At 35.4% G+C, this 119065-nt stretch overlaps 4 protein-coding genes across 7 annotated transcripts; 1 reads left to right on the forward strand and 3 right to left on the reverse strand.

Moving 5' to 3' along the window:
- The first annotated feature begins 1769 nt into the window (after nucleotides 1–1769).
- LOC132298865 (endoribonuclease Dicer homolog 1) lies at nucleotides 1770–24903 on the forward strand. 2 transcript variants are annotated; one of them, XM_059795195.1, is made up of 20 exons: nucleotides 1770–3598; nucleotides 3696–3809; nucleotides 10307–10517; nucleotides 10705–11099; nucleotides 11187–11403; nucleotides 15128–15300; nucleotides 15403–15525; nucleotides 15610–15770; nucleotides 15867–16100; nucleotides 16229–16379; nucleotides 16462–16644; nucleotides 18333–18494; nucleotides 18571–18666; nucleotides 18799–19427; nucleotides 21067–21167; nucleotides 21264–21463; nucleotides 21544–22464; nucleotides 22651–22815; nucleotides 22980–23353; nucleotides 24330–24903. In XM_059795195.1, the coding sequence occupies exons 1-20, from the start codon at nucleotides 2417–2419 to the stop codon at nucleotides 24505–24507; spliced, it is 5970 nt and encodes a 1989-aa protein (XP_059651178.1). In that variant the 5' UTR covers nucleotides 1770–2416; the 3' UTR covers nucleotides 24508–24903. The 2 variants fall into 2 exon arrangements, with proteins under 2 accessions (XP_059651178.1, XP_059651179.1); XM_059795196.1 differs by having other exon boundaries at nucleotides 21273–21463.
- Nucleotides 24904–44820: 19917 nt separating this feature from the next.
- On the reverse strand, nucleotides 44821–47078 carry LOC132298867 (3-ketoacyl-CoA synthase 1). Its single transcript, XM_059795197.1, has one exon. The coding sequence runs from the start codon at nucleotides 46614–46616 to the stop codon at nucleotides 45006–45008; it is 1611 nt and encodes a 536-aa protein (XP_059651180.1). The 5' UTR covers nucleotides 46617–47078; the 3' UTR covers nucleotides 44821–45005.
- Nucleotides 47079–51940: 4862 nt separating this feature from the next.
- LOC132298868 (CBL-interacting serine/threonine-protein kinase 9) lies at nucleotides 51941–65645 on the reverse strand. 3 transcript variants are annotated; one of them, XM_059795198.1, is made up of 15 exons: nucleotides 65087–65644; nucleotides 62391–62453; nucleotides 61444–61515; nucleotides 61118–61225; nucleotides 60921–61001; nucleotides 60212–60265; nucleotides 60008–60133; nucleotides 59834–59923; nucleotides 59543–59665; nucleotides 59134–59241; nucleotides 58872–58988; nucleotides 58637–58693; nucleotides 52570–52668; nucleotides 52377–52447; nucleotides 51941–52279 (listed from the first exon to the last, which is right to left on the reverse strand). In XM_059795198.1, exons 1-15 carry the CDS (start codon nucleotides 65267–65269, stop codon nucleotides 52273–52275), a joined length of 1359 nt encoding a protein of 452 aa, XP_059651181.1. In that variant the 5' UTR covers nucleotides 65270–65644; the 3' UTR covers nucleotides 51941–52272. The 3 variants fall into 3 exon arrangements, with proteins under 3 accessions (XP_059651181.1, XP_059651182.1, XP_059651184.1); XM_059795199.1 differs by having other exon boundaries at nucleotides 52570–52644; nucleotides 65087–65643; XM_059795201.1 differs by lacking the exon at nucleotides 61444–61515 and having other exon boundaries at nucleotides 65087–65645.
- A 24765-nt stretch (nucleotides 65646–90410) lies between these two features.
- LOC132300910 (protein FAR1-RELATED SEQUENCE 5-like) lies at nucleotides 90411–93745 on the reverse strand. Its single transcript, XM_059798217.1, has 7 exons — nucleotides 93297–93745; nucleotides 92853–93156; nucleotides 91915–92772; nucleotides 91412–91492; nucleotides 90746–90844; nucleotides 90532–90612; nucleotides 90411–90431 (listed from the first exon to the last, which is right to left on the reverse strand). Exons 1-7 carry the CDS (start codon nucleotides 93743–93745, stop codon nucleotides 90411–90413), a joined length of 1893 nt encoding a protein of 630 aa, XP_059654200.1.
- Between the last annotated feature and the right edge of the window lie 25320 nt (nucleotides 93746–119065).

The following is a 119065-nucleotide window of genomic DNA, read 5'->3' on the forward strand; positions in this document are numbered from 1 at the left end:
TTTTCAAAAAAATCTGTTAAAAGGGCATTTTGGGGATTTCACGTCAAAAAATTAAAAATTTCTTTCGACACGATCAGTTTGGAAAAATTATTTTGAGTGGGGTTTCTTCTTTGTGTTTTTCCAAAAAACATCATTTAGCCTCAAAATGGCACACGAATTTTAGCATTTTGCATAGGTCATTATTCACTTCTATCAAATTACTGTTCATTGCTGTTAAAACACTATTCACGGCCTTGGCGACGCCAAAACTTTATTTTAACTTTTCTCTTCCATCCGAACTCCGAATCAAGTGATTCTTGAGTCTAACTTCATTATTTTTTTGCTGTCTTTCCAATGGTGTGCTCGGTAGCACCCAGATCTTGCTGAAAGTTACTATTTTGCCCTTGGGGCTAGACTTGTCCGGTTTTCTTTTTTTAAAAAATTGCTTCCGCTATGCTTTCTTATGAGTTCCGTGAATTCATGGGAAGTCACAGATGTGTTTTGGGAATATTGTACATTTCTAGAGACGTTGCTTCCATGTAAAAAGACTGCTTTGCCCTTGGGGGCTTCTTTTGATCTTTGTATGATCTTTTATTCCGCGTTGGTTCTGGTAGAGTTTCGTGGCCTCATGGAAGGTCACTTTGGTGTCCTAGAGATGTTGCATATCCCTAGAGACCTTATTTCTGTTTTCGCTTCCGCATTTCGGAGCCGTTATCGGGTCAAACTTCGGTTCATCACATGATGCACTGGCTTGAAAAACCAGGGCGTCACAGCGAAAGTCGTTGGAGGCAACCAACCAGTACCAAGATACTAGGGATGGCAATTTCCTCCGACCTGGCAGGTTTTCGCCCCCCCCTGCCCTGCCCTGCCCTGCCCTGCCCCGATTATATATATGCCTTGAGAATTTTTATGTATATATAAAATATATATTTAAGAACCTTTTTATTTTGCTAGAAGTGTACACATAATATATTAATATTCATTACTTAATAATTTAAAATTTGATTCAGTTTATTTATTAGCCAATTTGAGTACATTGTGCTAAAGTCGCATAACCAGCCCCACCCACCCCCGTCCCGTAATTAAACAGAATACGTTGGGCGGAGTTGGTACTTTTTTTTTATACTAAAGAATAAAAGTTGCATAATCGGTCCCACCCATATCTTGGAATTAAATGAAATACGTGCAAGGCGGAATTGATATTTGGTCTGTTAGGACGGAGATGATACATCAATTACAAATTCGTTTTGCAATAAGGATGGAAATGGGAAGCCAGTTGCCATCCTTGCAAGATGCAGTGGATAAAGATATTTAGTGTGATCTACATAATTCTTTCTTCTTTTATCTGAATGAATCGGACAGCTTTTTTTTCTTTAAAAAAATATTCTTAGAATTGTTTTTGTAGCCAATTGGAACTCATTACTTTCTACTTTACTTTCTCATATGGGCTGGATTCCACATCCATGACCATCGAATCCAGCGGGGAATGAAAGAAAGTCGCCGCTCACGTGCAATTCTGTACTTTCGCTTGGGATGCTGTTCTCTTCGGCGACGAACAATAGATGACCAACCATTCAAGGAGCACCACGTATGCAAGAGAAATGAAAAAGCACGTCGTATGAAACGTGGCATCTTTCTATTGATCATTCATAGTTTTACCACAGAACTTTGTCTCTATGTTGAAGAACTTAGATTAGAAATGGTTCGAATTTACGGAAAACACCTTAACCGCAGAATCAATCAGGAGGTCGGTGAGGACTCAACTAAAAACATACCCCATCATATTATATGTACCACTACTACCCTCGTCGAATCGAACCCAAAGCCTCCTCCTTTTCCCTTTTCTCTCTCTAAATGTATACAAGCTCCAACGAACAGTCCTGTTATTAAACTGAGCGGGGGGGAGAGAGAGAGGAGAAGCTGCATCAGTCATAGTCGCGGGTCAAAAGGAGGAGCTTTTGAGGAATTGGGGTTGGAGAGGGCGAAGAAGGCAGAATCGCGTTTGATAAACCGTGCGTGGAATCTTTGAATCACACAAATTTGGTTCCTGAGCCAACCATTTGCGTGCTTCGTACGGTCTATCCCTCGCTAATCTGCTAACAAACTCGCTCCATCCCTCACTTTTTTGATATCTCCACCACAAATATATAAATAAATAAATCAGACTCACACTGAACCGCGCGATCAAGATCCACCACCACCGCCTCAGTCGATCAAACTTGTTTCTTTTGCATCCCCAAATAACTAATCCTTAGTTATCTTCTCTTTTTATGGCTTTTGTTTTCTTTCTTTAGAAACATAACAAAACAGAAGATTTGATTTTCTTCTCTATTACAGTAGTAATTTTTTTGTTGGTAGTCACTGTTGTTATTGTTTTTGTGTAATACTATCTAGTATACTTGCTATTATAATACTCGTATAATAGTTGGCGATAATTATGGATGATGAGGCTAGGGTTTCAGGGAAAGTTGATCTTCAGCCTGATGATGAGAGGCCCTCTTACTGGCTGGATGCCTGTGAGGATATCTGCTGTGATCTTATCGGTGATTTTGTAGATTTTGATGCCGCTGAAATTCAGGAACCTGCTGCCGCTGCCGCCTCCACTCAGGACGGTGGCCTAGATCCTTGTTTCTTTGGAGGAATCGATCGGATTCTTGACTGCATCAAGAATGGGGACGGTTTGACTACTGCTGTTGGTAATGGAGTCCGTGATCCTTCCTCCATTGTACAGGATTCTTTATCCATTGGACAGGCTTCCCTTCAGAATAAAGAGGAAGCTGGTGGGAATTGCAAGCCTAAAGTTGAGGCTTCCTCTATTCAAAATGCTGCTCAATCTACTGGCTCACCACCACAGTTACACGATGGTAGTAATCAAAACTTTACCAAAAGGATGCCTGGTAATAGTAACCCCGCTGGTGATCACACTACCAACAATAATTGGAACAAATCCTTGGATGGGACTAAAGCAGAACATCTTTTTACTCCGCGAGATGGAGCTCATAGTCGCGGCCATAGTGATCTAAATTATCACGACAGTGAAGAAAGATACGGCAAAAGAGCTCGTCTTACTGATTACAAGAATGAGAGATATTTTCCTAGTAGAGGGCCATATCACCCCAGGGAGAGGCTAAATAAAAAAAGAAATCGCGACTGGGAGGAGATTGATAGGAGAGATAGGGATCAAATCAGGCGAAGAGAACGCAATGGCAGTGGTAGAAGGGATCCTAGGGAGAGGGAGAGGGAGTGGAGAGATGGAAGGGGTTATTGGGAGAGAGACCGATTGGGTTCCAATGAGATGGTTTTTCGCTTGGGTGCATGGGAAGCTGATCGAAACAGAGAGGATAAGACTTCCTGTGAAAAAAACCAGGAATGCAATGGAAGGACAGATAATAAACCCGAAGAGCCCAAGGAGAAACAACCCGAGGAGCAGGCCCGACGCTACCAGTTGGATGTTCTTGAACAGGCTAAGAATAAAAATACAATAGCTTTTCTTGAAACGGGGGCAGGGAAGACACTCATTGCTGTTCTCCTCATCAGAAGTGTTTACAGTGATTTGCAAAGAGAAAAAAGGAAAATGCTGGCTGTATTTTTGGTTCCTAAAGTTCCACTTGTTTATCAGGTCATATTATAATAAATGTTCCTCTTAACAATGCGACATTTTGTGATGTCTTTCAACTGCAAATCAATTGATACATTTGTATTCTTGTCCTATGCAGCAAGCAGAAGTTATTCGTGAGCAAACTGGTTACCAAGTAGGCCATTACTGTGGTGAAATGGGCCAAGATTTCTGGGACGCTAGGAGGTGGCAGCGTGAGTTTGAAGCAAAGCAGGTAGCATCTGAAGTCTCCACTTATAGTCACGCTTGTTTTCATGCATATATACTGGATACATGTCTTTCTTTCAAAAAATATCCTAGTTCTATTTATTTATGATGCCGGCTTACCAAGAGAGGATGAACAACTATTCTCTATAGCAAGAGAGAGATAAATGAAGAAGGAAAAGAATGCTAGAACAAGGAGAAAAGAGCAAACAGTAGTTGTTGCAGTTCTATCAAAGATAATACTGATCACCCTCTCTCCAATACCCTAGCCACCCTTTATATAGATTCCCCTACTTAATCTAGCCATAATTGGCTTTATAAGGCAGGAAATTACATAAAATCAGGAAAATTTCTAAAAATCACATAGGGGACTGCAAAATTAGGGATTCTGTTTGGCCCTCCTTGCACTCCTAGTCTTCTTTGGGTGCTCCCAACGGTTCATAAAGTCAATCTCAACAGGAGAAAAGTTAGTAGTAGGGCTCTTGGATGAATTGTAAGCAAATTCAACAAGTCGTAGAATCAAATCCCAATTTTTGTTGTTTTCACTAAATAAACACTTCAGCCAAATTTCCAAACTCCTCTTCGGTCTGTCCATCGGTTTGAGGATGGAAGGAAGTACTGAAATCAAGCTCCGTGCCAATATTCTTCCATAAAGTCCTACAAAAGTGCCTCCTTGTTGGCTAAGGACTGCACCAATGCCAACGCCCAAGGTATCGCAATTTACCTCAAATACCTCTTCAAAATCCGGTAAAGCAAGAATCGGTGCTTCCGTTAGTTTCTTCCTTTTTTTTTTTTTTTTTGATTAGTTTCTTCTTGAGCGCTTGAAAACTCTTCTCTGCCTCTTGGGTCCACTAAAAAGATTTCTTCCCTATACTATCAGTAGTTGGAGCTGTAATGGTGCTCAAATTGAGAATAAAATGCCCAATAAAATGTCACCAAACCTTTGGAACTCCTCACATCATGCACTTTGGTAGGTGTAGGCCACTGAAGAATTGCTTTCACCTTGTCATTGTCTACCATAAAGTGCTCATTCTTCAATAAAAACGCCCAATAAAGTGCTCCTTCTTCAATATCGAAAACTGAGCGGAGGTGCATCAAGTGGTCTTCAAAACTGCGACTATACACTAAAATATCTTCAATATAAACAGCTACACACAAGCCAGTAAGTGGTTTCAGCACTTCGAGTCATCATATGCATAAAAGTGTTGGGTGCATTTGATAAGCCAAACGACAGGGCCAACCACTTGTAAAACCCATCTTTTGTTTTAAAAGCTGTTTTTCACTCATCACTCGGTCTAATCTGGATTTGATGGTAGCCACTTTTCAGGTCAATCTTAAAAAAAAAAAATCGAAGATCCTGCAAACATATCTAGCACGTCATCAAGGCGAGGAATCGGAAAATGGAATTTGACGGTTGTTTTGTTGATGGCTTGACTACCCATGCACATACACCAAGAACTTTGGAGTGAGGAGGTCTGGGATGGCACATGAGCTCATGCTCTCATGAATAAATCCCTTGTTCAATCATTTCATAACCCGTCGATTCAATTCATCATGCTCCTTTGAAGTTGTCATTCGATAAGATGCTTTATTAGGAAGACTCACGCCAGTTAATACAATGTTGAATATCCCTCATCAATGGTAATATTGATCTAGGTCAACAGGAAATACATCTCTATGTTCTTTCATCAAAGGCTTCACAATAGTAGGAATAGATGGGGGTGCAACCTCTTCTTTTGCAACCAAGACATAGAGCTGCTCACTTTCCTCAACCTCTTTCATTAAGCCACTCATGGGAAGAAAATTTGTTTCCTCTCTAATTAGGTTGGGACTAAATTTATCACGCATAGGACTTAAAGTAACTTTCACGTTATCCTTCCAAAAAGTGTACGTGTTATTTCTACCATGATGTAAATTATCTATGTCAAATTGCATCCATCGGTACTACATCACACCAAGTATTGTCAAAGTAATTTATTTATTTATTTTGATAGAAAAAGAGACCAAGCTACGTTACGAAATGGTTACCTCATTTCCTTTGTGAAACCAAGAGTTTGTAAAGCCTCAAATGCTTCTCAACTTTGAGTATCAATTTCTTTATGGATTTTTAGTATACCACTTTCTCACAACTTCTGCCATAAATAATCATGTTGGACACCCTTCTGTCAGTGGTACAAGTGGTGTGAAAAATGTTAGTGCGCAACTAGTCTTCTTAATCCTCATGTTTCGGAAGTTATAGTGACTTTTGCATGACTAAAGATTCATCTACATCACCATAAATGATATCATCGTCATCTTCTTCCTCTGGGAAATCATCAAATTTTGGCTTGAACTCCAACGTTACATGATCTTCCTCATTCGAAAGTTGTTTTCCCCTATCAAAACGTTTTCTACACTCCGCCGATCAATGCCCGGGCTTTCCGCACTTATAGCATATCAGCTCAAGTTCTTAGCCACGATATTGTCTTGCTGCCCGCCCCATATTTTGGCGATTTCCGGCAGCAGCAGCCTAACCCCACCCACATGGGGTAGCTGCTGTCCCACATTTTGGGCACCATTTCCCCACCATAATAGGTGCTGATTTCCCCCCTAAAAGTAGGCTGTAACCTTGTGCAACTGCTGCTGGGGCACGAACCTGCTTGTTTTGTTGCTTCTCCATCACCAAAGCACGTTGATAAGTCTCTAAAACAGACCAAATGACTGTGAGAGTAGAATCTCTTGTATGTTAGGTCTTAGTACGCTAATATAGCTTGCCTCCATCTGTTCTCCACTCTCCGATAGGTCATTGTGTGCTATCTACTGATAAAATTCTTCTGTGTAATCTTCCACACTACGCCCTCCATGCCTCACATTAAAACGCAAAAATTGTTCCTTCAACTTTTTCATCTTTTTCCCATTCTACAATCTTTGGTTTACCTCTATGCTCTCAAGTAGTCCTTAGTTGCTCCCACCATGCCGAGGCCCTACCTTTTAAACGAAGAAAAAAAAGAATGCTAGAATAAGGAGAAAAGAGCAAACAGTAGTTTCTGCAGTTCTATTAAAGATAATACTGATCACCCTGTCTCCAAGACCCTAGCTTCCCTTTATATGGAGTCTCCTGCTTAAAATCAGGAAATTACATAAAATCAGGATAATTACAAAATATGGAAATTTTATAGAAATCACAAAGTGATGTGCAGAAAATTAGGAATTCTGTTAGGACTCCTTGCACTAATAGCCTTCCTTGGTGGAGGCTTGGAGAGGGTGTACAGTGGGGCCCCCTAACTCGCAATTATTGGAGGGTAGCACCCTTATACATTTGGTGGTGCTTATGGCTCGAAAGAAATAGGAGATCCTTTGAAGGAAAGGAGACTTCTATTGGGGCGCTGAAGTTCTCCATTATTAGCACCCTTTTTGTTCGGTCCTAGGGAGACATTGTAAATCCATGGAGGAGATTGTCGATATTTTGGCCTCCTTGAGAGTTTAAAGGCCCTACTTGGCCTTGTGTTGTTTTTGAGGGCTGCGTTCGCCCACCTTTTGAACACTATACTCCCTCCATCCCAGAATAGTTGTCCAACTTTCCTTTTTGGATTGTCCCAAAATACTTGTCCACTTACCAAATTTAAATAACATATTTCACATCTTTTCATAAAATACCCTCAAAATTCTAAAAAATTTCAAACTTGATTATATATATATTTAAACTTGAAAGGGTAACTTTGTAATTTCTAAAGGGGACAATGCAATAATTACATGTCCCCTTAAAAAGTTCTACTCCCCATAAGGGACATCTATTATGGGACGGAGGGAGTACAATTTTGCTTATAAAAAAAATATAAAGTCACAGAACAGGGTGACTGCATCGATTTATGTGTGGTTGTTTGTGGTTAATTAGTCAATAGAACGGCTTAATCATGCCATTGCTTCAACATGGTCTTACTGGCCCTGTACCAACACTTAAAGTCACTTAGTAGGAGTATGTTTAGTCATCGTAATCTGTTGAGGTATTTCGTTTTAAAGCTGGCCTTCCTGATCTGTTCATTATCATTCATCTGTTTACTTATGTCCTCCTGCATCTGACCTATTCTTCTTCGATATTTTTTATACTTTTCTTTTTCCAGAGGTAAGTGATTTTTATTTTTTGATAAGTAAGATTTCATAAAAGGCGCTCAAGAGAGGAGCGCTCCCAAAAGAATATACAAGAAGTCAAAGGCGACAACTAAAGCTTTAAGCTATCCACAAAATCCAAAAGATGCCCCAAAGATTTACAATTACACACATTAACCCCAAAAAATAAAGAATACAGTATAAACTGTATTTGAGAGACCAAATAGGAGACTCCTCTCCATCAAAGGGTCTCCTATTTCTCTCATGCCACAAACCCCACTATAAACGAAGGGGAATGGCCCTCCAAACATCCCTTGCTCCCAAATGTATACGTGATTATCCATTTATGTTTCTAGTCCTCATCATCGAATGTAGGGTTTTCAGTTGAAGCCTCCTACAACATTTGTGTAATAAAACAAATATGTGAAACAACAAACTGTTCTAACTTCATTTTTGAAGCTTAGCTCAACAGGAGGGCCTAGTCAAAACCCACTTGGTGTGATTTGATGATTGAAATTTCTGGTGCTATTTCAAAATGCATCCAATACAAAATAAGTGTCTACATATAGGTACATGAATGTTTACATCTAATGATTAGTTATACCCACCCATATATATACACAAAAAAAACATTTTACCTTTTTTTTTAGAAATTACCCTTTTCTATTGTAACATTTGAACCAACTTTTCACGTATATGGTCCGCAAACTTACTTAGTTACCGAAGCATAAAAATTGTGGTACCAATTTACATGATGTTGCATCTCATAGGCCACATTGCATTGGACTTTATGTGTATGATAAATTTCGTTCCTTGTTAGTTGCTTTAGTTTTGTGACTTTGTCTGTCATTTTTATCATTCTTTTGGTATTGAGATTTTGCACATCAGACTCTAGGACTTCTGTCTGATGAACTTAATTGATGATTTTTGAGCAGTAGAAAAGCCTTTTTGATATCACATTTAGGAATGTCAGCCTTTGAAAGGTAAACGTACTATAATGAAAAAAAAAAATGGATTTCTCCTCCCCTAACACATTTTGCCACACCAACAAAAATTGTTAAAGGGGCCATTGTTTGGTGCAATGATAAAAGCTTGGGCTGACAAGGGTAGAGGGCACAAGTTCAAGACTGAGAGTAACTACTCTGTACAAAAATAATGTCAATGGTTAGGTTTGTATTTGGTCTTCCCTTCCCAGCACCCTGCTTAGGCGGGATTAACATTGAGCAATGGCCTTTCACAGGAATTGTAAATGCCACTGACAAAACTCATTATATTCTATTTACTCATTTTTTTATTTTATTTTATTTTATTTTTATTTTTTATTTTTAATGTGGGTGGATGGGGTGATCATAGGTGTCATATGCCAAATAACTCATTCAAAACAATGAGATAGTAACATATGTAGTTCACTAATGCGATACAAAAATTTAATGTGTGCTGTTGCTGTTGCATTGGTTTAGTATTGTATACTTCAACAAAATTTGTGTTTGAAGTGTTACACAACTAAAAGGGCTAATCTAGTGCATGAGGCTCCAGTTTTCAGTTTAGTCACTGAAGGGTCTGAGAGGGTCATATGTATGCAGCCTTACTTCCGCATGCGGAGAGGCTGTTTCCAGTCTCGAACTTTGATCTCCAAGTCACAACGGAGCAGCATTTCTGTTGTGCCAAGGCCTGCTTCAAACTGTTCACAACTAGAATATAAAATAAATATTATCTTCACTTTGCCAGTACTCTTTTTGTCAAGTATACCTCAAGATTCAAGATGAGATAAAATTGTTTATATAGAACGATTTTAGTTCTTTTGATGTTTGATGCTGTGTGTTGAACTTGCTAGATTGGTGATTGATATTGTGTGAAAGAAATATTTGCCATGTCGCACATTCCTAGTGTTTGACATTCCACACAGTCAACTTTCATCATCTGTCTTGTTCATTCTCTAAGTACACATGGCTTTTTTTTCTTAAGTGAAAACAAAAATTTCATTGTGAATCCATGGCATTGAATAGGTTCTAGAATATAAAATTCAATTATGTGCAGTGATCTGTCATGCACTGTACAGTATTACACATGCGTATGTATATATTCATTGGCTATGAGTTGATCATACCATTGTCTGGGTGTTCGTGTGGTTTATGTATTAACGCGTGAATATGTATTTAAAAGTTTAGCAAAAAATATATGTATTAATTCAAATTCGTGACATTGTTCCTGATGATTTTCATCTTGAATTCAAGGCAAATTAAACTTTCACCTTATGTTAAAAAAATAAAAATAAAAAGGAACGAAGAAGCTCAAGGAAAAGAGATTACTGCATTCAATTGTAGAAGGTTGATTTGTGATTGAGCCCTTTGTTATTCTTGGTCTTGTAACTTGGGAAAGGGCTTACTCTCAGCTTACCATGGCTGGCTCCTCTCACTGCAGGTCTTGGTGATGACGGCTCAAATTCTATTGAACATTCTGAGACACAGTATAATAAAGATGGAAGCAATTAATCTCCTTATTCTGGACGAGTGTCATCATGCTGTGAAGAAACATCCATATTCTTTAGTGATGTCTGAGTTCTATCACACAACACCAAAGGAGAAAAGACCATCGGTCTTTGGAATGACCGCTTCTCCTGTTAACTTGAAGGGTATATGTTCATCTTGTTTGAATTTGCATGCACTTGTGTTCCGTTTTACGAACTTTTTTAATCAATTATTCAGTATTTCTTCTTCTAAACTTATTTTTCTCTTTCACAAGTTTGTATCAAAACTTCCAGTTGTTGGCTTGTAGCTACTTCCATGTTTTCAATATTTTGTTGATTATGGTTGATGCAGGTGTTTCTAGCCAAGTGGATTGTGCGATAAAGATTCGTAATCTTGAAAGTAAACTAGATTCTGTAGTTTGTACAATAAAAGATCGTAAGGAGCTGGAAAAACATGTACCAATGCCATCGGAAGTAGTGGTGGAGTATGACAAAGCAGCCAACTTGTGGTCCCTTCATGAACAAATAAAACAAATGGAACTGGCAGTCGAAGAAGCTGCACAATCGAATTCCAGAAGAAGTAAATGGCAATTTATGGGAGCAAGAGATGCTGGGGCCAAGGAGGAGCTGCGCCAAGTTTATGGTGTTTCTGAAAGAACAGAAAGTGATGGTGCTATTAATTTAATTCAGAAACTGAGGGCCATTAACTATGCACTCGGTGAACTTGGACAGTGGTGTGCATATAAGGTGGCCTTTTAATAGTATTGTTGATTATTTTTTATGTCTTTGACAATTGTTTTTGGAAATTATTTGCTCAGGTCATTTCTTTTGCAGGTTGCAAAATCCTTTTTGACAGCTTTACAAAATGATGAGAGGGCAAACTACCAGCTTGATGTCAAGTTTCAAGAATCCTACTTGAATAAAGTTGTCTCTCTTTTGCAATGCCAGTTATCTGAGGGAGCTGTTTCAGAAAATAATTTAAAAATTGCTGACCTAGATGATGGGAGTGACCTTGATGAGATAGAGGAAGGAGAACTTCCTGATAGTCATGGTGGGTACTTGTTTATTCCTGCTAATTGAGTAGACTGCTGATTCTAGATGCTGACTATTTGATGATGCTAGATTAGTCTTGAGAGTTTATTCAAGGCTCGGTCAAACTGGATTCATCAAAGTTGAATTCTACTCTTTTTATTATGCAACTTCCTTTTCTAATCAAAACATATATTGAGAATGTGGTTTTGAGTCTTGGGTAACTTCATTGTGCAAATGATAGCAAAGTACCGTCTGCATCTAGTCCACCACAGGCCACACTTCATAATGACTTTTGTAAATATATGCTTGAGAAACATATAAGTGGTTTTATTAGGTATGGAAATTTGTTGTTGAGAATTTTGAGGATCGTTACTCAAGGCTCTAACAAAGTACATCCCAAACGAGAGAATGGGATTGGAAGCGGAGCCTTTAAATACTCCAATATAATACTCTAGTACATCCCAAACGAGAGAATTAGATTAGAAACGGAGCCTTTAAATACTCCAATAAAATACTCCAATATAGTACCGCAGTACACGGATCACTAACACAATCTCGATTGTAGGTAACCTTCGCTATTCTGGACCATTTTCTTTCTATTGGGCTTGGCCTGAGTAAGTTAAGCTCTTTCGCTCTATCTTGTGTGGAAGAGAGACGCTTAGCGATTCATGCTTTATAACGATAAGGTGATGCAGGATCACCTTTGTGTGGCAGAGATTATTGATGAGCAGGTATTGCGTACTTATTATGAGGCCATCATGGGTGAAGAACCAACACAGTGGTCTGTTGCCGTAAATGAGGAGATTGAGTCTCTTCATAAGAATCAGAATTGGGAGCTAGTTGTGAAACCTAAGGGCTAAAAGATTGGGAGCTATAAATGGGTCCTCAAGAAGAAGGAAGGAATCTAGAAGTGGAAGACGCAAGGTTCAGGCACGCTTAGTGGCGAAGGGCTATACAAAGAGGGAAGGGGTGGACTTCAATGAAGTTTTGTCTCTTGTGGTGAAACATAGATCAATCGGGCAATTATTTTCTATGGTTGCTAAGTATGGCTTGGAGCTTGAGAAGCTGGATGTGAAGACTACATTCTTGCATGGTGAGTTGGAAGAGAAAATTTATATGCAGCAGTCTAAGGGGTATGAGATTCTGGGAAAGGAAGTCCATGTTTGCCTACTGAAGAAGTCCTTGTATGGGTTAAAGCAGTCTCCTAGACAGTTGTACAAGCGATTTGATACCTTTATGGTAGGGAGTGGCTAATATAGGAGTGAGTTCGACATTTGTGTGTATAACATGAGGTTCTCATATGATTCATTTGTGTACTTACTGTTCAATGTTGATGACATGTTTATAGTTTGCAGGAACATGCTTGAAATTAACATGTTGAAGGTTGAGCTTACTGGCGAATTTGATATGAAGGATCTTAATGCCGCGAAGAGGATTTTGGGTATGAAAATTCACAGGGATTGAGGAGCGGGTAGATTGTATTGGTCACAGAGGAAATACAAGCATTAAAGCCCATGAGTACTCTACTGGCAGCCCACTTTAGACTTTTGGCAAGATTGTCACCACATATCGAGGAGGTGGTGGAGCACATTGTCTCGTGTTCCTTATGGTAGTGCAGTTCATAACATTATGAATGTCATGGTGTGCGTAAGGCCAGACATTTCACATGTGGTTAATGTAATGAGCAGATACATGGATAGACCCAGGTCCATTGGCATATTGTGAGATGGATATTGCGGTACTTGCGAGGCATTGCAGATGTTGGCTTAATCTATTATAAAGGCAACGACACGTGTGGGAGTGTTCCTGGGTATGTTGATTAGGATTATGCTGGAGATCTTGATAAGAGGAGGTCATAGACAGGGTATGTCGTCACTCTTTATGAGAGTGTAATCAGTTCGGAGGCGACTTTGTAGTCCACGTTGCATTGTCTACTTCCGAGGCTAAGTAAATTGCAGCCGCCGAGGCAATGAATGAAGCTATTGGCTGAGAAGCTTGGTTGGTGATTTGGGCATGCAACAAGATGATTTGACTGTGTTTTGCGACAACCCGAGTGCCATACATTTGACTAAAAATCAAATGTTCCATGAGAGGACCAATCACATTGATGTCATTATCAGGTCACACTTCATCAGAGATGTGATTGAATATGGTGCTATGGAGAATCTGGCGGATATAATGACTAAGGTCATTCCTACTATCAAGTTTAAATATTGTTTGGACTTGATTGGTGTTAGGCCCTTAGGGCCATGTGGAGGAGGCGAAGAGAGTAGCTGGTATTGTGGAGCTGGGCAGAATTCGAGCAAAGGTGGAAATTTGTGTTGTGGACCGGGTCACGTGTCCGACCCAGTTTTGACCCAAAAAATGGGCTCTGTGTGGGCCCAATCCCCTATTTTGACCCGATTTTAGCTTACGGATCGTGGATCATGTTTAGTACTCTCTTGTATCCCGGTATATAAAGGCGTTTTGGGTTTGGAGTGGGTAATGAGAGAATACTAAAAATCGTGGGAAAGATAGAGAGAGGGCTAGGGTTTTGGGGCTGAAACTTGTAATCTCTTGTTTTTCACATGGTGAAATCTTTCGTTGGTTCTTCACCCTAGATGTAAGCTTCACCAAACCACATAAGTCTTTGTGTTCTTTGTGTGTGGTGTGTTTACTTTTTTTGTCGCGATTCTTGGTTTGTTCTTGATTTGCCATGTTTATCATAACAATAACAAACGTTGAGCTTTAGCGGGGTCTAAACTGTTCGGGAATCCGTGAGATGAGATTTGCGAATAACATCTGCTACAAACTTGGACTATATAGTCTTTGGGAGAAGATGCTACTTCAATACCAAGAAAATAGAAGAGAAGACCAAGATCCTTCATATCAAATTATTGTTGAAACTCTGACTTCAAAAAAGTAATTCCGCTAGTGTCATCACCGTCAAGTCATCAACATATAAGAGGAGAATAATACTTCAAGCAGAAGTAAAACAAAGAAAAAGAGATAAATCATGGTTAGATAGACACGGAGGTTATCTAGGGTGAAACAACCTGCTTGGTGATAAGTGACATGCAGGTAGTAGTGACAAGTTGCTACATCAATGACAATGCCCAGTAGATAGTGGCTTACAAGTAGTCATCTCACTGTGGTAAGACAAGGCATATACATATATGGAACCCCAAAAATCTACTAACCAAAAACGGAAAACCGCAAAGATCTAGATCGTAGCTGTTATATGGAGTGAACAACCTACTAGGTGATATGCGTGTGACAAGCAAGGAGGTTACAAGTAGCGACCTCAATGACCAGTAGCTTACAAATAGACACCTCAATGACTAGTACCTTACAAGTAGGCCCCTCATATAGTAGTACAATAGGAGGAAAGAGAAGGGGGGGGGGGGGGGGGGGGGGGGTGCGGCGGCGGCGGCTGTTGAGAATGCTAAAGATCTTTACATCCTACATATTGGTTTCTTTCTTTCATATCATTAATACCAAGTTACGTAGATATCATGCATGATGCATGTTACTCCTTAAGGAGACATGGACAATCCTCATTATAGATTAAAAACACACTAAAATAGAATTATAAAGACAATTGAATAATGAATAGTAATGTCCAATAAAAAGAACGAATCCCAACAATACCCTAATCTACATCAATTTGCTACCTTTGCACTTAGTTTCTCAATATAGTTGATTTGATTATGATGGACTATACTTTGACATTCCTTTTATGCTGGTGTACTTATATGGTATAGTTGTCTCTGGTGGAGAGCACGTGGACGTAATTATAGGAGCTGCTGTAGCTGATGGAAAAGTGACCCCGAAAGTGCAGTCACTGATTAAAATCCTTCTCAAATATCAACACACAGAGGATTTTCGTGCAATTGTCTTTGTTGAGCGAGTTGTAGCTGCCTTAGTTCTTCCAAAGGTTTAATATGTTAAATGCATATCATTTTCTTGAAAGCTTTATTCCTTCTGTTCCACTCGATAGTTCTTCTCCATACTAGATTATCTTCTGTCGGACATGCAGGTTTTTGCAGAGCTTCCATCTCTAAGTTTTATCAAGTGTGCAAGCTTGATCGGGCAGAACAACAGTCAAGAAATGCGGACATGCCAGATGCAGGACACAATTGCCAAGTTCCGGGATGGTCGAGTATGTCTGGATACCTTGCGTGTTGATTAAATTTTATATGTTCTATAATTTCAATTTTTTTATGATTGATTTCATGAGTTGTAGGTGACGTTGTTAGTCGCCACTAGTGTTGCCGAGGAAGGACTTGATATCCGGCAATGTAATGTTGTCATTCGCTTTGACCTAGCAAAAACTGTTTTGGCATACATTCAGTCAAGGGGTCGTGCTAGAAAACCTGGGTCAGATTATATCTTGATGGTTGAGAGGTACTTATGTTGGGTCTGGCAGTGTGAGCATTAACTCGTACCTTGGCAATCTATCTATGATATTTCTGCTAATTTTTGATTGAAAATTCTCTCTAGGGGAAATTTGTCGCATGGAGCATTTTTAAGGAATGCTAGGAATAGTGAAGAGACCTTGCGGAAAGAAGCAATTGAGCGAACCGACCTTAGTCATCTTAAGGGTACTTCAAGGCTAATTTCGGTGGATCCAACACCAGGCACGGTGTATCAAGTGGAATCAACTGGTGCTATTGTGAGCTTAAATTCTGCTGTTGGACTCATTCATTTCTATTGCTCTCAACTTCCCAGTGACAGGTGCAGTTTCTGTTTCTCTATGATAGATTATACTCCTATTTGTTACCCTTGTATTCGTTTTTGTTATTACTATTAGACTTCTTAGTGGTTTTTAGCTTCTTAGTCAGTTGTCTTGCAACTATTATCAGGTATTCAATACTTCGTCCCGAGTTTATCATGGAGCGTCATGAGAAGCCAGGAGGGCCTACTGAATATTCTTGCAGGCTTCAACTCCCCTGTAATGCACCGTTTGAAGAACTGGAGGGACCAGTATGTAGTTCAATGCGTCTTGCACAACAGGCATGCCAGCTTTTTGTTGTCGGTGATACGACCTTCATCAAACATTCAAACAAGAAAATTCATTAACATCTTTCATGTGCAGGCTGTTTGTTTGGCTGCTTGCAAGAAGCTTCATGAGATGGGAGCATTTACTGACATGCTCTTGCCAGACAAGGGAAGTGGGAGTGAAGAAGAAAAACTTGACCAGAATGATGAAGGAGATCCACTCCCTGGAACTTCTAGGCATAGGGAATTCTATCCTGAGGGTGTAGCTAATGTTCTCCAGGTTAGTTCAACCCTTTTGACCCATGGATTATACTATCTGCTTGCAGTATTTGAGAATATTGTGAACCAGCATAAGATAAACAAATTTTAAAAAAAAAAGAAAGAAAAAGGAAAAGAAAACAACACCCACCCATTCACCAACAAGTTCCCCCCAATCTCGGCTGCTACCTTCCTATTTATGACAATATGAATTTCAGTGCTCTATACCTTCCATTTGCCAATGTGAATACTGCCTTTTCCTTTTCATTTGTTTTCCCCTTTTGATGAATAAAAGATTCATCAAACAAGCGAACTAGGGCTCCATTGCACACTAGGTGTACTGATTAGCTAATAAGACTAAGAACATTTTATAAATGGAAGTGAAACCATGAGCCCTTGTAATATACAAATACTTGGATATAAACTCCTTTGACTTGAAAATCAAAATTTCCCCAACTTTAAAGATCCTTCTATTCTTCATCTTCCAGATATATAACAAAATGCAATTGGACACCAACCTTAATAATGGCCTGTTTGATATGTATAAAAAAAATAATAATAATAATAGTAATGGCCTGTTTGATTAGGTGCAATGCACTGTCTTTTTCTTCATTACCAGATTGCTAGAGATCTGGAGGCTTTCTTTTCGCCACTTGAACCTTAAAAGGTGTAAAAGTAAGCATTATTTGCTTCATCTTCTTTATCCTTTTGTTAGAAAGGAAGACGAGAGAATATAAATTGAGGAGTTTATTTGGATATCAAAAAAATGTTAAAAAATTCTGCATAAAAAACAGAAGCAGAAAATTATGGATACAAAATGGTTGCATAAAAATTATAAAATACATTTATTAGTTAAACTTTTGGTTGTATATATATTCTTTTTGTTTTCATATATCATAATATCATACTGGTAATAAAAAAATATTAACAAAATGACAAAATATAGTTATTAATTATGCTGTTATATTTGCTTACACATTTATTTTGTTTCATTGAAAAATGAAAGATCTATTCTTTAGTGTATGGTAGCATGGTATAGTTGTAGTAATAAATAGGAGTAGCATGCATTCAGTCTATTACTTTTCTGTTTTTAGTTTTTATTTCCAAGAGAAATAAATAGGAAGGGTTGTTTGGAAAAGATACTTTGGGGGCTGTGGCTTTTGAAGGCAACAAAAGGTGAGGCTTGGAACTTTTTGTTCAAGACACAATAGATATAGGTAGTAGGGTTAGGGATGTAATCAGCTAGGGTTACAGTTCTTTGACTTTTGTCTCAAATTTCTAATTTAGCCATTGTTCCGTTCTTGTATAAAATGGTAGTCAAATACAATGTGCCATACGGATAAAAGCGAAAAGACGGGTTTAATAGCGCATTATTCACAATTACACGGAAAACGGAAGCATTTTTAAAAGTATATACACGTATAATATGCATATTGTACGATAACTTTTCCCTAGTTGATACTCAACCCCACCCACCGACCCCCCTCTCCTTCACTCTCTCTCTAAAGGAATTGTTTGCAACCAAGAGAAGTCGAACCTTTAAAACTAATTACAATTGCTATTTGTGTATTTGAGATTCTCTTCCCTTTTGTTATTATTATTATTATTTTTTTCCATCTAGTTGGTTGAAATCACTATGAACATTTAATGTTCATTAGTGTTACATTGGATACAATCTGCATCTTGCTTGAACTCCCCTTGGCCCTGCAGGGAGATTGGATTTTATCTGGGAGAGACGGTGGCAACAAGTTCAAATTCTTTCATCTTTACATGTATGCTGTTAAATGCATAAATGTAGGCTCTTCAAAAGATCCATTTTTAACCCAAGTTTCAGATTTTGCAGTACTTTTCGGCACTGAGCTGGATGCAGAGGTATATTTTTTTCCCCTGTTCAGTGGTATAGTAAACATAATTGTTCATCTCTAATTTTGTTTAACATTGTTACTAGGTGTTATCGATGTCGATGGATCTCTTTATCGCTAGGACCATGATAACAAAGGCATCTCTTGTCTTCCGGGGTCCAATAGATGTAACAGAATGTCAGGTATATTTATACTCTTTTAGTTAAAAGCTAGTAGTTGTTTACTTTAATAAATAAAATCATAATGAATTTCTTTTTAGATTTTGAATTTAAACTTCTATTGGAAGACAAAACCTGATTTCTGCTTTCTTGCAGTTGGCATCCCTTAAAAGCTTTCATGTAAGACTAATGAGCATTGTACTGGATGTGGATGTTGAACCATCCACCACTCCTTGGGATCCTGCAAAGGCATATTTGTTTGTTCCTGTGGTTGGCGATAAGTGTGTAGATCCTATAGAAGAAATTGACTGGGATCTAGTTGAAAAAATAATTGAGACAAGTGCATGGAGCAATCCCCTTCAGAGAGCTCGTCCTGATGTTTACCTCGGTACAAATGAGCGGACACTAGGCGGAGACCGAAGGGAGTATGGATTTGGGAAATTGCGTCATGGCATGGCTTTTGTACAAAAATTCCATCCTACCTATGGCATTAGAGGAGCTGTAGCACAGTTTGACATTGTGAAAGCATCTGGATTGGTTCCTAGTCGGGATGCTATTAAGATGCCGAATTATGTGGGCTTGACCGAAGGCAAATTGATGATGGCTGATTGTTGCACCAGTGCAGAAGATCTGGTAGGAAAAATTGTGACAGCTGCTCACTCTGGGAAGAGGTTCTATGTTCATTCTGTATGCTATGATATGACTGCAGAGAACTCGTTCCCTAGGAAAGAAGGCTACCTTGGTTCTCTTGAGTACAGCTCATATGCCGATTACTACAAGCAAAAGTACGTGTCTCATTACCATCTCGAATTGTTTGGTCCTCTTCATTTCACTAAATTTTGCTTATTATTGCCAGAAAAAATAAAAGCTCAAATAAAGTCTATACTATTTCAGCTGCTAACAATTACTTGGTTATAATGCAAGTAATGGTTAGCCCTAATGCATCTTACTTGTGACTGAAAGAAAAGAAAAAATGGGAAAAAAAAAAAAAAAAAAAAAAATCTGATCTCAATTGGTGCAAGGAGCTTTTAATTACTTTCAAGTGTGAAAGAAGGGGGATTCACTGGACCATGATGCATAGATTTCCACTATCTGTAGTTTATGAATCCTTCTAGAATGAGGAAATCTTTATTTATATTTTCTTTCTTTCTTTTTTCTCTTCTTATTCTTCTTGATCAACAAAGGTGCACTGGCTATTCAGTTTGAAAGGTAATGAACTGGCACTGCTAGGCTCTGATATGTCAAAAAAACGAAAGGTTCAAATTAGACCTAGAAGGGAAGGTTTGAATAGGCCTTATAGTTACTTTTGGTGAATAACTAATTTATCAAATTTTGGTTAATCCTTGTCCAAATTTCTGTTTGTTTTGTTGTCTATGTCTCTCAATCACAAGCAAAAGCACATAAAGCAATAAAAATAATGTAAAGCATGGACACAATTTTCACTTGGAAAACCTTAGAAAGGAAACATACAGGACCCTCAATCAACTATAGAGAAAGGTGTACAACACTAGGTTACTAGACACTAAATCCAAGAATCTCTCAGGCGCTTTTCACTGAGAATCACTTCAGACAATCCTCCCCAGACTCTGCTACTGCTAGTCAAGAACTGGATCGCCACAAGCTTGCTCTCCATGGTTGTTTAAATCCTCGTTCTTCACTAAATCACCCAATTGATTGGTTTTATGGTAGTTTCTGATAAGCTCCTTGCTTTGAATCACATAATCACATGAAGTATGGTGTTATCTAAAAACCCTAGATTGATTCTCAAAGTTCTCTCTTTCTAAAATATATAAACTTTCAATAATATGTGAAAAGGTACCGTAGACTCTGTAATTCCATAAGTATAGCTAATATAGTACTGAAATAAGATCAGTTAAAAGACATTTTTGAGAGTTTCCATAACAATTCTGTCCCGATCGATCGAGAGTAAGCTAGAGCGACCGAACTTGTTCCAGTAGCCATTGAGCAATGTGCTCGATAGGTTCAGTCAATCAATCTATCAATTGAAACTCATTGGAGTTGTTTCGAGTTCTATTTCAAGCAATTGAAGCTTCACTCCGAGCTCATTATTTTCCAACAAATTTTCTTATTCAATAATTCAATTGATGTATCAATATTCTTATAAATTTGAAAAACATGTTTAAACATGATTTTGAACCTTTTAAAGGTCAAACCTAGGTCATGGGAGGCCAATCCATCCAAAGAATCTTTCCAAACTAGATTAAGTCCACTAAGGTCTCACCTTACCTAACCTAGACATGTGATTGAGTTTGATATATTTTTGGCGTGTTCTTCATTGTTCTTCATCTTCAATCATCTTCTGTGGTTTTAGACTTGGTACATTTTGTTCAATCTTGCATTCCTTTTTTTGAATGGGAAATTGCTATCACATGACTATGTCCTAACGATCTGTATTACCAACAGGTATGGCGTTGAGTTGATCAATAAGCAGCAGCCTCTAATAAGGGGGCGTGGTGTTTCTTATTGCAAGAATCTTCTGTCCCCTCGATTTGAACATTCAGAACGTATGCAATTTTATCTTTCTTTGTGGATTTTTTTCCTTTCCTTCGTTAATTTCACATATTTGTAGCTTTTGGAACTAATGTGGGGTATTTGTTTAGCACATGAAGGTGATTCTGAAGAGACACTTGACAAAACATACTATGTTTTTCTCCCTCCTGAGTTGTGTTTTGTACATCCACTTCCTGGATCATTAGTTCGAGGTGCACAGAGATTGCCCTCAATAATGAGGAGGGTTGAAAGTATGTTGCTTGCAGTTCAGCTCAAGGATACTATTAATTATCCCGTCCCTGCTTCAAAGGTATTTTATTTTTCCACAGTGGTGGTAGTTGGTGGTTATTATCTATTTATTGATTGACTGTGAGCTGTATCTCTTTACAGATCTTGGAAGCGTTGACAGCTGCTTCATGCCAGGAGACATTTTGCTATGAAAGAGCAGAGCTTCTGGGAGATGCATATCTGAAATGGGTTGTTAGTCGATTTCTTTTTCTTAAATATCCCCAGAAACATGAAGGCCAGCTCACTCGGATGAGACAACAGATGGTGAGTAACATGGTACTATATCAGTATGCATTGAACAAAGGACTTCAGTCATATATCCAAGCAGATCGATTTGCTCCATCTAGATGGGCTGCTCCTGGGGTGCTGCCTGTCTTTGATGAGGACACCAAGGAAGCAGAATCGTCCTTATTTGATCAGGGAAAATCACTTACTGAGACTGTATCTGGAAAGGATCACCACTGTGACTGGAATGAAGATGATGAAATTGAAGATGGTGAGCTTGAGAGTGATTCAAGTTCATACCGTGTCCTCTCTAGCAAGACGTTGGCAGATGTTGTTGAAGCACTGATTGGAGTTTATTATGTTGAAGGGGGGAAGAATGCTTCAAACCACCTCATGAAATGGATCGGCATTCAGGTAGATTTTGATTCCAAAGAGATAGAATCCACAACCAGGCCTAGCAATGTTCCTGAGAGCATACTTCGGAGTGTCAACTTTGATAATTTAGAAGGTTCCTTGAACATTAAATTCAAGGACAGGGGCCTATTGGTAGAAGCTATTACTCATGCTTCACGGCCATCTTCTGGAGTGTCCTGTTATCAGCGCTTAGAGTTTGTTGGTGATGCAGTCTTGGATCATCTCATCACAAGGCATTTGTTCTTTACGTACACGGACCTGCCCCCAGGCCGCTTGACTGATTTGCGCGCTGCTGCTGTAAATAATGAAAACTTTGCACGGGTTGCAGTTAATCATAAGCTCCATGTGCACCTACGGCATGGATCGAGTGCCCTCGAAAAGCAGGTTGGCAATTCTGCACTTGTTAACTTTATATCTAGCTCGTTATGCAGTCCTGTATTGTCTCATTACAGATCATTTGTTCTCTGCTTGACCTTAATTTGTCATTATCCTTGACAAATTACCTCCCTCATAAGCAGTCCTTATTTTTATTTATTTATTTATTTTTTAAAAAAATTGCTTCATTTTCAGATTCGGGACTTTGTTAAGGAAGTTCAAGATGAATTATCAAAACCCGGGTTCAATTCCTTTGGTTTGGGGGATTGCAAAGCTCCAAAGGTTCTTGGAGACATTGTTGAATCTATTGCTGGGTCTATCTTTCTAGACAGCGGACTTGATACTGCAGTTGTTTGGAAGGTTAGTTTCAGCCAAGGGACATTCTATTATTATTGTTGTTGTTGTTGTTTCTGATGCTGCTGCTGTTATATTCTTCTTGTTGAAAAAAAAATAAAAAATAAAACCTTTTGGAGATGAATTGGAATCTTTAAGATTTAAATTCTTGGAATTTTGATATGATCCAGGTCTTTCAACCTTTGTTGCATCCAATGGTCACTCCAGAGACGCTCCCAATGCATCCAGTGCGAGAACTGCAAGAACGATGCCAGCAGCAGGCCGAAGGCTTGGAGTACAAAGCAACTCGAAGTGGCAATTTGGCTACTGTTGAAGTATTTATTGATGGGGTCCAGATTGGGGTTGCTCAGAATCCACAAAAGAAGATGGCACAGAAATTAGCTGCCAGGAATGCCCTTGTTGCTATGAAAGAGAAGGAAACAGCCAAAGCCAAGGAGAAGGGTGATGAGGATGCAAAGAAGAAGAAAAGTGGCAGCCAAACATTTACCAGACAGACTCTGAATGATATCTGCTTGCGTAGAAATTGGCCAATGCCATTGTATCGGTAAGATAAATATTGAATGAACTTTTTTTTTTGGCAATTAAGATTAAGAATATAGTAACTCAAAAAGCCTATGTACATTTGTGTGAGAAGGGCATAGCCCCCCTGTACACACAACATTTCAAGGAGTAAAACCGCAACAAAAAAATGGCCTGATAACCAGAAATAAGCTGTCAGTTTTCATCTTTACATTACACCATCCCCCACCCTATAATCACCATATAGCCCATTGTAGCCGAAGAGAAGCAGAGGCCACAGCATGAGAAGGACCATCTCTGCCCTATTGTCAAAACAGAACCTACTGATGTAGAGACCACAGGAATGGTAACCTTTGGTATGGCTTCCAAATATTTTGAAAACAGCCGTGGCAATACCCCAGCAGTTTGAAACAATCAAACCCCAACCAAAAACACTGCATTCCCCACATAATAGATTTTACAAGCTCCATTATAACAACACAGCTACTTGAAAATGGAATCAGTTAATTCCCATTCGCTCTGCAGCTTGTGTCTTTCTTGTGACTGTTTGAAGCCTCTCAAGGACCACATCCTGTATTTAACAATATCTACAACGCTTTTCTGCATGGAGAGGACATCATTGTAAGAATTTGAAAAAAGCCTCTGATTCCTCTCTCCACATGACCGATGGACGCTGCAAGGGCTAGTTTTATAATTGTAGCTTTGAGGCTCCTCCTTCTGGAATTGGCTTGAAAGTTGTTTGAGGACCACTGCAGGCAGCACTAGGCACCGATAAAGCTCTAAATTTTGCTAGCAACTGGACATTCAAAAAATAGATAATTGTGATCTTCAACTTTAAATCTACAGAACACAGCTTATATTATGAATACTGTTATTTGGCTTATAGTTAAATATAAGAACAAAGCTTATATTCTGAATATTGTTATTTTGCTTATGGTTAAATATAAGTGTTGGGTATTTATTCTGGTTCCTGTCTGGCTTTGATTCTTTGCCATCTCTAGGTGCGTGAATGAGGGAGGTCCTGCACATGCAAAAAGGTTTACATTTGCAGTTCGGGTGAACACTACTGATAAAGGATGGACGGATGAATGTGTGGGAGAGCCAATGCCAAGTGTCAAGAAAGCCAAGGACTCTGCGGCAGTTCTCCTCTTGGAACTTCTAAATAAGTGGTACACGTGATATCATCTCAAAAGGTTTGGTGGTAGCAATCTTATTCTTTACAGTTGTAATATCATGCCTGGTGCAACCTATTCATGGCTACTATATCCCGGATGTGCTGTTCGTATAACTTAATTTTGCATCCACCGGAGAGCCCATTCTGATTATTAGGAAAGGACTGCTGCAGTTTTAGTAAATGCTATACATGATAACAGTGGAAAGGATTGGTGGCAGCCCTAGTTTCTGCATTGCAATATAGCACCTCATGATGGGTTATAATACACCTGGGCAAGCTGTTCTTTTAATTTTTTGTCTCCTGTATATTTAAGCAGCTGAAGTATAATTGCAAGCTTTGCTCCAGATGCCCACAATTCTCGTATTGGTAAGATTTAATTATTCAAGCACTTTCATAGTCAATCGGAAGTCTTCTATGTTGCCAATTGCTCAAGCAAGCAACCCTAAAACCTTATGTGATGGACAATCTCTTAATTTTGTCGACTATGTGCCATTTTGACCAAAGTTGAACCAAATTACATACACAATAGTTTCGAGGTAGCTTTGCCCAGATAAACTGGATCATTGTTATTGATCAACCATAATACTCTAAATTTATAGTGTTAATTGCAATTTTTTTAGAAGTTTGGCAAGTCGTCACCACCTTCCATTATCGATCAGTATATTCCTTTTTTGATTGGAGATGGGGATTTATAGAGGTCGGAAGTGACATTTATAGAGAACCAGAGTTACCTTCAATGCACATGGAAAAAGAGAACTCAGCAAAAAAATCTGATAATATATTGATAAATGAATGGATGATCTACTTTGCAGTATACTAGTAATGATGTCGTAAGTCGGTGGGTGTGCAGGACTTCTTCTCTCTTGGAGAGAATCCTTGTCCAAATACGAAACCCCTAACAGCATAAAAAAAATAAATAAAATAAATAAAAAAAAACCTTAAAAATGTTAGAAAACTTGAAACTAAAAAACAAACTTGGCTTTGAAAATTTTGTAAAAGTAAGGAAATAAGTCTAATTACTAAAAATGAGTAAATACCAAAAAGGAAAGAAATTCGATTCCATTCAATCTTTTAATGAACATGATGTAGAGGAAGTGATCAAACTGCTTTATTATTAATCAAAAGTTAAACTAAAACATAAAATTAAAAAAAAAACTCGAATTTCAATACGGCTCACAGGGCCATCCAAAATTCTTCCCAATGCATTTCCACGTACATTGCATGTGCTTGCTTTATTGGAGGACCCGTAACCTCTCATTGTAGAGTATTTGCTACCTGGGGATAGAAAAGCTCGAGCACAAGATTCTCTGCTCGAGCATTTTCTCTTCAGGTAGACTTCTTAAGTGCGAGATTAATTTTAATTAAATCCCATTAAGTCCCAGACGGGTCCAGATAACCCAGAAGACCTAAAGCCCCTCCACCAATGGATGGAAGTCAGTTGCTTCTATAAAAAGACAGAGAAAAGAAGTTATTCTCTCTTGCAAATAATTCTAGATCTAGTGGCGGCATTTAGGGTTTTTAGGAGTTTCTCTGAAGACCTAAAGAAGAAGATCCACGGAAGAGAAGTGCAGTTCATGATGATAAGTTCTACACCAACAAAGATGATATCCTTCATCGTCATGAGTAACTAAATCCCCTCTTAGGGCATTGATATAACCCGAATCCGATTACTATGGTTTAATTGTTCTATACTTTGGGATTTTCATTATTAATGTATAATTGATTGTATGATTTTGAGCAATTGACTTAGATCTTCTAAGCAATTGGGATTTTAATTAAAGAAATTAGTTTTTGATAAATTAATACCTTGTCTTAGATTTAATTCTTCTAAAATCAAAATCAACCTATTCTTATTGTTTGAGATTGGCGGCTAAGGGCTTCTCATGACAATAAGAATAGAGATCATGCAATGGTGCGTAAACTGTTTTTGTAAATGAATGTTTTCATAATCTATGCTTAGGGAAGATAGATTATATTACAAAATTAGCTAGAAGTAGGTAGATAGATGTAATACCCCGGGGTATCACAATAGATAATCTGTGCCAACCGAAGATAGGTTATTATTAACAGAAATTCATGATTTATCTTTTTTTAAATTGAATTAAATGAATGTTATTGAGTTTAATTCCGAGTTACACATAAACATTGAAATCCCAAGGTTGAGACAATTGATCATAATATGAGGTTCGTGGTGAAGTCAAACCCTAAGATCTTCTCTCTCTGATCTTAATCATTTTACTTAGTTTAATTTTTGTTCATGCTATTGAATTACAACACAACAAACAAAACTTCCTTGTAAATTAAAATAACTATTAATTGAAAACTCAATAAACCACCATAGTCCCTGAGGTTCGACAACCTCTAAGTAGCCTTATCCTACAAAGGATTCGTACTATTACGGGTGGTAAAATAAACTACACATTATTGGCTACATAGTGACCAAACTTACCACAACTATAACAGGTTAGGTTTGTGTCCTCTTCTTGAACCTGAATTTTTTACATAGTGTTTGTGTCATCTTCTTAAACTTGAATTTTCTGAACTTCTTAGCCAAGTAAGCCATTTCATTTTCCTCAAGATCATCATCTTCAAACTTTGGTTCAACTTCTTCAACTACTTCTTTGGCCTTAAGAATAGATTCTCTTCTATGTTGAGTAGGGGCATCAATTCTCATCTCATAGTCTGTGAGTGAGGCTTGAAGATCATCAATCTTCATTAGTGACAGATCCTTGTCTTCAAGAATGGTGACTTTGGCATTGAAACTTGAGTTTAGAGACCTCGGAATCTTCCTATGAACTTCAGAATCTTTGATATCTTCACCAAGAGCCTTCATGTTGTTAACTATCTCATTGATCCAAAATAAGTGATCTGCTATAACTTCCCTATCCTCCATCTTGTAGCTTTCATATTGAACTTTTAGAAGTTGTATTGTGTTCTCTATAATTACATTATTCCCTTCATAAGCAGCCTTAAGAGTATCCTATGTTTCTTTAGCTGTCTTACAAATTTTAATCCTTGTGAACTCCTGCTGTTTAAGAGAACGGAAGAGGGCATGTTTTGCCCTTCCATCATTAGCCAAAACATCCCTGTCATCTGCAGAGGGCTTAATTGGATTGAGAACAACAATGTTAAACATAGTGGCATGGAAAACATCATAGGATTAAGACATTAGAAAGGCTTCCATCCTAGTCTTCCAAGAATCATAATTGGAACCATCAAACCCTGGTGCTTTGTTCGTAACTTAACCTTTTTCCATTGCGAGGATCAACTGTAGGCCTGTTAAAACTTTAATATGCAGACCAAAGCTCTGATACCAATTATTGGCCTCAACCAATATAAGCTTTACTAGTTATATACAAGTAGTTACACACTCAGCTATCTCACACTCTGCATACACCCTTATACAAGTTGAAACACTAGTTTTCACAGCATATACACACACACTAGCTCAACACAATGCTCACAAGCACCCCTCATGTCCGAAACACCCTTGCTTGGACCTTGTAAGCTTTCATAGCTCACCAAATACAATAAGAAGTATGAATATCAATAATATTCAAGCATACACAAAAGATAAGAGTGATTGTGTAGCTCAAAACAACAATATGCAACCTCTAGAACACCTTTTGCTGAAGTTAGGGTTTGAGGGGTAAAATTAAAAATTCGTGTCTGTAATGACCCGGTCATTTTCCTTCTTTTCCATTCTCTAAAATTTTACGGATAAATTTTTTCCGTTGATTTCTTTTTCCGAGTTTTCTTTTTCCGTCATTTTTTCACTATCTTTTCATTTTGCGTAACCTATCGGGTCGTGCTCAGATTTGATTCTGACCTTGCATGCATTCATTTTACTTAATTTTTATGTGATCCACATTTTTATTTTTGTAGAAAAGCATGCTAGATGTTTACTTTTGCCCGTAGGGGTATAAATGTAAAGATTCTTGAAAATTATTTTCTTTACTTGGGGTGTTTTCATAATTATCTTTTGATAAAATTTTGTATTTAAGGTTCTTTTAAATATATCTTTTGAATGGCACCTCATTTTTGGGTTTATGAGAAATTCACTTTTTGAGTTATCCAGTGGAGGGGCATTTGGGTAATTATGAAAAATTTTCACAAAAATTTCTCGTTTTGGGTTCAAACTTTCATGAGGGATTTATTTTCACTTTTAATGGATTCTAGAACTTCTGGAATATTTTTTGGATTTTTATATCATTTATTTTGAATTTTCGAACACCGTCAGTCGTCAATCTTGTTCGGGGCGTATCTCCTCGCTCGGGACTCAATTTTTGACCCCGTTTCTTCCGTTGACCTTAGAATTCCATTTTAAAACTTTTTTATTCATAGACCGTTGGCATTTGAGCACGTCTTCACTAATTTCACTTTTTTGACCCAGATGGGGCCCGTTCGGACTGTTCGGGACACCTTTTTGACCTATTTAGGGTTAGTGGACAAGAGAGAAAGTATCCAACTTTTTATTTCCTAAAGTAGCAGCAGCAGCCACCATTTCTAGAGCTTAGAGGTTGCACTCTTCTCTATCCTCTCTTCATCTATTTTCTCTTTGATTTTCATCTTCGCGGTTTATACTTTTTTGATCGCCTCAACGACGCGGTCATTTCTATCCGACCAGTTTCCGATTTGCAGCACTTTGACTTTTGGGCTGAGAGTTCAAGCTTGAATTTAGGTCTTCTCACTTAAGGATTTTTGCTCTCCTTGTTGTCCCCATCAAAACCCTGAAGTTTCGTCGCATTTTGTGGGGTTTGATTTTGGTGGGATTTGAGATTTTCATCTCAAGTGAGGTAGGGGGTGTTTCGTGTTTATAATCTTAGTGTTTTACATGTTTTTGAGGTTTATATAACTTATATGCATGTTTAAAGTTTAGATCTAGAAATAATTTTTCTTTTAATTAAATGATGATTTAATTTCATAGTTAAAACATGCTTAGATTTAATTAAGATTATGATTTTTGAAGAGCCCATGACTTGTAGTTTATCATATATTATTTTTGGAATTTTTGGATGACTTTTGAAATATAGAGATTTTTAATTAATTAAGTTAATTAAAAATTAATTAAGTGTTTTAGTGGCTTAATTAGACTTTTGATTTGATATTTGAGTTCTTCATGATATGTTATTTATTATATGTTAAATTCATGTCATTTGGTGATGTTTTGCAATCTAGAGGAATTTATTAATATTTATTTTATTAGCTTCCATTTAATGAAATTATGATTTATTTGCATCTTTGATGTTTTCAAGGCCTAATATGTTACATGCCATGGTAGTTGAGGACCTAGGGCATGTCTTGTGTGTTTTCACAATTTGATTGTTTATGATATTTGATTTTGTGCATTTAGTATGTGTATATGTTTATTGTGCACAATTTGTTGATTTTGGAAGCTTGGGGATGTCGTAAGTATGATTATGGCTATGACTAAGCTCTAGTACGTGGGACAGAAGGAGCCCTCTATTTATAGTGCGTAGTTAGGGGCAAGCACCCACGGGCTAGTAACCCAAATGATGCTTGGTGTCGGTTTTATTCCAGCGTGACGTCCAAGATTCCGTTTGTTTGATTTCGCGTTTTAAATTCCAAGTTGCTTACTTTGTGAATTTATATTTTGTTATTTGACATTTGATATTCAATGTTGTTTAGTTGCTTATATATTGTGGTTTATGATGTGGGTGTTCTAATGTAGTTTAAGATGATCCTTTAATTTCACCTTGGACATAGACGTTAGGTGACATGAACCACATGAATTGATTTTTATCAACTTATAAAGACTTGCAAAACTTTAGGTTATACGCATGTTCATTTCCTACGAGTAACTTGTTTACTCACCCTCGTTGTTGGGACATTTTTCAGGTAAATAACCATATTTTACGAATGTACAACATCTTTGAACTTGCTTGTGCCTTGATGAGTTGGCGTTCTCCTTTACTTGCACTTACTAGCATGATTTTGCCTTATTTTGGGTTAAATATGTCAAAACTTGTAATTTCTATTTGGGATTTGTATTAAGCGCTTAAATGCACCATTTGAGACCTATTTGACATATATGTGATGAGGCCAAGGGCCAATGAGCTTATGCTTTACTTTTATGCTATTTGATATTATGCTTAAAAATGAGAAAAAATGAAAAATGCGAAGCTTTAGCATGACAATTTCAGCTTGGATGGTGGGAATTGTGTTTTATTAATTTTCATAGTGTTCTTATATCATTTATGATGTGTGGCCATGGCCAAACAATTCTTTAAAAGCATCAATGATGGTTGACTTCAAATTTTGCTTAAAAGGGGCAATTTTTCATGATTTTGGGGCTTAGACATGTCATATTTTGCATATGGTGTATTTTGAGGCCATGGGTCATTAGGACACATTTCTTTATGTATATTACACTTGCTAGAATGTTCACATTTCCTAAATTATCATAGTTGTATGTTATAGTTGATGGCAGGCTTCAAATTTTCCATTTTAAGGTATTTTTGAGGTTTGATAGGTCGGATTTTGCATTGGGCATAATTAGGGGTCATGGACTATTCCCACACACTTCAATACACTTATTACACTTGCGTGAATAATCGTTTTAGTCTACAACTTCATATTTGGTCATTTGAACACTTGAAGCAAAGTTGCATTTCGACATTTTTCTTCAAAACTAATCTCAGGGATATTTTGGAAATTTCATGTCAAAAAAAAAAATTTCTTCCAACATAGTCAGCTTGGAAAAATAATTTTAAAGAGGGTTTCTTTTTCGTGTTTTTCCAAAAAAGTACATCTTGGCTTTCAAAACAACATTTTTCTTCAACATTTTCTGGTAGTCAGCCCTATCTAATCGATTAGATAGAGCACCTAATTGATTAGATGGTCTTCCGCAAATTTTCCAACTTACTATTTTAGTATCTAATCGACTAGATGGATCATCTAATCGATTAGATGACCATATGTTGCTCCTTTTGAAATTTTTTCTCTATTTTATCATAACTTCTTAGTCCAGACTCCGAATTGGGTGAACTTTTTTTGAACTTCATTAATTTTTGCCATCTATCCAATGGCATGCTCGATAGCATCCATAACTTTCTAAAAATTATGATTTTGCCCCTAGGGCTAAACTTGTCCGTTTTTAAAACTTCGCTTCCGCATTTTGTTTTCTGTTAAGTTCCATGACTTCATGGGAAGTCATGTTTGTGTCTTAGGGATAACGTACATCTTTTGAGACTTTGTTTGCATGTGAAATGACCATTTTGCCCTTGGGGGCATACTTAGTCTATTTTTACCGTTTTGTTTTCGCATTTGTTTTCTTTTCACCGACTTTGTGTTTTATTTTCGCTTCCACATTCCGGATCCATTATCGGGTCAACTTTTAGGTCACATCGACATATCCTTGTTGTGAAAATTCAGAACGTTACAGTGTCTCCAAAATTTTGAGATCAATCCCACAACCTTATATCACCATTATAGACATGCTCAGATGATAAACAAGATAAGTATAGCATGTAAATCACAATACAACATCAATAAGGCCTTAACATCAGCTTCAACAATGAAGAATAAGGGTTTTGGTATGTCAAAACCAAAGGTGACCAAAGTTCTGTTTAAAAACCAACTTCAACAGCCTTGATTCATCAAAATAAATTTGATAGCATATAGATCAAACATTGTATAACAAGATTTGGTATCATAGCATTAGGTTAAAAAATTTAAGGACGATGAGTAGGGTTGACCTAGGTGGGGTCAGAGTTGGACTTGACGACAGTGCCTACTTATGTATTTATTGTTTACTGGGTTAAAAACATGTTTAATTGCTACGTGTTATATGCAAATTGGTTATGTGATTAATGAAAGTGATTAGTTTTCTAAAGCATGCATGACTAGCTACGTGCTTACTTGTTAAGATTGTTTATTGTTGATAAAAACATGTTATCCATGATAATGTGACAAGTGGTTATGCATAGTTTTATGCAAGCATGTTATGCATGAAAAAATGATAATTAAAAAGGGATATGATAATTAATTTGATGTGATGGGAGACACTTATGTGTCTAGTTGTGCATAATGATTGTTATATATATATGGGGGGGCGAGCATGTGATAGTTACTGTTATGGTTGGGTATTTGTTGCGATGTTTATTATGGTGGTTGTGACCTAAGTATTTGAGGAGTTTAGCCATTCCTATATGGATACGCATTCTAGTTCTTATCAAACAAATGGTGTGGGTACCCTAGCTCGTGGATTGAGCTATTTTATGTATTGTCATTTTGATCCACTTATTACTTTTATAGTATTGTGCTTGAGGACGACGTGGAGAAATGGATCCGAATGGAGTTAAAGAGCGAGTAGAGGAAGGGCAGTCCCTACAGAAAGGAGTTTCATCGGGACGGGGTCAAGATAGAGGTGTAGGTGCAAATCCACATATGTCGATAGATGAGGCTATATTAGCAAGGATTATAACCTTAGTTTTTCAGGACTTGATGCGTACCGTTGTTCCATAAGTGGTACCACAACCAATTATTCCACTGCAGGAGGTAGAGATGGATAGAAATCTCTCGTACATTGTTCAGTTTGTTGAACTCACGAAGTAGATGTATGAGGGAGGTCCGGACCCATTAGTTGTGGATAATTCGTTAAAGCTGGTTGAGGAACATTTTAGGGTAATGGTGGTGCCCAATGATTGGTTAAAGATCACCTTAGCTATGTATAAGTTCACTAATGGTATGGAGATGTGGTGAGAGACCATGACCCGTATTTACAACATTGATAGTATGAGTTGGAATACTTTTAAGGATCTCTTATTTGGTAGGTATTTTCCAATGACAAAGAGACGAAAGTTAAGAATGTAGTTTAATAGTCATAAGTAGGGTGATATAACAGTGATGGAGTGTGAGAATAAGTTCACTTCTCTCTCGCGTTTTGCATAGAAGTGTTACAAAGTGAAGAGGAAAAGACTTGGCGATTTGTGTACGGCCTAAATCATTCCATTAGGCTAAGGGTAACGCTTTTGGGATTAAAAAAGTATTCGAAGGCGGTAATGAGAGCGCTTATAGTTGAGGCTGATGCCCAAGATAGGAAGGAAAGACAAGGTATTCGGGGTTCTTGAGTGCAAAATATGAGAGTGGGCACATCTTTTAAGAGTGAAGGAAGGAAAAAACACAGGGGTGACTCTTCCTCCTCGTAAGGACAGCAGATGACACGTTCTGCAACTGCCACTTTTATACCCTTAAAGTCTTCTAGGATTAAGAATGTGTGCTACCAGTGTAAGCAACTCGGGCATTTCAAGAACGAGTGTATTCAAAACTTGCCTAATTCATGGATTTATTTTGGTTGTGACCAGCTGGGTCACGTGAGGAAGGATTGTCTACTGAAGGGTAAAGGGACGACTACTAGTATAGATTCACAACTAAAACCAACTAGGTCTTTAGTTGCATGGTCAGAATTTAGAGTACCATCTCCATCCCAGGCAGCTTTGAGGTCCCAGAGTTCTCGACCCACTGGGAGAGCTACTCCTAGTGCCTCTACGCGTCAGTCAGGCTTCTAGCATGATAGCTAGTGAGGTAGAGAACCCATAATCGCTAGTCGTGAGAGGTACACTACTGTTTCAAACTTAAGTTCGTGTTTTAACTTATTTTATGTGCTCCTCACTTTTATGATTCTCGAATGTGTTGTACTCTATCGTATTTGGATATTTTCTCCGTGTTGGATGGGCATATATTGCATAATAGATTCATTTCATTTTGGGTGGTAATGAACGCTGAATATTACATATTCAAGTCCCTACATGTGAGTATGTTAAGAACTTAAGTAGTACATCAATTCAGTTTTAGACTGATTTGTGTTTACTTCGTATTTGTAGGTACTTTCCCGAATAAATGGATAAAATTAGGATTTTAAGATGATAAGACTAATATCGAAGCTTACAGAGTCGTTGTCGATCATATGAAGCAAGCTTGGAGTCAAAATGGTGATTTTGGAGAAATTCAAGGGCCAAAGCTCAAGCACAAGTTCCACAACTCGAGCACAAAGTCAACTAAAACAAGAAAAACAACCAAGGCCAAAAGGCTTGAGCAGAGATCTTTCTACTTGAGCAGAGACTCAAGGTGCTCGAGCCTTTGTAAAAGGGCTCGAGCATAAATGGCCTCGCAAAATGAAAAGACGCTTCAGAAGTTCTATATTGCCAGACCTCAAGCTGAGACCAAAAAGCTCGAGCAGAATCCAAAAAGCTCGAGAACCCAAGCATAGTGATCGAGCACCATGAAGATGTTATCCCAAAATATTCTAAGTGTTGATGAAAAAGACGCTTCGAAAAAAAATTGAAGAAATTTGGCTAAGTATAAAAATCATACTCGAGCACAATCCAAAAGGCTTGAGCACATGTCAAAAAACTCGAGCAGAAGCTTCTTTGCTCGAGTCATTGCTGTCAAGTCAGATTTTTAAGTTGCGGGATTAATTCTAATTAAGTCCTATTTCATCTCAGACGGGCCCAGATCACCCCAGAAGACCTAAAGCCCATTCCATCCTTATTAGAAGTCAGTTGCTTTTATAAATAGAGGTACAAGGCCGCAGAAAAGCTTTCTCATTTTAGTTTTGATTATTCTAGATATAGTGGCGGTTTTTAGGATTTTTGGTAGTTATTCTGAAGAATTGAAGGTGAAGATCCTTATAAAAGAAGTGCAGTCTATGATGATGAAGACCATAGCAACACAGATGATATCTTGCGTCATCATGAGTAGCTACATCTTCTCTTAGGGTATTGATATAACGCGAATTCGAGTATTATGGTTTGATTATTCTAACTTTGGGAATTTAATTGTTTATGTATCTTGATTGCATGAATATGAGCAATTGACTTAGATCAATGGGGTTTTAATGAATTAAATGGTTTTTGAATGATTAATATATTTTCTTAGATTTAATTGTTCTTAAATTCTATTTGACAATTGGCGATTAAGGGTTTCTCGGACAATAATAGAGATCATGCAATGGTGTTTGAACATTTTTTATGAATGAATGTTTTCATAATCTATGCCTAAGGAAGACGAGTTATACTACAATATTAATTAGAAGTAGGTAGGTAGATAATTCGTATCAACCGAAGATAGGTTATTATTAATTAAAATTCATGAAATATCTCTTTTTAAATCTGAATTAAATGAATGTTATTAAGTTTAATTCTATATGATACATAATTGTTGAAATCCGAAGGTTAAACAATTGACCATAGTATGAGGTTCGTGGTGAAATCAATCCCTAAGATCTTCTCTCTCTAATCTTATTCCGTTATTTAATTTAATTTAATTTAATATTTGTGACACACACTAAATCAAACAACAATCTTTTCTCTCTGAATCAAAATCGTATTAATTAAACACTTGATATTCCACTATAGTCCTTGTGGTTCAACCCTCTCTAAGTAGCCCTATCCTACAAATGATTCATTCTATTGTGAGTGAATAATTTTATAATAACAATTTTTGATGCTGTTGCCGGGGACTATGTAACGGTTTATTGAGTTTACAATTAATTCTGCTTTAATTTATAGTCTTTAGACTTTCTGATATCTCATCTTATTTTTTTTATTTTCAAGTGCAGGAATCTAGCAGAGAGGACGAAGACACCTAAGGAATAGAAGCTTTAGTTTCAGGACCTTTTGTGAGTTCTTATTGTTTTCTTTACTTGGAATTTTTCTTTTAGTTATTGTTTGTGCAATTTAAGTCGCCATTCTTTCTCAGAACCAACACTTGAATACGACCCTGAATTAGAGAAAACTCTTAGGCGAATTAGAAGACCTAAACAGAATTCTGATTTATTAGGAGAATCCTCTAAGATAGACATGGTTGATGATACTAATGCAATGAGAGCACCTATACCACCTACAACTGCACCCACACAAATGAGGGATCATTACATTCCCACCTCACATACATCCTCTTCGTGCTTCCAATTTTAGTAATCTGATGCGACCCACTTTGAGATCAAGTCTGCTATGATCCAAATGCTTCTTTCATTCCATGGGTTTGCAACAGAGGATCCTTATAAGCACTAGAATGTGTTTTTGGAATTGTGTTCGACTACCAAGTTGTCCACTCTTTTAGATGACGCATTGATGTGACTTTTTTAGTTCTCTCTTAAAGACAAGGTAAGAACCTGCTTGCATGCCCTACCAAATAATTCCATACCTACATGGGACATGTTGCAACATGAATTCTTAAAGAAGTACTATACTGTAGGTAAAACCACACAAATAAGAAGAGAGATCATGGTGTTCTCTCAAATCGCGGGTGAACAACTCTATGATTCATAGGAAAGGTATAATGATCTGCTGAGGAAATGTCTACACCATGATATTGTTAAATGACACTTAGTGCAAATCTTCTATGATGGATTATCTGATCCACATAGGAGCATGGTTGATGCTTTCAGTAATGGAGCTTTCCTTCATAAGAGTGCAGCTGATGCTTAAAAACTGTTTGAGGCCCTAAGTGAAAATTATATATAGCACGCTTCTTCCTCTAGGTCTAGGTCTAGGTCTATTCCTGGTATCCACAAGGTCGAAAATCTTTATGAAGTCGAGAAATCTAGCGAGTTAGCCACTCAAATAAAAGCATTGAATCGAAGGTTCGACCAAGTCTTATCATCTGGCTATGTTCTTGTTACTACTCAGCATGCTTCTTTGCCAAAGGAAGTGTGCTTGATCTGTGTTCATCCATCACATCTTGCTATTACTTGCCCTAAGATGGGACAATCATCTAAGATCTCTTAGGAGTAAGTAAATGCCGTATTCTCTAGGCCAAGGTATAATCCATATTCTTTTACCTATAATCCAGGCTGGAGAGATCATCCCAATCTATCATGGCAGAATCAGAGCCAAGGTACCACTGTTCCACAATCTCAGGGATAGTACCAAAATCCATCAAATCATTCGCCCCAAAATACTTCTTTCAATCAATCTTTTATATATCGTTCACCTCAGTTTAGGAATCAATCTACTCAAGATCCTAATCTTTCACCTCCTCCTAGAAATTCTGCGTTCAAGGATCAAGTTCTTAATGCTCTTACTAATCTTAAAGTAAATACCTAATTTCTTCATTTTCATTCACAAGCCATAGCAAAGCTAGAGGCACAAGTTGGGCAAATAACAAGTACTCTATCTCAAAGAGATGACAGAAAGCTGCCTAGTCAGCCAGTAGCTAACCCGAAAAGCTGTCAAACTTACATGATTGATGACACTAATCGTTTAAGTGTTTATCATGAACAAGTCCAGGCTATCACTACATTGAGGGGTGGTAAAGTGGTTGATAACCAAGTTAAGGAGCAATGGGGAGAAAAAGAAAGGCGTAAAATTCCAATCAATCCTATCATTTCTATTCCACATCCTAAGGATGTTCCCTCAAATACTGCTCTATCGAGCTCCAAAGGAGTTGAAGGTGAAATCACTTTTTCATCTGCTCTAAACCTTAAAACAGCTTATACGCCAAGAGTGCCTTTTTCCCGAACGGCTCAAGGAAACCTCTTACTTTGGCAAACAAGGGGAGAAAATTCAAGACATGACGGAGGTCTTTAAACAGGTTAAAATCAATCTACCTCTCCGTGATGCTATTAAACAAATCCCTGCCTACTCTAAATTTCTAAAGGACTTGTGCACTCAAAAGAGAAAATAAAAAAACCAAGGCCTTGCTTAGATTGTCATTATGAAAACTGTTTTATGTTTTCATAGTGACAAAAAATCCAAAACTGCAAAATTAAGCTGTTTGGAACTGTTTTTCAGAAACTGTTTTTGGAGAATTGAGTTTTCATAGTTACAGTTTTTGAAGAACAAGAAAAAGTTGTTTTCACAATTCTTCAGAACACAGTTCTCAAAAATGGAAACACGGAGAAGCAGTGTCCACTTAAAAAATGACGCAGAGCCATTCTCGTTTAAAAGGTTGGCTCGCTGTACTTTCTTCTCTCTGTCTCTCTATCGCTCAGCTCTCCGTTCCTCCATTGTAAAGATCTCGTGATCCATGTCAATTTTGTTGCCCAATCTATGGTGAATCCGGCGAGATTTCACGAAACATCCGATATGGTTGGGTGATATTTTTTCCCTCGGCTTCGTCTTTGCTTTTCATGAATAGATCCCCTTTCTGCAATCATCAGATCAAGTTGTCCTGAAAAATCACGATGGTAACTTTTCCTTCTCCTCCTCACGCAGTAACGACAGTTGATGAAGAAAATTAGGCTACAACACTCTCAATTTGGGTTTCCTTAAATTGATTTGCTTATTCCTCTTCTTGTTCCGGTGTTTTTTTTTTTTTTTTTTTTTTTTTTTTTTTTTTTTTCGTGTGAGATATTTAGGTTACAACACTCTCGATTTGGGTTTCCCTAAATTGCTTTGCTTATTCCTCTTCTTCTTCTTCGATTTTTTTTTTTTCAGGTAAGATATTTAGGTTCAATTTGGGTTTCCCTAAATTGCTTTGCTTATTCCTCTTCTTCTTTTTCGTTTTAATTTTTTTTTTTAGGTAAAATATTTATTAGGTTTCAATACTCTCAGTTTGGGTTTCCCTAAATTGCTTTGCTTATTCCTCTTTTTCTTTGTTTATTTTTTATTTTTTATTTTTTTATTATTTATTTTTCATTTCATATAAGATATTACACACACATACACACACACACACACACACATATATATATATATATATATATATATATGTACAACTTTTGGTATGTATAACTTGATGTATCCATTTTAGCTAATTTTGGGGAAATTGGATTCATGTTAATCAAATTAGGCATGTCACGCTTTGTTTGGAACGATAGGATTCCACGGGATTTGATTTTAGAATGGAATTTATGTACTTACCAAATATATTTCAATTCATGTTCTCCAGTAATACATAAATGTATTTATTTAATACTACCTTTTAAGTATTTAATTTAGTGTTAGTCCAAAAAAAAAAAAAAAAAAACATATCATTAATATTGTGCAAATAGATAAAAAAAAAAAACATATCATTAGAACTCATCTGACAAATCAAATGTGGGCATGAGGCAATGTTCGATGAAGTTATTTTTATAATTCTCCAATTTTTGCTTTAATTACCTATTTGTGTAATTCTCTAATATTTTGTTTTGGTTATGTATGATTAAAATTAATGTTTATACAACTAAAAGTGCATATGACACTTGAAGTAATTAATGTAACTCTTTTATTGTATTTAAATTTAGTCAAATTTTAATTGAACTTGATATATTATATTTGTGCAACTTTTATTAAGTATACTTGTTAAAATGAATTCAACTCCACCACTTATTTAATATATATATATATATATATATATATATATATATATATATATATACACACACACATTAATAGTTAATATATTTATTTAAAGAAATAAAAGAGTGATGTACAATATTTTTATTTATTTTTTTAGTTCAGAAAATTATATTTTCAAAAACTCATACAACCAAGTAGTTTTATGAGTTTTTGTTTTCCGGAAACTGTTTTGTAAATTCTCTTAACCAAGCAGGCTTGAAATCTGAAAAAAACTAAAAACTGTTCTCTGAAAATTGTTCTTGAGAACTGTTCTTGGGAACAGTTTTCATAAATCCATTTCAAGCAAGGCCCAAGTTTCTAAGAAAATTTATCTCACCGAGCAAGTCAGTGCTATACTTCAGCACAACACTCCCCTTAAGGTTAAAGATCCTGGTGCTCCTACCATTTCTTGCATAATTGGAAACAATGTGATAGAGCGAGCACTTTTTTAATATTGGAGCGAGGGTAAATCTTATTCCTTACTTGATGTATGAGAACTTAGGTTTGGGAGATATAAAACCTACATTGGTTGTTCTATAGCTTGCTGACCGTTCTGTCAAGCGACCACGAGGTATTATTGAAGATGTACTCAAAAAAGTGGACAAGTTCTATTTTTTGGTCGATTTCTTAGTTCTTGATACAGAACCAGTCCACGATTCCAAGAAATATATTCCAGTCATTCTTGGGTGTCCTTTCTTTGCTACAATGAATGCTTGCGTTAATTGTAGGATGGGCGCCATGGATTTATCTTTTGGAAATATGAAAGTCAAGTTAAACATCTTCAATGCCATTCATCATCCCCACGATGATAGTGAATGCTTCTTCTTTGATGTTATCGATGAGTTGGTTGAGGAATCACTCCCAACTATTCTATCCAAGGATCCTTTAGAAACTTATCTAAATCACTTCAACTTTGAGGACTTCGATATCGAATCCTCGATTGCTGAAGTGAATTCTATGCTCAACACCACTCCTATCACAGATTTTCCTCCATGGAAATCTAGAACCAAGCCTCTTTCTCTACTTTCTAGTACTCCGCCTATTCCTTCCCTCAAGTATCCACCTAAGCATGAGCTTAAGCCACTACCGGACAATCTCAAGTACGCTTTCTTGGGTTTAAATGACACCCTACTGATGATCATTGCTTCCAATCTTACAAGTTCCCAAGAAAGCAGTCTCTTAAAAATTCTTGAGCAAAATAAAGAGGCTATTTGGTGGAGTGTGGCTGATTTGAAAGGAATTATTCCCACGATTTGCATGCATCAGATTAATTTAGAGGAGAATTCCCAAACATCTCGGGAGCTCCAAAGAAGATTGAATCCCAATATGAAGGAAGTGGTGATGAAAAAGGTTGTGAAGTTGTTAGATGCGAGAATAATTTACCCCATCTCAGATAATAAGTGGGTGAGCCCCACACAAGTAGTGCCTAAAAAGTCAAGTATTATTGTAATTGAGAATTCTGAGGGAGACTTAGTTCCACAGCGTACCACCACTGGATGGTATGTGTGTATTGATACTTGGAAACTCAAATTCGCTACTAGGAATGATCACTTTCCATTGCCATTTATTGATCAGATCCTAGAGCGGTTGGTTGGCCAGAGTTACTACTATTTCTTAGACGAATATTCCGGCTATAATCAGATGGCCATAGATCCTAAGGATCAAAAGACAACTACTTTCACCTATTCATTCGGTACATTAACATATAGACGAATACCTTTCGATTTATGCAATGCTCTTATAACATTCCAGAGGTGTATGATGTTTATCTTTTTAGACATGGTTGAAAAGTTTCTTGAGGTCTTTATAGGTGACTTCTCTGTTTTCAGATCCACTTTCGAAAACTGTCTCCAAAATCTGTCCCTAGTTCTTCAGCGTTATAGGGAGACCAATCTTATTCTTAGTTAAGAGAAGAGCCATTTCATGGTTCAAGAGGGTATTGTTTTAGGGCATATTGTTTTAGAGAGAGGTATTGAAATTGATAGAGCCAAAGTATATTTGATCTCTAAATTGCCTCCTCCTACCTCCTTTAGGGGAGTGCGATCATTTTTTGGGCACGCCGAGTTCTATCGTCGCTTCATCAAAGATTTCAGCAAAATCTCACGTCTTTTATGTAATCTACTTGCAAAGCACTATCTTTTTGTCTTTAATGAATCGTGCCTTGAAGCTTTCCATAAACTTCATTTTCTTCTTTCTTCTGCTCTTATCATGAATCCTCCAAACTGGGCTCTTCCATTCGAGATTATGTGTAACGCATCCGATTATGCTATGCGTGTTGTCCTAAGACAATGAGTAGACAAACTTCCTTATGTTATCTACTACGCGATCAAAACTCTCTCAGATGCATAATTGAATTACACCACTACTGAGAAAGAGTCGCTTGCAGTTGTTTTTGCCTTTGATAAATTTAGATCTTATCTATTAGGATCCAAGGTAGTGGTCTATTCTGATCATTCTGTTTTGAGACATCTTCTGTCTAAGAAGTAACCAAACTCTGTCTGAGTCGATGGATTCTCTTGCTTCAAGAGTTTGATTACGAAATTTGGGATAAGAAAGGGTTAGAAAATGTGGTGGCTGACCATCTTTCTAGAATTCTTATTGAGAATACGTTAACTTCACTTTCAGTTCGTGATTCCTTTTTGGATGAGCAGCTGTTTGGGGTTTTTCATGAGAATTTGCCTTGGTTTGCTGATATTGTGAATTATCTTGCAATTGGCAAAATTATTTCACATTAGTCAAAACAGGATAAAGATCGATTCTTTTCCTAAATTCGAATGTACTTCTGGGAAGACCCTCAACTCTGTAAATATTGTGCTGACCAAATTATTCGTAAGTGTGTTCCCGAGAGTGAGATTCATAGTATTTTAACCTTTTGTCACACACTTACTTATGGAGGTCACTTCAGTGCAAAGAAAACTGCTGCTAAAGTTCTTCAGTACGGTTTCTTTTGGCCTTCACTCTTTAGGGATTCATATACGTTTTATAGGTCTTGTGTGCGATGTCAGCAGTTAGGGTCAATTTTTAGAAGGAACATGATGCCTTTGACTCCGATCTTAATTATAGAGGTCTTTGACGTCTGGGATATTGATTTCATGGGTCATTTCCCTCCTTCGAATGGTTATGAGTACATTCTTGTAGCTGTTGACTATGTGTCTAAATGGATTGAGGCAATGGCTACTAAAACCGCCGATCACACAGTCGTGGTTGTGTTCATACAAACAAACACCTTTAGTCAGTTTGGTATGCCACGAGCTATTATTAGTGATGGAACTGCTCACTTCTGTAACAGGTATTTCCGTACCTTGCTATTCAAATACTTCATCACTCATAAATTTGCCACTCCCTACCATCCCCAAACAAGTGGCAAAGTTGAAATATCCAATCGTGAGATTAAGAACATTCTTGAGAAAATAGTTAAACCAAATCGTAAAGATTGGTCATTGAGACTGAACGATGCTTTATAGGCTTACTGAACAGTTTTTAAGACTCCAATTGGTATGTCATCTTACCATCTTTTTTATAGTAAAGGTTGTCATCTTCTAGTAGAGTTGGAGCACAGAGCCTTTTGGGCTATCAAAAAGCTCAACTTTGATTTGAACTTAGCTGGCTTTAATCGAAAGTTTCAACTTTCTGAACTTGAAGAATTGCGTAATGATGCTTACGAGAGTGCCAAGATCTATAAATCCAAGACCAAGGCACTCCATGATAGGCACATATTACGTAAGACTTTTGAACCTGGGGAAAGAGTTTGGTTGTTTAATACACTACTGAAACTTTTTCCTGGAAAGCTTAGGTCATGTTGGGAGGGTCCATGCATGGTTACTTCTGTTGCGCCTCATGGTGCGGTAGTGTTACAACATCCTAAGACTGGAGAGTTATGGAAAGTTAATGGACAGAGACTAAAACCCTACGTAGAGGGTAATGTGTAGAGAGGCGAGCTAGCGATGTTAAACTTAGCATGGTGTCGAGCTATCGACGTTAAACTTAGCACATGTATGTATGTACTTTAGTTTAGTTTGTTTTGTTTTGATTTTATTTTGTTTTTTATTTTTTTATTTTTATTCTCATTTGTTTTCTAGGTTTGTAGTTTATTTTAGGTATTTTTATTTTTATTTTTAGGTTAGATTAACTCAAGTTAGACTTAGGTTTATTTTAGAAAAATAAAAAATGAAAAAATAAAAATTTGTCTCAAAAAGTTCGAGCAGAGAGTTTTTTGCTCGAGCACTGAGGGCTGAGTTGGCAGAGTCTCACACTGCACATGCTCAAGCATTGGATATTATTCGAGGCCTGCTGACTGACGAGTGGATTACTCTGGACGAGTTTTTTCGCCGCACTATTTCTCTACCTTCTACATCTACCGCCATTCCTCCATCTACAGATTAGCTGATTAGAGCTAGTTTCTGTTTTAGTTTTGATGTATAGGCATTTTTGTTGACTAAGGCAGTCAATTTTTGTTATATTTTGTTCTATATGTTATATTCCTGCCCTAAGTCTTTTTATAAAGTATTATACTGAATTTTTCATATATAAACATGCTCATTGCCTATTTTACCCTTGTGTTTATCGGACGGTCATATTTGCTTATGCTTGATGATATATATCTGTTTTACTTCATATACTTAATACTCTGATTTGTGCTGTGGAGTGTGATGATTTTGCCAGGACCAAGTTTGGGGGTGATATTTCTATTTTGCTCTTGCTGAAATTGTTTAATCTTTGCTAGTTCAGTGTAGTATGTTAATATTGTTCTAACTCTGCTTTATTTTTACACATTGAGGACAATGTGCACACTAAGTTTGGAGTAAGACGGTGTCTTTTGAATTTTTGTTGTTAATATGATAGCCGTGTTCTAATCACATTGGACCACCTCAGCTGAAAGGATAAACTTCATCCTCCTTATAGAGGACCCAAGTATTATCCTTTGTATTGTATGGGTATATGTCAGTTGCATTCGTTCTTTAAATAAAGAAAGAAAATCAGTAAAAATAACAACCGGCGTTAGCGAGTGTGTCGGGGTAATTTTTGCACACGTTTAATTTATGATTAAAGCATTTGACCCATAGATATATGCTTAGTTAATTATATAACTTGCGTACATTTTTTTTTTTTTTTTTTCCTAAATAACTTGCGTACATTCACACACGAAAAACACGAAAGAAAAAGAACAAGAAATTAGAAATACGTCGTGGAGATTAACTAATGGACCCAGCTAGCTGTTATGCAACAGGAAACTTAACCGGGTATCGGTGAACCGAATCAGCCCAGGGGTTACCCAGATCGCAGGAGTAATCACTACTAGTAACAGCAGGAATGGTCCTCACAGCCCTCCAAACCGCACTGTTACACTTGAAACCGGACCCAAATGCAATCTGCCAAACCCGGTGACCTCTGGAAACCCGGCCTTTGGCCTCCGTGTAAGCCAATTCGTACCACAGTGAGCTGCTGGACGTGTTGCCGAAGCGGTGGAGCGTCATTCTGGACGGCTCCATGTGCCACTCACTGAGTTGCAGGTTCTTCTGCAGTTCATCCAACACGGCCCGTCCACCCGCATGTATGCAGAAGTGCTCGAAAGCAAGCTTGAAATCAGGTATGTAAGGCTTCACCCTCCTCGCTTTCAGTACCTTTCTCCGAACCAAAGTAACGAAAAACATCAACTGTTCAGAAAACGGCAAGACTAGAGGCCCCAGTGTGGTTATATTTGTTTTCAGAGCGTCTCCGGCCACAGCCATCAATTCACGAGCAAGTGAAACCCCAATTGTACCACTGTCCTTGTCCTCTCTCTGGTACACACAGTTGTAGCTGTTGTCGTCCGAACCTTTATGGGTCCTGACCGTGTGGACAAGCTCGTACTTGGACCTGCCTCTATCCCGACTCATATTCGAAAGAAGTATGGCGGCGCCACCCATACGGAAGATGCAGTTACACAGCAGCATGGAGCGGTCGTTGCCAAAGTACCAATTCAGCGTAATGTTTTCAGTACTTACTACCACTGCGTATGTATTGAGGTTTGCTCTGAGAAGGTGCTTGGCAAGGTCCACCGATATGAGACCGGCACTGCATCCCATACCCCCCAGGTTGAAGCTTTTTATGTCCGCTCGAAGCTTGTAATGGTTGACGATCATGGAGGAGAGAGATGGGGTTGGATTGAATAAGCTGCAGTTCACGATAAGGATTCCGATTTCCTCCGGTCGAATCCCCGTTTTGCTGAAGAGCGAGTCAAGTGCACCGAACATAACTGCCTCTGCCTCCGACCGAGCTTCTTTCATGCACAAATTGGGAGGTCTAGATGTAATCCCTCTGGGTAGATACGTTTCGTCACCTACACCGGACCGGGTCGAGATTCTTCTCTGAAATTGAATCGTGTCCTCTCCGAACGCACCGCTCTCTTCTGTCATCTTCAAGAACGATTCAATTGACATTTTTCGTTCATCTTCGGGTTTGTAACAAGCAAAGTCCACCAGATAGATTGGTGTCGGCCGCTTGGCCCAGTAGATTCCTGATAGGAACAACAATACGATTGAACCGGTTAGGCCAGTAGCGGTGTGGAGAAATACGGTTTGACTCGTCCATATATCGGAAAGCCTGTCGAACCTTAGACCGGCGAGCTCAAAAACAGTAGCTATGAATAAAGGTAAAACAATGACAAACATAACAACAGTGGCAAGGTTGCATGAGTAACCGTATCCCAACTTCACGTATTTGAGCTTCACAGACTGTAAAAAGTCTGGCAACCTTTGCCGGATTTTGATTACGACGGATGACGAGTCCTTAAAAGCCATCTCCGCCGTTAATCTCTCCTTATCCATCTCTATGCTATCGCTACCCATCTCTCGTTGCCAGTCTCTGGTTGGTTGTGTCTTATACTAATTCTTTTTAATAGCTAGGTTCGTAAACAAGAAGGCATGAATTGGAAGAGTGAGTCTATAAGAAGCTGAACTAATTTGCCTCTCAAGAGAAAAACAATTACCGAATAGAGAGACTAGATACATATAGACAACTAGATATATATAGAGAGACTAGATATATGTAGAGAGACAAGCATATACAATAATAATAATAATAAATAAATAAATTAGATAAATAATACCGAATAGAGAGACTAGATATATGTAGTTGGGTGTGAGCGAAAAAAATAAATAATAATAATAAGAGTTTTAAAGGAGAGATATATACATACTTATATTTTATATTAGGTTATATTAGGAGAAGAGGAGAAACAAGACCAAAAGAATTAATTAGGACTTGATATCTAGCTGCAAGAAAGCTGGATTGAACGATGCATGGTCTTCATTTAATGGTGGGTGGTTCAGAGAAAGGATGGATAGCTCAACCACCAAATGAAGAGATCGATATAATAGCAAAGAAATTGAGAAAAGGAAAAGGAAAAACATATACTACGTATTAGCTAGCTAGTACGTAGCCACCTATCTATATATATATATATATATGGGTAATGTGCAAAAAACCCCCCTAAACTTTACTCTCTCTCCCAAAAAACCCCCTGAACTATTTTTTTAACAGAAAACCTCCTAAACTATCACACTTTTTGCAAAAAAAGCCAGGTGACACTGTTCCAGTAAATTTTGGCCGTAAAATAGTCACGTGCATATGCTGTAAATTGAAAATGCCAATCCTACCCTCTTTCTCTCTTTATGTCTAAATTCTTTCCCAAATTACAGACATTGGACCCCGCAATTTATTGTTCTGCAACGAGACATTCACTAATTTGGGAAGAGAACTTAGCGTCGGAGGCACGACACCGGTGAACTGATTATCCCGGAACTGCAAAACGAAGAGATTCGCACACTGAGACAGGTCCGGGATAGGACCCGTGAACCATCGCCGAGCTCTCCATCTCCAAGCTCACCGCGCCTACCAAAAGCTCATCACACAGCCGTCGGACTAGAGCTCATCACACAGTCGCCGGATCTGTTCTCACAGCCGTCTTCTTGTCTCCCCCAGATCCGTTTCGAGCTCGATCCACCACCGCCGGATCTGTTTTCATCAACCTCGCAATCGCAACCTCCTCCTCTCCGATCGACCACTACCTCATCGATTGTGGCTCAACTGAATCCATCACCGTCGATGTTGACAACCGCCGTTTCATCGGCTACTCTCCGTAGCTCGAACGATCTCACACAGGGATTCGAACCCACTTCCGAATTTTGTCCCGGTTCATTGTATGCCAGTTCCGGCCCAAGTTCTTGGCTGTAATAAAACAAGAGAATCGACATAGAGAGAGAAGATCTAAGCATTAACGGTGCAATCGCAGCGGCCAAAATGAAGTCTCCGGCCAAAAAATTGGTGCAATAGCAGCGGCCAAACCACTAAAATCTCCGGCAAAAGAGGAGCGGTGCTACACCGAAGTTGTTGATACAGAGGTCTCGGTAGGAGGAAAATTCTCCACGTTGATGGTGGTGGTGAGTTGGCTGCCGGGCGATTCCGGTGACTTGGAGACCTATACCACGGCGACATAAGGTCGCCAAGCAGTAGATTTGGACATGGGTCGCCATGAAGTCGACCTTTCCAAGCTGTGATGCACCTACGTAGCCGCAACCTTGCGGTCGCTTTTTCGCGACGCCGATGACCACTGCCGGAGCAGTGCCTCCATCATCGGCCATGAAAAGGAAAGAGAGGGGAAGAGAAAGTTAGACAGAAGAGAGAGATAGAGAGGGAGGAGGGGGGAGGTTCGTACAATAGCTATGTTGGTGTTGCAATAGATGAGTTAAGGTTTCAAAGCTTAACTTTCACTGGTTGGTTCGGCGCTGACTCTATTTGTCGTTGAAGTTTTGGTAAAGTGATAATGAGTTGTCCAAATATTATTGGCTGTTCACAATTTGTTTGACACATCAGCAATAGAAGCCCATCAAACACTAAAACGACGTCCTTTTATAAAAGGGTAATTTTGTAATCAAACATCTCTGATGACCTTTTATGCCGGAGACTATTCATTTTGTCCTTAAATTGTACATTTTTAATAGATCAGGGGGTATATTTTAGTTTAGGGGGGTTTTGTGTTTTTTGCTGAAAGTTCAGGGGGTTAAATGCACTTTACCCTATATATATATATATATATATATATATATATATCATGAGTTTAAATAGGCCTGTAAACCTAATATAGATAACGTTGTTATTAACGTTGTTGTTGGAGGAGGAAGGTGGGGGCAATTGACCAAGTGGCCATGTGAGGAAGTGGGATTTCGTTCAAGCAATCTTACTCTTATATATTTAGTTTCGTTGCATTATACTATCTATATCCGCATCCAGACAACAAGCAAATACGCAAATACGGGCCCATGTGTGCTTTTTGGAGGGCAAATATGCGAGTAGAAACAGACCAGGGGTATTTGTGGGAAATTATTGGAAGAGGGCCGGTGAGTGTAGGTGACTGGCCATCAAGAAACAATAAATTGAAGTTGGGGGAGGAGTGGGGGGTTGCCAAAACGCTGACCTGTCAATTCCATTGTGTCCAAAGTCTATACAGCAAAACAAAACGGACCATTTTTTGGTTTTTCTTGTTTTATTCCAAACGTGGTGTGGGTGTAGTGCAAGATATCATGAATATATATATATATATGTGTGTGTGTGTGTTCGACATTTGACAAATAACCGTTTAGTTCAAATTATCATAAATTAAGATTATATGATTTGCCAAATTATCATACAATCAAATACTCCTAGCTAGGCAGAGTAATAAAAATTTGACCACAGACAGCGATTGAAAATTTGCTGTTGGTTGTAGACACTACAGGAGAGGCATGGATGGATCCAAATAGCTGGCGTGCTTAATTCTTACAATGGACAATTAGTATAGGAGTTACTTATAGTTTTTGATTTGTTATTTATGTTAAATGTAAGTAAATGGTTGACTGATTATTTATTTTAAATACAAGTAAGTGGAGAACACTTTCTTTATTTATTGCATGAATGATCAATTAAAAATAATAAAGTAAAGTTATTGTTGCTACACCGTACAAAAGTAATTTCCTTAATATAGTAAAGTTATTGTTGCTAATGTGGGATGTGTCTTCGATTTTCTAAGTAGTTGTACCATAGATTTGGAATGGTAATGAGACTGACTGTGGTTTCACTTGGATTGCGGGGAACTATGGATAGGGAGGCTATCTTCGCACCGAAAAAAGAGACATTTTATTTTTGGTACAGAGAGAGTATTGAATTGAAAAATAGGAATCGAACACTGGCATCGGGTATGGCAGCTCCAAGTCCTACCAAATCTTCCTAGTCCCGTGGGCTAGTTCGTTATATGTTGTTTTACCTATCCACCCAACTTAATTGAAGTTGTTGTATCAATCCAAAAGGTTAACTTAGCCAATGTAGTGGGACTCGGTCCACTATTCAACAATCCTCTCCTTGAATAAGGCTCTCAACGGTGGATAAAACGTTACCGACTTTCTCACCAGTTGGGAGTCTAAAATCGACATGCGATTTTTAAAGAACAAATTGTTGGATGGGAATATCCAACCCAACCAATGTGGATTCCTTTTAACTACCCAACCAGATGAGGCTCTGCCCATTCATGTTGCTTTAAGTTGAGAAATTAAGTTAATAAGAAAGAACTAGAATTTCAAAAAAAAAAATTCAAATAATTTTCGCCTTTGGACTTGCCCTCAATTTCGCTGGAAGCTTAAACAAATACTAATAATTGAAATAAATATTAGCGGTCTTAGCAAACAATCAATTAATTCAACAATTAGTTAATTAATTTTTCTTTTCTTTATTTTAAGAAATTTACATTTTCTTTTCATATCATTAAATATAATTAAAAAAAAATGACAAAACTAGACAATTTATTAAAAGAAACAAGAATAAAATTAATTTGGCTACTTTTGCCAAATCCGCAAGCAGCCACTACAAACTAAAATTAATCTAGAAATTAAAAGTCATCATTTTTAGTTTCTTCCTACACTTTATCAATAGAATAAATTATGCAATAAATTAAGAAAACATATACCTAAATGATTTTAAATAAATAGAGAACATAATTCTCCATTAGAATACTTTAAATTAAGGACCTTGAAAAAACCTAAGATTTGCTATTATATTATACAAATTTTGGCATGGATCAACACTTCGAACATTTAATTTATCCAAAAAAGACAAAAAAGACACTGAGAACATTTAGATGTACATAAAATATTATATTAAGAGTTGTTTGGCAAGACCCTTCTAAAAAATTTATTAAGCCAATAGTCATCTCCTAATTCTAAATTAGTTGTGAATCAATCTTGAAATTTGAGTTTTGATTAAAACCTTGAAATTTGAACAAACAAGAAGTAATGATTGGGAAGGGTGTTTTTACGGGACAGAAAAACCCAGGCAAAGGGTAGCCAAATTGTTTTATTCTCGTTTCCTTTAATAAATTATCTACTTCTATTATTTCTCTTTAACAATATTTAATGATATGGAAAGAAAGAGTAAGTTTCTTAAAATAAAGAAAAGAGAAGTTAATTAACTAAACTAATTACCAGTTTGATCAGACCTTAAGGCTACAATTAGAAGTTAAACACTCCTCTCCCTCTCTCTCTCTCTCTCTCTCTACACACACACACACATATATGTATGCGTGTGTATACATATAGAGAGAAAAAGAGTCGTACATGCCAAAAGATCATTTACATTTGTGCCTTTGTGGCATTTAAAAGAGGCAGCGGCCAACAGTATCCATTGCATCCATCAGGGAATGATGGCAACTGTCATGGTAATTAATGACAGGGCCTGTCCGGAATGAGAAATTTGAGCCAACTCAATAGTGGTTCCTTGGTCTTCGGTCGGTAGTGCTATTCAGAGGAGGAATATATAACATTAGGCTACCATTCATTTATTTCTTTTTTAAATACGGAAAGTAACAGCTTACTAACGAGATTATAATTACTAATTAGCATATGAACGTGTACTAGCTGTATTACCAAATTCTTCAATAGGCACGCACATATAACACAGGAGAGCACTAATTCAATGATTGTAAGTTTGCGACCCACCATGGAGTGTCCACGAGAACCAACCACTCATGTCACCGATTCCCACTTCGCCAGTCTATGGAGTTATTTTTGGAATAACTCAATCATATAAGCTTGGGAAACATGCATATGTTAAGGAATTAGTATAATCTAGGGATGAAGCTACCCTCTTTACCCAAATGTCCCTTGTTGGAGATCCAGGACAGTTCTAACTTACGAAACAATCTGTCTGAAAATTCCAATAGTTTCACTTAATTTATAGAAAAATTGAAATGCAAGAAAGGAAACCAACTAGGACCTCAAATTCAGGGATTTGAATTACTTCCCTCCTCAGTGGCCACAGATCCCAATAACAATCGTAAATAATGAATGGTGCTATTTTCTTCACACATCCATGACTTTAATGGACCACTGTCCATTCAATAACCCTCGGCTTGAGGTCTGCAATGGGGGCTTAAATAAACACACGGGATTTTTAACTAATAAATGGACGCAACAATTGTTAAGACCTGCACAGAAAACAACGAATCAAATGATGAGGTGTTGATGATGATGATGATGGTGATGATAAAATTGTAAAATACACACAAGAAAAAGAAAGCTCACCTCATTTCTTTAGTATTTGCTTCAGTGTCCCAGACTATATCTTTTAATCCTGATGAGAAGCTCTTATAAAACTGCCATTTGATTATATAATTGGGGAACCAAATCAGTGAATGGTAAAGTTGGCGTCTTAAATGTTTCAAGTTCCTTGAAATAAAACTGTTGCAAGGACTCTAGCAACTAAAGTAAGACATACTTTGTGAAATTCTAGTGTGTCACCGCCTGTTTTCCGGAGCTCCACCATGTGTAACGAGGGAGCCACCTCAAAAACCTGAAGTCGAAAACAGTCAACAACCTGAGTAGTTTAATTAGATGCTGTTTCATTGAAAAATTCCTTGCAACACACTCATCCGATGCTCGCGACACGTGTCCAATTCTACCTAAACATATCCACTATTTAAAACTAGATCTTTCTATTTCGGACACGTATCCGATACATTTTAGATACTCTGACTACGTATTTGATACTAAAATACTTCGGAACACAAGTTTAACATGTCTTGAACATTAAAATGAGAATTTTCTAATAAAATATCATAATATAATTGCTGGGAAAAGCTAACAAATACTCCAAAGACTTGGAATTTCTTCAAAAATGAAAAATTGAGATATAATGGAATATATCCTGTCTTATGTTACATGGACTCAGGAATGTCTTTCAAGTGCATGTATCAGCGCTGACGTGTCAAATATAGTCCAAAATGTGTGTTCATGCAATATAAGCTTGTTTGGCATGTTATAATTGTTATAACTATAATATGACAAATAATTATGATATTTAAATGGGTAAACTGCAATAAATCCCCCCGAAGGGCCCGAACCATAACAATTTTGAAAATAACCCCCCTCGAACTATTATTCAAGCAACAAAGCCTTAAAGTTCCTCCAAATGTTACAATTACCCCTACCGTCTCACCACCGTAAACTTGCCGTTACTTGTGATGATAAATTACCAATTTGTCTATTACCTAAATGACGGAGTTTTATGATCCATCCATCAAATTAAATTGTGCCACGTGTCCAAGATTTAAGAGAAAAAGAAACAGATAAAAGAAAGAGAAGACCCATGACCCATCCACGAAACCCGCTTGTCTGTATACATCACACACACACACACATATATCACACACATGCATTTTGTCATTCTCAAATGAATCAGTCCTAACATCATGTCCATCTCTCTTCTCCTCATCTTTCAGTAAGCAACCAAAACATCCACTCGTGCACTCTCTACATCAAATAATCTTGAGATTTTCTGTAACTTTTAAGATGAACAATGTTATTGCAAAAGAAGAGAGAAGGTGAACTTTTGATTTATCTAAACTCTTCTAAATGTGTTTCAATCATGGAGGAAATGTGATTGATTTATTTTTACTTATCAAAAAAAAATCATGGAGGAAATGTGATTCCGTGCAAGTGAAAGAGGACTTTCTTTAAACAGTTGAACATCCTAAGAAGACTAGGCTCAGTTTGCATTAATAGGGGTAGCTGAAACTGTCATCAGATTGTGTGATTGTTTATGGGTCTTAAGTTATTTATTCAAGTCTTAAATCTGTCTTTATTTCATGTTTAATGTTTGTCTTGAGCTCTAGCTAGGATAGTTTTGTCATTCTAGTTCTATTTTGTAAGCCATGTGCCTTTTTAAGTCATGTGACCATTTAAGGACCGTTTTGTCATTGTTAGTGTCTTTATTCTACTTAATAGAATACTCTATTAGATTATATTTATATGAAGGGTTATGATTTAATCTTTGCTAGGGCATCCCTTGTGTTGTTCCAAGTTGTATTCAACAGCTTTTTGGTATTATCAATATTTACCCTGCTATAGCAGCTTTCTACCTCTCCCTTTCTTTTGGGATTGAGTTGGGGTGTTTAAGCTATTCCCTAGCTTGATCTAGCTCTCTGTTTTTCCCTTCTTATAGGTTTATTGATACACACAGAATTTCAAATTTCTGCAAGTAGAAAGTGTTTTTTAGAAACTTTCCATATTTTGAAAGTCTCCTTATTTTGAGTAATTTTCTGATTTTCAGCAGATTTCCTATTTTGATTTTATTTTATATTTGGTAGTTAGCTAATATAATGCTAGGATTGGGAAGGAAGAAACTTTATATAAAGCCTTGTTATTGCTAGGGTTTACAGTTTTAGCTGAAGAGATTATTATTTTTTTTTTTACAACAAATAAAGTTTGCCTTGCAATTCTTTGCAATTTATTCTTCTCTCTTGTTTTTGTTCTTTATTTCGTTTCAATATTGTTGTGAAGACGATTTAATTGTATCCTCTCTTGGTAAGGCAGCATCAGTTTGGTATCAGGCCCCCTTACAAGTGCATCAGCCTGATATAACTCTTTTTTCCATCATGCCTCTGGTGTTTTGATGTACATGTTTTGTTCAGAATCGTAGCCCTTCTCGTACTAAACTTATGACAAGGCCATTAAATGTATCTTTTTAGGATACTCTTCCATGTCAAAAGGTTACCGGTGTTACGATCCTGCATACAAACACATGTACCACTCTCTTGATGTCACCTTTCATGAGCATACCCCTTTTTATGGTTCTAACACTATCTTTCAGGAAAATTCTACTCCCGATCAAGAGGCTTCTCCTCTTGCTCGTCCTCTTCCTATTTTTCAAGAAGAGTCTTCTTTTGTGGTTTGCTCACCCCTTTTGCAGGTCTATTCTTGCCGCCCTCGTGCTCCGCCTCCACTGCCCTCATCCTCCTGAGATACAGGTTCAGGTACATCTCCTTTCCCTCCTTTACATTTACTTGACCTTGTTCCGGAGTCTTGGTATCTTGCTCAAGACCGCAAACCCCCTGCTCGATTTGGATTCGCTTGTAGTACTGATCATCCTATTTCGCAAGTATATATTTTATGATGGTCTTTTAGGGTCTTACCGAGCATTTCTAGGCAAACTTGATTCCATTTCCATTTCCATTCCCATAAATGTGTCTGAGGCTCTCCGGAATCCCAACTGGATGTCTGCTATGAAGGTAGAAATACATGCTTTGCAACATAATGAAACATGGGAGCTTGTATCTCTCCCTCCTGGTGAAAAGACTGTTGGTTGCAAATGGGTATTCAATGTTAAATATCTAGCTGATGGCTTTCTTGAACGGTATAAGGTGCGTTTGGTGGCCAAAGGGTTTACTCAGATTCCTGGTAAAGACTTTAATGATACCTTCGCTCTGGTGGCTAAATTGACCCTAGTTCGTTTGCTTGTCTCCTTGGTTGCCTCTCACAATTGGCTTCTTCATCAGCTTGATGTGAAGAATGCTTTCTTTAACGGTAATCTTCGTAAGACTATTTACATGGATCCTCCACCCAGTTTTCGGGCTGAGGGGGAATATGCTCGAAAGGTTTGTCGATTGCAAAAGTCTTTGAATGGGTTAAAACAATCTCCCAGAGCTTGGTACAGCCGCTTCAGTGATGTAATTCTATCCATGGAGTTTGTTAGATGCCATTCTAACCATACATGTTTTATTTGCCGTTCCTCCACTGGTCGACATAACATTCTTCTTTTCTATGTTAATGATATCATCATTACTAGCAATGACATCCCTGGGATTGATAAAACAAAGCTTTAATTGGCTAAAGCTTTTGATGTGAAAAACCTTGGGCAGCTTAGATATTTCTTGCAAATTGAGGTTGCTAGATCTAAGTAGGGTATCTCTTTATCGCAAAGGAAGTATGTCTTAAATCTTCTTTAAGACACAGGTATATTTGGGTGTAAACCTACTTCCACTCCTATAGATCCTAATCTGAAGATATCGGCCGAGTCTGGAAATCTCCTTTCGGATCCCTTGCAGTATCAGTGCTTGGTAGGAAGATTGATTTATCTTACCAACATCCGTCCTGATTTGGCTTTTGCGGTTAGTGTTGTGAGCCAGTTTATGCATGCTCCTCGTACAGCTCATATGGATGTAGTATATCGTATTCTTCGATATCTTAAGTCTTGTCCTGGACTTGAATTAGTCTATTCTTCTTGCAGGCAGGTTGGGCTATTCGGTTTCAATGATGCAGACTATGCTGGGTCCAAGACTTACAGACATTCCACATCTGGCTTCTGTACTTTCTATGGAGACCATCTTATATCCTGGAAAAGTAAGAAGCAACCTGTAGTTTCGAGATCTTCAGCAGAGGCTAAGTGTCGTGCCATGGCTCAGGGTACTTGTGAGATTCTCTGGCTTCGATCTTTCTTGGAAGAGCTAGGGCTAAGTGAAAAACAGTCCTCAAACTTGTTTTGTGATAATAAGTCAGCCATCATGCTTGCTTCAGATTCTGTTCTTCATAAGATGACTAAACATATAGAGGTGGACATTTATTTTATCAGAGAGAAGGTTCGTTCGGAAATTATCAAGCCATGCTTTGTTCAGTCCTCTAATCAATCGGCCGATGTGTTCACCAAATCCGTTGGTCCATCTTTGCTTCATTCCTAGATTGCCAAGCTGGGCTTGATTAATATCTTCACTCCAGCTTGGGGGGGAGTGTTGAAATATCTTTATTATTACTATTTTTATTTTTATTAGCTGTTTTTAGCCTTCTATTAGGTGTTTTATGTAAGATTCTGTGTTCACCAAATCCGTTGGTCCATCTTTGCTTCATTCCTAGATTACCAAGCTGGGATTGATTAATATCTTCACTCCAGCTTGAGGGGGAATGTTGAAATATCTTTATTATTATTTTTTTTATTTTTATTAGCTGTTTTTAGCCTTCTGTTAGGTGTTTAATGTAAGATTCCTATAATCATGGGATCACGATAAGATCCCCGTAATCATGGGATCACGTAAATAAGATCCCCATGATTATGGGATTACGTAGATTTTGGCATATTTCCTGTTTTTCTTTGATTTGGTTTCCTTTCTTTGTATTCTGTTCTTGTATATAAATATAGCTCTTGGCTCTCTGTTTGAGTAAGCCAAAACCCAAAACTTCTAATTTTCTAATTTCTATAAATATCTACATTAATACACTATATATATATATATATATATATATATATATATATATATATATATATAAAATGTTGTATCCTTGTCATATTTATGTTCTACTTATTAAGAATTTATTGTAATGCCTGTAAACGCAATATAAGTATTGTGTCATGTCCATATTAATTATCTGTGTCTATGCTTCATAGATGCTTACACAAACCACATACATATCATATAAGCAAATAAATAAATCTAAGAATACAAAACCCATGATTAGACATATTACTTTCTATTTCAGGCAAAAAGGTAAAGAAAATAGCAGATGTCAAACATCCAAACTCGGAATGTGAAGAGACAAATTGCTCACACAAGGCCTCACATATAGCATACAAGGTAAATGATATATCTATCAATAAATTTATGGACTCATGACCTCACTACATCTCCACCCACCCTCAAATAAATAAATAAATAAATAATTGAGAAATAGTAGAAAAATCATCACCATAAATCAATGGGAAAAAGAAAGCAAAAAAATGATACCTCATGAATCTTATGAAAGATTTATAAATTCTTTATGACTCAACCGAAATGTAGACCCATTTTAGTTCCTCTCAAATACATTGGGATATTATTTTGTACCATCCCCAAACACCTCCACCCCTTTTTTTCTATTCTCTCTCTCTTCAAAAGAGTATGCATATCTATTTCAAGAAGAATTATGGATATGAAATTGTCACGACCTGCCCCACCCTGCGTAGATACTGTCCGCTTTGCCCACTCTTCGTGCTCACGATTTTTAAAACATGTTTACACAGTTTAGCTAGTGTCTATACATACAAGTGCCAACAACCTCTCCCCCTAGGTGATGTGGGATGTCACAATCACCCCCTCTTGGGACACAGTGTCCTTGCTTGCGTGACTCACATGGGTTTGTGCACACTCCCCCATTTCCGACTGGAAATTGACTCTAATACTATATGTCATGCCCCACCCTGTTGAGATATTGTTTGCTTTGCACACTCTTCGTGCTCACTGTTTTGAAAACGTGTCTACAGTTAGGAAGTGTCCACACATATAAATATCAACAACCTCTCCTCCCCCCTGACCGATGTGGGACATCACATAAATGATAAAACATAATCAAACATCCACATCAGGACATGGTGAGGCCGAATTTGTTTTTGTAGCTTTTGAATCCTCTCTCTGATATACCATATCCAACAAACAAATGAGAATATTGTATCTCTCTCTCTCTTCATCCTCAATGAGTGAACTTTGAATAGCAAAGAAAAAAATAAAAAATCTAACATTCACCAAAGATCAAGTCAATACCTCTGTAGCTACAGAAAGGTGGCCCTTCCTTCCAGTTCTGTCACCTTTTAACTTCATCTGGAACAGTTTAGAACAAAAAGATGTAAATATACAAAAATGTTTTCTTCTGTTTTTCTCTTGTTTTTTAATAGGTCAGACTGCATATACTAACCAGTACCCCTTTCTGGGTGAAGATACTGGCACAGGCAGATCATGATAAAAGCATATCAAGATGTGCAACACAAGAAAGAAATACCTTATAATTTCGCTTGTGGACATTGAAACCCAGAGGCTTTGCAGTTTCCTCAATTTTAGACATAATCTCATTTGCAGGGCGCTTGGAAGCAAAACATGTTTCTCGCTTCACAATATCCTATAGTTTGGGATCAAACAGGCGGTGAAGAAATATTAGGTCAGCAGTGATAAATTTTACCTAAAATTTAAAGGGAAAATACAAATCTACCTCAACAACACTAGAATATTCATTAGCACAAGCAAAGAAACCTCACATAACATACCATCTGCTTTTCGAACAAATTTTCAAGATTGAAACCCTGTGACCTTGAAATAAGCTCAAAGGCATTCATGGATACAGGCTTCTCTTTCTTTTCTGTTACAAGATGTTTCTGCACATTAAAAATGAATGACAAGAAAAACGAAAATGAGTAATGCCAGATTGGACTCAATCTAATTTTTTTCATTTCAGAATGACGATATTGTCAGTTATAATTGCCATAAAACCAAACTCAATAACTTCCATTTTCTTTTCTAGACAAGAACATAGGAAAATAATCTATTATTTGTCTCCTACTTCACAATGTCATTTGCAAAAGGATCTTTATAAAAAAATGGGATCTGCACATTTCAAACACACTCTCATGCAGCTAAAAGAACACATTATGGAAAAATACAAATAAAATGTCTCACCTCCGAACTATTGAAAACAGCATCTACATCATCAAGATTCACATCCTCTCCCTGCTCAAAATGTGGTGGCTTGTATCCTTTCTTGAACCAATCATTTTCTAATATTTCGGGAATTGTTAACCGCTGCAACAAAACAGCTACTTTTTACCCGAGGGGAAAACAACATGTAATAGAAGAAATTATAGATATGTTCATTAAACTATATCTCTAAATGGTAAACATCAAAGAAAAGGAACTGGAGAAAACACAGTAATTTAATGAAGTTCAAACCAGAAAAGAATTTGAGCTCACAGTGAGTGGATTTGGGTCAAGAATACGATTTATCAATTTCGTCACACCAGATGAAAACCATGATGGACATGAGAAATCAGCTTTGTGAATCTGACAATCAATTAGACCATTCAGATATGTTCTGCACGAAATTCAAAGCATCACAAAACAGGAAGCAAAATTCTTGTGACTTACTCTCCTATACAAAGCCATGAGATTTGGCTCATCAAAAGGTAAGTATCCAGCCATAAGGACAAAAAGAATGACCCCACATGACCATATATCAGATGATGTACCATCATAACCTTTATCAGTGAGCACCTGATAAGAAAAAATCATCTCACACACAAGAAATTGCATAATTGCAACCTTTCAATTGCATAAAACCATAGCTGATACCTCAGGAGCGACATAATTTGGTGTCCCACAAGCAGTGTGAAGCAGCCCATCTTCCTACAATGAGAAAAATGGTATTAAGCCTGTTGGAGAATAATTATAGGAGTGATTTAATCCCTTAAATCACTCTTTAACAGAATGTAGAATGTTAAAGTTGCTATACTTGGGAAACAAGTTGTTGCTATATTTGTATTTGACTTTCTGTGTAATTCCTTTATTATAAAATACTTGGAGAGCAAGAAATTTCTATTCTCTAGCTGCAAGTCTTCCCCAATTCACCTATAAATAGAGGTGGTTATTGTAAACAACATTAAGAGAGAATGTAACGAAAGAGATGTAGCCCTTTGGGCTTTGTGTGTCGTGGATGTAAGCTCTAGTAGTTGAACCACGTTATATTCTTGTGTTCTTCATGTTTTAATTTCTCTCTTCAACTTTTTTTTATATCTTTCAACAAAGCCAATTCAAGTGAAACTAATAAGAAACGGGTACAAAATAAAAACTTATCCAGCAGATCAGATCAAGTGTCTGCCACTCACTGAGATTAGTTTAGACACCCGATCTCCCCCCCCACCCCAAACACCACCACCACCACCACCACCACCACCACCACCAAAACAGATAATTTCATGTTCTACGATCAGTGAGGACATGACCGTGACTAAATATTTGTTTCACAATTTTCAAGAACATGTTACCCATTAACAATACGTACCCGTACTTGTTGTGAAAATGCACTCAATCCAAAGTCTGAAACTTTAAGATTACCAAATGAGTCCAAAAGCAGATTCTCGGGCTGCAAAAGATGCGAAGTAAATACACCGTAGTTGAATAGAGCCAAAGAAAACAAAATCTCCATTCCAGGAAAAACCCATTGACCACAGCATTGAACAGAAAAAGAAAATATTAAACCTTTAGGTCTCTGTGGTACACGCCTCTACTGTGGCAATAATCCACAGCGTTGATGAGCTGCTGAAAATACCTCCTGGCTTCATCTTCTTTAAGTTTCCCATGCTTAGCCTGCAAATAAAACTAAGCCAGTAAGGCGAGGGATGTTCTTCAATGCCCAATGATTACACATACATAAACGCACAATATAACATCCAATACCAAAGAGAAAAAGCATCATGGCATGTTAGCATGCTTACATTATAGTATAGTACAGTACAAAGTATATTGTGTTATAAATCAAACGAAAGGTGCTTGAAGGACACAATGCTAAGAGAACAATGCCTTACTATTTTGTCGAAGAGCTCGCCTCCATCAACATACTCAAGCACAATATAGATCTTCGTTTTGCTTGCCATAACCTATTTCAATTTTCAATCACAAATTAAGATACACATTTACAGGCTGAGGCACAGAGAAAATCTGGTATGTGGAATTGACAACCCTTCAGTCCAGATTAGTGTATATTACGTGAGTGGTAGCCATGGATAAGCTTATAATGTCTAATTCAGAATAAAGGATTGTTGGGTTGGGAACATGCTCTCTTCAGTAGGTGTGTTCCTCCGAAACACAGTACTCAATTCCAATTGTTTTATAATTATTGGTAGACGCATATTGAAATGCATGCATTTACTTGAATGATCCTTTTGGTAACAGATACGCAATATGACTTATCAAATTGTATGTTAATTGCGGTTAAGTTTAAGGGCATGAATGTAAAGGTACCGTGAATCTTCTTGTCTATTCTTTCTTTTCTGGCAATATAATTTTACTTAAGTATCAAAATAAAAATAAAAATAAAATTAGTGCCAAGTAGGTAAAGACATGATTGTTTCACTAGCAAATTTCGCATTATGCCTTTCCAAGCTGACAAAATTGACAAGTTCCTCTATTCATTGAACATTTTGAGGTGCATCTATAATACTTCCTGCACTATCTTATTCGGAGGTTTAAGCCAAAATGATCATAACTTCTAATTGTGAAAGCTTAATCTTTAATTATTCTACAGGAGTGACAGAATTTGAGAACAAAAAAAAGACCCAAAAATAAATAAATAAATAAAGTTGCATCAAAAGTAACCACGTTTAAAACACATCATCAGATTATTCCACTGTGTCTTCATTTCGTCCATGTTATACCTGATATATGATCATACTATTACATAATTGATAATCCAGAACAAATTTTACAATTACTGTAAACTGCAATGACTCAACAAAATGGAGTTGCAAGGTACCTCAAAGAGTTGCACGACGTTAGGATGCTTGATCAACTTCATTGTACCTATTTCTCTTTTTATCTAGAAACAACAAAAGCGACACCAAATTTTTATTTTAAAGAAGAAGAACTATATTCTAAATCAGTAATAAGTTACAACTTACAAGTAAAAACAGCAACTTACAAAATGTATTCATTTAAGTACAAACAGAATAGTTCAATTACTAACTCCGCCCATGTCATTCTTTACACAGCGAGTTCCAAGTCCGGATAAAAGAATAAGAATGTGTTAGGTATCTTGACATAATGGAAATGTAAAGACATGCATCTATATTATGGATAATTATTTGTTCTCCGAACTCTGAACGGACGAAAGAGAGGAGGGTGGGGCCCACACTGCTCTCTTTTGGCTTTTCTAGAGTTCAAACTCTATATCATGACTATATTATCTATCTATATACCTATATAAATGTACATAGAGTTTCTATACATTTTTTTATTATTATTTTTATTATTTAATTCGATACGAAAGATATAAAACTCCGCCCATTTTTTTATTTGTGGTTGATGTTCGGTGATTTGAATCCCTATTGTGAATTTATGATTTTTTATTTTATTTTAAGTATTTGGTTTGTTTGTGCATGATGTTTGGTGATTTGAACCCAATTGTCAATTTGTGATTTATTTATTTATTTTAATGTATTGGGTTTGTTTGTGCATGATGTTCGGAGATTTGAATCCTTATTGGTTTATTTGCATTTCTCCCTTTCATTTGCATCAGTACTCTTGCATGCAATATATATGCTATAATTCTCATTTACTTGATCATTCTTCTATGAGTAAGAGCTAGATTAAGAGTCTTTTTAACTTGCAAAATGTGAACTTATTAACCAGTGGTGTCTATTTGTTGAATGAAGTGTCTCATTAAATATACAGTCTTTTTTTTTTGTTTTAAGACAATTATTTATCTGGTGGAAAATAGTAATGCACTTGTATTGCAATGATGTGAAATAGTGAACTGGACAAAGAAATTATTAGCTACAATCAGTTTTATGACCTCGTATGTGAACTTCACGGTAACGTGGGATCCCATTGAAGTAAAACAGTTCAGTATGTGTTATAGGCCTTAGATAGTCCAGGGTATGTTGCAACTTTAATGTCACCTACCTCGTGTCTTATGTTACTATTGTATTGTATCTATATCACAATGCTAACCATGTGTAATATAGTACATTATTGTTAAAGGAAATTAAGAAGAGTTTCATTAATTTTTATTTTCTAAGCACTTGACCCTTAAAAAGTTGATTGATTTAATGTTGAGGTGCCACATAGGTTATTATTTAGTAATTGGGTAAAGTGAGAAAAACACCCTTAATGTTTACATTTTGGGCAAATAACACCCTTATCCTTTATATTGTGTATATAACTCCATTAAGTTTGAAAAAATGAGTAAAGAAGGGATTATGTAGTATATAAGTCCGTTAAGTTTGAAAAAATGAGCAAAGAAGGGCTTGAAGTCACGATTAAGATATAAAATTCCGAAAACACCCTTAATTCTTCCGATAATGCCCTTATAAGGGCAAAGTGAGAAAAACACCCCTAATGTTTACATTTTTGGCTAATAACACTTCTATCCTTTATTTTGAGTATATAAGTCTGTTAAGTTTGAAAAAAGGTGACAAAGAAGGGATTGAGGTCATTTTTAACATATTAAATTCCAAAAATACCATTGTCTCTTCCGATAATGCCCTTATATATATATATATATATACACTTGTCACATTTAATTAGTTTTTTTATCAATTTTTTATTCAGTTATAGAGGGATACTTTAGTATTTTCAGCATTTAGGTCCTTGTTTGCACCAAAATTGAATGTTAAGGAGTTTTTAGAACGTACAAGGGATTACCATAAAGGTGTTTTTTGCCGTCAACCCTATATTATATATATAAAAAAAGAGGGACAGTTTAGTCATTTCACATTTAATTAATTTTTTACCTATTTTTATTCAGTTATAGGGGGGTACTTTAGTCTTTTCAGCATTCAGATCCTTGTTTGCTCCAAAATTGAATATTAGGGACTTTTTAGAACTTACAACATGGATTATACACCCTATATGCATACCATAAGTGTTTTTTTCTTCGCGACCCTTTAGTAATTATACACATTATATGGTCAAACAGTTTCCATTTGGTTTCCACTAAAGCATGGAATTCGGAATAATATAAGAGTAAGTATATATATTTGCACAAAAGTAATTGTTTTTGGTGGATAAGATGTGTTGTTTTAAAGCAAAGGATATATAATAGGTGCATAGTGCAGGAAGCAAGCTAGAGGTGGAGCATACAAATCAAGGGAGCAAATATAAATGATACGAGTACAAATCAAAAGCCAAATTTAGCAATATGTGTACTCCTGTGAAGGTGGGATAAATTCTTCAAATGTCATATGATAAGGTAGAGTGAAGGTCTGGGAGGGTATCATGTCCTCTCTGGCTTCAGGTGAAAAGGATCGGACGTTTTCATTTCAGGTAAACGTGAGGGGAGGACAAAGGGATTCATTCATATTCCATTATCTGATATCCAAATAAATAAATAAATGCTTTTTATTATAATATATATTGAGAAATAAAATTAGCATAAAAGTGTTAATATATATATATATATACACACACACACACATGCATACATTTCCATGTGTGAGTGGGCAGTAGTACCTGTTCGACCATTTTGTGACGAAGGACACGATCACGGTCAATGATTTTGATGGCAAAGCTGTCTCCGGTGTCAATGTTCTTAGCGAACTTGACCTTGGCAAAGCTGCCCTCACCCAGGGTTTTACCGATCTCGTATTTCCCCACATGCGTCCGTGTTGCCGCCTGAATCCCCGCCACGCTCATTCTCTAACCCTTCCTTTCCCTTCCCTTCCCCTTCTTCGGCTTCTTCCTTCCTTATTGTAACCTTCCTTGCTCTCTACGTATAACTAATTAACTAATCTTCAAAATCAATTAATTAATTAATTACAGAGAGAGTTTGGGAGAGAGGTACAAGCAGCAACGTAACAGAGGAGGAGGAGGAGGTGGAAGATGAAGTGGTATCGGATAATCTTGGCTGTCTGGGTCTGACCCTGCCTCTGCCTCTGCCTCTGGCTTTGGCTGGGCATCCATCAATCAAATTTCCAAGGAAGGAATATGGGTGGGACCCCCACCCCACACCCCCACACACACAATTCTTTTTCAAACAAGGACAATGTCGTTTACAATTACGGACTACTTCATACAGAACACGCCTCTCTCCCCTCCACCCAATTTAAACTTCCACCTTCCATCCCTGGCTGCTCACCCCTTCTTTCACGCTGTTTCCTTTTATTATTATTATTATCTATTTATTTTTTTAACCGTTACTCTTTCCAATATATAAGTTTTTTTTTTTTTTTTTTATCTTTTCAGTATTTATATATTATTACTATTATTAACTAGGAATGGCAACGGAACGAATTTCGAGCGGATTTTTCTAAATCCCGTCCCGCCCCTTTTAATTTTTGTCAAGTCCATGCTCGCCCCGAGACCCACGACGGGTTGAATTTTAATGTCCAGTCCAGCCTTGTTGGAAAATACTATGCCATCGTGCCTGCCCCGTTACCAAATTTTTTTCTTTCACTTTTTAGAACTTAAACTCCTGCTATTTAAATGTGGAAAGCCTAGAAATGGTACAACATAAATCAAATTATGTATCCCAACAAAAATAACATGCACATAACATAATTCAGAGAATATAATAAACAAAAATAAAAGTTTAATACAACCAAATCACAAGAAGTTTTAAACTCCAACTTCTACTATAACTAAAACAAAATCAAATTTAATACAAATTTACATCACAAATTAGGATTATAAGAGATGGGTAGCTGGGTAAATCACTAAGATAAGTTATTAATATTTTATATATATATATATATATATATATATATATATATGCTTAGAGGGGCGGGACAGGGCCCCTATGATATGTATACTGAACCCTTACCTACCCCATGACCCGTAACGGGTACAAAATTTGTATCCATGCTTGCCCCAACGGTATAAAAAGTGTTTCCATATCCGTTATTAACGGGACGGGACGGGATCCCAACGAGACGGTAAAAATTGATATCCCTGTCATTAACTCAAAATCGCTTTTAATAAAGATAATAGAATGGATAATATGTAATTTTACAATTAAATGAATGCTTTTGTAAGGACCAAAAAGTCAAAAAACAGAAGGCCACTAGCAGCAGCATGTGAATTATGAAGAAAAATTGTGGTGGAGCATGGACAGAAGGGATCCATCAATAATTGATTGAGAAGGTCCAAAACATGAAGTTGCTTTCTTCGTATATATGACCTTACCTTGTTGACCCAACCGGCCTTGCTCACCAATTTGCATCCCTCACTCCATTATTATTAGTGAGATAGATATATTATTATTTTATGCGTTCATTCGATGAACCATTCATTTGTCACCATCCACCACTCATATTAAGTGGAGATCTTGTGGATACCGTGTGTCGATGTCTGTTTTTTTATGCACAACCACTTACGATAAGAATGCTGACACATCCAATACCATTATATAACGCTATTGCTCCCAATATAATAATGGTATTCTTTGTGTCATATCTTTGAACATTGGTGAACTTTCAACTACTCAACCTGAATCTTTTCATTTGATCACGTCTATGTGGGGGCACTTATCCTCTCCCGTTCTTGTTTGTTCCCTCTGGTTTCAATCTGTGGTCTAGATAACACCACGTCAATGAAATAAAATTGGAAAAATTTACCATCTGCCTTTACTTTTTATACGTTGTAATATATATGTTCGTGTATGTATATATTATATTGTGTATATATACTTGTATATATTAAATATTTAGAGAAATTTATTGAAATATCCTCGACATTCAAAAATCTCCCAAATTCTCCTTCATTTTTCTAGGTCGGAAGGAGAAGTACTTCCAAAAGGCGAAAAAGGCGATTGAGGAGCGATTGAGGAGGACTTGGAAGGAGATCGCGAGAAGAGGTTGACGGACTTAGGTTTTCGGAAGTGGAGGTGGAAGAAGGCCAAGCTCAGACTTAGGTTTTCGGAAGTGGAGTAGAGGCGATTAGGTTTTCGGAAGTGGAGGTGGAAGAAAGTCAAGCTCAGACTTAGGTTTTTGAAAGTAAAGTACATGCAATTAGGTTTTCGGAAGTGGAGGTGGAAGAAGGTCGCGAGAAGAGGTTGTTATTGTTATTGTTACAGTTGTCGGACTGTTGTGACAGTGGTCGAAGTCAGGTTTGCGGAGCAGAAGGTTAAATTCTGTTCGGAAACGCAAAGGTTTTTATTTCGTTGAATACACTATATTAAATTATGTGTTATTAGTTTTGTTTGATTATTTGTGAAATCCTAAAAAAGTTGTTGTTACAGTTGTCGGACGGTTGTTACAGCAGTCGGAGTTAGGTTTGCGGAAGTTTTTCGGACCTAAAGAGGTTTTACTCTCTTTGAATACACTATATTAAAGTTATTGGTTTTGTTTGATTATTTGTGAAATCCTAAAAAAGTGATTCGTGATAAATAAATTATGTGTTATTACACTATATTAAATTCTGTGTTATTAGTTTTGTTTGATTATTTGTGAAATCCTGGAAAAGTTATTCGTGATAAAAATACAGTATAAATTGATTGAACCTTATTAAATTCTATCCATCCCTTTCCAAACTCAGAAGTTTAATTTGATTGAATATAGTATATTAAATTCTGTTTTATTAGTTTTGTTTGATTATTTTGAAATGTATCATCATCTAAATTCTGCACATCTCAATAGTCAAAGAGTAGATAGATAATGGTATGTTGGAATTTTGCAGTGGAATCTCTTCCAGTCATGTAATTTAGATTAAACTTGAAGAAGATGATCCTATATGTATTAAATTCTTTAGATCGTCAAAATGAGATACATTGCAAAATTTTCAAACTCTAATTTATAATTGTGTTATAGCACAACTAAAACAAGTTTATACCATACAACACAATGGCCAAGAAAATTATACCTACAAACTCTTTTTCTACTTAATAATCATAATTCATAAAGCATTTAACTAATCATATCATTGAAATGATGTATTTACATGTTATGCACTTTATACCATACAAAATAGTATGCAATGGAGTGGTTCCAAGTTCTTTAAATTAAAGGTCTATTCAATTGTTTAATTCTGCAGTCTACTCTAGTCATACACATGGGCAGGAATCCTCTCTTGTACTTGTTCCTGCCGGTTCCGATATGTGGCCCAGATAGTCCAGTATAATTCGTGATAACAGTTATTTGTTATTATTAAATTGTGGAAAAATGAATTGCAAATTATGAAAATTTTATTTGTGTAAGGGAATGCAATTTTGAATATAATTTGTAATGGTAATTGGTGTGTTATATCTATTGTTGGGTGGTATGATTTTGTTGTTGCACTATTTTTGCAGTTAATTGTGTGTGTGTTTGTTTTATCTGTTTGTGATTAAAATTTTGTTGACTGACAATTGGTAGAAAGGTTGTTTGTGCATAATAGTGTGTGCTTTGCTGTGCTGTAAAGAGTGGTTTACAAATGGGTCGGAAGAAGTCGATAGCTCAAAAGAAAGGTCTTGTACGAAAAAAATTACCTATACGGAAAAAAAATGTGAACAATATCGTTGATCTTCCTCCTTCTCCTACTCTCCAATGTATGATGCAAACCATGCGTAATCAATCTTCTTCTGCGGGGCATACACCTCCCCCGCCTAAATCATCTACTCCTAGTCATAGTCATACCCATAAATCATCTGACCTTGGTGATGAGGATTACAATGTTGAGGCGAAGGAAGAGAATTATGATCCGCAGCCAAGCAGCAGCGCATCAGTTAATAATATGCGGCGTGGAGGAGGAGTTTACCTTTTTGTTCAAGTAAGTATACATTCATTTTAGTATAAATGTTAAGAATAACATTTGTGAATTATTTTTCATTTGTCTGATATTTACGTTCACATGGAAATTGATTGTTTAGGATGAATTATTTATAATGGTAGAACATAATTTCTGCATGCCTTTGAAATGGAATTGATGTTTTACTGATGTGTTACTTTGGTAAATATGAACATTTTAGGAAATATTTGGTTCAACATGTTTATGTTTGAATCGATAAGTCTATAAGTAAGTTGTGAAATAAGTTGTGAAGCATATGTATTGAATTGAAATGCTAATGTTGAGTTGGTGATATTATATATGATATTGTGTCTATGAGGGCTGTTTTTATGAAGAACTATCAACAAGTGCATGGGCAATGAAGGGGAGAGATAAAAAAATATTGGAATTGAAATGCAAGAATGCTTAGAATGGTCTAACCATGGTGGAGAAGGGTCTATATTATGACGATAAAAGATTGCGTGATGTGGAGTTCAAAAGTCGTAGAGGCTTACCAGTCAACAAAAAGAAGAAGGAGAAGGTAAGTTGGGGAGTTTAATTAAATTATTAATTTAATTTGTTATTGTGATAACATAATATGAAGTACAAAAGAATGCAATTGATGCTTCTGTATTGGTAGTTAAATGAAATTGTGAATGTGACATTAAATTTATTGGGATGTTGTAGGTTGAATACAAGGTGAAAAGTGGGTGGAACAAATGCTCAATCGCGAAATTCATTAACACAGTAGCGAAACTTGGAGACGAAAAGAGGAAGGATGTGACAGATATAGGTTTTGGCTATTTGCTGAACCTACAATGTGAGCATTTGTCTACCGCACTCTTTGATTACATAATTGGCCATTTGGACATAAAGAAACGGCGCATTCAACTTGAAGATAATTAATATCTGCCAATAAATGCAATCGATGTCCACAAAATCTTTCGCTTACCCGTTGGAATCATGGACGTTCCTACATGTCAGCTTTTTAAAGCCGATTGGGTAACTAAAAGTGGCTATCGAAGTGGGCTGCATGTAAATGATCTGATGGAAAGGGTAGAGCAGTGTGAGGCTAGTGATGATTTCAAAAGAGCGTTTGTTCTTCTTACGTGTGTTGCATTTTTAACGCCCAGTGGACGTTATAGTACGCATGTCAAAGAATTAAAGGCTGTGCATAATGTGCATGAAATCAAGTTGTACAACTGGTGTACGTACGTGCTTGAAACTTTGATGGCTCACTTGGGTGAATCTGAATGAGGTGGAAAAACGAAGCACGAGTATATTGGATGCGTGCTCTTCTTGCAGGTAAATAATATAACGTACTTATATTTTGCAAAAAACTTTATCATTTATGTGATTAGTATGAATCATGACTGATTAAAGTTGCTGCATTTTAATTCAGTTGTTATATCTGATGAGGTGTAAAGTGGAATGTGATACCCCCTAATTTCGGAACACGGGTTGATCAATTCCGCGCACAAAATTAAGGAATATTAGAACAATTAAAGTATTTAAACAAACACAGATTACAAAATGAAATAAAGAATAAAATAAAATGCTAAAGAAACTAATAAATAATAAATCCCTTAATAACTCCCAAATGGTTACAACTCGGGAATCCTGTACCTCAAGGATCCCTTAACCAAAATCCATAATTCAGAAGTTCATTATTAAATACCAATAACAAAAGAAGAAATAATAATATCCTACTTTTAAATAAACCAAAAAAGTGGATGATAAGTCTTCTAGCTGCGGATCCTCAACCTTGAGAATTGAACTTCTAATAACCTGAAAAATAAATTCGTGGGTTAAACCGTACGAGCAAGTTCTCTCTACCAAACCTCTGAAAACCAATAAATAGATCATCTCTGATCAAAACCAAACCTAATAAAGTTTTAACCTTAACATACCATAATATATATATATACACACACACATAACAATAACCATTATAACTAGGTGCATTAATTCCAAAACCATTATCAATGATTAACTAATAACCACACCTAGTCCAATCCACAATTTCTTTTTAAAGAAACTCCTCTAACCTTAATTCCATCCTAGACAGCAATTTAATAATTTAAATAATATAATATAATTAAAAGAATATTATATTTAATTCCAAAACCAATAATAATTTTAAGTATTTAAATCACACAGCCAAATATCTAAGCTTTGACAAATCATCCATGTCACGACCAGTATTATTTTATTAATATGTATAAAATAATACACTAAACTATAGTACTAGACTATTCTGATTTAAGAATAACTATTCCCAATCCACCTTATACATATGATAACCATAGATGATATATTTTAATCATCTAACACATAGTAATATAATTACACTTTGGCAAATCAACCATGCCATAATAAATATTTTCTTTTATATACTGGCAACTCAACCATGCCTCCTTAAATATATTTATTTATACATTGGCAAATCAATCATGCCTCCTTAAGTATATATTTATTTATACTTTTAATTAGCAAGTCATCCATACTTCACTCGTATGTATTTTATTGATAATAATAAGTCAATATATTTAGACATTTGACAACTCATCCATGTCTATAACTCAACCATACAGTTTCTACATAGGAAAATTAACTTACAAACAAAACAACTCATACCTAGGCATTCCATGCATATCCTATGCATATAAATTAATTTTATAACCAGCCTATCCATATATATGTCAAGTAAGAGTATTAATTTAATCATCTAACAAGATATATACATATACTAATATATTATACAATATATATATGTATAATACCTTCCATATAATATATATATATATATATACACACACACACACACGATTCCTTCCATACAAAACATACATTAATTAATCCATATATACATATATATATATATATATATATATATATATAAATTAATTTTTATATATAGATACACCACATTCCATCACAAAATTATTAAATTAATTATGTATACGCAAATGAAATACAGTGATGATACTTTACGGCTCTCCAAACACCAGTAATGTAATACCCTTAATTTTAAAAAGGATAGTCTCGGCATTTATTTATTATTTTTATTGTATTTTTGCGTGATTATTTGGTTTAATTATTTTATTTAATTGTTTACCTATGTGACATGTATTTAATTGGCATTTATTGTTTAAGTGTTTTAATTGTTTAACTGGCATTTATTGTTTAATTATGAATTTTATTTTTGTTAATTATTTCTTGTTTTCTGTATTTGGATTGGTTTGGTCTTTCTAATGTGTAATTGGTTTATTTAAATATTTTAATTAGATTAAATTATAGACTAAATTAGTATCAGTTACTGTATTAAACCGAGTATCTTATAACCTAGATAGCTTTATGAGCCGACAGTGAGTATAACCTAGGTTTTTATGGGCCGAGTTATACATGAATTAGGGTTTAATCATTAAGCCTATAAGTATGTGTGTCACGGTGGTTTAGGGTTTTAGAATAATTAAACGTAATTTCTGTAATAAAAAAAAAAACAGAGACCGTGGGATACAGAGGGAGAATAGAGAGAGATAGGAGAGGAAGGATAGGTGGGAGCAAGGTAGAAGGAATGCGGGTTTGTGGAATAGCAGTGGAGAATTGAACGGGCAATACAGAAACTGGGAATTTAGAGTTTCAAGTCTGAAACTCAAAGGCAAGTTCTTTTCTTTTTCCTTCTCTTTGGCTCGTGTTCTGTGCACCTAGATAATCTCTAGGGTTCAATCAATCAATAACTGGAAGATATATGTTTAATATATGTCATATGAACGATCTATTTATGTTAAAAACCGTTTTGTTACAGTTCATGCATGGCTCGTTTCAGTTTTCTGTTCTTTAAGCATGTTGCTCTGTTGTAACTCTAGTCTTTGGATTATTTTTTTTAGTCTCTGTAAATGAACCATGGGGATGTTATTGGGATTGATATAAGATCCGTAGGTTCAGTGGTGAAGAGGAACAGAGGGTTCGGAAGAGAACTGAAAGTTTCTGAAACCTGTTCCAGTATTGTTTTCCAAGCATGCTAGTTTAAGTGGCTTAATTAAACTCTATAATTGTTTTCAAAATTAATGTAAACAACCTTGGGGGGTGCTTCTAGACTAAATTAAGACTCCTAAGATTAGTTTTAGAAACCAATAGAGTGGTAGAAATTGATCAGAGAGGGAACAGACGGACTGAAACGAAGCAACGGGGACAGAGGTTCTCAAAGGAGGTGAGAGCCGGTTCTATGGATGTGGGAGCCGGCTCCCACAACAAGTAGAGCCGGCTCTAAGGACTCCTAGAGCCGGCTCTAGGCTGAAAGAGCCTGCTCCCAAAATTTGGAGCAGGCTCCCTCTTCAATATACGATTTTATTTTATTTATTTTTTAGTTTTAAGGCACTGTTTGGTAATTTGGACACTGTTTGAGCCTTGGGATGCTTCTAGTGGATTGTGGGGACTTTTCAGAGGATTTAATTACGTGATTCTAAGTGTGATTAAACTAGTTGATGCATGGTTTAAGTCTCTAAAAGAAAGGATAAAACAGTATAAAAGCGTATGACTTAGTACACTGTTATTGGATGGGACGAAATAAATTGTTTAGGTTAATTTAGCAATTTGTTGGACTATAATAGGATTATAGAATTTGTTCTAAATGCATGATAGAGTCATTGATATATTGGATTGGGTCTATGCATGCTTTGGATGCTAGTTGTGTAAACTATTAAACTGTTTCCTGCAACTACATGGTTTAATTTTGGGATTTCAATTGCTGAAATCTTAAATACTTTTCTGCAACTAATTGGATGGTGATTTTGGATTGTAAATTACTTGTTCATTATGCATACATTGTAATTTACCTGGATATGGAGGATAGTATGCACCGGTATGGGACGGTGACATACTGGTGACGGTTTAGCTCCAAACACCTAAACCTAACCTAACGGATTTAAGGAATGGATTTATAAATGTTGAATCCTAATTTTGGTTAAGACATGTCAACTGCAATTAAGTTGAGTGGCTTCTTGGATTGATGGACGGAGGTTAAGTCACATCAACTGAATAAGTTGAGTGACTAACCAGTTGGTTGGTTGTATGTCAGTTTATTAAATATTTGAACTACATACCCTGGATTTGGATGGATGTTATATATATGTTTATGGTACCACGAGCTGAGCTTGAGTCTCAGACTCGTTGGTTAGGGTGCGTATATGCGGTGGATGCGTAGCTGGTTATAATAGGTTGAGGTGTATCCTGTTAGGTCTAGGTACTTATGCCCACCTTTAGGTGCGTATTCGCATGTTGCCTTCTATTCAGGTTGAGACCCCTATTATAAACTAGTGAATGTCCCTTAGTGTGGATATATTTATACTTATGGACTAGATAGATATTGTGATGTGTCTACGGTGTATTTACGTATCAGGTCATTGTATGGATTGCAGTTAGATTAGAACTTGCTCGTGGGTCTGACCCACTCCTTTATTATTCTTTTCAGGTACAGGACGGTTCCAGCCTTAGAGCTTGATCGTGCTTGTTAAGGACAGTCTCACATTCATCTGATTACGTAGGATTTTTTTCTCGATGTTTCTAGCATTTTCTATTTTAAATTTTCAGTTCAGTTGAACTGTTGGTTAGGGGTCCACCAGTGGATTCCCAAGTTGTAACCTTGAAGTTTTGGGAGGATTGGAGTTTTATTATTTCAGTTATGCATGAAGGGTTTTATAATAAATGTTTCTTTCAGTTTTATTCTATCTTTATTACTTCATTTTGTCATCTGTGTTCGCTTTAAAATACTTTAATTGTTTGATATTCCCTCGGGTTTGGGCCTGGGCCTGATCAACCCACGTCTCGGATCCGAGGGGTATCACAAGTAACACATCCTCTGTGGGTTGATTTCAACACTAATAAGCTTAAAACCCAATCTAGAACATCACCGAACTCCACAGTATCTCTCTGGGACCCCAAACACCTCCGCACGCGCCCCCACGCGCCTCCTCACTCACCCAAACTATGCTCACGCACTTCCACGCGCTGCCACTAACTGACAGGAGTGTCTACGCGCTATCACGCGCCTACTACACACTCGGCGCGTGTGTGGCTGCTTCTGATTGGCTGGCCTCTGCATTTGGGTGCACCCTTCCACACCGAATTAAACTTGTGTTGACCAGACTTCATCTACAATCCAGATGAATTCGCGCATCAGACCTCTATACACCGCGATGCACTGGATAATCCTCCCTTCCATCTACTCCACACAATGGCCTAGATCTAGGGTGTATCGTATTCCTATGTACACACCCATACCGGATTCGCCTTTTATCATCAAGACCGACCTATGGTCCTGATTTGTACGCACCATAGCGCTGTGTGATGCGCTACACTGAATCGCATCCCTTATTGGATGTGCTGATTTACACAGAAGCGCATATATATATAGAAATAGTATATATATATATATATATAATTTCCCAAATAAATAAAAATAAATAAATAAGTCTAATAAATTTCATAAAATATATAGAAAAATCCCAGAAAATTATAGAAAATTCCAGAAAACTCAAGGAACCCTAATTAACCCTATTAGGGCATAGATTACCCGATAAATTAATTAATAAAATATATGCAACACATATGTATATTAATTAAAATCCAATACTCCAAAAATCAAACATAGCAGTTTATGTTTTTTTATTTATTCTGATCTAATCATGATTTTTACACAAATAAATTAATTTTAAACATTGATATTCGAGGTGATAAACTTATGGGTCCTAAGAGGAGAGTTAGAAAAGAACTTGCCTGAAGGTTTTAAAATGAAACCGACACTTCAAGCTTTAATTATCTCTTCCAATCCAAATGTCTTCCTCAGATTCGATCTCCTCCTTGTCAGCCCTTCTTCGTCCTCTCTCTCTATCTCCTTTATTTTTCTAACGTGTAAACTTTTAACCCTAAAACCTTATGTGTATATTTATACACATTAAAATCCAAATCCTATTCCAACTAGGACCCTCCAATAATATAATAATCTTTAAATAATATATATATTTATATACATATATATTGTATTATATATATAAATACCTTCCATAAATAATCATTAGTTAAATAAATCATATATACCTATATATCTCAATATATATTGACATATATACCCCTCCATAATGAATATTAATTAATTATATTTATTAATTATATTTATATGCAAAGACAATTATTAAATATCTTCATAACCATGGGCCTTTAATAATTAACCCAACAAGGCTTCCTTCAAGCCCAAAACCACATCCGTTGGTCCAACTTCCCTTAAACCCAATCCAAATAATTTAAATAAATAAAACCATTAAATTAAACCTATTAAATAAATAATACACACAAGCTTAAATGCATACAAATCAAATAAACAATTCACTCATAGCAATCCACAAATCAAACAACATATCAACTTAACAAACAAAATTACGAAATATAATTTAATTAAAATAAGATAATTAATCTACACACTTAATTAAATAAAGCAACCTACTTAAAAATAAAAGCAATTACTCACAATTAAATTAAACAAATCATTTTCAAAATATATATAATTAATTTATTTTAATTAATAAATCCTTTAAAAATATTAGGGTATTACATGGAATACCCCTGTTATCCGACCACGAGCGAAAAAAGTAGTCTTGCTTTTTGGGACACAGCCCTAGTACGGGAACGCTTAAAATGGGAGTTGAAAATGGGAGGTTTTGGAATGGGTTAGGTATAAGACTAAATTTTACAAGTATTTGCAAGTTTCCAATTTTTGTTGTATATGATACCGTTTCCTTGCTTACGTACATTTGGTTCGAAATATTTATGTGGAACAGTTAATTCCTCTCAAGGCGAATGTGTCCTAATCTCCATCATCGTCGTGGTCTAGAGATGAAAAAGACAATGATAGTTCTTCGGAAAGTGAGGTTGAGGTAATGATATATTACTTTACGGTTAATGAGTATTAATGAAATTATGAATATGCAATTGATCAGTGACAACAATTACAATTTTGTATGTAGCGTTGCGTTAAAGAAATTCACAACAAAATGGAAAGAGTAGCAGAAAACAGGAAAATGTTGAAGATGAAGGTGAAAAAAATGGAGAGATTGGTAAGAAAAAAGTCGAAAGGGGCTGGAGGAAAACCAAGTGTTTCTACAGCAGATGGGGGAGTGTCCGTTGAGGACAAAGATGTGCCACTGAATTCTGAAAATGAAGTTGAGAGGGAAATATTTGATTCTTTTGTTGACAGGGGTAAGGAAACAGAATGTTGCGGTACAGATCATGCCTACTTTAGTCCCACCAGCAATGACTTACTAAATGAGGATGAGAGGATAGAGTTGAATGACGTTGTGGGCATGGCTTTAGAGAAGAACCTAGGAGCAGCACATATAACTCCCAGTTCTTCAGTCATTGATATTTCGTCACAAAGTTTACACGGTAAAAGGAAGGATGCGGTGAAACAAGTCAGAAGAGGTACTAGGAGCAGAAACCCTGCACCATATTGCTTCTCTCCATAGGTATCGAGGGATAGTAAGAAAATTAAATTGACTCCAAAGCAGAAAAAATTGTTAAGTTATGCTGCTGCGCGAGGTGATGATCAAGATAAAGGGTAAGTGTAACCCACATTTGTGAATTTCCTAAGTCCATATATTGTTGTTCACTATATTTTCCTTTGGGCCTTATTATTTACGAAGAACAATTGTCTTAGTGCACGTATACTAATTTGTAAATACCCTGTACATTTGTTAGTGAAATTCTGGTTTCCATGTACGATATGCATCTTACAAGGACGGACATACACGAGTTATTTTACCCGAACTAGATCTCGAACTTGGTGCGTTCATTTTCAATTAATTGATATGTATGTTTACGGTTATGATATGATGAACCTATTACAATTGCATTTGTGAAATTAGATTGTCAAATTCTGGGCAATACTGATGAACCAAGAGCAAGGAGGGAATGTGAAGCACTACTATTTTGATAGTTGCGTTGTCCAGTTTATGAATCAACACAATGTCATTAAATATGACACTGCAGAGAAGCGCATGCCTTTGATAAAAAAAGTCTGGGAACAATACAAACAAGTATGTAAGCTTCAAGATTCGACAGTGTTCAAGGATTCCGAGCTAGTTAGTTTAATGATTTTAGAGTAATTTGTTGTGCATTACAGTAAAGTAAAAGATGTTTTAAATACGAATGATTGAATCGTCCTATTTTTGACCAATATGTTTTGTTGTCCCTAACTTTATGTTCATTACCGTATAGTTATTCTTCCCTGCAATCATTGACAAACATTGGTTTCTACTCGTTGTCAACCGACCCAACAAAGTAGTGGACTACCTATGTGGAATTGGACGACCGTACAAATACAAAACATTTGGGGATTGTGTGGTAGACATCTATCTAATGAAATCAACCACATTTGTTAAAGTTTGGTTTATAAAAAATGCATACTTACTTCAGGTTGATGTGTATTACAGAATGAGTTTGTTGCGGTTGCCCTGGGGGAAGACAACTGGCCAGCTTACATAACAAAGACAGACCATAAAATCCCTCTCTAAGTTGATTTGTATGTAAACATATATTTCAATACAAGTGCATAATAATTTTTTTTTTCACCGTATCATAAATCCAATATTATCCCTTATTGAGTAGATCAGTTAAATACTGTTTGCATATCAGGAATAATTGTGGTGTGTTGGTTATGAGGTACATGCAGTTCTGGAATAGTTCTAACTTCAATCAAAAATTTTGTGTAAGTAGTGTTATCATTATTATTTCTATGTATGTGTAAAATACATAAGGTACAAGTTGTACTATTGTTTGGCAGTAACATTTTGTAATATTACAGGTAAACTGCAAGCCAATGCGTTCTGAGGTTCTTGTGGAACTATTAGATCATCCTAGGAATAGAGTCCGATAGGTGTTGTATAAGGCTGCCAAAGTTGAAGGAGATGATTGATGTCAACGCTGTATTTATAAGGAAGATTTTGAGAGTGGGTCACTTAGGCCTTGCTTGGAATGAAACTAAGCAAACACAAATGACCCTGCCCATGAAACTCATCATCTTTCACAGGTACTACCTTAATAAATATTATTCCGGTTTAAGTATAGATGAACATACAATAGGAAAAATTAAATTAATTGACCTAAAGATTGGCTTAACCTAATGAATATTTGCTGAACACAGATAATTATGAAGTTGTGAACTAAGCACTGTTTTGCGTGAACTAAGCACAAAGAACTTATAACTATAAAACAATGATATATGAGATTCGGGTCATATGCACCATACGCCTCTTAATATATTTGTGCTTTTGGAATGAAGAGAACAACATTGATGAGTGGATTACATGTTTTATTAATTTATTTGACAGTATAGAAGCTACCAGCCTTTCATGGTAATTAATTATTTGTTTATTTGTCAAAATGCACAAGGTAACCATTTTTTTGGAGTATGAAACATATTTTGATCTTATCCATGAAGGAAATACTACTACTACGATGGTGTCCTAAATGAAATTAATTTTATTGAAGTAATCAAAAGAAGTTATGGCGTCATGGTGCATGGTGTTGCCAACTACATTTGAGAGTTAGGGTTCCTGGTTATTGAGGGAATGGTGCACGCTGTTGCCACCTAGTTTTGGAATCAAGTAACAGATCTTTCTTCATAACTTTATTTCATTTCAATGAATGACATGTTATGTTGCATCAGTACTTGACAGTGTTATATGCAAGGTTTTTTATTCATCAGTACTTGACAGTGTTATATGAGCATGTCTTGATCAACTTAAAGGCATAGATTATAAGATCAATTTCAGATGATTATGTATAGGTGTGTCTTATTGTATGCCAAAATGGACCATGACATAATTCAATAGTTAAGGTGCTTTGTAAAATGCATATCTCCCCATCACCTTTCCCTTTCCGCTAATCCATATCCATAAGAGTTGTGTGATTATTAGACATCTTATTTCCATGGACTGTCTGTTAATTACAACACGTATTTTGATGGTAAACCATTTTAATATAGAAATCTAAGAAAAGGGGTTCAGGTGACTGAATAATGGAAGGTATGTTTTTTGGGAGTGTCGATAGTTAGATAAGAAGCTGTTTTTGTTGTCTTCTACTATTATATTGAGTCCGGCAGCCCTTGTAATGTTAAAGTTGCAATCTAGATTGTAGAATTGCACAATCTGTAAAAGCTTTGGTCTGCCTCTGTGTCGCTTGCCTTTTAGGCAAACAACTCTTCCTCTTTTAATAGGCACAACATTGGGTCTACATTCAATATGTCCATACAAACTTAGTTTACTTTCGCTAATATTAGTCTACTCTCGCTAATTTTATTTGGATGAACTTGTGGATTCCCTATCCTAATATAATTACAGTTTTATGTGTATTTTGGCTTGTTCACTTTCTATATCCAAGATTTCTGTATGTATGCATATATTTTTAGTTTTATTTCGTCATCATTTTGAAGGATATTATGATCTTATCTTCTTTCCTCAATCTCGGACCAGATTCTTTAATCTGAATTATATTGAAACATGTTAAGACCTTTTTCAAGTTCATCATTGGGTTGGTTGAGTTTTTTGTACCTCATTGTATATAGAACCATGCTTTCTTATGAAATAGAGATGTACCAACTTGTTTGTATCTTTGATTCTTGTTTGATATTCTACCTTCAACTTTCAGGTATGATCCTTCAACTGGCATTTACAGTATGGATTTCTATGTTGTCGTGGAACTGCCAGGTTATCGAGTGTAGGCGTTGTCGTAGGTGCAAGTCTACCGTTGAAATCTAGCACAGGGTCACAAAGGAGGATGCCATAAAGTGGTTTGAAGTCAAGTATGAGGGAGTTATCCTGAACAAGTCCCAGAATATTGGGGGTTAGCTCCAGAGTATCATTAGACCTTATTTGTGTTGTATGCGGACAAAAATCCAAGGACGCTTGCTTCAGTTCATAGTTTTGGAATATGTCTTTTATCTCTTTTATAGACCATGATATGTTTGTACTTAACAAATTTTGTAAATGAGGGTTCGAAAATTCTCACCTCTTATTTGTGGTTTACTTGGAAGCCAGTTAATTGTTATTGGTTTTTGATTATCCAATTCTTTGTTATTTAGCTACTGTTGTGTTCTAGACCCCGTTTGATTATGGGTGTTATTTTTATGTGCTAATCCTATATGTGTACTGTTTATTATATAACTACCCATGTAATAAGGTACTTATCACATCAGATGGTCACTTGCTAGCAATTAAGTTTTAAAATTGGTGATTATTCATATTTTCTCAATTTTAAGGTCACGATATAGCAAATTTTTTATTTTTATTTTTATTTTTTTTATTTAGTCACCAAAATCTATTATTATTTAAATTTTATTTTTCTGACACTAATTAAGTGAACATTTGGGTGTACGAACTTGATTGTTTTAATATGATGATATAAAATTTCAAATTTGGAACATTTATGTATCTATTCATCCATGATTCCATGAAACAACAAGAGCAATAAAGAAAGCTTAGAACTATGAGTTTGAGCATGTTTAAAATTTGAACCTACAATCCTTTATGTCATAGTTGTAATTACTTCAAAACAATTTGCATGTTATATCTCGTTTAATATACTGTTCTCAATGTTTAATCCTTAAAATTAATGTTTTAAATATGTTATAGGGAACATCCACATCATCCATTCGGGTAAAACCCAGAAATTCATAATCACATCACTGGTGAAGAAAAATAATTACAAGTTAACATAAGTGTCTCATAAAAAACCGGAATAAATTTTTAAGACAATTTTCAAGCCCAAAGGAAAACAATCCAAATACAACTCTCAACTGATAATTTATGCATATACAGCTATTTCATTTGTCCTTATATTTTTATACATAAATGTCGTAATAATTTATATAAAACATCCCAATAAATTTGTAAGACAATGTCCAAGGCCCAAAAGAAAATATCCAAATATAACTCTCAACTGATTCATCAATGTACTATGATGGTTAAGCTTCCACAGTAGTACGACATTATTTATAAAAATATAAGGATAAATATTACATATGGAAAAATAAATGTATCACTTAAGAGTTATATTTCAATGATTTTCATTTGGGCCTTGGAAATTGTCTTATAAATTTATTAGGATATTGAATAAAAATTGTTATTGAAATTATATATAAAAATATAAGGATAAATTCAATATTCCTATTACAATCAAAATACCTCGCTAAGGGATCCACTTATGCAAATACATATGTGTAACTTATGCTGATAGTTATATAGATATTATCGTTCATCATTTCTAAGAAGCATCCCAATCAATTTGTAATTTTGTTGACTTTAGGGTTTACTTCTCTGACGGGTATAATGGAAATAATTTTATATAATTGTTGTTTGGTAAAACTTAAGAAGGACAACTATTCATATAGCTTGATAAACTTGTACAAAATGTCATTACAAATTTATAGGGAACATTCACATCATTTATGAGTGTAAAGCCCAGAAATTCATAATCACATCACAGGTGAAGAAAAATTATTACAATTAACAAAAAAACATAAGGCTGTCATAAAAAACCCAAACTTTGCTAGCAGCTTCACATTTGCATTGCTGGTTTCGAGAAGTCTCACAGTTGAAGCATACATTGGACGTTCATAATTTAAATCCTCCACATCATCCACCAAATTTATATCTTGTCCCATGGACTGAGAAAATGGTGATTCATGTAGGTTAGTTGAAGTTATACTTTAAACAATGTTGGTTGAAATAGGGTAACACCATTCCCAGAAGCCGCAACGTTTAATACAGCTTTCCTTTGTTTTTGCCTTCTTTCCCTGTGATTTTAATCTCTGCCATATTACGTTCATCTCGACACCAATAAGTTTTATGCATATACCTTAAGTCTTGTAGGTGGTTGGGTGGTTGGGTGGAAGATGGCACCTGGAAGTCGAAAATAAAACATAAGAAGAAATTAAAATGAATTTAATGGGCTGCAATATAAGTTCAATATCAGTAAAAAAAAAATAGCGAAAAGAATGGAAGAAAATAAAAATAAAAAACACGCCTGCAAACAAAGAAGAAGATTGTCGATCCGCAATACATACTCTTTGGCCTGAAATTTCTTTGACTTGCACGACTGTTGGATGAGGAAGCCATTGTACCTTCGTGATTACAAGTTCCAATAACTGAGAAGGTGTATTTGACTAAGACGCTTCAACGATGAAGATTGATGGCCCGGGAAATTAGGAATTGCAATATAGGAAAGTCCAAATTTATAGGGGTTGTATTTGTAACGTTACCAAAGTACCAAAACGATCACTAACAGTCGCCACGCAACGGTAACCCATTTGGAGTTTTGTATTTCAAAACCTCATAATTTGATCAGTTAACAATTTAAACAAATTTAGGAATTTCTATATATACGTCGGGTTGCAGTATTGAGTGAGGATAGTAAGGACATATGAACATTTTGATGAGTAGTGAATAGAGGAGAGGCAAACAATATGTATACCGAATACAAACAATAAGCCAAAATAAATATGTCATCTTCCAAACCTTAATTTATTTTAACAACACCATAACGTTTATGTCAAGTCTAATACATCACATTTATTTCACATAAACCATTTAAGGGCTTTTACTACGAATTTTATGATTCTATATAATTACTTGAAAGCTTTCCTTGCAACACCATGACATTGAAATCACACCAATAATGATGGCAAGTAATGACTTCTTCGTTTAGAATCCAGCATCGCCAGTTCATGTGGTTGCCTTCTTCACAGCATTGAGGGATATGTTCAAAGAATCGACTATTGCAGCATTTCCCCTTGTGAATCACTGTAAGCATTTTTTTTTCGCGCAGTTTTCAACGCTCCCCTGAGTTGTTCATTTCTCCATAGCACATTTAATAAATTAATTCTGGCCTCCTTATTTACTTCGTCTCCAAACAATAACGCAATACACATGACATATGTACACTCAAGTCCACCTCTACGCAGGAATGCCAACCATTTGCTTTGGTTATACACAATCCATTCAACCTACAACAACCGCACAAACATATATTATGATTTACATTTGTAAAGTATTAATTTATGAAAATTAATACTTAATATAAAATTGTAGAAATCGTACCACACCCCTTATAAACCGTGCATCATTATTCCTACACTCAATACAATGTTGTAAGTAGATACGCCTCTTTCCGATTACATGCTGTGGGCCCTTACTTGCTAGTATTTGCTCTGCTACATCATAATGGTCCCGTGAAGTGGTCCAACGTGCATTCCCAAGTTGTTATAGTTCCCTAAATAAATTAAATCTCGGAATGATAAAAAACCAGTAAAGCGTCAAAACTTCAGTGCAATATTTTACAAATAACTCACCACTTATACTTGTCATGGTAAGAGTTGAAACATATGGCATCAATTCGGCCAACCACTTCATCAATCGTATTTTGCAGCATTATTTCCATAAGAGTTGTTCAATCAGTTTTTTTTTTTTTTTAAGAGGAGTCCGATTTGAATACAAGTTTAATCTAACTGTCTAAATATGTAGCCCTACCTTTATATGGTAACCCTTTCTTGAAATGGTAACCCTCCCTTTAAATGGTAACCCTTCCTCCATTTTGGAAACTTTAAATGGTAACCGCCATATATGTAATCAATTAAATGGTAACTGACAGAAATTCATTACCCAGTCAATTCGCAATTAATTGTACACAGTATTTCAAGAATATATTCCGTTTTCCAACCTTTAAATGGAAACTACCACACTGACAGCAATTCAGTACCCATTCTACTTAATTGTCTGTCATCTAAAAAACATATCATGATTCACACAATTCAGAAAATAAGAACCTGCGTAAACTTATGTTCTGAAAGTATCACACATATTGAAAGAGAAAGTATCACACATAATAAAAGAGTTCACACTTCATATATATGTAAGTTAACCATTACTGCGGATTTATATTTTACATATCCGAAGAAGTAAAAAACAACCTAAACCAAAGACCTGAATGGCTCAGAGAGCCCAATAAAACAACCAACCTTCTCCCCCATAACCCAAGAAAAATGGATAGCACCATGAGCGAACCACACAACAACCACAGAATGACCAAAAGTTGGGATATAGTAGGCATGGAACATGTCATCCACACATAAACTAAGCAGAATATCACACACTGAGAGCACCATGAGAAAAACCACAGAATGATCAATATTTGGGTTAGGAGGCGTTTGAGTCACTTGTATCCCCCAGCACCTCCACTATGGCAGAGTCAGATTCGTCTTGGAAATCCCTTTCCAGGCGGTGGAATCTTCATCTCATGGCGCGGCATAACCGACAGACCTAATTCAATTCAATATAGGTTATTCACTCTCATCAGTAAATACTCTGGAGGAGGAGGAGGAGGATGACGGAGAAGGTTCACTGGAGGAGGAGGAGGAGGAGGGTTCACTATTCTTCCTCTTTAGGGAGCTCATGAGCCAAAACTACTTTGGGCGTGCTGTCTTGATGATATATTTGGTTGCCTGGTGGTTTTAGACGAGTTCGTGCTATTTACAGTAAAAAACAAGTGACTGTGGACCATATATTAGATACTTGTTAATTTGTTTGCTGTGAGAAGAATAAGTTGCATTTAAAATATGAACTGCAATTCGGCATGAAGGGAGGACGTTTCTTAAATGCAATAAATGAGTAGGTTAGTTGAAGTTATTTGGATGTTCTTGAAGTCTGACAATAATTCAGAATACAGTAGATTATTAGGACGTGACATGCAGTTCAGTCCATGAAACTAGGTACAAACAAGGTTAGAAGGAAAGTGGTTCAATTCATGAGAAGAAGAGATAACTAATTTCTATGGAAAAATAATTACCATAAAAATAATTCAAAGTAAAATATGTATTTGACAACAAATAAATAGAATAAAAATAATTTGAAAACCTACGCATACAACTAGTTTATTAGGACGTGACGTATTGTTTAGTCCATGAAACTAGGTAAAAAGTCGGTTAGAAGGAAAATGGTTCAATTCATGAGAAGAAGAGAAAAACTAATTACTTTGGAAAAATAATTACCATAAAAATAATTAGAAGTAAAATATAAAGACGACAAAAAAAAATAGAATAAAAATAATTAGAAGAAATACCCAAACAGTATATGTTTTACATAAACAGAAAAAACCCACCCAAACACAAACTTCAACTGACACTTGAAAATTGCACACACAAACGGATTTTCTCACAAACACATAACCAATATACTCTCTTCAGCTGTATAAATATTGTCTCTTGGTTGGATGCTTTTCATGGAATGACTGCAAGGCTATTTATAGCCAAAAACTATACTTAGTGTCCAAGTATATTACAAAGCTTCTTTTGGAAGCCAAATAGGTGGCTGGCCAAGAATAATTGTTGTTGACCAACAATTTCAAAGCTTCCTTTGGAAGGTAATTTGGAAGTTTCACCATCCCACTACTTTGATGACATGGCAATACATTATTGCCATGTCATTAATGTATTTGCATTAGTGGATCAGTTGAGAATTATATTCGGATAATTTTGCTTTGGGCCTTGGAAATCGTCTTACAAATTTATTGGGAAGTTTTCTATAAACTACTAAGGATATTATGTATAAAAACCTAAGGATAAAGTTATCATATATATTTGCATTAGTGGATCAGTTGAGAGTTACATTCGGATGATTTTGCTTTGGGCCTTGGAAATTATCTTACAAAATTTTTGGGAAGCTTTCTATAAACTAGTAAGGATATAATGTATAAAAACCTAAGGATAAAGTTAACATATATATTTGCATAAATGACTCAATTGAGAGTTATATTTGGATGATTTTCTTTTTGGCCTTGGAAATTGTCTTACAAATTTATTGGGATTTTTTCTATAAACTAGTGATGATATTATTTATAAAAATACAGTGATAAATAGAACATATATATATATGCATAAATGATCAGTTGAGAGTTATATTTGGATGATTTTCCTTTGGGCTTTGAAATTATTTTACAAATTTATTGGGATGTTTTCTATAAACTAGTAATGATATTATCTATAAAAATTTAAGGATAAAATTAACGTATATATTTGCATAAATGGCTCAGTTGAGAGTTATATTTGGATGATTTTCCTTTGGGCCTTAGAAATTGTTTTACAAATTTATTGGGATCTTTTCTATAAAATAGTGACGATATTATTTATAAAACTACAAAGATTTATAGAACATATATATTTACATAAATGATCAGTTGAGAGTTATATTCGGATGATTTTCTTTTGGGCTTGGAAATTATTTTACAAATTTATTGGGATGTTTGATATAAACTAGTAAGAATATTATCTATAAAAATCTAAGGATAAAGTTAACATACATATTTACATAAATGGCTCAGTTGAGAGATATTTGGATGATTTTTTTTTGGGCCAGGAAATTGTCTTACAAATTTATTATGATGTTTTTTATAAACTAGTAAGGATATTATTAATAAAAATGTAAGGATAAAATTAACATATATAATTGCATAAATGGCTCAATTGAGAGTTATATTTGGATGATTTTCCTTTGGGCTTTGAAATTGTCTTACAAATTTATTGGGATATTTTCTATACACAAGTAAGCATATTATCTATAAAAATCTAAGGATAAAATTAATATATATATTTGCATAAATGGCTCAGTTGAGAGTTATATTTGAATGATTTTCCTTTGGGCTAGGAAATTGTTTTACAAATTTATTGAGATGTTTTTTATAAATTAATAAGGATATTATCTATAAAAATGTAAGGATAAAATTAACATATATATTTGCATAAATGACTCAGTTGAGAGTTATATTTGAATGATTTTCCTTTAGGCTAGGAAATTGTCTTACAAATTTATTGGGATGTTTTTTTATATACTAGTAAGGATATTATCTATAAAAATTAAGGATAAAATTAACATATATATTTGCATAAATGGCTCAGTTGAGAGTTATATTTGGATGATTTTTCTTTGGGCTTTCAAAATTGTCTTACAAATTTATTAGGATATTTTCTATACACAAGTAAGGATATTATCTATAAAAATTTAAGGATAAAATTACCATATATATTTGCATATATGGCTCAGTTGAGAGTTATATTTGGAAGATTTTCCTTTGGGTCTTGGAAATTGTCTTACAAATTTATTGGGATTTTTTCTATAAACAAGTGAGAATATTATTTCTCAAAATACAAGGATAAATAAAACATATATATTTGCATAAATGATTAGTTGAGAGTTATATTCAGATGATTTTCTTTTGGGCCTTGGAAATTGTCTTACATATTTATTGGGATACTTTCTATAAAGTAGTAAGAATATTCTCTATAAACATCTAAGTATAATGTTAACATATATATTTGCATAAATGGCTCAGTTGAGAGTTATATTCGGATGATTTTCCTTTGGGCCTTGGAAATTGTCTTACAAATTTTTTGGCATACATTCTATAAACTAGTAACGATATTGTCTATAAAAATGTAAGGATACAGATGACATATATATTTGCATAAATGGCTCAGTTAAGAGTTATATTTAGATGATTTTCCTTTGGGCCTTAGAAATTGTCTTACAAATTTATTGGGATTTGTTCTATAAACTAGTGACGATATTGTTTATAAAAATACAAGAATAAATAGAACATATATATTTGCATAAATGGATCAGTTGAAAGTTATATTCGGATGATTTTCCTTTGGGCCTTGGAAATTGTCTTACAAATTTATTCGGATGTTTTCTATAAACTAGTAAGGATATTATATATAAAAATTTAATGATAAATACGACATATATATTTGCATAAATGGATCAGTTGAGAGTTATATTCGGATGATTTTCCTTTCGGCCTTGGAAATTGTCTTACAAATTTATTGGGATGTTTTTTATAAACTAGTGACGATATTATTTCTAAAACTACAAGGATTTATTGAAACATATATATTTGCATAAAAGGATTAGTTGAGAGTTATACTCGGATGATTTTCCTTTGGGCCTTGGAAATTGTCTTACAAATTTATTTGGATGTTTTCTATAAACTAGTGACGATATTATTTATAAAACTACAAGGATATATAGAACATATATATTTGCATAAAAGAATCAGTTGAGAGTTATATTCGAATGATTTTCCTTTGGGCCTTAGAATTTGTCTTACAAATTTATTAGGATGTTTTGTATAAACTACAACGATATTATCGATAAAAATATAAGGATAAATAGAATATATATATTTGCATAAATGGATCAGTTAGTTATATTCGGATGATTTCCCTTTGGGCTCGGAAATTGTTTTACAAATTTATTGGGATGTTTTGTTATAAACTAGTTAGGATATTATCTATAAAATTTTAAGGATAAATCTGATATATATATTTGCATAAATGGATCAGTAGAGAGTTATATTTGGATATTTTCCTTTGGGCCTTGGAATTTATCTTACAAATTTATTGGGATGTTTTCTATCAACTACTAAGGATATTTTCTATAAAAATCTAACGATAAATGAAACATATATATTTGCATAAATGATCAGCTGAGAGTTATATTTGGATGAGTTTCCTTTGGGCCTTCGAAATTGTCTTACAAATTTATTACGATGTTTCCCATAAATTATAACGAATATACGTATTTAAGTATTAGGATAACTGCTACATATGTAGTTGCATAAGTGGATCACAATGTTGTTGTATTTGTAATCTATTAATTTGGCCCTTACAAATATTTTCAATGCATTTGCCTCAATTGAAATACTTGAGTTACACTCATATGTTAAAAGTATGCTCAATTGCATAATAAATGATCAAAACCACTTATTATGCATTTTCATAATACAGAACATTATACAAATTTCCCCAACCCCCCGATATTGTTATAAAAGCCACCAACAATTAAGCAGAGTTAAATAAACAACAATATAAAAACAATGTGAAATACATACTGTAATGATTGTCAAGTATGAAAGAGTCATTGAATTGGTCGATCCATCTCCGCGATTAGCATTTCGGACGTTCGCTTGACACTTGATTCACAATTGTTTAAATCTGCTATCTTTCAATATGATCATACTGCAAAATCCAATCAAATTAGATACCATGACAACACAGAAAAAAAATGAAAAACAAAAATATAGTGGCATGAATTGAGTTCATGAGGACAACTACGTACTTTATCAATTCTGAAACCATCACTGAAGTAATCATCATATGAATAATTGGTATTGGAATTGCATAAATCGGCAACAAAGGTCTGTAACATTTTATATTTTTCCTTATATATTATAAACAATTAATTAAATAATTATGCAACTTTGTATATTGCAATTTATATGTTGGTTCCATCTTAACAGCAAACTTGCCTGGTTAGTTAATGGAGTACTTACTTCACCAGGTGGTTGCGAAAACCTTATCTGATGCATTAAACGTTGTGGTGGCGTCATATAACTGTCTTCATTAAGAAATTCAATTGGAATTTCACAGCCCTACAAAATAAATGTTGTAAAACATTTAACCAGATAATAACTTGTAGCCATAATGAACATGTTAAGCAGCAAGGGAAGCTGTCAGACAGAAAATTGAAGAGGTGGATTGGGCTGGCTTATGTTGGTGTGGGGCTAGACCTAGATGGTCTATTCATTCAGTCTTAGTTATGCAAAGAGCAGTTATTAGTTATTACTTAACAATTCTTCCAACAACAACCCTTTGCATTGGCAGCAAGGTGTTACTTATGTTATAAACAAGTTCAAACAAATTGCATGATAAGATTGCAAGAGCACCTAAGGATCTAGCTAAATGTATTTTATGGGAAGTTTTAAATGTGATGGGACTTCATCTCCAAGACATTTTGTAACTTTCCATTGCTTTGTAGTTTAGGTGTTTGAGAGGGAAACATTTCTAGGACTATGTTTTGTTTTAATGAGGGTATGCCATCATTTCTCTCCATGTAATATTTGTTTATATTCAATACACTCGTATCATTTAGGGGGAAAAAAAAAAAAAAAAACAAATGTTATGCAATGTGTTGAAAATAGTTATGTAACAATACTCACATTCACTAACACGTGGTAGGGGATTGTTCCACTATGAGTACTGGCACCTGCCTCTCCGGATTGAAGGCCTTCATTGCAATTCTACAACACAATTGTGAGAAGTATTACGTATGCATAATTTAATACACAGAACTGGTATTACTTATGAAACTACTTGGAAAACAGTAAGGGGATAAAAGTACCTAAAGCTGAACTGTTCGTTTCATTGATTTTGTCTTATTGTGACTCTTTAGCTCCATGGTCGGTTTTAACCTCTTAAATTTTTCTTTCCGTGTATCTTTACACATGAGGCCATTGGAGATTTTGTCAGTAATTATGTTGCTCTCGTGATATTGGTTTTTGCCTTTACCACCACTATAAATTGCATTCCTCCCAGCAAACCTACGCCTACAACTTGATTGGGTAATTTTTTTTCCACTCCATGGCTTTTACTAACAAATCATTGTATCCGTCCTTATCCTCTGATTAATGGATGAAATTTCAGTCATAGTATGAAAAAGTACCCTGTGCCGTCTCCTAACCTCAATTTTTGGTTCAGCATCGACAATCACTTCACCGGAAAGATTTTCCTCCAAGCTGCCATCTCTTACACTTTTAGTCCACCTTTTTAATATATATCGACGAGGCAATGTATTGGCGAACATGGATTCATTTAGGATTTTCAAACTATGCCTGCACATAATACTCTCCTTTTCAAATTTACAACAAGAACATAACAATTCATCTTCTGATGTCCTCGTCACGTCGCATTGCATTCCATCCTCACCAACGACTTTGTAAACACAGCCTCCGTTGCCCTCAATGGGACTGCAACCAATGATCCTCTGACTGGCACTAGCTGCTAAGAACTCCTCCTGGAAACTATTAAATATAACCTTTGTGTACAGGTTTGCCGCCTGTACTAATATGTTACAGTTTGTTTTCAGTTGAGGTAGATTGTGGAGCAACCCATTCTCGGCTACATACTCCTTGTAACGCTTGTCGGACAACAGCCTTTCAAAGTGTGTGAAGAAATCTAGAAGAATTAGTTGACTGGATAAGTATGCCTTTAAGCAACTATTGAAGCTTTCACTCAGTTGTGTGCTGTGGATACCCGCAGACCAGGCACGCTTAATAAATGTCATGGCCCATCTATGTTTCAAACCTAACAGATTTGTAAACCATATGTTACCAACAACGCCATATTCCGTTATCATTAAATTCCATTCCCTGGTAAATTCTTCCTCCTCCTCAATTTGAAACATTAATTTTGATAACATCTTCTTAAAGCCTTGCGCACGTCTAAACAAGAACCCTAGATGCTTCTGTGCATTTTGCATTAGGTGCCAAACACACAAATAATGTTTTGTCCCTGGCATCACCTGCAAAATTATTTTCTATAATATAACAATGTAATAATGCAAAAGGAAATACAAAGAGTGAAGATCTGAATTGAAATCACCTGCATCAATGCCTTTCCCATTGTAGCATCTTGATCAGTGAAGATTGTCTTTGGCGCTTTACCAGACATTGCTTTCAAAAATATTTCAAACAACCAGATAAACGACTCTGCAGTCTCGTCATACATGAACGCTACTCCAAACACAGCAGTCTCCCGGTGATGATTCAACCCCAAGAAACTTCCAAATTGACGGTTGCCATGTATAACTTTGTATGTTGTGTCAAAACTTACTACATCTCCAAAATTGCAATAATCAACTATCATTTTTGAATCAACCCAGAATATGTTAGTGATCATTTGATCACTATCCAAGTATGAAAGAATAAAAGAAAGATGGATCTTCATAAGACTGAGTCTCAAAATAATTCATTAACCGCATCTCCATATTCGAGCTTAGTTTGTCTTCGGGTCCTTATATGGTTTAGCAAATCCAACTTCATGTACCCGATTGATTCTTTTCCACCAGCTTGCCTTCCCATCAACTCATATGAATTCCGAGGGCTTATTCCTGATTCAGAAGCCAATTCCAAATCAATGGAGTGAACGCGGCTAATTCTATGTTGCGACGGCAGCATGTGCATGCATTCATCAATCATCAATGGGTGGTTGTGGCTTTCAACAAATTTTGTAAATTCAAACTTATACGTATACTTGGAAACTTGAATAAGCATTCGAGCAAGGCAACCAGTTCGTGTTTCGGCCCTGGGAGTCTTCGTATTACTGTTCCGAATGTCGTCACCCCTGAAACCCTCCTTGCAACATGTTAACAATCTCGATGACAGTTTACCAGTCTTCTTGCTCTTATTAAAATACTCTTTGCGAATGCTAAAATCGACTCGACCGACATATGAATTATAGAAATCATATGCCTCTTCCTCAGTTTCAAACTTCATACCTATTCTTGGTTTCCATTCTACGACATCTACCCCTGCAATAGGAGAGTTTTCTGTATATGTGGTGTCTTCGATGTTATTTAATACCTCTTCTATTTCAATAATTCAAATCAGAAACCTACAATTAAAAAAAAAAAAAAAAAACATTTCAACGAAGGGCTATGTTGTAGGTATGAATTATTAATTGGAAATATTTTTTGACCTATTAACATAATTTAAGATAGTATAATGTATCAGAGAACCAACTTCCTCAACTGCACATATTTTAATTTTGCTACGAATAACAAAATAAATGATTTATTTCACTTTTTCCAACTCAAACATGCATTTCTAACCTTTTTGGGCCTTCTATTTTAATAAAAATTACAACTATGTTCAATTATTCATTTAACTTTTTCCAAATCAAACATGGACTTGCAAACTTTTTTCGGCTTATTTTAAGAAACATTACAACCATGTTAAGTTAGGAGTATAAGAAGAAATAACAATAAGAATTGGAAAAACATTTCCATGTCAAGAAATCAAGAGTAGTAGTGTGATGTAGCTAATCATGCAACCAAACAACATCCCAACTAATTTGACAAATTAAAACAAAGACAAACCAACAAGAAACAAATATTAAAGAGAGAATATGAAAAAACTAAAACATTTGTAGAAAGTGCACATGTTATTAGCCAAAGATAACTTTACCAACAGACTAGAACAAAAAAGAGCATAAATTTTTACCCAAAACTGAAAACTAAATAGATAAAAATTAATAATAATAATACTAATAATAAGAATAACCAGAGAACATCATGAAAGCTACCACACAGATAGTAACAGAGTTAATTCAGTAAAATAAGAAAAGGAATCCAAACATCATGATCAAAGAAAATACACTCCAAATAGAATTATTATTAATGAATAATCAGAAGCAAAAAAATAAAATAACAAGTTAATTTCTCTTATTTTAAAGAAAGATACATACCCCAAAGACATAGACAAATCCATTGGAGTAGCAAAAATAATGCCTCTATCTCTCACAAGGACTAAAACCCATGACCTTTGGATAGAGCTACATTATTTTCTTTGCAACTTCAAGTCCCAGAGAACCCATTCTTTCTCTCTCACACACACACACATAGAATGACACAGTGACTTTTTAATTCAAAACTTAGTGATCACTTCTTGACAAAGGTGAAGAAAAAGGGGAAGATAGAAATAAAGGGTCAAAAGGACATGAACAAGCCAACTATCAATGTCAATAGACATGAGAAGATGGACACTTTCAAATCCAAATCACTGTTACAACCAACAACAACAGAAGGTTGTGGTGAAAAGAATCTGAATTGCTTCTCCTTCACTCTTTTATTAATATATATATCTAATTTAGTCAAGAAGCTTTTTTTAGTTCATTGTTTATTTGTTTCCTTACTTTTCCCATTTGTGTAACTGACAATGATGAAATGTGGGAGCATTAGTTTGTGGGAAATGATGAGAAGGACTTCAGCTTATTTTGAAAAACATTACAACCATGCTAAGTTATTTATAATGAACAATCATAACTCTCAATGGAAACTTACATTTCATTCAATGGAAAATTTATTCTAACATATTAAATTGGAAGTGTAAAACCTTCATTTCTTATTATACAGAATATCCCAAATATATTGTAGTGTTTATCACGAATAAAACACTGCATTACAAGAATACATTGGAATTTTTATTCTAACATCTTAAATTGGAAGTTTAAAACATAATATATAATATAGAATATCATAACTTTTTCACAATTTAATAATATAATTTTCACAATTTCTGATTCAATTTTTCACAATTTAATAACACTTCAAGAATAACCAAACAACACGAATGAAACACAATGTCATACGATTCACAAATTCACTTACAAAACCAGTACACTGTAGCTTTGTCTTCCTCGACCTTAAATCAACCACACGACACTGCACATTCCTCTTCCCCACCGTTCAATCAAGCCTTTCCAAAGAAATTGTAATTTTGGAAAGAACAAAATTAAGGAAAGCTGGGATAATGTAGGAAAAACCAATTTATTTCTTTCTATATTTTGGGAGAGAAAAAGAAAGAAGATTAAGAATAGACGCTATACCTTCGTCACTGTAGCTTCCTCTTCTCTGACGTTTAATCAAACCTTTAGAAATAAATTGTAAATTTGGAAAGAAGGAAGAAAAATCGTATTTAGAAGAGGCGATTCGTCACTGTAGATTCCTCTTCTCCGACGTTCAACCAAACCTTTAGAAAGCAATTGTAAATTTAGAAAGAAGGAAGAAAAATTGGGAGAGAAGAAGAAGAAAGAAGATTAGACGAAGAGGAGCGAAAATTGCAAATTTGGAAAAAAGGAAGAAAATTTGGGAGAGAAGAAGAAGAAAGAAGATTAGAAGAAGAGGCGCTAAATTTGTTCCAGAATTTCCAATTTGCTGTTTAAACCTGAATTTCAATTTGTGGAATTTCGTATATGTATGTATGTATAATTTCGTCTATGTGTGTATTGTTTGTATATGTATCTGTGTGTATATATACTTTTTTAACCCAAAGTCCTGTTTGGACCTTTTTACCACCGCTATAGTGCCTGAACAGTGCGAACAGGAGGGAACAGATTCTACTGTTCCACAAGAGAGGATTCTAATCCATGTGGAGGATTTGTGAGGTCCAGCTTACAGTCGGTGAGTCGGAATCTTCCTTCCTTTTTAAGTTTTTTTTTTTCCCTTCCTTTTTAAGTTAACAGACTAAATTTGACACACCAACATAACAGCAAATATGTGGGAAAATATAACATTTTTTCATTAATAGTATCACTATTATAAATTGGTAACTGAATCGATATTGGTTATCATATATGAAACCCCCTACCACACTTTACTCTTTCCTCTAACAAACCCCCTTAACTAAGAATTGCCTCTTAAATTATCAAAAAATTGCATTTGAAGGACAAAAGATCATCGAAGTTGCTCATGTACCAAATTGAAATGGCACAGTTTTATTGTTTTAGTGGCATGCTATTGCTGACTTGTCAATTGCAATCTGAACAACCAATGGAATTGCGACAGCATAACACCTTTTCATAATAACTGCATATGCTTGCCAAACACTGCCTTACACTATCGCCAAAAGGTAGTTCCAAACACTGCCTTACTATCTCTCTGTAAAACCTGTATAGAACCTCTCTCTCTCTACACTCTCTTACGATCTCATTTTCCGGCAAGGCAACCAGGGTAGGCGACGACCTGTTTGAGGGCAGCAAACTCGGGCGGGAAAGAAAGGCAACCTAAATCACCGATCAATCGCAACCTCCTGCAGCAGACTTCATCGACCAAATGGGTCTTCAATGAAGTGTAAGCCAACAATAATAAAATACATGGTTCCAATGTATAAACGTTCTTAGAAGACATAACAGCCATCTTCAGCAGTTTGTATTTGAGATCAAATGTTGCAGGAAACGCTCTTCAACCCTCTAAACTGAATGATGTATTTCAAAACTTCTTTCATGTATATATAAAGGACTGTGACTGTTTCTTCAACTCTGCCAAAAGGAGACATATTGGTTCCATCAACCAACACGCGCTGTAAATAAGTAACAATTATAAATTAAACTGTAGTTATATGATACAACATCACATCTCTTAAATATGGATAATTATAAAATCATTTAAAATAAAAGTTAAGATTAATTATTATAAGAAGACCATTTTTTTTTACATTCATCCACTTGGTCTTATAATTATTATTAATCTTTTATTTTGAAAAAATATTTTTGAAACGATGTTGGTGTGCACACTTTTTATTAAATTATCTATATTTAGAAAATCACTTGTTTCATACAACTTGAATGAAGTCCCTTCGGGTATGCTAATATTGGATCAAGGACATCATTATATTATTTAATAATATAGGACTTCAACGGTCACAAACATTAATACACTCAACTTCAAGATTATACATAAATACTGCATATTCTAAACAATAAAGTATTATGTCATGATTTGGTCCTACCGTGTCTCAATAAGGACACATCATGTCTCATAAAGGACACTTATAATTTTCCATACACACGTGTACAAATATGGAAAACGAAATATATTAGGATAATAGAATATAAATAATTGAGATCACAATACAAATGTGTTTATAATAGAGTCAAATATAACCTCACACTAAGTAAATCAAAGATATCAATAAGACCCATATGAGCAACATACTCACTGTATAACTTAGGCGGCAAACCCTTAGTCATGAGATCAGCAATCATTTGTTGTGTACTAATGTGCTTAACAGACACTAATTGGTTCTGAATCCTTTCTTTTATAACAAGGTATTTAATATCTATGTATTTAGATTTCCCTGAACTCTTGTTGTTCCTTTAATATATAACTACAACAAAATTGTCACAGAAAATCATCAATGGTTTATAAATAGACTCTACCACCATAAGTCTTGAGGTGAAGTTCTGTAATCATAGTGCATGACAAGTGGCCTCATAACATGCAATAAACTCTGCCTCCTGATGGATGAAGCTGTTAGTGTTTGTTTAATACATTCCCATGAAATTTCTCTTCTAACCATCATGAAGATAAATTCTGAAGTGGATTTCATGTTATCCTGACAACCAGCAAAGTCAGAGTCTGTATAACCCACCACTTCAAGCATGTCGGTCCTCCTATATGTGAGTAAATGGTTCTTTGTCTTTTGTAGGTACCTTATTTCTATGACGCTCTCCAATAATCCATGCCAGGATCACTTTGGTATCTACCTAGCATACCAATAACAAATGATATGTCTGGCCGTGTGCAAACCTGAGCATACATCAAACTCCCAACTGCAGATGCATAGGGAATGTTTTTCATTTGCTCCAACTCTAGGTCATTTCTCGGACACTAAAATTTATTAAATTTATCACCCTTTATTATAGGGGCAATTCCACCTTTACAGTGTTGCATATCGAATCTTTTAAGAACTTTTTCAATATAAGCTCTTTGTGACAATCCAAGAATCCCACGAGATCTATCTTGATGAATCTCTATGCCAATGACAACTAAGGCTTCACCAAGATCTTTCATTTCAAAACTTTGACATAGAAAATGTTTAGTCTCGTGTAACATATCAATGTCACTACTAGTAAGTAAGATATCGTCAACATGCAACACTAGAAAAATGAACTTACTCTCACTGACTTTCTGTTATACCCCTAATTTTTAGAGCATTTAATTTATTATTTTTATTGCATTTTAATTGTTTTATTCGGCTAATTGTTCCTATTAAATAATTACGTGGTTATTTGATTAAATTGGTTAATTAGATTATTTTAAATTATTTAATGTGTTTTATTTGTCATTGTTTTTTTAATTAATTGGTTTATTTTATTTTAATTTAATTATGTTTTGGGCTTGGAGTTATTTAACCCAAAGAAATGGGTTTGCGCTTATTGGAGAAGGCTTAGATAAGTTATGTAGAATTATGCCCATGGGAAGATGTATATATTCATATATATATATATATATATAATTATATGTATATGTTATATATATATATCATGTGGATAATTGTAATACCCCTATATTTTAAAGAATTATTTAACTAAATTAATTGCCTTTAAATGAATTTAATGAATTTATTTGTTTTAAATTAATTATTTGTTTACTTATTTATTTGATTTATTGGTATGATGATGTGCTTGATTGTTGATTGATTTGTTTGCGTGTTAATTTTTATTTGTATGGTATGACTTGGTTGTTAATTCTTATTAGATTATGTGCTACATGTATTTAGTTGTTTTAATATAAAGTATTTATTTATTTGTTTAAATTTAATGGATTGAGCTTCGATTATTTGGACCAAAGGATTTAGGTCTTGGGTTGGAGAAGGAAGCCTTAAAGGATTTGGGATGATTTAAAGGCCCATGAATTTTTGCATGAGTATATATATATATATAATTATATAGAGAATTATATATTTATATTAAGTATATATGTATAGGACTTTATGCATATATGTGGTAAATATAGTTAAAAATGATTTATAAATATATATTACATAATATATATATATATATATATAGATATAGATATATGTCATGTATATTAATATAACTAGAGTCCTACATAGAGGAGGATTTGATTTGACAATATATATTATTTATTTTTATTGTGTGAGGAATATATATATAATATAATATATGTGTATATATATTTTATTTAAAAGTATTATTAATTTTTTGGGTACTCATACTAGGAATAGGATTAGGGTATTAATGTGTATAAATATACACATAAGGTTATATTGTTAAATGGTTTTTCACGTTAGAAAAAATTAAGAGAAGCAGAGAAAAAGAAGAAGAGAAGACTGACAAAGAAAAGGCCGGATCAGAGAAAGAGAACGTCGGATTTGGAAGAGACAACCAAGGTTGAAGCGTCAGTTTCGTTTCGAAACCTTCAGGCAAGTTCTTTTTTAACTCTCCTCTTAGAACCCATAAGTTTATCACCTTGGGTATCAAAATCTATAGATTAAATTGGCATGTTAATCACCTAGACATAGGATAAATGCATGTGAAGAAATTGATTAGTAGAAAAGGAAGAATCCTTCTTCAACTAGGAAACTTTCTCCAATTTCTGTTTTATTATTTTGTCTGTATCTCTTTGGTCGACTGTCAAAACGGCTCAAATCTCGCATGGTAGAATGGAAATTCGATTATCTACAATTTTGTATTTCACCAAAATTTCATAAAACGGATGTTTACCTTGTCAAAACTGGGTTAGAAGACAGTACAAATTTTGTGTATATATATATATATCTTATCCCATAATTGTTTTAACCAATTTGGATAATTTGTATGGTTGGGTGTTGACTAATTAATTCTTAATATTTATATTTAACGTGTAACATGTTATTTAGACATTGCTAAATTGTGTAACCTACGTGTATATACGCCTACGTGTTATACTGCCACATATAAATAAATAAATACAACCTAATCAATTAATAAGTTGTTCATTGATATTTATCATGTTTATATATGTGATGGTGGTGTTGATGAAATCATAATAGGTTGTTTATTTAAATTAATTATATGCTTATAACTTGCATGGAGTGCCTATGTGTGATTTATTTCAAGTTAATTGTAAAGTTTGGTACATGGTTAAATTGGAGGCATGGATAAGTTGCTAAATGCATAAATAAATTGTCTTATTAATTATATGAATAAAATACATACATGGGAAGCATGGATGAATTGCTAATTAATAGTATGGATAAAAACATACGTTTGGAGGTATGGATGAGTTGCCAAGACATAAGCAAATTGTCATTTAATAGGCATAGTTGATTTGCCAAAGTATAAATGTATTACTTGTAGAGGCATGGTTGAGTTGCTATCGTATAAATAAACATACTTCTAAAGGCATGGTTGATTTGCCAAAACATAAATAAATATTTGTGGAGGCATGGATGATTTGCCAAATTATAAAAAATAGCAAAGTAAGTTAGATGATTAAATATACATCTATGGATATTGTGTTTATAAGTTGGAGGTGATAAATATTTTTATTAGAATAAACTAATATTTAAAGGATAATATATTATTTTATAGTATTAATAAAATAATACTAGTGTAGGCATGGATGAGTTGCTAAAGTATAGATATTTGCTATGTGATCTTTATAAATAAAATCATACATTGGTGGAAATTGGGATTTGGATTGAAGAAAAATATTTCTTGGATTATTATTTATTATTTAAATGGTTAAGTAACTGTTTAAATATGGAATTTAGGTTTAAAGAAGTTTTCTCTTAAAAGTGGAATGTACTTGATGGTTAATTTAAATATGGAGGTAGTCTTATCATTGTTTATGGTCTTAGATTTCAAGGAATATATTAATGAACATATTCTTTATATATTTATATATATAATATATATATGTATCATCTTATATTAAAGGTTAAAACTTTAATTAGGATGATTTTGGTTAGAGATGTTTTATTTATTGATTTTCAGAGGCTTGGTAGAGGGAACTTGCTCGTGGGTCTAATCCACGATTTATTTTTCAGGTTATTAGAAGTTCCAGTCTCGAGGTTGAGGATCCGCAGCAGGGAGGCTGTCATTCATCTACTCATCTGGTTTACTTATTAGTATTGTTATTTATTGTTAGATGTCTGGTAAATTAATAGTTTATGATTTAGGAGTCCTTGACTTATAGGATTTTCGAGTTGTATTTTAGAATTTTAAATTCATGGAATTTATTTTTGTCAAGGAGGTTTTATTTTATTAATAGAATTTCGTTCAGCGATTTATTCATTCTTTTTATTCTTATTGTATTCTATGTTCGTTTAAATACTAAATTGTTTTGATATTCCCGTATTTTCGGGTGTGGGCCTGGCCAACCTACACGTGAAAATTCGGGGGTATCACAATAATGATTTGGTAATTTAATACGTTTGGGGAATAATAATTAATTATTATTATTATTATAGTAAGTCTTAGGTTAGGATTTGTGGGTTAGTACATATAGATATGGTAGTTAGAAGAAGAGGGTTTTACATATACGTGAGTTACAAAAGAGGTAGGGATCTAGAGAGAGGGAGAAGAGGAAGAAGAAGGTGACTGAGGATAGCTTGGAGGTTGTCGAAATTAGAGAAGAAGACCAGAGAGTTTATATAGTTGATTTTCAATATGAAAATCATAAGGCAAATTCTTTATCTACCTCTTCCCTTTTAAATCTATGATCTCTCCCTCATATGCTAGACTTTAGGGAATAAGAGAATTAAATGAATCAATTAATTGCTAAGTATGAATTAAATTGATGGATTTCATGTTTATATGTATTTATTCTTTAACTTGATGGTTTCTTTGATTTATTGTATAAAACTTATTTTAAATTATTTTATCTTGTGTATATTTATGGGACTTAGAAATCATGTTTTAGGACCCGAATCATGGATTTATATGCCAAAATCAGATATGTAAATACTGCTCTGCGACTTTATGCTCGAGCACAAAGGGTTATGCTCGAGCACCAAGGGTTATGCTCGAGCACAACACTATTTTGATGCACAGTGCTCAAGCACAACACTACTCTGACGCACAGTGCTCGAGCTCTAGGAACCTATTTGCTTCACAAGTGTTTCGAATGACCCCATTTTAAGCTTAAATGATCGCGAACATGTTTATAAGTATTGGGAACAGTGACATAGCTCTAAAATATATAAATTGGTAATAAACCCTCGTGTTTTGATGTTCAATGGGAAGATTTGAATTAATTAATAATTTAATTTAATCTTTCGTGATATTTAATTTGTGTAATTAAATATAATTGTTCGATTCATTATTATAATCATTGTTGTCGATATACTTATGAATTACTAGCATGATACTTGACTGTAATTATTTGTGTTAACATTATTAGTTATGATCAATTAATATTATAATTTTTATCATCCGTCTATCATATTTATTGTTCTAGATTGAAATTAATATTATGATTTATAATTGTTGTGCTATTGATATATATGGCTATGATGATATTTATTCTTGTATGTGATGTGATCATTAAGATAGCTAAAAAGTTAGGATCTTTGATATTTTACACCATTGTTAGATATGGTATTGTTGGATTGATGTGTAGGTGGGTTGGCTAATAAGTCACAACATTTTACTTGTGCCATTGTTAGATATGACTTTATTTATTGATGATATATGTGTGTGTGTGTGTGTGAGCCATAATAAGAGCTTGAGCTGGAATAGGAGATATGTGTAACCTGGTAGAAGGGGGACTCTGGACCACCTCGTGTTCGATTTTTCCAAGAGATACCCACTACACGGTTGAGACTGCCCTATTGTCTAGTGAGAGTCCTAATATGTATATATGTATATATCGACTATATAAATATAGCATGAGTTTAGCTATGGATGTATTGATTGTCAGTTCTCTGATCGGGTCGTAATAGAGGGAACTTGTTTGTGGGTCTAACCCACTATTTATTTTTCAGGTCCTCAGCAATACCAGTCTTAGAGTTGTTCGTGCAGATCAGAGATCATTCAACGTCACTCTTTCGTATCATCGATGTAGGATATTATTTTAGATATTGTTTTATTTGTTAGACTTAGTAGTTATTTATAATTTTAATTGTGGGATTTTTATTAGGGGTCCTTGATATATGGATTCCTGAGTTGTACTTTGGAGGTTTATGGATTATTGACTTTATTTGGAGTATTAGTATCAGAGGATTTATTAAATATTTATTATTTAGTTTTCCTTTCAACTTTATTATTTATTTATTTTATTTTATCTTGTATTATGTGTTCGTTTATTACCTGATTGTTTTGATATCCCCGGATCTTCGGGCGTGGGCTTGACTAACTCGCACTTTAAAATTCGGGAGTATCACAGTTGGTATCGGAGCACTCTAGGCTTAAGTGTCTCTAGAGGTTTCTATTGTTATTTCAATTTTCGCGTAGCGTATTATTTGATTTAAAGCCTAAGTATTAGAATTCATTATAGTCCTTTACGGTACGTTAAATACGTATTACTGTCCATATTTATGTGTTAAAATAATGCTTAACACTGGAAGAAGATGGAAAAGGGAGCAGATTCGGATAGCAAGACAACAAAGGAGTTTAAGGTTGGACCAGTTTTGCTGTGATTGCGTTATTGGTGCTTAAAATTTCTCGCCGATGGTTATGGAGTTTAAGGTTGGGCTCTCACCGGTTTTAATGGAAGTCGTAAGCTAAAATTGTTGGATTTTTTCTCCAGTGATTAATGATACGGCCATTCTCATTTTCTAAAAATGAGCAAAAGAATTATTCAAAGAAGTAATGTTCCGGATTTTTCTAAATTGTTTTGAATTTTGAATTTTTATTTTATTTATTTTTTGTGCCTCATTTTGCGTGCCACGTGGGTCTTGAGGGTTGTTTTGATCATTTTCTTGAGTCGAGAATTTTATAAGTGTATTTTAATTATTGTAAGTCAATTAGAGTTGACGAGATTAATTTTAGAATATTTTGGAAGTCGGGACGACTTCCGGGTTCAGGAACTTCTCCCGGTTTTGTCAATTTAAGTGAGGGAGCATTATGGTCTTTTTGCACATATATACATACACCTATATCTATATATTATAGGAGGTATTTTTGTGGGACATGGAAGGGATTGCATGGAAAGAGAAGGGGCATGATGGTAACTTAGCACATATTAGTAAACCACCATTTGGTGACAAGTGGTACACTAATGGCCATGGGATCAAAAACAAAACAATACCACCACCCCTTCTTCCTCTCATTCGGCCAAACACACTTTCTCTCTCTAATTCTTTCTTTCTCTATCTATATATCTATATACACATCAACACTTCAATATTTCAAACTCAAATTTGAAAGGTTTAGAGTAAGAATTGGAAGAAGACCAAGAAGGGAAAGAAGACGAGCTTGGAGAAGGTTACCATTTCACACCATTCTTGTATAGGTTTGGAGGGATTCGAATTAAGTCTTGCATACGGCCTTGTTTGGCTTGCCCCATTGAGGTAGGGGTTTTCCTAATGCCTTGTACGTTGCTTCTAATTAAGTAATTATGCATTAAATTCTCAAAATTTTATTCTTTAATGTAAAGATTGTGGATGTGATGATGTTGTTATGTTAATGAATGTGAAAACATGTTGTATGTGTTGAAGAAATTGTTATTTCATGCTAAATGCTTTGTGTTAGCTTGATAAAGTTGATATGGATTATGTAAGAAACATGTTATTATTATCATTAAAATGGAGAATGCCATGCTTTAGATTGAATTCTATGATAAATTCATGCTTGTCGCTACATGGTGGAAAATGTCATGCTTATATCATGTGCATTGAAAATGCCTTGTTAATGCCATCATTGATGCATAAAGGAATTTAAAGTTAAGTTGATGAAAAAGTTGCAATTGCATGACATGGCGGGAAAGGGAAATGAAAAAGGGTTTGAAATGAATTTTTTATAAAATAAACCGGATTTCGCGAGTCCGGTGCTAACTTGATCTAGAGGGAGCGCAATCCGGTGTAGGACGAGAAAAAGTTGTTACTAGGCCCCAAATGGTTGTCGAATTTAGAACCAAAGATAGTAATCAATCTCGCCTCAGTAAAGTTGGTTAGCAGTTTTCAAAATGTGAGTTTAGGGTCGGTAGAGACCAAGTTTAGGGTTGGTAGATGCCAAGTTTAGGGTCGGTTGAGACCAAGGTTGGGAAAGTATAGGGCATTGCATTGCATTCTATGCATACTTGTATTGAAATGCTTAAATGATATTGCTGAGATTGATTTTTGTGAATTAATGTTATAAAATCCCTAAGCATGATCCCGGTTCTCTTTTATCCTATTATGTGTTGTGACGGGCCAAGTTTTATAAACCCAGTGTGTCAGCGATGACCAAAATATGACCCGTTAACGGATCCGAAATGCGGAAGCGAAAGATGTTTAAAACAAAAGAAAATAAATGAAAGGCTCTGGGGCATGGACGAGCAGCGCTAGTTTGGCACTCTCCAACACTGAGTGCTCGTTCGACACTCTTCAACAGTGAGTGCTTGTTTGGCACTCTTACAGGGTCGGTCGTTCTAACCTACATGGTTAGGTGTTCGGACATACATGGTCAGACGTTCGAACTTACATGGTACGACGTTCTAACCTGCATAGTCAGGCGTTCGGACCTATATGGTCAAGCGTTCAGACTTACATGGTCAGACGTTCTGACCTACATGGTCAGACGTTTTGACGAAAGGGTCAAGCGTTCGGACTTGCATAATCAGGCATTCTGACCTATATGGTCAGGCGTTCTGATGAAAGGGTCAAGCATTCGGACATGCATAGTTAGGCGTTCTGACCTACATTGTCAGGCGTTCTGACTGCCAAATGAAAAAATAGAAAGAAACAATCAGCCGAACGACGAAACAAAAACAAAAAATTAGCCGAATGACGAAACAGAAACAAGAAATCAGCCGAACGACGAAACAGAAGCAAGAAATCAGCCGAACGATGAAATAGAAACAAGTTTAAGGCTAACCTTAAGGTTATACATGCATTCCAAATGATCCGAAACAAGTTTAAAAGCATACTTATGAACTTTAAAAACTAATGGTTCTTAGCCGCATGTTATACATACAAAATATGGATCAAAAAGTGTACTTAGATACACATTACATATCAAGGAAGTCATCTTAGCTTCTAAAATACCATGCATCCATGGTATGCAAAAATATAACATCAAAGTAAGAATGCCAAACAAGTGCATGTCAATACACAAAAATGTCCCAAAGTGCTCATAAGCCTCTAAGGGTGATGAGCATCCGAAAATATTGTCTCCTTACCTGTAAAATAACCCAAACAATTAGAGTGAGTGATCAAGTTACTCGTAGAAAGACGCATATGCGTATACCCTAAAGTTTCAATATGATTGCAAAATCAATATAGACGAATATAAGGGATCATTCCACTTAACGTCTATGTTCAAGGTGTTCAAAGGGATCATCTTAAGCTAACTTAAATGATTCTTTAATAATACAATATCAATATCAATGTACTTAACAACATCAATTTGCCAATAGCAAAAATTACAAGTTACAATTAAGCATTGGTTGTCAACTTGGAATTGAATGCAAAATCAATTAATGGAAACCTTAGACATCAAATTCCAAAGTAAACCAAGACCTAAACGGTTATTCCGGCCATTAACCAGCTGGGAAGACCATCCTAGTGAGCATTATAAATGGGGAGAACTCATACCTCCCGCACTAGAGCCAAACTCTAGCCATGTCACTTGTAACAATGTTCCAAGAAAATCCAAAATCATAATCAAGTTCAAAACTCATACACTATAATTAAGGCATATTAACCACATTCCATGCACAAGTATTTTGAAACCACACAAACTATATCTTAGGGTTCCAAGTCTAAAATAACATATCAAATGACAAGTCCTCATCATAGTATAATGTACAATACAACACCATTAACTTATCAATTTAAATTATGCCTCAACAATAAACTTTATATACTAAATCTTAACATTATAGTAATAAGCTTCTAAAATAATTACAATTATAAATCCACAAGAATATAGAATTATCATCACATAACTATAACAATTCAAGTCAATAAGAATTGTATATGACATCAATAATTCTACATAATAAACATACATATCATACATGCTTAAATCAAAAAATCCTAAGTCACATGTAAGGATTTTTTATAATATGCAAGATTACAATATTAAAAGCATGTACATAATATATATTAAACCCCAATGGATCATAAAATACTTAAAGCATAACATACTACCACCCCTACCTCAATAGAGAATTGAATCTCTATAATCCAAAGCAACCAAGCTTAAAATGGGAAACAAAACAAGGGTTTTAGAGGAGAGAGAAGAAACTTTTACTTCCCAAAGTTAAAGGTCTAAGGTGAGTGGAAGGAGGTCAAAATGAAGTCAAAAGCTCTAAGCTAAGCCTTTCCTTCAATGGAGGCTAGGTTCGGATTGAGAGCAAATGGAATGAAGATGAGATAAAATGAGATGTGGTGGGTGGAGGATCTAATATTGCTCCACTCACTAGGTGTTCTTACACTACCTCTCACACACACATAATGCAAGACTCAATTTGGTGCCTACACTTGTCACCAATCAATGGCCCATTCTTAGGATTAATCTTAAGCCTACACTTGTCAACCATCCAAGCCAACAAGTTTACCTATCCTATGCCAACAAGTAGGTGAATCTCCACCCTCCACATGTCACAAGATAAAGCTTCCAAGTGACTCCACCCCAATGCCAACAAGTGGCTCCATGCGAGTGTAACGCTTGTCACACTTTTCAAAAATTACAAAAAGATCATTTTCTAAAATATCTTTCAAATTAAATTGCAAGATGGTCCCTAAGACGAAAAATAATTATTTTACATAATTACACTACAACCCCAAAAATAAAGAATGTTTCAAGGAAACTATGCATCCATGCCCTTTTACGAAAAAGTAAGCAAGTAGCATGCTTTTCTATGAAAGTAAGAATACAGATATCATGAAAATCAAATATTATGGATGTATGCAAATCCGGAATCAAATCCGAGCACAAAAAGTGAGGTTATGCAATGAAAAATGATAAATAGGAGAAAGACGAAAAAGGAAATTACCGAAAAAATAAAGGAAGGAAAATGACCGGGTCATTACATGTGTGGTGTGGCTCAAGGGAGTCCAAAGTTGACGCCTTAAACAACTTTTACTGAGCCTTTGTGCTCACCCCTTCCATTAACATTTTTCAGGTCAAGGCAAGGATGTAGTTGATGATAGACCTTCCCAAGGATAGCTGGTGTTGATAGGATTCACTGTTGTAGCAACTTTTGTAATCAATAGTTAGATACTAGTATTCTTTTGTAAAGCATTGAAATTATAGTCGTTAAGGCTTTAACCTTATAACTCTACTCTTTTGAGGCTCATTCGTGTATGTTTTAGGAGGTGTATATGTTTATGATGGTATCGTTTTGTATATGGTTAATGATTAATGATTAAAGATATTGTAATCAAACGAGCTACTTGTGTATCACATATGTATAAATGATTTTATGGCAATATAATGTAATAAATTGAGGCCCTAAAGCCACCTCTAGTCACATGTGTGTGTTACTTCCATCTTATTTTACTTACATCATTGAGAATTATCTCGTTCACCCTTATAACATGTTTATAGGATGTTTGGGATGAGTTTTAAACTTAGTTTGTGGCCATGATTGATGTCAATAAGGTCCCCAAGGTCTTAGGCACTTAAAACAGGCATTTTGGGGCATTCTGGTGCCTTTCGAGCGGTCCTTGGACAGGGGACGAGCGCTCCACTTTTGGGCAGTGCACCGAGGCCTAATAGCGAGCGCTCTCAGCCCAATGGACGAGTGCTCGTAGCCCCCTGACGCCACCTTAACTCCATCGCTCCAACTTCAAACAGTGATATCTCCTTCGTTTTAACTTCAAATTGGTTTGTTTTTGTATCTAAACTGACCGCGTCAAAACGATCTTTCCTATGGTTCAAGTATCACTCCAAGATTCCAAACATAGAAAGAGTTATGTCTATTTTAGTGAAGATTAGTCATGTTTTCAATATGTTAGAAAGCGTCGGTTTGTTTCTAAACCTTCCCATTTGGGACTATATCTCCATGGGAGGTTCCCTTATGTTTTGTATGACCTATGTAGACCAATTGGGTACTTCACTTTGGCTAGTTTTGCCACGGTCATGCCATTTCACCATTTCACCATTGTGACCTTTGGACTTCTGAGTTAAATTTTAAGTATGGAATTGGGTCTTATTCATTCAAGTGTCATCATAGCGAATCAGTATAGCACTATTATGGCTTCTAAGGCATCACATAATGTAGAATAATTGTTTTGCCCCTAGTTGATCTCAGGTTTGGGTAAGGACTTGTGTGACGATTCGGACCCCCGGGTTCAAGACGTTACATATATTGTATGTTTATATCTATCGTCTTCCAGCTAGGTGGTTTGTGGTTGAGCAACAGAATTGAGAGTTTTAACTTTATGCCCATATAACATATGCATATATATATATATATATATATATATATATATATATATATATATATATACCCATCATTTGTTGAAAGATAAGATTTGCAAAGGATTAGACTCCATAGAGCGATCGGAGATATTGTAGGGAATGAAGTAAATGGGAGTTAGAGTTAACAGAACAGGGGGGTTTCATTGATTTCATATTGTAACAGTTTCTTCTTTTCTTTTCTTTTCTTTTTTTTTTTTAATCTGCATATTATAACAGTAATAAGGGTAAAAATGTCATTTTCAAAATATAACTTGAGTTGCGCCAATTTTACGAACAAAACCCACCTGAACAGTGTCGCCTGATTTTTTTTTTTATTATTATTTATTTTTTTTTTTTTGCAAAAGAATAAATAGTTTAGGGGGTTTTCTGTACAAATAAAAGTTCAGGGGGGTTTTTGAGATAGAAAGGGAGTAAAGTTCGGGGATTTTTTTTTTTTTTGCACTTTACTCTTGTTATTATAATTTCCATTCGGATTATGCTTGCCTTGGGCGATATAAGAAGGAAGTTCCTTCTTTTATAATGATGTGGTCCAATAAAAAAACTGAGGCATGTTCTAAAGTTAAAAATGGATCTAACCCATTTCTAATTGGTTAACTTGTATAATTCATATTACAAGAACAAAATTACCCATTCAAATTACCCTAATATTCACAATCTTATCATCTGTCTGTCTCCTTTCTCCCTTATCAAAGCAGCTCCTCTCTCTATGGTATCATATTTGGCCCGAAACATAGGGTCCAATAAAGATTTCATACCCTTCAACAACAATCTTATCGTTCTGGCGAAGAAGAAGACAATATTTATAATTCTTATTCCCTTTTTCATGATATTCTAAAGGGTGTACTGTAACTTAATCCTAGTAAGGAGAGAGGGAGCATTGGAAAGAGGGAGAGGGAGAAAGTGGTGATACTGCTGGCGGGGGTGGTGGTGGTGGAAGTGGGTAGGGAGCGACCGTAATTAGACTTTTGGAATAGAACATTCCTCAATCTGTAATCCCGCTCTCTCTCTATAGAGAGAGAGAATATGAGTTGGGTTAACCCATCAAAAATGGATTTCATTCGTTTTTAATTTTTAAAATATTACATAATTTTTTAGACAAATGACATACTTTTATTGAGCCACATATGAAGAAACCTCCTTATTATATAACCTAAGGTAAGTAGTATTCTCCCATTCATTTTGTTTAGGGTCAGAATGCATATACCCATTGCAAACACAATTTCCCAATACAAACTCAAAACTATCAACCTTCCATGACGAAATACTATTAAACTAGAAATACTACGCGTCTAGTGTGCCTAGGCTAGATGTCCAGTTTTAATTTTTTGGGTAACCGAAACACGATGAAGTTGATTAGAAGAATGTGTAATTAATTGAGGTACACTTCAAACTATAAATTCATTATATCTCGGGTCAAGTGCAAAAAACACCCCTTAAGTATGCTTATAGTGCATATCAAACCACTCACATGCAAAAAACACCCCTCAAGTTTCAATTTAGTGTAATTAGGTCCCCTAACACATTTAAAATTTAAATTGACCAAATTACCCTTATTGAATAATTTAATAAAATATATAAAAATAATTTATATTTTTTTTATTTTGTAAAAATATCAAAAAGGACATTAAACATTATTCAGCAAAATAATTTATAACCCCATTATAATTACACCACCAATCAACACTAAACACTGTAAGTAGGTATGACAAATCTAACATCACCGAAAGAGGAAAAACGAAGGACGAAAGCTTTAGTACTGGTTATGGCTTAATCGACGGTGCAGAGATCGACGGTTGCAGAGGGTAGAGCCTTAATCAAAGGTGCAGAGAGCGGGGAAGAGATCGACGGTTGCAAGCATGATGGTGGAACGATGGCAGCGAGTTCTCGCGCCGCCAAAGGTACTGGCTGTTGGGATTTATATGCCCTGGCATAGCAAATTCCTATTTGGATTATAGTGACATATGTTCCTGACGTTTCTGAAATATTTATGCTTTATACAGTTGGTGAATTCAATATATTATGTTTCGATTCATTATAGAATTAATAGTGTCGTCTTGATTACAAGAGATATTTATATATGTATGTGATGGAGATCAATACATGAATATAAATAGTAATCATAAATTGTTCATAGTCGGTAATTATGAATAGAATCATAATTAATTAAGACTTGAACTGGATCCGCATTAGGTTGAGATATATTGCGAGAGCCGTCGTATGCAATTGCTCCCTATCACCGTCATGGCATTTGACTCTTAAGCATGAGAAAAGTATAGACTCTTTTATTAATTAATAATTACTTTGATTTGTTCGACGAATTCTTCGGAATCCTTAGACCGACACTTTGGGTAGTTATGTAATTAATAGTTAGAGGGTTATATTTTCAATTTTTGCATCATTGCTACTTGTATTTATTTTGTATTGATTATGGTTGATCACAAAGTAAATTCGAAGGCCTTCGTGTGTTTTTAGACAAAATGATTTATTATATATTTATTTATTTAAATTATTATTTTTGTCAAACAAATATTTTATTGTGATCGAGCCAAAAATAATCAAAGTTACTAAAATAAATATATTAATTAAGTAGTCAGATTGATAACTTTATTTATCCGATAACTAATTATGCATAGAGGGGTCAAAGTGCAATATTGACTTAGAGGTTATTTATTATTTAATTGGAGTTCAATTAATTTCTTTTAGTGGAGTAGAAATTAATTTATTAATTAATTGAATTGGGTCCATGGACCTGGCCAATTATTAATTCATTGTAACCAATAAAATAATAGGCCCAATGGGTTCTCACTCATAGCCCAACTTGATATTGGAATCATATTAGATTTGAGACATACGAATTAGAGATTGAGAAGGATTTGCTGTTTCCTTTTCTTTATCTTTATGTTACCTATAAATATGCGTGGCCTATGTATATTTTAGGGGTGATTTTTGGAAGAAGGAAATAGGAACTTATTTCCTCTCTCTAGAAAATTAGGGTTTATGTTCTCATCTAATGGAGGCTCCCACAAGCCTAGTTTTCCAAGATCATTCATAGAGGCATATGAGTGATTCCTAAAGGCAAAACAATTACCAAGAACATAGAGATCCAAGGAGAAGGCGTCTTGCAAAAGGGATCTATAATAAGTGAGAACATTCACTTTAAATGAGAGATCTAAGGTTTACTCAAACCTTGATGTAAGTATTCAATCTTTATAATTGAATGATACATCATGCTTTTATTTTTGCATAAAACTTGTCTCTATGTGATGAATCAAAATCTATGAATTAAAATCACTCGAAAAGTTTTTAAAACTAACACGTTTCCCAACAGTGGTATCAGAGTATGGTTTGATTCATTACTAGAGATCATGTTTTTATCAAAATTCATCATTCATGGATCCAATTTTGATATGCATATATTTATTTATTGATGTATGAATTAATATATTGATATATAATAATGTATGTATAATTGTGAATGGATGATGATGTGTGTTTGGGCCATGGATGAAACTTATAAGTTTATTGAATGTAATTTTATCTTTGGATGAATGTAATTAAGGCTTTGATTTAGCCGTTTGAAAGTTTAATGATGTAATTTAATTTTTTCCACTGTATTTCAAATTGTAAATTTATTTAAAGCCATGTAATATTCATCAAAGGATACTATGAAGCTTCAAGAAGGTCTGAAAGGGTTTAATTATGCTTCAGTAATTTTTTGGAATTTTTTTAAATTTTTCTGAATTTTTCTGGAATTTTTTGAGGCTTAATTTAATTTTCTGGGAATTTTTCTATTTTTTTTAGAATTTTTCGGCGTTTTTCCGGTGGCCAGAGCTTCGCCGGTGGCGAAAAGGGGCGTCGGAGGAGGCACGGATCACATATGATGCAGGGAGTGTAGGCCTGGCGCGTGTTCCTCACGCGCCAGGAAGTGGCAAAGTGAAGGCATGCTGGCGCGTGGATCTCACGCGCCAGCCAAAGCTAGTTTCACCTCCACGCGCGTGCAGGCGCGTGGACGCGTCTCACGCGCCCCAGGCGCGTGGGGGCACGTCCCAAGTGCCCTAGGCGCGTGCCTTCACCTGCTGCATGCCCCAGGCGCGTGTGGGGCCCTCTAGGCGCGTTCCAAGCTGTGTTTTGCTTCTCCAGACGCATACCAACCTCTTGCGGATGTATACAAGCCATTAGTGGTCGCCAATACAACTAGAATAGTATTTAAATGTTAAAAGCTGATTCCATTGGCCATTTAATTTGCTTGATCAGTTATTTATTTATTTATGTGATGCATGGAATAGATAATTGTTTATTAATTATTATTCATGCATTGGATCCATGATATTTATTTAAATGACTTGATTTATATTAATTAAATTATGAAAATTAATTGGATTTGACTACTAATTAATTTGAGGGCACTTATTGGGAAACGAAAAATTATTTTTGTAAATTATTTTTTAAAGTGTGCCTCAAATTAAATATTAGTGAATCATTTAAAGTCCAAATATTTTCTAAATTTAATTGGATTAAAATCAAGACGTTTTGCATGCATTATATCATGTAAATGAATAAATTGAAAACCCTAATTATGAATGATTAAAAATTGAGTGGGAGCGGGGATTTTTATACATTGCCCCATGACCTTCATTATTAACACCATTGTAATTAGATATTCAAAAATAAGGCCCCACGCATGATTTGAAGAGTCTTAATATTACAAGAATGGTTATCTTATGAAAATAATAATATTAAATGTTCATTATAATTAGATCTTTAAAAATAAGGCCCTACGCATGATTTAAAGAGTCTAGATTATAATAACAAGATATTTAATATTTTATTTTTCATTAGAGCTTTAATAACGTTATACACTCAATCTAAAATCAATAGTGTTAGCTCCCAAACGGAATGGTCTACACTAGGTGATTTTAGAAAGGCTAAACATAATTGAGAATCATTTCATGTAGATAGACAAGGCATTGTCTTAAGAGATATGGAGATGATGAGATTTGCCCGCCAATAGCAATAATGAACTTCGCCAACCGAATAAGTTATTGGCATATTGGTTATCTGATTTTTCATGCAGTGGTTAAGGGACCCACATATTTTAATGGAAGTACTCGCCTAATAGTAAATGAATCTCAACAATAGTAATAATGAACTCTTCCAACAGGATAAGTTATTGATATATTGATTGGTTGATTTATTATGCTACAGAGTTGAGGGACCCGTATTAATTAAAAGGGATTGTTCACCAATAATGATAATGATCTCTTGTTCGATTAAGATTTATTATATTATGTGGTTAACAAACTCATTTTAATTTTAAATATGCATGACAGTATTAATAATTCACCTTGCATATTATATGAATGCATTTATATTCAGATTAATTATGTCTAATCCAGTTTATCTGCTTGCTTGCATATTTAATGTAACTGGACCTCATTAATATTGACTTGAAAAGGAACTTAGATATTTTATTCACAACGTAAGGGTACAAAATGTATTTAATACTCCTATACCTAATTCATTTACTTTAAGATACTTAACGAGATGTTTTAGTGAGATTAGATAGGGCGTATGCCTACGTACTATGTCAGACTTGAACATCATCAAGATAGCCTAAGGAACTCCAATATGAAATCGAATTTTAGAAAATGATAGTTTATTATTTTAAAATGAGCTGGAGATCTGTAGGGCTAACTTGGGTGGTAAGTTTCAAATTGACATGATTATTGCCTTGTTACCAAACTGGTTCGGCTCTTTTAGAGTAAATTAAATAAGGAATTAGTTTGAGTTCACACTCGCTGATATTCTTATAGAATTGGTAACAAATGAAGGGATAATCAAAAGCATAGGCATTCTTATCAATCTAACCTAGTCTATACCATCTTCTTCTAGGCCCAAGTGGAAGGGCAAAGCAAAGAAGAAGGATGATAATAGGACTAGGCTAGCACAAAACATAGGTATCCAAAAGGTTAAAGGGAATAAGACAGTGTATGTTGAGGGTGAAGGAAACTATTTCTTTTGCCGCTAACTAAAACACTAAAGGACGAACTATCTAAGCAATGACGTGGCATAGGAAAATATATATTTAATCATTGAGCCATGTTATGTGGTTGCATCTATTAATTCCTGATGGATAGATTCTGGAGCCACTAAACATGTTTGCAATTCATTGTAAGGATTTCAGGAATCCAGAAGCCTTGATGATATGGATATATATTTATCTTTTGACCTGATGCCAAGGTTGTAATTAATTCAGTGGGAGTATTACATCTGAAATTAGAGAGTCTGAGGATATTAGTATTAGAGAACTATCTTTATACACAGAAATTAGACGCTATAATCACAAACTCTTAAGATTTGCAAGATGTAGAAACTAATGTTGCATCTTCTAGATTGAGTGTTTAGAGAAAATTTATTATTCCTGACTCATTGTATTTTTTTAGTGTCTATTTTTGGGTTGTAATCAATCAAAATGAGATTCAAAGATTGGTCAAAGAAGGTTTATTACCTAGTAAGGCAGAGGAGCCTAAACCAAACTTGTGAATCCTGTTTTGAATGATAGATAACTCTAAGGACTTAATCAGCCAAATGAAATAGACATAAAGAACAATTGGAGTCAGTACACACGGACACGTGTGGTCTTATGAACATCCAAGCAAGATTACTCACGTTTTGGATAAATTTACCTGTTGCGACACAAGTCTTATACTTTTGGTATATTCCGAGAGGGTCAAGACTGATATGGAGCACAAATTAGGTAAACTTATCAAAACACTTCGATCTGATCGTGAGTATGAGTATTTCTTGGGATAGTGCAAAGACTATATGGTCAATGAGGGTGTTGTGTACCAGTTTTTCGCAATTGACGCACAATGGATTGAGGTGCCAAATAGAAATAACAAAATTCCGCTTAACATGGTTAGATCTATGAATAGTTATGCTACATTATCTCTTTTATTTAAAAGTTTAGCGTTAATGATATCGATGCACATTATAAACTGCATTCCATCTTAGTTTGTCTCAAGGATACCGTTTGAGCTGTGTTTTTGTCTAAATCTTAGTTTGAATCACATGCACATATGGGGTAGTCTTGCACATGTGCACCTGATACAGACAAGTAAGTTGGAAACAGATCATACGCATGATAGATTTGATAGCTACTCTAAATGCTGTAGGGTGGATTATATTATGATCTCAATGATAAAAGTTGATTGTTTACATTCACTGTTTATCTATAGGAGTATCATATTATGAATCACATACCTAGTAGCATAATGTTAGAGATTATGGTATGAGTACCAAATGTACCTCATGATGAACACACTTATTATAGAGATTAAGAATAATATATGAATTCCCTATTGATGCGTCAGCATCATCTAGTACACAGATTCCTGCATCGGTACATTGATGTAGTGGGAGGATTATCATCCAATCCGACAGAATCATGTTTTTAGGTGAGACCGTTATGGACATCCCTGTTAAACATGAGTTGGACCCAGTAAGCTACACGGAAGGGTGAACCGATATAGATACAGATCGTTTTGGCGAGTTACTATGAAATCAGAGTTGGAATCTATATATTCTAATAAATTCTGGGATCTTGTAGAACTTTCTAGTAGGGTGATTCCTATGGAAGGCAAATTAATTTACAAAAAGATACCAGAAGATTTCTTAGTGAATAAATTATGAGTGTACAAGGGAATGCATTATTTTTTTGATTCTATATATATTGATGACATCCTACTCATTTAGAATGATGTGGAAGTTTTGTCATTGATAAAGAGGTAGTTGTTCAATTACTTTTAAATGAATGATTTTCAAGATGTAAGTTATATTCCTAGGATCAAGCTTTTGCAAGATCAGGTTAAAAGGAAAATAGGCTTATCTTAATAATCCTACATTGATAAAGTTTTGACCAGGTTTGGTATGCATAACTCAAAGAATGAGTTCTTGCTTTATTGATATGGATTGCTCTATCTAGTAAGTAGTTTTCCAAGACTAATATTGGAGATTAAGCAAATGAGACTGGAACTATATGCTTTGGCATATGGGAGTCTCATATATGCCATGGTCTATACCAAACAGGACATCCGCTACATTGCAGGGATAGTCAGATGATATCAGTCCAATCCTGGACTTGATAACTGGTCTGTTGTGAAAAATATCATTAAGTACCTAAGGAGAAACAATGATATCATACTCATTTATGGATGTGATGATATGGTTCTAGTCAGGTATGCTAGTTATGATTTTCAATCAGAAGTAGATACTATGAGGTTTATGACTTAGTGTATGTTCACTTAATGGAAGGGAAATCAGTTGGTAGATTGTTAAGCAGATTTCAACTGCTGACTCAAACCTGCAGGTGGAATACATTGCAGCCTTAAAGGCGACAAAGGAAGCCTATTGGTTTGATCCACTGATTTAGAGGTTGTGGAGTATACTAGCCTGCCTATTGAGCTATGTTGCGACAATAGTGCAAAAGTAGTCCAAACCAATGACCTAAGGTTCCATAGAGGAACAAGATACACTGAGAGGAAGTATCATGTTCTACATGATATTGTCCGGCAAGAAAATGTACTTGTAACTAGAACATTTCATTGGAACACAACTTTGTTGATCCATTATCAAAGGTGTCATTGATCAATAGTTTTGATTAACACCTGGATAACATTGAAGTTAGATGCAATTTGAATTGGCTATGAGGGCAAGTGGGAGCTGTTGGGATTTATATG

Source organism: Cornus florida, unplaced genomic scaffold, assembly GCF_030987335.1.
Source record: "Cornus florida cultivar Cherokee Brave unplaced genomic scaffold, ASM3098733v1 CherokeeBrave_3.0.0_Hap2_Chr03, whole genome shotgun sequence".
Classification (NCBI taxonomy): Eukaryota; Viridiplantae; Streptophyta; class Magnoliopsida; order Cornales; family Cornaceae; genus Cornus; species Cornus florida.

Excerpts from the sequence above, each read along its gene's own strand:
- LOC132298865 (XM_059795195.1), top strand. The coding sequence starts at position 2,417 with ATGGATGATGAGGCTAGGGTTTCAGGGAAAGTTGATCTTCAGCCTGAT. Across the intron at positions 10,518-10,704 it reads TTCTCCTGTTAACTTGAAGG|GTGTTTCTAGCCAAGTGGAT; the intron begins GTATATGTTCAT and ends TGGTTGATGCAG. Across the intron at positions 21,168-21,263 it reads TCGATTTGAACATTCAGAAC|CACATGAAGGTGATTCTGAA; the intron begins GTATGCAATTTT and ends GTATTTGTTTAG.
- LOC132298867 (XM_059795197.1), bottom strand. The coding sequence starts at position 46,616 with ATGGGTAGCGATAGCATAGAGATGGATAAGGAGAGATTAACGGCGGAG.
- LOC132298868 (XM_059795198.1), bottom strand. The coding sequence starts at position 65,269 with ATGAGCGTGGCGGGGATTCAGGCGGCAACACGGACGCATGTGGGGAAA. Across the intron at positions 52,669-58,636 it reads ACCTTTCTGTAGCTACAGAG|GTTGTTGACTGTTTTCGACT; the intron begins GTATTGACTTGA and ends TAAACTACTCAG. Across the intron at positions 52,448-52,569 it reads ACACACTAGAATTTCACAAA|TTTTATAAGAGCTTCTCATC; the intron begins GTATGTCTTACT and ends ATCAAATGGCAG.
- LOC132300910 (XM_059798217.1), bottom strand. The coding sequence starts at position 93,745 with ATGAAGTTTGAAACTGAGGAAGAGGCATATGATTTCTATAATTCATAT. Across the intron at positions 93,157-93,296 it reads GGTGGAAAAGAATCAATCGG|TGATCAAATGATCACTAACA; the intron begins GTACATGAAGTT and ends ATACTTGGATAG. Across the intron at positions 90,613-90,745 it reads TTTCGCAACCACCTGGTGAA|ACCTTTGTTGCCGATTTATG; the intron begins GTAAGTACTCCA and ends AAAATGTTACAG.